The 123054-nt window shown below is 41.4% G+C and overlaps 7 protein-coding genes across 8 annotated transcripts; 5 read left to right on the top strand and 2 right to left on the bottom strand.

Annotated features, from left to right (window-relative positions):
• The first annotated feature begins 4779 nt into the window (after nucleotides 1–4779).
• Nucleotides 4780–36197, top strand: shisa8b (shisa family member 8b). The gene is made up of 4 exons (XM_062442313.1): nucleotides 4780–5444; nucleotides 19992–20116; nucleotides 31665–31778; nucleotides 35626–36197. Exons 1-4 carry the CDS (start codon nucleotides 4780–4782, stop codon nucleotides 36195–36197), a joined length of 1476 nt encoding a protein of 491 aa, XP_062298297.1.
• A 6977-nt stretch (nucleotides 36198–43174) lies between these two features.
• Nucleotides 43175–46242, bottom strand: desi1b (desumoylating isopeptidase 1b). Its single transcript, XM_062442314.1, has 6 exons — nucleotides 46155–46242; nucleotides 45951–45972; nucleotides 45749–45818; nucleotides 45486–45595; nucleotides 44728–44850; nucleotides 43175–43824 (listed from the first exon to the last, which is right to left on the bottom strand). The coding sequence occupies exons 1-6, from the start codon at nucleotides 46240–46242 to the stop codon at nucleotides 43743–43745; spliced, it is 495 nt and encodes a 164-aa protein (XP_062298298.1). The 3' UTR covers nucleotides 43175–43742.
• A 449-nt stretch (nucleotides 46243–46691) lies between these two features.
• On the top strand, nucleotides 46692–58925 carry xrcc6 (X-ray repair complementing defective repair in Chinese hamster cells 6). Its single transcript, XM_062442315.1, has 13 exons — nucleotides 46692–46710; nucleotides 47895–47984; nucleotides 54359–54471; nucleotides 54851–54992; nucleotides 55125–55376; nucleotides 55667–55853; nucleotides 55964–56150; nucleotides 56250–56418; nucleotides 57085–57246; nucleotides 57456–57585; nucleotides 57832–57932; nucleotides 58023–58139; nucleotides 58235–58925. Exons 2-13 carry the CDS (start codon nucleotides 47912–47914, stop codon nucleotides 58432–58434), a joined length of 1833 nt encoding a protein of 610 aa, XP_062298299.1. The 5' UTR covers nucleotides 46692–46710; nucleotides 47895–47911; the 3' UTR covers nucleotides 58435–58925.
• A 361-nt stretch (nucleotides 58926–59286) lies between these two features.
• Nucleotides 59287–64392, top strand: LOC134003519 (GTPase IMAP family member 7-like). The gene is made up of 7 exons (XM_062442747.1): nucleotides 59287–59704; nucleotides 60160–60237; nucleotides 60883–60933; nucleotides 61631–61681; nucleotides 61785–61835; nucleotides 62106–62156; nucleotides 62357–64392. Exons 1-7 carry the CDS (start codon nucleotides 59674–59676, stop codon nucleotides 63088–63090), a joined length of 1047 nt encoding a protein of 348 aa, XP_062298731.1. The 5' UTR covers nucleotides 59287–59673; the 3' UTR covers nucleotides 63091–64392.
• A 1966-nt stretch (nucleotides 64393–66358) lies between these two features.
• Nucleotides 66359–75296, top strand: josd1 (Josephin domain containing 1). Its single transcript, XM_062442517.1, has 5 exons — nucleotides 66359–66497; nucleotides 67074–68051; nucleotides 68149–68277; nucleotides 70489–70683; nucleotides 72605–75296. Exons 2-5 carry the CDS (start codon nucleotides 67660–67662, stop codon nucleotides 72702–72704), a joined length of 816 nt encoding a protein of 271 aa, XP_062298501.1. The 5' UTR covers nucleotides 66359–66497; nucleotides 67074–67659; the 3' UTR covers nucleotides 72705–75296.
• Nucleotides 75297–78529: 3233 nt separating this feature from the next.
• cbx7b (chromobox homolog 7b) lies at nucleotides 78530–87827 on the top strand. Its single transcript, XM_062443185.1, has 7 exons — nucleotides 78530–78598; nucleotides 80843–80886; nucleotides 82115–82180; nucleotides 82511–82577; nucleotides 82668–83046; nucleotides 84277–84473; nucleotides 87711–87827. The coding sequence occupies exons 1-7, from the start codon at nucleotides 78530–78532 to the stop codon at nucleotides 87825–87827; spliced, it is 939 nt and encodes a 312-aa protein (XP_062299169.1).
• Nucleotides 87828–89239: 1412 nt separating this feature from the next.
• ep300a (E1A binding protein p300 a) lies at nucleotides 89240–115623 on the bottom strand. Of its 2 annotated transcripts, none has more exons than XM_062442098.1 (31): nucleotides 115363–115623; nucleotides 112615–113300; nucleotides 111082–111261; nucleotides 110360–110690; nucleotides 109538–109651; nucleotides 108854–109093; nucleotides 108465–108567; nucleotides 108178–108303; nucleotides 107714–107831; nucleotides 107251–107392; nucleotides 106790–106864; nucleotides 106079–106164; nucleotides 105410–105562; nucleotides 103952–104440; nucleotides 102780–103182; nucleotides 102489–102607; nucleotides 101606–101669; nucleotides 101079–101254; nucleotides 100193–100281; nucleotides 98902–98982; nucleotides 97921–97977; nucleotides 97731–97808; nucleotides 97556–97623; nucleotides 97050–97200; nucleotides 96623–96769; nucleotides 96407–96520; nucleotides 96097–96262; nucleotides 95759–95926; nucleotides 95457–95618; nucleotides 95068–95349; nucleotides 89240–94911 (listed from the first exon to the last, which is right to left on the bottom strand). In XM_062442098.1, the coding sequence occupies exons 1-31, from the start codon at nucleotides 115454–115456 to the stop codon at nucleotides 91621–91623; spliced, it is 8553 nt and encodes a 2850-aa protein (XP_062298082.1). In that variant the 5' UTR covers nucleotides 115457–115623; the 3' UTR covers nucleotides 89240–91620. The 2 variants fall into 2 exon arrangements, with proteins under 2 accessions (XP_062298082.1, XP_062298081.1); XM_062442097.1 differs by having other exon boundaries at nucleotides 109532–109651.
• Between the last annotated feature and the right edge of the window lie 7431 nt (nucleotides 115624–123054).

A 123054-nucleotide genomic window follows, 5' to 3' on the forward strand; every position in this document is an offset into this window, starting at 1 on the left:
AACATTAATTCAATAGGATTATTTAGAATCCATTCAAACAGCATCTCTGCTTTTGAACCACACACAGAGCACCACTTTGTTTTCCTGTTTTTATCAAATAAAACACAAAACACGCCATGCTTTCTTATTTAGATGCCTTGTCATGTCTTTTCACACAGGTGCTAAACCGACAGAAACCAAAATGAAAGTGACATTTTCATTGGCTGCTAGTCCATCTTGTTTGTGCTTTAGGCGAGAAGGCAATTTGGGCATGTACAGGATTTCCAGAGCCGCCGCACACAACCACAAATCAAGGAGATGCTAGATGCAAAACATAAAGTAAATGAAAACAAGTCAGAGCACCTGCACACCTATTTCCATGCAAACACATCGTTTATTTTCTAAGCTTTCTGCCACAAAGCACAAGACAGAAAACAGAGCTCATTAATTATCAGTCAGCACACCTGAAGTGATAGAAGATATCAAACACACTTCATAGGGTGAAACATTCAGGAAAACCACAAAGCATTACATTCAAATATGCTCACTTTTAAGTTTCTTTGACAGGTAATGTTCTGTAACTATCCAAACACAGCAGAAAGGAAACATGATATAGAAGTGTAAACCTAAAAATGCAGTTCTTGACTAAATAAGCAACAAAGTTCAAGTTGAAAATTAACTCAATTCATAGATATCCCACAGACTTTACTCATGAAATTCAGTTAACCTGTCAAAAGGAGCACAACATTGGTGTTTAATGTCTACTGTGGCTGTAGAGGAAGCTTTCTAAAGTTGGAGGGGGGAAAAAACTGTGGGGAGTTTCGTTGTATACTTACAATGACAATAAAGATCTATTCTATCCTATTCCATGAACGTTTGAACCAACTTTCAAACCAATCTATTTAATAAATTATTTGATAGATAGATATTTCAATCTAGACCAGTGATGGACCAACAAGCCAACTGACATTGCCATCCATAGATGTTGCTAACGTGATTTTAAAAATCATATATAGATGAATTTATGGCCACATTTTACTGGGATGTGTAATATTCAACTAGTCCTACCTACATACTATATTGTGGAAATTTTCACTCTCTGGAACCAAGTACCGCAATGACTTCCTCGAAGTTCATTCCGAAAAAATTCAATCCTGTATTTCCTGTCTCAATAAAAGTATTTCCATGCCATGAAATCACACGATGAAACGCCTGATGCTCATTCGGGTTGCTGTTGGCTTGGTGACCTTCTGCACATCGCCATCCAATCAATACTCAGCGCTCGCTCTTACATAACACACATCTGTCTAGTTATACTGTATGTACACTCTGCATTTCACATCATGGAGTCATATCAACCAGCCTTCACTCATTTGATTTGCTCTTCCCTTCATCATCCTCACCCCATTATCATCCATCCATCTCTTCCTTCATTCTTCCATCTTCTACCTGTCGCCTCTCTGCTCCCTACATCCACAGCCCAAAACTCTCGCCTCACAGTTTTTCTTCCTTTTACTTTCTTTTATTTGCACACAGTACTGGTAAAAGAAATAAGGCACAAACTTGAAGAGTGGAACGTTTTTTTTAATTGAAATCGTTGTGTGTGTTTAACAATACGTGTTTTGTAGATATCGTAACTGCCTCTCAGTAATGTGCACCTTTGCCAAAATGATGATGGATTGAAGTTTAGTGTACAATGTTTAATATTTGTCTTCAGGTCACTAACCTCTGTTGTGCCTCCTCTCCAGGGTGTTGGGGCTAAAAGAGATCCCAGGGTATCTGAACACCAATTTAAAGGTTCCAGGAGATACCATGTGGTAATTAGTGTAGGGGTGTATTTTAATATTCTGTCCAAGTGTTTTTATGATTCTATTGTAATGTGTAACATAAATTAAGATCCTGCAAACTATTAGACGGTTATTCTTACCAAGTCTTCATTGTGGCTGAAATAAACACCTTCTGTAACTAACCTCTGCCCCGAGCCTCCTGCTTTTAAAAGTCCATCCCAACACCGTCTTTATCTCTCTTTTTTCTCACATCTTTTGGTCCTCAGCCAATCGTTTCTTCCTCCGATGTCCCACCTCTCCCTCCCCCACTCCGTTCCTCCCTTTCTTCTTTCTTTCTTTTCTGTCGGCCTCCTCCCCACTGCCCTACATTCACTCTTCTTCTTTTCATTCCCTCTATAACACTCTCCCTATCTCTATTTGCTCTTTCTTACGATGATATTCAGCATGCAATAGAGCAAAAATCAGAGGAAAGTGGAGGAAGCGCGGCGAGTTTTGCTCCAGAATGACAAGACATAAAGGAGGGGATTTTGGTAGAGGCGATTAGCGGAAAGCAAAACAAAAACCTCTTGTCAATCTGGCTTATAATTCCATTAAAATTGTACATATGGTAGTTTACTTTGAGAAAAGCGCTTATAATTAGCCTCGGCAGAGGCATCTGTGTGAGCGTGATAGTTTGTGCACATATGGCAGGTGTTTATCTGCACTTTTATACTTTTTTTCCCCATGTGCATGTGTGCGGATATGTGTCTGAACGTGTGTGTGCATGCATGTGTATGTGGGTCCGTGAGCGGCAGTCTTAAGCAGTGTGCTCTCTCCTGGACTCCTGGTTTTGGCATCTCCTGATCTCCTGCGCAGGTTGGGATTTAAACAAAAAAAGACGGCAAAGCTGGAGTTGGACCTGCTGACTGCTGAATCCTTTGTATGCAAACAGACGCTCACAACGCACACACATGCACACACACACAAACAAACATACACACACACACACACAAAACAGAAATCTGCAAACAAGTGTGCTATATATGCCCAAGGCGTGAGGGGAGGGTGGGGAAGAGACACTAAGAGACAGCAGAAGTAAGGATGGCGAAGTGGGAATGAGGGATTGGTGGTGGGATGTGTGATGATGCTGTGTGTGTGTGAGGGGGGTGGGGGGGCAGGAAAAGCAGGAGAGAGAGACGGGAGGAGTGATAAGTAGATGATGAGCAGGAGTGACCGCAGCAGATGTTAACTGTCCTCCGTCTGCCGAGCAAACACATTCGACATGCAGTGACACACTCGCAAACACACACACACACACACACACACACACACACACACACACACACACACACACACACACACACACACACACACACACACAAAAATAAACAGGGATGGAGAGACCAAAAAAAGACCAAAGAAAAAAGATAGAAAGTGATTGTAATGACTCATTTACATCCATATTTCTTTTCCCCCCCCCCAACCTCTTTTATGTTTTTCCCACGTTTCTCTCCTTCTTATTCTCTCTTTCCAAGCTTTTTTCCTCTGGGGATGATGGTAGATGCAGCTGGATATAACCCCCTCCATCCCGCACTCCCCCACCAAACACACACACAAACCCTCTCTCTCTCTCTCTCTCTCTCTCTCTCTCTCTCTCTCTCTCTCTCTCTCTCTCTCTCTCTCTCTCTCTCTCTCTCTCTCTCTCTCTCTCTCTCTCTCTCTCTCTCTCTCTCTCTCTCTCTCTCTCTCTCTCTCTCTCCTCTCTCTCTGCCTATCTGAGAGAGAGAGGAGTGGTAAACAGGAGGAGATCTCATTTGGTTCCTGAACTGTTGCCGTGCTCAGTGCAGCCACACACACATATACACACACACCCACACACACACACTATCACTCAATCCCTCTCATACAAACACATACTGTATATGCACACACACACACACACACACATACTCACACAGCACACAGGGGTCTTGGCAGCGAAAGATCCTAACAGTGCTGGACCACTCCGGACTCGCACCTGCCAGCACTGACTGAGCAGCACTTGAAGAAGAAGAAGAAGAAGAAGAAGGAGGGGTGATACAGGAGGAGAAAAGAGGGAAAAAAGAGGAATCTAAGAGGATAAGAGGAGCGTTTTGTGTTTGTCAAATCCCCCGGATCGAGTCCCCCCGGCTGACGATGGAGAACACATGAGGAAGAGAGAGAACTATGGGGACACTCGGGGGGAAAAAATGCTGCTGAGTAAAGTTTGTGGATATTTCTAGAGGGATTTTTTTTAACCCCTTAAACTTTGGGGAAGGATCACAGAGGAGGGTCGACTGTGCCAACAGTGCAAAGAGGGAAAAAAAAGGTGAGAGCGCAGGCTGTGATTTTATGCATGAAAATATCCACAAGCTTCCTTTTTATTTGTGAGACATGGTTTTCAAAACTAAAAAGACTGGATTATAATCTCTTAGTTTGAAGGTAAGATTTTTCATCTTTTTTTTTTGTCTCACTTAAAGCACAAATAACCAATTCATAATAGTTTTTCGGTAGGAGAGCTGATTCCAAACACTTCATTTGCTTTGAATTGCTCATTTTCACTTAGAAGTTGAGTGATGATCATCCCTCCTTTAGTGCTTCTGACTGACCTGTTTAAAACGTCCTCTGTCCTCTATTCATTATTGATTCCATAAGCATGTAAGATCAATAGATACATCATGTGTTTAATCATCATCTGGCTAAAATCAATTATATCTGAGTTTGCGGGAACATACCGCAGATCACTTTGTTCTCTGATTAACGCTGAAGCGTTATTGCGTCTTGTTAAAAGCAGCTTGATGAAAACTGAGAAAATGACTAATATTTGGTGTCTGCTGTGGCTTGTTATGTCATCATGAACCTATTTGTAACCTGTTTTAATGGCTTTGTGATGTAGAAAGGCATCTTCTGTAACCTTCGTCTTGTCTTTAACGCTCTTCCACTTGTCTCCAAACATCTCTGCTTCCTGTTCAGAGCTGCAGGTGAGACATTGGACAAAAAGGACTCTCCCAGCAGCATGGCGTTCATCAACCCTTCCTCCTGCCATCTTTTCCTCTTCTTTCTCTTCTACTCCCTGATCAACCAGCGCGCCCTCACCCAGGACCCATCTTCTGCCCCGGTAATGGTAACCAAAGGTGACCCCGCCATCGTCTCCACCACGGTCGCCAACCAGACAACTGCTAGCTACATCGAGACGACTCAGAACACCCCTATAGAGACGGGGCTGTCCACTCCCATCAGCGGGGGCGATGCGGATGATGAGGACTCACCTCCCGTTGGCGGGACGCGTTGCCAGGGCTACTACGATGTGATGGGCCAGTGGGACCCGCCGTTCAACTGCAACGCCGGCATCTTTCTGTACTGCTGTGGCACCTGCTTCTACCGCTTCTGCTGTCAGTTCCGCCAGCAGCGGCTGGACCAGAACATCTGCTCCAACTACGACACGCCCATCTGGGCCAACACCGGAAAACCCGTGCCCACCATCACAGAAGGCGAGGAGGACCAGGAACGGGACCGCACACACCTCATTGTCTACATCATCTGCGGTGTAGTGGCCATCATGGTGCTGGTGGGCATCTTTACCAAACTGGGCCTGGAGAAGAGTCGCGGAAGTGGAGGAGGTGGAAGCGGAGGAGGAGCAGGAGGAGGAGCGGGGATCGGGCACGGTGACATCAACACCAGGTGAGGAGCATGAAGATGTGTGTGTGTGTGTGTGTTTGTGTGTTTGTTTGTTAGGAGGGGGGAAGACTTTGGAAACACAAAAATTGGGAGTTTGTGTGTGCATGTGTGTGTGTTTGTGTAAGCCTGCATGTGTGTGTGTGTGTGTGTGTGTGTGTGTGTGTGTGTGTGTGTGTGTGTGTGTGTGTGTGTGTGTGTGTGTATGTGTACTTGCATGCGTTTTTCGAAGCTTTGCAAGAAGGTTGGAAAGTTGGAAATTCTTCCCAGGAGAAATCAAACAAAAGCAATTGTAATTCAGAGCAGGAAACTCAAAATGTTCAAGATGTCATTTTGAGTGACATTAGTAGGCGACGCACAACCTGGCAGCTGCGAATTTACAACTTTCAACTTTGAATGGAGCGCATGCGTATCTGTAGGCCTACTAACATCTAACATCTGTGCATGTGTGCACGTCTAGGACTTATCCAACAACACGTAACCACGTTTCTCCAGCTCATTCAAACCTATGTAGCTGTTTCCAAAACCTACTTAGACCAGAAGCTGATCCTTTTAAGCTAGAGGACTAACTGGAATTTTTGTTGAACTTAATATTAACCCTGGATACAAATAAATTCTTTGCACCGGAATTTAAATTGGGGAAAAGTCAGACCTGAAAGATAATTCTTGATCTTAAAATTATATTTTAAGAAACTTAGAATTGTTCTCTGAGCCGTGTCATTTTCTATGAGTTACTAATCAGCATGTTGTTAATGAGACCAGTAAGACACACGCTCATGTGTGTATTCACCACATGGATGTAGAAAGAGAACTGGATACAGCATTGGAGGTGGGGCCCTGCTCATTCTCATGAAAGTTGCTCAGTGGTGCACACTCTATGGGCCCAATGCACCCATGGAGCATGCTCAGTAGAGATTTCCACCAGCCGAGATGGCTAACCTCCGGTTTAGCCCTCTGGCTAACTTAAATGGAGGTAAAACAACTAAATTATGTGACTCTTCTTGACATTCGAAATGTGATCTGACCAAATGGACCTAATTCTGATGATTCAGTGAAATATGCTAAAAAAATGTATTTGATATCTCTAGGAAGTCTTTTTGGGCCCAGTAGCATCATGGGATGTTGTAATTGGCTTAAAATGGCTGAAATGGCTCTTCCTGTATCCAGTTCTCTTCCATGATACATCCATACATGCACATCATTCACACCTTATTTTTTACTTTTGCTCATCATCCTTTGAAAACATGTTTCTAATTTTACATTTTTCTTTGTTTTTATTCCTTTGTGTTTGTTTTCTTCTTTTTTCATATGTATTTCACTCCTTTTTGTACCATTTGCTTTGCTTGTAAGCATGACTTATATTTGAAATAAAAATAACATTTAAAAAAAAGAAAAAAGAAAAATGGAGTTTGCTGCGGTAGGTGTTTAAAGCCGCTCTCGAGTAAGGAACATCTTTCTGTGCAAGAGTTCCTTCTTTCAAATTTGCTTCATGTGTGCAAGGTTTATCAATACTTAATTGTTATGTCATTAGATTTTTTTTGTCTCCTTGAGCTGAGAAAAAGACTAGCAGCCACTTGAATAAAAAAGAAAACCTGGTGTAGAAAATAAGCTTTTTGGTCTATTACTGTAGCATCTACAGTGTGGTACTTCGGTTTTAAAACACATCTCTCCTGACACACGCACACACAACACACACATGTAAACACACATGGCTCCTGCTGCAGTTGGGTTAAACACATAGTCCAGGGTTCAGTCTGTTCCCCTCTGGAAATCATTACAGCAAACGGTGCACAGCATGGGCTCAAGTTTTCCCGCTTTCATCCAAAACTATCTAACCCTCGCTGCCTCTCCTCATTCTCTCTTCTCTATCCGGAGCAAAGTCTTTTTATATCTCTCCCAGCTTCTTGTTTTTGATCTTGTTTTTCTTCCTTAAAACGTCTGTCTCATCACGTGCCATTTGTTCCTCTCATCCTCTGGTTTTCTTTTCACACATTCCGCTGTTTATGTTCTTCAAACTCGTCTTTCATTCGTCCTTTTCTGCTTTTCTTCGCATCCTCTCCTGAGGCATGTGTCTGGTTTCAACCACTCGCATCTTTATTCATTCCTTTCTTTTTTCGCCTCCGTCTCCACCTTCGTTTCACCTTTAGCTCACCCTTTTCCATCATTGTCACATCTTACTTCTCTCTCTCCTCCCTCTGCTTTCACTTACTTAATGGCTTGTTTAAGCATTTAATTGAGAAAGTGGACACACACACACACACAAACAGATGAACTCCCTCTGCCGAACCTCCAAAAATCGACCAGCAGCTCTGCTTGCGCGTCTCCCATTAACGTGAGCCGCAAACTCATTCTGCGGATAACACACAGCCAGGATTAATATTTCCTGCAGGGTAGCACCTCACCGAAATAGAAACATTCCGGCTGCATAAACACCCTCCTTCTGTGAGCCCATCTCGACAGATTACCGCTCCTCCTTGAGATTAAACAAACTTCACCAAGATTACAGCTTTACCGTTTCTGGACTGCTCTGCCTGCATGCTCATTTAGTTATTAGCCTGCTGACATAAATCCCTGGTCCAAAATTGTACGTGTGACTAAGACCTCATGTACTCGAGGCACTTCATGAGGTGAAATGCATAAATAAGAACATATGAGAACCACCCACTTTTGGCGAAAGCACAAAAAGCAACATCTGGCCTTTGCTCTCATGTCGTCACATCTCTCCCACTCAGCCATGCACCTGCTCTTTTTTTTTATTTTATTTTTTAAACATTTATTAATTTTCCACCGCCTCCTTCTCTTCATCTCAACATTCTAGGAGCGGAATATGATTAACGCTCTGAAATCCCACCAGTTCTTTCCTGAATCAGCTTTGAAACTTAAAATCCAAAGTGAACCCCCTCTCAGATTACCCTCCTCCCACGCACACACCTTCTAATACATGTCCAACACAAACAAACACACACACACTTCTTTCAACGCAATCACGTTCAGTCTGTGTGCATGCCGCACTAATCCTCACCCAACAAAGGGGAACAGAGAGCGCTGCCTTAGGTCATACGTGTCACGTCTAATGAAAGGCCTAAAATGGAGAGGGGTTGGCGTTACACTGAGAGAGTAAACAAACGCTGATGACCTTCATTGTTGTTACGTGCGCACACGCGTGCGCGCAGTGATTTATAATTCAATTAACAACAAGAATGATAGTGGTGGCATTTAGGTTGCATGAGCACGGTTCAGATCACCACAGTGAACGCTCAGGATAGCCTGGAGGCGAGACGCACTGCAATACAATGGTCACCTAAAGCAAGCGCGGGGGGTCGAGGACCAACATGGTGGCAGCAGAGGTCACAAGGTCCAAACTGAAAGAGAGTGTGTGTGTATCTGTGTGTGTGTATGTCCGTGTGCAAATGTGGCAAAGCGTGAGTGTGTGCATTCATGCGTGAGTGTGTGCATGTATGTCTCTGGCCACCCCAGCTGCTGCCAACAGGGAAACCTTTCAACTCCAAATCAAATATAGATAAATAAAGTCAAATATTAGACACAGTTCACTACCCCATCAAGATCATGAAAGCTGCTCAAACAGCCTCCCTATGGAGTCCAATACATTTTATTCTTCAAGCGGTAAATATGGATGTTTTTCTTTACATTCTGGAGGTACAAGGTTTTCACATCGCATCAGCACTTCATGCACATGGATCTATATGTTTGACTGTGTTTGCAGGCAGTTTATCAGTGTGTGTGTGTGTGTGTGTGTGTGTGTGTGTGTGTGTGTGTGTGTGTGTGTGTGTGTGTGTGTGTGTGTGTGTGTGTGTGTACTGCAGTAGGCTTTTTAGCCATCGTGTTATGTAATAAAGGACACAGTGTCACTTAAAGGGTTTGGATGCTCTGCCCTGGTTTAAGGCAGGCACTCAATACAGTGTGGACATACGGACTCAGACCGCATTCAACAAATGAGATCACTTTTCCATTTCACCCTCTCTCGCTCTCTTTGCTTTTGATACACAGACACAAACACAAGCACTCATGCTGACACACACACACACACACACACACACACACACACGCACACACACACACACACACATCCTAATGACACCAGGATTTGGTGTCATACACTGTTATTATTGGACAGTTGTTGTGATTTTCAGGGACTCTGAACTATGAAATCACACATTTGTATTGCACGTATATTCACAAACTGGGCAACATACAGACTAATTATAGAGCTACAGGCTTAAAAAGTGATGTGTAAGTTGTAACTACTGGCTTTATTAATGCTTAAGCAGTGATATGCCATTATAAAGAAACACTTCTTGATTGACGTGTTCTTCGGCTGTCTAGCATTTCCTGCTTTGTTTTTTTAATAACGCTTTAATTCATCTTGATAGCTTATCAGAATGTGAGAAACTCATGACCCTCCATTAATGACAATCTAACATTTATAACTGCAGACTTGATGACTTGTTAGGAAATGATTTAGTCATTGATGAAGGCTTATGCATTTCTCAGTTTTTAATTAGCTATCAGGTTTTGGAAATTGTTAATCAAGGGTCCCTCCATTATAATAATCTGCAGTTTTGATACATAACAATTAAAATGCTCATTTAAGTACAACTGTTCTCTGAGGGAGGTGGAGGGGGGGCTGCAATAATAGGAGATTTTGTTAATAAGTCTGAGGCTCAAATGGTCAAACTGTTCATTTATTATAAAATCTGCACCTAACAGTTCCAGCTTACCAAAGGTTTCAATATCAATTACATATAAAAACCTACTTTTTATGCAACGTTGCGTCTTCTTGTAGGCTATGTAAACTTTTCAGAGCAATTTTGCCTGAAACTTTTGTTAATTTCTGCTCCTACAATAACCCAATATCAACCAGTACAGACTATCACAGGAGCATCAACATTGTGCTATCATAGACTGTAAAAAATAATGAACGTTGCCATCAGGGTGTCAGTCATTGGATTATGGACCTTGGAGCCTTGGGTTTGACAATTTGACAGTTGCCATCATAGCTTTTTGGAGCCAGGAGTGACCATATTTGGACAAGAGGGTGGCGCTAACATTAATGCTATGCTTAACTGTGATAATGCTAATGCTAATCAATATTATCGCTAGCAAAACACAGGATTAAAAACCATTAGACACAATGTTTTTACCAGAAAACTGAACATTCAACTCCTTAGAGGGTCAATTAGTAAAACCAAATGCTTAACACAACTTTTTTAGACGACCACAAAGTGTTGGTAGTGACTCGTCAAACACAAGGTAGCCAAACCCTTAAGCATTCCCTGCTTAACCGTCTATTTTACTCTAAATGGCACCATGATTTACACAATGAACATCATGATGTGTCCAAGAAGACTTGAAACTAGCGATTGAGACCACAAACTCATTAAGAAAGAGTTTGCTAAGGTAATAAATCAAGTGAGAAATAGGGTCATTTTCTCACAGACATCCATACAATCAGACTTCTTTTTGGGATAGTAGAGTCGCCCCCTGCTGGTAATAAGAGAGAATGCAGGTTTAAGCCACTTTCGCATTAGCTTCACTTTTCAGACCCGAAGTTTCCCACCTGTGTGCTATCCAACAGTATTTCTCTGATGAGCCCCACCTCTCCGTTGCTGCTATTTCTTCTGTGACTTCCTCTGGTTTAAGGAGGTAGGAAAAGAGACTCCAGTCAGGATGCAGATCACACCGATGTGAAGCATAAATACCTGTCATACTAGAAAATATGTCTGCACAAAGACGTTTTTGAGCGAGTTTTGTCAGTTTCCTCCTCCTCCGATTAAATTTCACAGCTTCCCTCCATCTCTCCTGCCTTCTGACTACCTCCAGGCTTAAGTTGTCACTCTCTATCACCTCTCACCTGTCACCACTGTGTTTGTTTACATGCATGTATGCTTGTGAGTAAACGTGCAAAGATTTGCACATGTATGCGCCTGCGTCACCACTCAACGCAGTTCTTCCCAAAATGAAAGGACATATAGGTTGACAGCTTCCTGGCTGAATCAGATGTGACAATTTTCACCCTTAAGCTACTTTACCTTCCTCTCTCTTCCTCTACTCGCTCCTCTTCAGTCCTGCCGGGCTTCACGTAGGCCCACACACACTTAAATGTGGGTCAGCGCCCACTGAGTCAAGGTTTTGGCTGTGTGCTGTTCCTGTCTTTTGTCTTTGTGGTTGGCCTGTTTATCAGGGTGAGGGGAAAAAAATTGTTGACATCTAAAAAGTTTAAAGATTGGCAGTTTGCATCTTTCACGCCTTCAGGGTTGCATTTTCGGTTTTAAATCCCCAGAAAAATAGTTTTACAAAGATGAAAATTCAGTAGGTTATAGTCAAGCCCATATCAATCAAAAGTGAAGTTCATAGACCAGTAGACACACTGAGAGTTGGCCCCTGTAGCTCTATTTCATCCTTATTCCAAACTTCCAACAAACCATCTGTCTACAACTTCAAAACACACGAAAACCAGCGAAAAAACAACCCAGGTAACTGTGTGGGCTGCAGAAAACTTCAAATTTAGCATACAACGGCATAGACTCACAGATCAGTCATTAAATGCTCATAGAAACTGAGGATAGTCTACTAGGTTTCATTGTTAGAACTGGGTGGAAACAATTAGAGAGTTTAAAAAAAAAACCTGTATTGCAGAATCAATCCAAAGTCTATAGTGCAGCCCTTTATATTGGGGCAGTGAGATGCAGTTCACTACAGAGGAGAATGAGGGGAAAGCATCGTTTCTGGTAAGGCGTGTTGTAGCAGCTAATAAGGTATAAACGGCCGATAAGGTAATAACGGCCAATAACGTAATCATTTTGCCCATTTTAAATGTAATAAAGCCGATAACGTAATAACTTTTTGCCAGTAATGCAACAAGTTATTACATTTTATATCCAATAAGAAACTTAAATAAAGTGATAGTAGCAAATTATTAGGTTATCGGCTCCACTTATTGCATTTGTAAAGGACATTTTAACCTAGCCAATAATGTTGTTACATTATTGGCTAGGTTAAAATTATTGGCAAAATTTTGTTACATTATTGGTTCAGAAATGTCATTATGTTATTGGCAAGATATTACCTTATTGACCTTATTGTATTAAAAAACTGGCAAAGTTATTAGGTTATTGGCTGCTATATGTGTACTTGACAAAATGTAAGGAGCGTAGGTTTCTTATGGCGCTTTTCCACTACACAGTTCCAGTACGACTCGGCTCAACTCGACTCGGAACGGTTCCAGGAACGACCTTTTCCATTACAAAAAAGTACCTACTCAACGTGGGTGGGGTCGTCATAGCACAGCTCCGCGAAACTGCAGTGACTTCGTTTTATACGCGACACAAAACACATAAACACATGAGGTAGTGGTGTTGCTGCTGTATGTGGCTTATTGTCACACACAAAGCAAGAAAATTGAGCCGTATGGCTGTAACACTGTTGCCGGTATTTAAAAATGCCGGGTTTGATTCTTGTGTGGGTCGGCTCATGACTCTTCCAGCGACAACTCTTTTGACCAATCAGTGGCCGGCAGTCTGTTGAAGTCACATTTAGTATTGGCTCGGCTCGCTTGGAACCTCACCAGACCAGGTACTAAAAAGGTACCAGGTACCAGGTACTATCCCTAGTGGAAACGCAAAAAAACTGAGTCGAGTCGAGTCGTGCTGGAACTGTGTAGTGGGAAAGCGCCATTAGTCCCCATTCTCACCACTGTTCAAGCAGCTACTGTGTATTAAGAAATCCCAAGACTTAAGTAAATGGAGAGCTCCAATTGTCTGGTATCACAACACTAGCAACAGCATTGCTTCCATTTCCAAGGTGGCAGAGGGATAGGCTACATATTAGCTTGTTAGCATGGAAATAAAACCACAGGTACTACCAGTTCAGTATCTAACAACTTAATAATAACCCCAGAAAACTATAAAGGTGTCTTGAGGAATTCAAAATCACCATACCTTTCACCTTTCATTATCATGGTGGAAAAAACATTTTCACAAGGCCACCTGTTTTCTTCAGGGAAAAGCTGAACAAGTTAGCTTGTTAACAGCAGTTAGACACAGCTAGACATCTGCGTCTGTTAACAAGCTAACTTGTTTAGCTTGAATAGATAGCTATAAAGACTTCATGAAACAGACACATCACCATAAAACTACACTGATTGTTTTCAAAGTAGCTTCAAAAAACACAAATTTAAAAAATCACAGGGCAATTTCTGTGCTAGAGAGATGATTCCTACATCTAACAGCTATATATTACCCATGAAACTGTATACTAAATGTAGGTTAATTACAAATAAATCACAATAGAGCATTTTTCTTCAGTTTTCAAGATGGTTAAAAATACATATTGAATATACATCTCTGACAGAAGGAGAGTTAGCTTAGCACAAAACCACAAACACTGCAATTAACTGCTCCATGATAATCCACACAGCTATGTAGGCTACTTGAAAACTGTAAAATCACCATATGTGTCACCATTAATCCTGTTTGCTACGCGTATTATAATTACAGCTACATGTTGTGTCCAAGAAATCAATTGTCAGATGTAAGCGTAGGTGGAAATGGCTCATCGTTCATTGTTTTTAAGACCAAAAAGAATAAACTTGATTTGATAGATTTGGTGCATAAATAAATTGAAGAAAGTACAAAGAGAAGAGATTCAGTCAAGCTGTGTGTGTCTCATAGATGGTCATTTAAATAACTGAGGAAAGTCAACAAACCAAACTGAGACAAAAATGGGTGGCTTACTGTTAATGATCTATACATTTAAGCCTTAATTCATTCTTGAGTGACATACATGTAATTTCAGAGACAATGGAGCAGACACTGCAACAACATCTAAAATAGCAAAGATATAAACCCACCGCAGTGCCACAAAAACACATTTTTACTGTATGTGCAGGCTTTTATGTGTGAGATGCACAATGTCAACTTCTCACTCTTTATCAGTAATCGTCAGTGGCAGCAAATCTGGTTTTACTCTTACTGCACCTTTGATGAAAAGAGGGAGCGACGAGAGAGCAGTGACAACAGAGGGGAAATAAAGAGATTGTGATACGGAGATATTTTCCTTTATCAGTAGAAAGGATTATCTAAAAGTTCTGTTTTTAATAGATAAATTGCATGAAGGATAATGTCAAGAAAGTGGAATGTGATTTTTGGGAGAAGATAGATTGTGAAAGTAAAGCATGAGAAAAATGACAAAAGGAGAGGATTGATGAGTAATGGATGGACAACACAGAGTGTGTTAGTGTGTGTGTGTGTGTGTGTGTGTGTGTGTGTGTGTGTTTGTGTGTGTGTGTGTGTGTGTGTGTGTGTGTGTGTGTTTGGCAGATGGAGGTTAACTGCTGTCCTAAGGAAAAGGTCAGAGACAAAACACACACAGCACAGCTTTTAACAGGCTAATCTGGCTCTTTCAGACTGTCATGTTTATCATTCCCACATACTGCGACATAATACCAAGGCTGAATAACATCACCAGTAGCTATCAGATAAATAGCATCAGGGCTAAAAAAAACCCCATGAAAATAATACACAAATGTAATTGTAAATGAAGTGGAAGAAGCGATAAAAGCAGAGATAAAATGATTGATGGATATTTGCATCCACATGTGGAGTTAGAGGATCAATAATGTATGTGTTAATGCACTAGAAGGGTATGAGAACTGCACGGTGTGTCCTGACCATACATATCAGCCTGACTGTATTCAGGACATTTTACATTAGAGCGATCAATGGAGCCGTGCTGCAGAGAGACACAGAGACATGAAGCGGGGGGATTTCTCTGATGGGTTCAGTGCTTCAAAGTTTGCTTTCAGTGATATTAGTTGTAACTAATCAGTGTGTGTGTGTGTGTGTGGGTGTGCGCGCTCTGATCTGAGTGATCTGGGTAGGTAATTGATTGTTACAGGACATTAGCAAAGTCTCATCTCACTGTGGCGGTGATGTGATGGCGGAGCATGGAGGTACTGATGATCTCAGATTTTAGGAACATTGTCATTACATAACATGCTACATGAAGGCTAATCATGGAAAATATTAGCTTTATATACAGTCGAAGCATCATATTCTGTCAGGTTTTTGCAACAGTAGGAATCAGGTAGAAAATGAGTATATATTTCATTGCCAAAAATCTGAGTATAGATGTGTTTTTTTAAGTTTTGGAGCATTATTAACATTATTAAGAAACATCATTAAAAGTTTTACGTTTTTCTTGTTTAATATTGAAGTAAAAATGCAACTTTTTCCAAATTGCATATTAGTAGAGAAAACATCTGTAACTGTTGAAACAACTCTCGGAGTGATTGCTGCCTGAAGAAATGGATTCAGGGTAACAAATCCCAATGGTCATTTTAAGCATTTACAAGGACTATAAGGTAAAGTTGCTGCAGATCTTTAAACTGACCCGGGTTCATAGCATTGCATCATTTTATTTAGGGAAGTGTAGCTATTTTATGCAAGCATGTTAAGCAAACTGGTGAATGATGTGAGCATTGGTTGAATTTGTTGAAATTCTCACAAATTCCTGCTGGGATTGATTAGAGTAATGTAAAGGATGGGCACAAATGAATGCAAATGTAATGCTATGCTGCATATTAATGACATCACTTAGTTTGCAAACTATGTACATGGTGGAAAAGCTAGAGATACTGTATATTCTGAGAGATTTGAAAGAGGTGATGACAGTAACAAGCAAGCACACTTACTAGAGGGCACAAATTTAGCGAATGAGACCATAATGACGCATAAAAAAAAATGATTCACTCAGTATTTCTAGAGAGTCAGGGATATTTTGGATCTAGCAGCTATATTTCTGCATTGGTTTCAGCTTCAATCCCTGGTAGTTACCACCTGGTTAGATGAAACTAGAAGAACTGGGATTCTTAGTAGCTTATTGTAAGTTATAATGACAACATTTTGGTGAAATGTGGAACTAAAATTGCACCAACAAGACAGGAACAGGAAGTCTAGAAGTACACCGTAAATATATAAACTTAGAAAGTCTCTTTCTGTCAGTCTACATCAACCTGTGACTCCTAATACTTTAACCAGCTGCACGGCCATCTTTGCACGCCAGCCGCAGTAACTCTCGTGAAGCTCAGCCAGCACTCCACAAACACTACATCGCCTGGAGACAGGTGCAATTTTCGTTGCGGATTAAAAGTCCAAATCAGCAAGTTGTCTGAGTGGCGAGCCAAAAGAAAAGTGCGTGGAGACCTGAGGCGCCGAGCGGCAATGAGTCACAGAGGGGATGAGAAGCAGAGAGAGAGAGAGAGAGTGGAGGAGAGGAAGACAAACGGTATGGTTTAAAAGAGTAGGTAAAGGAGAAAGAGACAGATTTAGGGCTGAGTTTAGTTGAGGGGAAAGAATGAGGAGACGGGAAGGACAAATAATTGAAAAGTGGAAGAAAGAAGAGGAGAGAGGAAGAGAGATCAGGAGGTGTTTAAAATCTCTTTGTTGTGCCATGCAAATATTTAGAAGGGGACAGTTAGTGTGTGTCATAATCTAACACACACTTATACATGCACAGTGTGTACAAAAGGATCCACAGTAAGATGATTAAGATCTGAATTGATTTGAATGAATGAATAATTTGCTGGTGCAGAATCAGGTTTGATAAATAGGGTGCGACTCCGATAGAAGTCTGTGTTTGAGTGTCTTTAGTGTCTGTAATTTACATTTTTGGCTTCCCCATATTCCTCCAGGATGCCTCATCTACTTTTAATTAAGCTTGTGATTTCCTACATTTCCCAGAAAGCTTTTAATCAACCAAAAATAGGCTCATGAGTAGCTGTACCTCGTTTTAAGGGTTCTACTATAATGTTTCACTCGCACAAACTGTTAACACTTTACCATTTAACCACATGTGATACTTTTGGTTGATAAAACAAGCAGCTTTATCGTAGCTGACACCAAAACTGCTATATGCCATAAACAATATCCCCACAGTAACCATTTTTTTGGCATCTGTGACACCATTACTCAGTTTGTAGATGATCAGAGAAGTGGCCAGAGGGTCTCGTTTTTCTATTTGGCAGGTTGAGTATGAACACGTTGCCAGTGGCTGTCGCTGTCAAGTCGGACATACTCTTAAGTTCTGTGTGTTTTGTGTACCTGTGCGCATGAGTGTGTGTGTGTGTGTGTGTGTGTGTGTGTGTGTGTGTGTGTGTGTGTGTGTGTGTGTGTGTGTGTGTGTGTGTGTGCGTGTGTGTGTGTGTTTGTGTGTGTGTGATAGTGGGGGATAAGCGTACGAGCTTCGTTAGCGGAACAGAGGCACCGGTGTTTGAATTATTGATCAAGGGAGTGAAATAGCATCAACACTGTAAATTCAGCAAGAGCGCAGAGAGAGGAAATGTGTTTATTCAAAGTGGTGAGCGTGTGTGTGTATCTGTGTGTGTGTGTATATGTGTGTGTGAGAGACAAGGAGGGAGGTGTCATCAGCTGTGAAAAGGAGGTTTGAGGTGGTCGGGTAGCATGTGTCTTCAGCTGATGGTAAATTGATTAAATGGATGGAAAGTCCTTGCATAGGAAAGTGCAAATATATGTATGTGTGTGTGTGTGTGTGTGTGTGTGTGTGTGTGTGTGTGTGTGAGAGAGAGAGAGAGTGTGTGTGTGACCCTGTGATTCCTTTTGCATTTCTTGCATCCAAAATCAACAAGCCCTGAGTCCAAACACGACCATATTGCAGGAGATCGTTCCCGTATGTTGTGCAGCAAAAACACGCCGCCAGTCAAGTACAGCTGACTGGAAATCATCCTCAAGGTTGATCAAAACCATATGAATGTTGTAAATGTGCCACTTTTTTGCTGAAAATGTCTTCACAGTGGGAAAAAAAGTTATCTTATGTTATTTGGCTCAGTTTAATCAGTTTAGTGAAGTAAAAGATTCTTCCAAAATAGAGAGTCACATGACACAAGTATCCATGCCAAGATACAGGGAGCGGCTTCATATTCCTGATTTAGCTTGAAGTGAATGAAGTGTGCATGGTTGGCTCAACATCTGCACAATATTATACAGATAATTGGCAAAAGCCTCCAAAAATAAAATAAAAGACAGCTTTCGATGTTTGCTGGGTGATTCCACGTGATCTGTACCACTGTTAACATCTGTTAACCTCTGTAAAAATCTGTTAACCCGAGCAGCACACACACACACACACACACACATGCGCACACACATACAGTTTTCACCCGATGTAGAATTACACAACCCCATCTCTTTTCACACTTGATACATAACAATACACACACAGGCTTTTCCCACACTCAGTGAATACACCCTCCCCTGGGATGAAGGGACGTACTGTAAATGTAACGCTTGCATGTGTGTGTGGAGCATGCAGGAGTTCCAGCTGTTGGGAAAAGCCCTGTGGTGAGGATAGCAGATGATTTTTGTTAACGCGTTCACTGACGGACTGATATTTTTGAAATCAAGTTATGCAACGTCTCAATTGTGAATATTTCATCTGGACACTTTACATCTATTTTCAGACTTAAGGATGGTTTGAATTATGTTTTCTGGCCTTTCTGGTTTTTGTACATATAATTTTGTGTGTGTACAGTACACAGACTGCAGAAGCTAACCATGTTTACATGAATTCAGCTGCTGGACTGTTGGTTACTGGATATATGAGCTTTACATATGTGTATGTGTTTCTATCCAGCCGTCTATCCATGGTGAGGACGGGCAGCATTTGTGTGTCACAATGTGAACACACAGAAAGATACTGAATAAACAAAATGTTCCGCCAGTCACAGAAATCCTTGGTTATTACAATTTACTCAGCTTACTGATCACCTGGGGCCAGATTCATCAAACTCTTTGTAGATTCATAACTAAATCTGTGTGTACGCACAAAGCCACCGATATGTGTACACATTTGTGTCATCAGATTTATAAAGCTGTGTGTACACATGCTTCTGTTTCTACTACCACTATTGTTGATCTAGGTGCACGTGCACAAACCTCATTCCGACTTGTACATGTAGGCATGAATGGATGAAGACGTGCCCTAAACCAGATGTTTTCATATCAATATGCTGCCTGCTCCACCAGGCTGTATACCTGTCAATGAAACATACAGAAGAGAAAAAGTGCAGTTTCACAGATTGTGTTGCACCTCTGAGATTCTCCAACAACCAGAAGAGTTGTCATTATGCACAACTCTGTGGTTCTTCATGCAGTCCATTTCATGAAATCATCACATGGATCAGCAGATCAGCAGCAGTGATGTCCCAGATTTGTAATCAATGATTAGTCTGTAGCTCCTATCTTAACTGTCTTTATAATGTCATGCATCGTTTATGCATGTGGCCCCTGTCACCAACAGTTTTTTTTTATCAGTCATCTGCTTTGTATTCAAGTGTTTTATAATGTTTTACAAATGTAGAACTATGATTCAACCTGGTTTATCATTGGAGAAACAATTGCAAGCCTTTAAGTGTTTGTGTGTGTGTGTGTGTGTGTGTGTGTGTGTGTGTGTGTGTGTGTGTGTGTGTGTGTGTGTGTGTGTGTGTGTGTGTGTGTGTGTGTGTGTGTTGGCTTACAGGACGCTGACAGACCTGCTGAAGCAGCAGGGGGGCGAGGTGAGCTCAGTGGAAAACGCCACGGCAAGTTCACCAAACGGAGGGAGAGCCAATGGTATCTCAGCCAGGATGCTGCGCAGCAGGAGTGGTGAGTGCAGAGTGAGAGAGAGTGTGCCAGCACGCAGGCACAGAGACACTCTCCACAGGCTTAGTGACAGACACATACATTAACACACACAGGCTGTAAGCGCTTAAAAGGCACAAAAGCCAACACAGAAGGAGTAGAGATACACACTGGACCAATGCCAACACAGTATTTGTGTGTGTGAAGTCAGTGAATATTACACTCCCATTCCCAGTAATATATTATAATACAAAAACATAAAACACAACTTCAAGGAGTTTGGTTTCAGCCCATTTTGCATCTTTTTCTCTTTGTCTGATTTCATAAGAAACAGCATTATATGATACACAGCATAATCTTTTCATGCATATACAAATATGTCTCATATTACCCACACACACACACACACACACACACACACACACACACACACACACACACACACACACACACACACACACACACTAAAGATATTCATACAGTAATAGAAATCTCATTTACTGTAATTGCATGTTAATCTGCCCTAAAGTAAAGTAACCATTCTACTGTAAATTATCTGCATATGAATGAAATCAAACTGTATAAATCTCAATACATATATATATACAGGGTGTCCATAAAGTCTCTTTATTTAACAAATTTATTACAAAAGCAAATGAATAGACAAATCTGTGGAAATGTAATCATTTAATACACCTCTATATGGGCACCATTAGTTGCACAAAGCACATCAAGACGGTACTCGATCTGTTCACTGTAGCATAGCCTCATCAATGGTGCCAATGGCATCAGTGATCTTTTGCTTCAGGTCGTTGATGTCCCGTATCTTTGTTCAATGCACGATACACATTAATGTGATTAAAAACTTTGATAACCACTGAGTACATAGAACAAATCTGATTAACATATCTCATCAATTGCTTTTGTAATGAATTTTTTAAATTGTAAAGAGACTTTGTGGACACCCTGTACATTTTGATATATGCTTCTGTTATTCTTTCCTTTAAGAAACATGTGATGTCTGACTTCTTGCATGACAAAAAATAATCTATATCAGAAAGTTGAAACTTTTTCCTAATATGGACCAAATCATTTAAAAGTTGAAGGGAAGGAGGAAATGACACGTTAAACCCCCCATGACAGAAATACAACTGTCAGAGCTCTTGTAGATTACTACTAACAGAAGTGAGTCAAGCAAATGTACACCACTTAAAGCCCTACAAGCAATCCTAATGTTACTCTTCCCTCTTGTCAACTACTGTACATTACACACATGCTACACAAAGCCATACACACATTAAACACAGAGTCAGAGTCAGAGTCAGAGCTCTCTCTGTCACTCTTGTTTTTCCCAGAGGCTTCCCTTCTCTCTTTGCCTCTCACACACACCCCCAAACACACAAACACACACACTTCATCTCAATGTCCAGTTTATGTGTCTTATGAAGCTCGCATGTGTGATAGAGTTAAAACCCATGGATTCAAACTGCAACTACAACTCTGGCTCACGTTGGCTTTTTGTCTGTTTTTTTGGCACAAGGGTGATTTTTTTTTGGTTGCTGCCTTGTGGTTTCTCAAACCTATTACGAGTCTAGGGCGTTACAGAATTAGATTCTCAGGATTGAACAATCGCATGAAGCCCTAACGGTGACGGGAAGACACAACAAAGTGTCACGCTGAGGCTTTTATCCGCTGCTGCGTAGACATGCATGTGCTCAACAACACAATAATTGCTGTCTACATGCACCATTTCACTACACAGCCATCACGACGATCAGTCTGCTCTCTGTTCAGGCGAAAAACAGTCAAATAAGATGAATAGTCTGTTAGGCTATAGCTGGAGAGACAAACTGTGTTCAGGTACTGTGTGGCGGAGGGGAGAAGATAGAGTGAGAGTGAACAATAGAGCATCTTCGTCTATAAGTAGAACACATGCTTGTTGCACGTGCAACACTGATGCACAACACACACACACACAGTCTAATTACTATGTTAATGTACTCAGGCTGCACCCCTAAAGGCAGCATGTGCCATTTTCTATACATCGAGATACAGCAGCGTTCATACATCACAGATTCTGACCAGGTATAAGGCCGCTCATCACTTTGGATGATGAGGTGAAGAGTGACAGTGCCTCAATTTTTTTCTTGTCCGAGTTGTGGTTTATCTTGCAACGCTTCAGCTGACCGGTCGTGTTTTTAAATGTGCGAGTGATGTGAAGGAATTTGTATGCATTGGTGTGCGCCTCCATGTGAACATGTGTGCGTGAAGGGAGGTGTGTGTATGTGTGTGTGTGTGTCAGAGAGAGGGAGAGCGGTACAGTGATACGAGCGGCCCCCTGCAGCTTTTATCTCTCATCTCTCGCTATGTAGAATTTCACACGCTGCTTATGACATCATGCAACGCTTTAATCCAGAGAACTTCATTGATTATAGAAACTTGAAAAATGGATTCACTATGTGGAACACCTTAAGCAAGAGGTGTGTTGTTACCATCATTATGTATCCAAGTGGTTCACTGATTTTTGTTTGTGGTCAAAGAGTTTGAAGTACAGTAAGAAGCAGTAACATTGAAAAACTCACTCAAGACATCACCAAGCTATGATAGAGTGGATGAAAAAATGAGTTTCAGATCACAGTGTGAATTCAGAGGCCGGTCTGTGATCCAGATAGCACAGAACATCTCTGCCCTTCAGTTATCAGATCATAAATATTAATGGAGACATATCAGTTGATTTTAATGGTTAGGATGATCTCTACTGACCAACTCTGATTGGTTTCTGTGTGTGAGTGTACAGTAGTCGTGTTTGGTATGCTTGGCTGGAAGACGGTCTAAAGGGTCTTGTCATGAATAACTGCTGCAGCTTCCAGTCAAAGTGAAATTCACACACGCACACACGCACGCACGCACGCACGCACGCACGCACGCACGCACGCACGCACGCACGCACACACACACACACACACACACACACACATATACAGTGGCTATCAAGAAAGAATTAAGATTAGCAAGACTCAGATGTTGAAATTTGGCAGTGGTGTCAAATATCTAAGTACATTTACACAAGTATTGAACTTTTTAGTATGTGTACTACAATTTTACTTCAGTATTTCTGAAGAAAGATTAGATAAAATTCCCAAAAATGAATACATGTGTGAAATAGAACTTCACACTATTAATTGTCTATGACCCCCTATAAGTCTTGTGACCTTTTGGAGGGAGCCCGACTTTAAGTTGGGAAATACCAACCTAAACAACGAAACTGTATGTATGTACATTATTCAGCTTCACCTCAACGACAAACACTACTTACACATTAACAGTCTCAATAACTATCTAATAATGTGATATATTACAGCAGACATTTTTCTGCAGCTACTGTTTTTACTGATGAATATTTCTGTACTTTTGCTGAATTAGAATTTTAAATGCTGTATGTACTTGTGTTGGAAAGTTTTACGTGGTTGGAATGATACTTTTACTTAAAGGACCAGTATGTAGGATTTAGTGGCATCTAGTGGTGAGGTTGCATATTGCGACCAAATGAATACCCTCACCCTCCCCTTCCAAGTGTCTAGGAGAAACTACAGTGGGCGCGAAAAACATGCCAGACCCTCTCTACAGCCAGTGTTTGGTTTGTCCGTTTTGGGCTACTGTAGGCGGTGCAACATGGTGGCCTCCATGGAAGTGGATCTGCTCTCTGTGTAGATATAGAGAGTTCATTTTAAGGTAATGAAAACACAAGTGCAGGATTTTTGGATCATGCTTTCTGTCTCTTCTGTTTCTCTATACAGCCTTTTATTTACCCTCTGTCTTTTAAATAAATAATTACTACACTCCCGTATTTTCTTCATTCCCCATTTCTCTCTTTTCTATTTCTTCACTTTCTCCCACCATTCCTCCTGCTGCAGCCCTTAAAGACATTTAAGTCTTATTTAGTTGTCAACAGCACACTGGGTGGTTTTAATCCCACTGCTGAGAGCCACCAACTGCTTCTGCCTGGGGGCTGACATGAACATCCTGCAGCTTCTAGGGGGCCAGAGCCGTCATACTGGATGGTTTTGAAGCACATGGTGGAACCTCGCAATGGAAACAGCATGTAGCACAATCTGTGTATTGAATGAAAAAACTATGAATGAAAGTAGTTGTTTGAGTCCATTTGGCAAGGGTTAAAGGCCTTGGAGGACTTGGCAATATAACCAGTGCTGATGATGATACCTACAGTATTGATGTTAATGTGTTCCATATTTACACATTTAACACCCGGTTCTTCCCAGAGGGCAAAAATGTCCAATGACATTGAAAATCAATCAAAATAGATGGCAAAAACATTTGTCCAGCGGGTAGTTTTGTGCCAATAAAAACAAAAATCCTCACTGTGTCGTATCCGAACACACTGTCGTATCCGAACACACTCTGACCGCGTTGTCCGACTAGAGTTCAAAATATTTCCCGGAGAGATTTCGGTAACCCGAAATCTGCCTACACATGCATTCTTGGTGGTCTTAACATGGGTTTAAGCAAAACTCATGTTGATATCTGAGGGTCAGAACATCGGTGCTTCACATCATGAATCATCTCCCTCTGTCCCACATTTTCATTCTCCTACTCTGTCTCAACTCTGCAGGGGTTACACAAATATTTCTATTTTATTTATACTTTTACTAATCTGATCAACTATAATTGTTAGACACCTAGGATTTAGGTTGACGCACACTGTACTGGTGTCTAAATAATGCAAAATATTCCCCAATAGAGCTGCAGGACAAAGTGGAACACTAGATAGATTGCCTGGGCAGAAAACAGATGCACAGTATTGGTTTTTCCACAGTAGACAAGATGGTTGACAGAGGCCTTTGGAAAAAGTCAGGCTCATTACAGACACAGCAATTGAACACATTTTAACTGATCGGAGGCAAATGTTAAAAGGTCTGCCGTCGCTCTATCCGTGGTTGGCGCTCGCTTTACAGGTCAGAAATGTCAAAAAGTCAGAACTCTTTCAAGCCGAAGACAGTTTCTTGAGATCTACATGAAGCATTGGCAGCTGACTCAAACCGAGGACATATTTGGTCTAAGAGTCTCCAACAAACATGACTCATTGCACTAAGAAAGCTTGAAGCAAAAACCAATGACCCATTTATCAAAGACGACTGCAGAAGTAGCCTGGCCTATTAGCGAATCACTACTTATAACTCAAATTTCACCTTTCCTTCACTTGTGTTGCTGTTGAGTTGAGTTATGGTTAACTCTTATCTCTTTCCTGGGATCATGAGAGGTATCTGACTTATTGCTGTTAATTAAGGATTTCAGTATGAATTTGTGCTCCCTTGCTCATGTCATATTGTTCGTGTCATGTTGATTATTCTGACATCAGGCATGTGTACGACCAACTCAGCAGATCTCACAGAGGAGGGAGTATAAAGTACATGGGGGTGGAAGAACGTTGTGTTTGTTTGCTCCAACTCTGCCGCAGTTAATGATGATGCGCACAGACATTCATATATGATCTCACTGATGACAGATGCGCTACGCACTCTGCTTTCTTGCTATATTCTGGGCGTTTAAGTCTGCTTATTCGTACCGTTGCTACTGGGTCTCAAACAGTCACACAGGGACATTCATATTTCATCCTGCTGACGACAGACGCCATGCAATGCATGCTTTCCTTTATCACTTTCCCCACGGCACTTAAGGCTCCTTTTATGTATCATTTCACACACACAAAAATACACTCAGAGATGTGCATTCAGACAAAAAAAAACCAACCCACATCATACAGTATACAGAAACATGTGCTAGGCTTACTGCTTTTCTTAGTGTTTCACGGTCATGAGCATTCACAATAGCTCGCCAGCAGAAATTGCAGGCAGATGGTATAGGTGAAAGAGAGAAAGAGAAAGAAACACAAATCCCATTACATCAAAAAACTCCTTTAACTCCTATTAAGTTGCTGACCCGAATCTAAATCTAAATGTTCCACCTCTTGCTGGTGCATCATTAGTGCTTCTGCTGTGTTCCAGACAAGCTGTGAAGTCAAAATATCCAACACTGTGTGCATCCATGCTTGTTATTTAATTTTTAGCCTAGTTCATATGATAAGATAAAAATGTACCCTTCTTCTTTACTCGAAAAAATGCAAATCAGAGATTGCTTCATGTCTGGGTGGTTCATTATTATTAAATCTAATTTATAGCAGCTTTTTTGTTAGCCAGCATTTATATTGTATTTTCAATCCCAGTTCATCAAAACTTCTAATCACAGTAAAATTGTCCCTGTGTGGATTATAACATGTAAGCAGTTAACTATAGTCCAAGCCAAACCCTAACCCATTAAGCTAAATGCTAACATAAATACTAATGCTAATGTTACAAATGCCACTGTGTACCTTCTCTTATGTCCATGTGTGACTGTTATTACAGATCCCCTCCAGACATGTTGAAAGGTACATCAAAATACTCTGCCTTGGATAATAATGTGTCAAATACGTTTACCCAAGTCAATTTAACTTATTAAAATCCTTAAAATTGCATCCATTCCTTCTCCCTCATTAAAAAAATACAATCAATGAATATGCAAATATTTTTAATTTCAAATGTTTAACCTTTTTCTAAGAGTTTGTGCACTGGTGTATTCAAGTTTGAACATCACATTTGTTTAAGCTGCATACTGGACAACTAATGGATCTAACAAATCATGATTGTAGGCCCACATCTTAAATTCAAGATTTTCTGTGAGCACAGAGAAACGTTCTCCCTTCTAAATGATAAAACACAATGAATCTGAAAACAGTGTCTTGTGTCAAACTCTTCACATATGAATCATTCTCCACAGCTCAAACATCCAACTGAAGTAATACATTTTTTAAATGGAGGGAGACTTTAAAAGTTGTCTCCAAAACACCTATTGTTAATTTTACATGATACGATGCAGAACAAGTATTATATCTTTGGGCTTCATCTAAATCAGTTACCAGCACATTTCATTGATTGGGATATTCTCTCTTTCCACCAGGTTTCCATTTAATATTCTGTAATATGCCAGTGAAACACACACTGTGGACCACTTCGCTCTCTTGCTCCCTCTGATCTGCCAGCTTGTTTCCAAACTCCTGCACCATTCAGACAGATCATACAGAGGAAGGCTCTTCTTCACCCTTGTACATGTTAGCCGCCCGGCGCCTGCAACTCCCACTGAGAGAGAAGACATTACATAACTCATTAAGCAGCGTTCCTGCCCTCTTGTCCTGTGTTTTATAGATCCTGATTTCACAGGTTCACTTAACGGAGAAATTATTAAATGTGCAACCATGCTGTAGCTTTAAAAACCACAATCCAAACCAGAACCTCTACTAATTCCCTCAGTTACTGTTTTATGTATTGGCTTGCACAGACTCACACACACACTTACATACTCATACTTTTTAAGTTTTGACGTGTACTCACAACAAGGCTCAAGCAAGTTGTTGCACCTGGCCAAGAAATAGTGCACCGCACAACCCCCCATAAAGCAATAAATTGTTGTTTTACACTTGATTTGTGTGGATTTAACATCTAACATGTTAATTAGTGATCTTCAGAGATGCTGGAAGGTGGATTTTGTTAGTTGTATCCCTCTGTTTTCAGTCTTTGAGCTAAGATAAGCTAACCAGCTGCTGGTTGTAGCTTCATTTTTACTGTGCAAAAATCAGACTGTACTGTATTGATCTTCACATCTAACTCTCCGCCACAAAGCAAACATGTATATCTCCCAGAACGTCGAAGTATTCCTTGAAACGTGATGAGCATTTGCACAAGTGCTATTTGATGCTGAGCGGAGCATCAATAGAGCGCACATGCACACACACTAAAGACATCTGACACCTCTGAGCTTCTCGTGATTACCAGTGAATACACGCACTTACCAGCAGTGAGTCTTGATCTGTCTGTCATGAGGAAAAAATAGACAATGAAGATGCTGATAATGATGATGGTGATGAAGATAGTGATCATGATGACGATGGCAGTATGAAAAAGACTTTTTCCTCATAATCCACCAATCTGGCACATGCTGAGAGGTCAGCAACACTGGATTATGCTGGATGATTTTTCTATGTCCACACACACACACACACACTCTCTGCACATTACAACATATGAAACGTCTCATGAGCTAATCAGCTTAAACTACAGCACATTGCACATTAATGATAGTGTGTGTGTGTGTGTGTGTGTGTGTGTGTGTGTGTGTGTGTGTGTGTGTGTGTGTGTGTGTGTGTGTGTGTGTGTGTGTGTGTGTGTGTGTGTGTGTGTGTGAACAGTGATTAAGGTAAAGGCTCAGAGTTGTAAGTGGTGTTACTGTAAAGACTAACCCTTGACATCTCTCCACCTCTTTTGCTTCAACATAATTTTCTAATTTCTTCTACCAGAACATCCCGCCTTCTTTCTTCCACATCTCTCTCTCTCTCTCTCTCTCTCTCTCTCTCTCTCTCTCTCTCTCTCTGTTCATCGTCTAAACCACATATGTCTCTTTTAAGTGTGTGTGTGTGTGTGTAGTGATTTGTATTCAGAAGTTGTGCTATGTATACCTCTGTCTTAGCACTGACAGTCACTGATGTGATGAAATCTTTGTGTCTTTGATGCCGCGCTTCAGTGACACTCCGCCACAGACACACACACACACACTCATGCACAAACAGACTTGACTTGTGCATGGCAAATCGGACTGGCGAGCATATCAATAAGCTTTACTGTTTCACTCAGTCAACAGATCTGTCAATTTAACACACAATCAAGCTCTGGCGCACACACAAGCACACATTTGATAGAATAGAGATGTCAAAACAATAAAAGCTAAATGCCACTGATTTGATTGCTGTCTTTCCCAAATTATAAAGCATGTTGTTTATGTGTGTGTGCGTACGTCTTTATAAGTGCTGTATATGTGTCCGTCCATCCCTGAGGCTTTCATCAAGTGCGCTGGCTGCATCAGTGGACTTCATTAATGCTAATAGCCAGTGCTTCACTCTCACAGCTAGCTTGTTCCATTGCTCATTAACCTCAGTTCATTTAGCATGAGACTGGCTGACTGTCCAATAGATCTGGCTGTGAAATAGATTTTTGATATGATGTGAGGGATTGTGTGATGTGTTGCTTGTTCTTATCACTGGCTGTGTAATATATGCAATATGTGTCATTTGTGGTTGTGATGTGCTACAGTATGTGTTGCTTTCTTTATATATTGTTTGGCTTTTATTATTAAGGAGGCAGCTTTATGATAAGATGATATATTATGCGTCATGTGTGCAGCATTTGAGTTCAAGAAAAGTGAGATATTAAAGTATACTGTATCATACTATCAGGGTTGGGGCTGCTGTCACCAGCCTCAAGGTAAAAAGGCAATTCTTTTTAACCCCTGTTAATCTATAATTGATGTGATGTTTTCACAGTACAGATTCCCACCTGAGGGATCCCCCCTGTACAGCTGCTGACTCTTTGCATCACCTCATGTTGCCACCACTGTTAAAAGTTGCACTTGAACACAACACAAAGGCAGCCAGCTGATCCCCAAGCACCTCTAGCAGTTAGTCAGTGTTCTGCATTATAATTAACAAATCAACCTGTAAAGAAAATAAAACTAATTTGTTGTTGAAGTGCAACTGGTAAAGTAATATTTTGCTTTGCTTTCCAGAGGTGTTGTCAGCCTGGGTTTTTTTGCATTTATAAAAAGAAAAAAAAAAGGAGAAAAAAAAGATGGGGGCAAAAATAAGAAGAAACTGCACTAAATAAGTGAAATCACAGACTCCCAATAATTGTGAGCTACAGACTAGCAGCGCCGGTGGCCAATTGTCAGCTTGGTGTGTCATGTTGCTTAAGATGTCAGCATATAATAAAGAAGTGCTTGCTTGATGACCAGGCATTGAACAGCGTCTGAACCAATGGGGTTGCATCTGACAATTTTGGAACCTTCCCAAATGACACTTTTACCATGTGTGAGAGGGTGAGATGGTATCCAGGGGTTTGAACATCTCTCTCAAGCTCTATTTTTTTCCTCATACAACTACTTTTGTAACTTTTTGTGTAAAACTGACAGCAACACCGTGATTTGCCCAAAAAGTGTGCACTGTTATGTGTAGTTGTACGCTTCATTGTGTCTCTATATGGTCTGCCACTACTGAAAGTGGCAGTGTGTAACACCTTTGGCTTCAGATGCAGTACTTCATGCAAACTAGTTTGTTTCAAACCTGAGCCTTTAGCTTTACTGTGTTTTTTCTTGCAAATTACCATCTTCATTGCAACATTTTCACCAGACTTAAAGCTGATTAGACAATTGGACCCTTCTGTACAACTCTACAGCTGCCCACAGACAGTGTTGCCAAGGGTTCTAAGCTAAATGTGTGTAAGTTGATTTGAGCCCTTTCTTTTAAAAGGGCCCATGTCAGAACCTAGATTTTGTACCTTTATATATTCCATATATACTGTGCTGACATGGTGCAAATTCCCAAATAAACGAGTGTACAATCAAATGACCACACTTTGGCCTACATTATTTTAACACGCTGTAGCAGCACTGGTTGGATCTAGAGCTGCAGGCAAATTATAATGAAGCTGCCATGTGTAGTCTGCTTTGTGCACTGTACACGAAGGGTACTTTAAGGTGACAGGCTGCTCACAGACTGCACAGGGTGGAGAGAACTGTTATTCAGAAGGGTCCCACAGCTCAGTTTTGCTTGAGGGCATGCTAAGGGGTCAATCCAACCATGGTTAATGCCAGCATTTTTAACAACATTCATAACTGCAACTAGAGTATGGTTATGTTGTCTTTAAAACACCTTGGAGAGATTGTGGCTATGTCTTTAAAGGTATATATGCAAGATGTTCTTAAAAAAACAATGTATAGACTCAGACAAAAGTAAATCCCTCTCAACCATCACTTGTGATCCACTAGAAGTGTGTGGTGGTGGGTGTTAAGTCGGGACTCCAAAAATAGTGACCAGTTTACATCACTGTCATCATTTCTCTCCTCTGCTCCACTCTGCTCTCTGTCTGTGTGTCATGGATGTATAAAGAGCTGTGGGTATGTGTATCTACTTGAGCGAGGGCAAGGCAGTTACAAACACACGGAGCAGAGAGGCCACAGCGGACAGGAAGAAACTCTGCATTCTCACTTAATCCAGTAATGTGGCCCCTTCCCACAGGGTTGTGCGGAGGTGAGGAGAAACGATTGCTCTCTTCATTCCTTCTCAAGCTCACCAGACCACCGCTGCTCTTTCTCGCTGGGGGGAGGAGGGGCCATTGCCAACCGACAAATTCTGCATAGTATATCTTTAAAAAGCTAACATTTATCTCATGCCTGAGACAGAAAAGTCTGGTCTCCAGGGTAACATGGAGAACAGATATGCTCATCAAATATGAGCAGTCTCTCTGGCAGAAAGGGGGTTTTTGAGAAGTGCTACAGAAATGTGTTCATGTTCGACCACAACTTTTCCTCCAAAATAAAACACTTGTAACAATTTTTAAAGGTTATGTGTATAACTAAAGATACTTTACATACCACTGACTGACTCTCTCTCTCTCTCTGTGTGTCTTACCAGAACAGTACCATCTGAATAACTCAGCTTACGGTCCATTTGGACCAGGTCTTCCACATCCACACAGCAACCACAGCACGGTGGGACTCAACAAATATACCTCCCTCAAAGCTGTGGGTAAGTCGAACACACACTCTCACACATCCACACACACAAAATGATGCTGACTCCAACTGACACAGTAACCTTTTAAGTACAGTAGGTTGGCAGTGCAGGAGCTGTCAACTGTTAAGGGCCTCTTTGCCTCTTGGCAAACAGAGTTGATCTTAAAGACGAGGCCACACACTGCTCCTGCCTGGCACTGTGGTGTGATTGGTAGATAATGTTAATCGTCTGTAAATCATGATTCATGTGGACTCAGGTCTCTTTTACAGTAGACCTATTGCACAGCTGGCCTAAAGACAAGCTTGTGGAACTGTCTAAGCAGAGTTATAATACTGAAACCTCACTGGACAGCAATATTTTAGCAGAGTCTAACCAGACAGCATAGATCACTGCCAAGGACAGAGCTCTATAATACATGTATTTCATGTAACACAGCTTCTGGGGGCAGTACTGGAGCTCTTGGGCAATAGGAAACTACTGGGGCAAACATGATGAAGGCTGTGTGACTGGAAAATGAACCATCCTCCCAGAGAAAATACATTTCCCTTCTTATTGTTTCCATAGTTTGGACATCTGATTTACACACCATAAAAACCACAAGGACACTATGTCACTCATAGTTTTCCAAATCCAAATTTGGTGGAAGGGTAGAAAAAAGTAGGTGAAAGTTGTCTGCATCCAGCTGTGATGTAGCATGGTACATCACTGCTATACAGGATGTGGAAAAAACTTGTTGCCACTTAATGGAAGGGCAAGCAGGATTACTAGACTGGGTGCAGTCACTCAATGACGTAGTTGGATATTTCACATTAAGTTTACCTCAAACACAGATTAGAAGAGCCTGAGCCTTTTTCATGGCAGCAATTACTTCATTTTAAAACATTTCTGTATTGACTTAAATATTCAATATATAATTTTAGTCGTACAAATATTTCTCCTTTTCTAATTTTGTTGTTGTGGTCACTATTTGCTAAGTTGTTGTTTTTTTAAGTGGACTTCTATGTTGCCTCCACGTGATCTCTGATGTTAAAGCAAAGCTACTATAACCTACTACAATGAAGGGGCCGGGAGATTTGTACCAGGTGTTTCATGTCGGAAAAGGTCACAATGAAACGTTGTTGTCCTTGACTAGCGGGTGTAATAGTCCACAAAGCTAAATCCAACCTCAGGCACCCCATTACAAAACAAAACAAAGCTATACCAGTCTGCCAAAGGCAAATCACTTCTTAGCAAAGGTAGATTTTTTTACCATTGACTATCATGGAGGGTTGACTGAGCCCCTTTCAAGCAATTCTTCTGTACACTGTACGTACACTTGGGAGATGGCCATTAAAAGCAAACTACGGACAGACACACTTTAGCTTATAAGGTTCAAATACATAAAAACAGTGTATTGCCCATTTGCTAAGCCCTCCTTAGTTGCTCTTGCTACGCCTGTCAATCTTTCCAATCTAGCATGGCACATGCCATGATAACACTGTCAGATTTACCTATCAAAATTCATGATGATTTTTGGAACAGTCGGTGCCGGATTTCAGACAGAGCTAGACAAATATAGGTCTACCATTAGCCGAGCAAACCACCAGTTATAAATAAACACACTGTTAAATCCATTTCTCACACATTTGTCCTTTGTTTTTGATATTGGAAATGCTACTAAAAAAGACACAATCCTACTCTTTGGTGACCAAATATCAAAGTATTGCTCTTATGAATCCGAAGCTTGTTTGGTGAAGAAGTTTAGCAAACGGTCAGAAGGAAGACCAAAAGCAAACATCTCAGACCTTCAGGTTACCACTGTGGATGATGGTGAAGGAGCTTAAAACATATCAGTCCTTATGATCATACAACCTTACCATGTAGTCTCCAAACAGGACATTTATACATATTCCTATAAACCTACAAGTTCAATATGTATCAGTTAAATGTTATAAAATGTATCACCTGGGTTCAAAAAAAGGTATTTTCTTTTGACAAACAGTGAAAAATGCTGTTTGGATTCAGACTTTTGGACAAAAATGATGAAAGCACACACAAACACAAGGTTACCGTTCATGTAGCCAAGAAGCTGGCGGCGATGACCCCAGTGTTTAGTTTATTTAAATAATTCTCTGTGACATTCATGCCAGCCCATGACACACATACACATGCACACTCCAGACTCTGGGCGAGGGTATTTATAAACCTTCATTACTGTGTATGTCCCCACATCCTGACACAAATACCTTTACTTCCATCATCTCCATTGCACTCAGTTTCTGCCTGATTATCGCCCTCACTGCCTTCTGCCCTCTTGTATCCCAGAAAAAGAGGAATACCGCCAGTATTCACCTTGAGGGCATACAACAATAGGAAATCCTTAAATTACCAGCCTTCCCATTTCATCTTCTTCAAACCCTCCCTCTAATCCCTCCTTCATTGTCTTCTGACTCTCTCTTTATGTTATCCACTCATTCGAAGTTATTTTCGTCTGAATTAAACAAGGAACAAGGAATTGGACAAGAAAGTCCAATTTATTTGTAATCTGAGAAAAATATGTAATTTTGTGCTCCCATTGACCCTCCCCACAAGGCACTACTTATAAATACTATCATATTGTCAGCCTATCCTTGTTTTCCATCTCTTTGGGTATCATCTTTCACCTCCTTCTACTCAATCCTCACTTAGCGTCTCTGTCACTCTTGTTGTCTGCTTTCACCTTCTCATCTCTCAGATCCCTTTGTTAGCTAAGATGGCCAACATAAAATCAACTTTTTTTGCATTGTTTATTTTTTCTCATTAAGCCTCTGAAACAAGACTATGTCACTTTTGCGGAAACTCTACAAAAGTTACATTTATGGGTAAAAAAGTAGAAAGTAGTGTCATAGTGTCATAGAAAAAGATCATCAAGTTAGTTAAACAGTTATAGCTATATAATTGCTATTTCTTCTTTAAAAGTTGCATAGAATCACTTTAAAAGTTACAAAAATACTTTGAGAAGCAAACAAAGCTGACATTGCTGACAGGTTGGAGCCTGGAGGTCCTACCATAAATGCATCATGGATTAAGTGTGATTTAGGCGTCAGTGTTCCTACAATGACGTACTCTGTCTTTGCCCATTCACAGTTCATTTAAGGCTTCTTCTGTGTGTGAATCAGAACTGCATCAGACTGTGACAAATTGAAAATGACTCTCAAATATAAACGAGCTTAAAGTGGCCAAAAATAGCATGTGTTTGCTTCAGTGGCCTAATTGTTAAAGGATATAAACAGAGCATTCTCCAGAAAGTCATATAACACAAATGCATGATAATATAACTCAATTTTGGTCTTCGTTTTGTTGGTCATCATTTCTATTGGTTATGAAAACATTGTTATCACTAATTTCATTGCTGAGATCTGGGAACATGTGGGGAACACAAGCAGTTGGAGGATCAAAAAGGTTGCACATTAGTCAACAGTTTTGCTAGATTACCTGAACTACTTTATTTGGAATTAAAATTGAACGTGAGCGCAAAAAGTCCAAAATAAACTCTTGTTGTACAGGAAAACTGTCAACGCACAACATAAGTAAGTAACATAAGTATGGTAGGTCAAAGGTGAAACAGGAAGTGGACAGTTAGGGCCTTAAATTTATCATTTGCCTCCATTCTTTCTACCTTATACATTTGGCAAACTTTGCTAATCCCTTTAAGTTTCTTGTCGTGTCTGGCTTCTGTTTGGCATTATCACTGTGTTCTCTGAAATCTCAGCATTTCAGTTAGAAAGAGAAGATGGCCAAAACCAGAATAATAAGGAATAACCATTAAACCAAAATGATCCTTTATTGTACTGACGAATGATTTTTCTCACATACAATTTCACACCTTTCTTCTTTGCAGCCGACAGCGCATCTCGTAGCTACTACAAGAGCTTCCCACTCATGGACTTTTCCCAATACCAGCCTGCAGGGCCTCCTCCCTTCCAGGCAGTGCAACCCAAAGAGAAGTCATACATCCACCAACCCCTGCCACTGCACCACGACCTCCATGCCCCCCTCTCCATCTCCATCCCCTCTAGCCATCTGGAGCACACACGCCTCCCCAAGACCACCACGCACCCGCTGCTCAGCAGCTCAGCCTTTAAAGCCTGGGAGCCAACTGGCCGCCACGTCCAAAGGCAGGCCTCCGCCCCGGGGCACACCTCCTCCATGCACCACTCCTCCTCCATGCACACCTCTTCCTCCATGCACAACTCCAACCGGAGACACGGCTACTCAACCCGTAGGCAACAGAGCATAGAGAACATGCCAGATCTCTTTAGCCAGCCCTATGGAGCGATGTACGTAGGAGCCGGAGGCGGATCAGGACATGGCCAGCATATCCAGGGGCAACACCCATCTCAACCCACCTACTACCACCACACGAGGCAAAAGAGCTACTCCACTCACAGTACGAATGAAGTGACCGTCTGAGTGCCACGGCCTCAGAGAGCGGCCTGCTGTGATGTTACACATACTAACGAAAAGCTTTGGTGTTAGGTACATGCCAGAGTTTGGGACAGTTGGCCCAAGAGTAGAGGGATATTAAACTGGGAGACTCTAGGAAATACACAGATCCAAGAGATGAAAGGGGTGTTTTGATAAGTGGCAACAGAATTATTCAGAAGGAAAATAGTGTAGTAGAGCCACTACTATCAAAGATTATGGAGAGAAAAGGATAATATTAGACTCAAGCAGCATTTAAAGGGTCTTGTACATTGATTGCATAACGTTTTATTGACTACCTGAAAGGGAATCTACCTAGGTTGTTTAAAACCACTCTCAGGCTCATCTAGGCCATCACTGTTCCTCTATGTTTCATACCTCAACCACTTCAGTTTTGGCACGACAGTGTGGTCTCATATATCCCGTTGTACAGGTATTTTTTAATTATAGAATATAGGGATAACGGCTGTTCACTCAATTAGTACAGAGAAAACCAACTTGGACCAACTCTTTTGTCTTTGATAACGTTTTCCACTTTGGTTTCAGGTCAGACTTGACAGAAATAAACAGTGAGTTTGTGTGTGCCAAGTAACACTGATTAAGCTTAGGGACAGTAGGTCACTGACACATTGGGCTACAGAAAAAAGCCTGACTCATGGTTAGGATTGATTGCTAAAAAACATTCCACAATAAGCCTGGAGCTGACTGAACTGGAGTGGGAGGCCATACTTTATAGCAATGTCAATTCAAAGAGCCAAACATGCAGCTATTGTCGCTCAATGTATTCAATGTAAATGTTGTTTGTAACCTTTAAGATCCATTTTGTGGGTTCAGACTGAAGAGTAAGAACTCAAAAACCATTCAAGTTGGAGGTACAATGAATAATATATGACCTTTTATGGCAACTAGCAGTAACAACATTGATGAAACATATGTCCTTCTACACAAACACACCACTCCTTCCTTCTTAATGAAATAGTGTGACATTTCAGGGTATTGAGAAGATCGCTACCACCTTCAAGGCTGTGCAGTAAATATGAAGCTACATCCAACAGCTGGTTAGCAAGACTGCATCACTGTATCTGGCCAAAGAATATGCCGGTACTTAACTATCCGTAAAACCACAACGTGCTGTTTTAACATTTTGAACGCAATGAGTTAATAAGTCAGCTATTTCCCAATTCCCAGTCTTTGTGCTAAGCTAAATATCTGCTGGTGATAGATTCATTTTTAGAGAGTGGTATCAATCTTCTTGGCAAATGTTACTCTTTGATATTAGGTCACTACTGTATGTCACAGGGACCTGTGTATTAGCGAGCTAATTTGTGCAGAAATTAAAAACATCTACTTAATAAAACAAAGTAACAAGGTAATGCATCCCCATGATGAAGACTGGATTACGATTATAAAGTCATTTGATTTTGGCATGATTTTTTTTTCCACTTAATGCGTTGTAATGGTGGTTGAGAATTAGGAAGTCTTTCATAATTTCATAACTCCAGTGTGTCGAGTGTCTTTGCTTGTAAACAGCATTACGTGTGATTGTGAAATCAGGAGAGCTGAGCACCAGGCTAGGTATTTATTGATAATTGATATTTTGATATAGTTTGAGCTCTGGGATAGTAAAAACTGAACTTATTTTAAGCATGAATAAAGCATAAATCATTCAACGGAATCTTAGAAAGCAGATAAACTGTTCCTCCTTATGAGATAGCAACAAACAAATGCAACAAGTTCACAGGAAAATTATTCCTTTAAAGGTTTCATTTCTTTCCCTCTCGTCATTCTTGTAAAAACACCTCTGTTTTGCATCTCTCGGTCTACGTCCCTGCACAGCTGAATTCTCCATCTTCCTTTCTCTCCACTCTCGGCCTCTCCCACCCTCTTTCCACGACGAAGCGCTTTGCATTCAGTGCCATCAGGCCAAGCGCACAGGGACAGCATCCCCCGGGTCACATTAAGTTGGACGGTGAGGACAATGCCACCATCATGTCAGCTCCCATCAACCTCCATCCCAACCAGGGAGAGGGAGTGAAGGAAAGAGAGGGGGCCGAGTAAGAGCCAGAGGCTTCGGACTCTAGAAAAGACGAGAAAAGGGTAGAGAGAGAAGGGAAAAATAGAAAAACAAACCGCATTTTTTCCTTCCTCGGGGGAAGGAAACGCAAGGAGTCACTGTGGATCTGGGTCTCTCACTACTGAGATGTCTGGGTCATAACTCAGAGTGTGTGGACATGTGTGGATGCTTCAGTGTAATTTCCAGCCTCTGGGCACCATTGCAGGGGAATTCACGGAGGCATTTCTAGGCCTCAAGCGTTAGACGTTTCTCATGTGGTCTCTGAAGCCTGGACAGGAAAGGACACTGTAAAGAGCTGCTGCTGGTGTTGTGAACATGCAACAGTTGATGCAATGTTTCCATAGTATGTGTTAGTGAAGGTTTAGGGCTGTAACACCCTCAGGACCTGCACAAAGAACCAGAAACACTTCTGTAAGGTTCTGTGATAACATTTGTGCTGAAAGAAGAAGCCGAGAGGATTTTATGATGCTTAACTTTTTATAGTATAAAAATTCGTCAAACAAAAAGATGAATACAGTTGAGACAAAGCCAAGAACAAACACGATAAATCACACAAGGTACAAACAGCACTGTTACGAAACGAGCGCCGACCAAACATCAAACCCCTTTCTGCAACTAAACTACCTGCATATAAATAGCACGACTCCATTATACTTAAACAAATTACATTCTGTTGTCGATTTAGACACTTTTAAACTGTATATTTCAACAATGCCATCAAGTGGCACCAAATAACTCCATAGAGATATAAGAAAACATTGAAAATGAGTGACAGACTTATGGAGAATTCAATTAAATTTCCTAAAAAACTATACATTTGCAGGAAGAAATGCTTTGAAAATTCTTTCCAGTACACAAGATACATGTGACTTATGAATTATAATCCTTGTAAATGAGCAGAACATAAACCAATTATAAATAATGGGCTGGGCAGCATTTTTTTATAGCGCTTTTCTAGTCTTCCAACCACTCAAAGCGCTTTACACAACCGGCCAACATTCATCCATTCACTTACACATACATACACTGATGGCAGAGGCTAGCAGAGGTGTGAATCTGCTCATCAGAAGGAGTTCCTAATGCTTATTCACACGCACACACACACACACACGCTTACACACTGATGGCACAGCTTTCGGCAGCAATTAGGGGTTCAGTATCTTGCCCAGGGACGCTTCAACATGCAGACTCGCTCTGCCTCCTGAGCCACAGCTGCATGATGAAAATGCATGCAGTCAGGCTTTCAGCTATGGTACTGCAAAGATATCACCCAAATTCCTAACATGAGTGCTGCTTAATTGCCCCCATGCCCCCTCCCCCCCACACGCACACACACTCACTGTACACCACACAGACAATCATCAAGGCACAAACACACACATGGTCACTGTCTTTCTCACATCTTAATAAACTTATAAAGTTATAAGAAGGTCTGGTAGATGAAGTGTTACTGGATCCCAATGAGACCACTGTTACTGAAGCTGTGTTCAAGCAACCAAACACTCTCTTTACCCTCCTTCTTTTGTTCTCTCGTAATTTGATGCAAAAGTTAACTACGTCTGCATTTACCGACTGTTTCTCATTACCCATGCAGCAAAGGATCCTGGGCAGGCATCATTTCCTTGTAATGCTTGATATTGTGAGTTAGAAATGTTGAGATCTGCTGGTATAGACAAAATCTGGTTGTTGTTGTTTTGTTTTTTGTTTTTGTTTTGGGGGAGGGGCGGGGATGGGGGATTATAATGAGCAATAAATTTAGCTCTTTTCCGTTCTGAATTGTTTTCGTGTGGAGAGACTGAACAAGTGCTTCCAGTGTTTTCCTTGGTCTAAACTCATGTTTTTCTGTCCACCTGAACGATGGCCTCCCTCTGTTCTTTGTCTCATCAGTTGGAGTTAAATGTTATTGGTCTACATGATGATTCAGTCTTTTTGAACCCTTTGACATATTTTTTTGGTTTTATGTAGTTCAAACATCATCTGAAAACCATGTGTTCTCCTTTATTTATGAATATTGTGTAAATGTGTTTCTAATGGAATTTCCTATATATATTTTGTTTAAATAAGGGCTTTATGAAAAAAGTCATTTTATTTCTAAGATTCAAAGATTATTTATTATAATTGCTGTTGATGTCAGATTTGAACAGATTATATTATTTATTTCATGTTGATTATTTTAGTAACATGAAAAATGATTGCATAGAGAGATCTATATTAGTTGAGTTGTAAAATGTTCTAATGTGCAATAGAGCGGGTTAAAGTTAAAGTAGGCCTACTGTACTGTACTGTACTGTACTGTATGTCACATTATTCCAGCGGGTTTCCACGTTTATGACAAAATGCAGCGACAGAAATTAACTGCGGTGTAAAACTAAGCAACCACAAAGTGGACAGGTTGTCTAAACCATTGATCATGTTTTCTATTGTGTATATTCACAATGCTGACTGACGAATGGGACGCTGCGCCAAAGCTAGCGCATTAGCAGTGGTTATACATTTGATATGTAGACTTTTGTGAGCATGAAGCAGTTTGCACGTGTCAGGATGTTGGGCCATAACTTTAACTGTAGTAGAAATGGTTTCTTTGCACCAAGTGAAAGGCGGGAATTATTCTGCAGGTCATCATCTTGAAGAGTCTGTTACAGCTGAAGACTTAAGAGAATAAAGCTATGATAAATGTATATGATAGCCAAGAGTGTTACACAGTATGTAGCAAAAATGTGTATATACTGTATGTACCTGTACTCTTTTTGTTATTACAACAATGCATTTATACCTAGAAATGTTCCAGAGGATTGTTTAGTAACTGATGCCACTTTTGAAGATGAAATATTAAAGATTGTAAAATTACTACAAGGCTTTATTTGACTTGTGTTTATATCAAAGAGATGTTTTGGTCCTTTGAATCTTTTGGGCAAAACACTCCAACAAGCAGCAGGTACCTTAAATGCATCGGCCAAGTACAACAAACACACTGAACACAGAAAATAACTGCAGGAAACCAAAAATCAAACAACAACTTGAATCAGCAGTTCTTTGTTGGATCAAGTTATTTGCACCAATAAATCATCATAACTAGTCAACATAGCCTTATTATTCAAAGTGATGTAACTCTGATAGTTTAAGTCTTTGTTAATAGAGAAAAGTGAGTGTTATCAGTGCAAACAATACATTATATACAAATACATCAATACAAACAGAGAAAATTTAATAGACTGAGTCATTAACAGTTGCTGTATCTCTAACAGGGATTCATTCGTCACTAGCAGTGAGTTCTGTAATGAGCCTACAGTGTCACCTTGTGGCTCTTCCTGGTATTACATGAACCCATAGCTTTCGTAGTCTGGGACCTCAGGTCTCAAGTATAATGGCAAAAACAGAAGTAACATTATCTTTTAACATGTCTGTCCTAATCCTGTTAAAAAAAACAAAAAAACTCCACAAAACACTTGAGTGAACAAAAATTTTAAGGAATAAAATAAGTATTTAATGCCACAACTTTAGTCAAGTTTCAGATGTCACACATTTCACAAAGTGCAGGGAGTCAGGGTAAATTTGCAGAGTAAATGCGAAAGATTCTCTTAATATCTCCACTAAGGTCAGTTTCTGCAGCAAGCTTTTACTGAAGAAGTATAGTCGGTCGGCCTCCACTACTTTAAAATAATTTTTTTAGTAAAGAAAACAAAGTTATCACAAATTTAGATTCCATTTTTTAATTTAGTGATTTTGCACGTTTTGTAAAACTGAATTTTGGTATTTATTAATGACCTGCAGACACACTTTAAGTGCAAAAAGGTAGGCTGGAGTTAAACAGTACTAACAAATACTGCATTTTATAACAATTCATTCAAACTGTTTAGGAAGGTACTGTAGCTCACATCTGTTTTAAACTAAAATGAGAATAAAGACACTGATGGTTTTAGAAATATGGTTTTCCTTAAGGAGGAATTCATGGCCACACAATAATAGAGGTAAGTAGCAGTTGCACACGCTTATCATATAATTCACAATGCCTGGCTGAGACATGTAAAAACAAACTATACAAATGATTAAAATTTAACATATTAGACACATTTTTTTGAATATGTAAACTCTGTCCTTATAAACTGAGCACATTTTCAGATTAAGGAAGGAATATATTAAAAAGCACAATCCTGCCCTATGTGGTTGTTAAATATACCTGAATTAGATAAATGTACACTAACAAGTCAACACCTCCGATTTGATCAAAATGTATTTAACACTGGATAAAAACACAAGCCAGCAGAACATTTTTACTGAGAGCTGTTTCCTTTCTTTCTACTTTCAATGACATTGACCCTTCAATTGGAGTGCAGTCCAAAACATAATAAGAAAATGCCAAGTTACAAGGTAGATAAATTAAAATGGCAAGGAAAATGGTGCAACATTAAGTAGTAACCACACTCATATCTGTGCAGTAGTGAGCTAAACAGCTCTTACATTAAAACATTACATTTACATTCACACAACCCTTAGCGAAGAGAAACTTCCAAGGGGGGTTATGTTGTTGGTCTTGTAGATCCAGATCCAGGGGCAGATTTAGGAACTTTTCAAAGAAAGAGCACTTTTCGAACATTCACAATATTTTCTAAAAATGTTAATATTACTGGACTAAAACTAAGCACCATGATTATTTACTGTATCACTACAGTATTTTTAATAGTAACAGACTTCCTGGTGGACTGCCATAGTAACATATCTCCTTGAATGATAATTATGTAAATTTAAATTCAATGTCTCTCAAGAATACAAGGATCAATTTATCTGCTATAAATACAATTTAAAAAACAAATCTGGTGAATAAATAACGATTTTGTTGAAAACAATTAAGTATTCTCAATTAAAGGACCAGTGTGTAGAATTTAGTGGCATCTAGTGTTGAGAATGTACATTGCAACGGTGGCTGCGAAACTTGCAGAACACTCAAAAAGTAATCTCTGGAGTCAGTGTTTAGTTTGTCCTTTGTGGGCTACTGTAGAAACATGGCAAGGTTCTGTGGAAGAGGACCCACTCCCTATGTAGATATAAAGAACTCATTCTATGGTAACAAAAACACAACAATTCTTATTTTCAGGTGATTATACACAGTGTTTAAAACATACTTATGAATATTATATTCAATTTCTGCCAATAGATCCTCCCAAATCTTACACACTGCTCCTTTAATGAGCACCCACACGAGTAGCTGCAACTAATATGTTTTATCCAGAGTAGAGATGTTTTTAGTTTCACTTGCCACAGAGGTTGGTGTACATTAAAACATTAGATAGATCAGGTAGAATGTGTAGAAGAGCTTCAAAATGATGGATGGTTAGCTGAAAGTGACTGATAGCATGGATCAACGCATCATCCACAGGCACCAATGTTATCTAGGTCTGGCTGGAAGTGGGTTGTCAATGTCCCATTCTCACCTAAACTCTCTTTCATATGCACAACCCTGTCTATCGCTGTCCAGTTATGTTGTTGCCCCCGGGATTTATGACGATGGAATCCAGTAAGGGACGGAGAGCCTGGCCAAAAGGCCTAAAGAGGAAACACAGCAGACAGTAGACTGAAATGAAAAAAAGCCTAAAGAGAGTCTAAACAAATTCCAGTATGTGAGCTAAGCAGGAGGGAAAGGGGAAACAATAAACAGATTGTGAACAACAAGACCACAGTCTTAAGACAAAGGCACCCAAAGAAAGAGGCTCAGAAAAATAACAAACATATCAATACTACTGTTGCAAGCAATTGTGTGTTATATTGATATTTTATAAATGCTTGATATACATGTTTTAGTGTATTTGGAAGAGAAGTAATGAGCTGTATCATCTTTCACTTTACTATTTTTAATTGGTTTACGTAACATTTTCCGGTTGCATGTTTATTCAGAACTTCTCGTCTTAGTTTCTTCTGATTTCCACCAGTTCTATAACTGGTGAATACTGGTATGAAGCCATAAAACTCTACACTATTCTTTTTCCACAGAGTTTAATGTTATTTATGTTTGGATATTTTGTTAAAAGACCAAAATACCAAGTACCAAACAATAAAAGGTGTGCACAAGAATCATTTTTCTGGTGTTTGAAGGTACATGGGTAGATGAAGGATTGCATTAGCCTTGTGGAGTAGACCAGATCAGAGTAGATCACCTGGCAGCGTTTGAACCACAATGATGTCCTGAACTAAATTCAAGTTCACCTACACTGACTGATAGGAGCCAAATGTGAAGTTACTTACCGTACAGAGTTTGCATAGATGGATGCAAGAATTGCTCAAAAGTTGCAGCTGGTTTGGTGTGGTATCAATTCTTTAGGTACTAACCATAAATCATCAATCAAAGACACATAGAACTCCAAATACAGGGACTAACACTGAGACAAAGAAGGGGTGCTTTGGAGATGTAAGAGCAGCTTTATGAAGCTTTTTTAAAAAGACTTGACTCACGTGGCCAGCACTTCAGATGGGAGGTCTGTGATGTACGATGGGATGTTTTGGCCCGTGAGGAATTGAGCCACCTCACTGGTGAAGCTGTTGCAGTTGTGTTCAAACAAGTTGTATTTGTCACCTCTGTGCACAAAAATAGGAACAGAGAAGAACAGCAGGAGAGGGGGGGGGCAGAGGTGTAAATTCAGAAAACAGACAGAGAGGCCAGAGAGGGTGGAGAAGGGTGGGTTAGTGGTAGGAGAAGACAAGATAAAGACATTTTAGAGAGATAACAGGAAGAACTGAGGAGTGTGAGACTAAGATGTAGATATATTGTTTTTTTCCTCCCTCTTTCTTCACCTGCATCTTTTACACATATTGATAATGATGATATTGTGCCAGGAAATCAAACTCATGTTAAAAATATTCATCTTTAACGTGAAATAATCAAGAATTCCAAACTGAAGCTGTGTTCAAGACACATACTGTAGTACTACTGTGGGTTATACTTTTATAGAATTAGCAGAGCAGCAAAGCATTTGCCTTGCAATTTTTTGCGTTTTAATTTTTTTTCACTTGTTCAATATTCCCCTGTATGATGACGATGTCTCATAATTCATTGAAAGATTTTCCAAAAGGGAAATTATATCTTATATCACAAATATGGTTAAGTAGACGATTTTAATTATAAGTCAAATGTGACCCCCACTTTACCTCCTGACCTGTCCCACTATGATTTAAACCTGTGTTAATACTGTCTGCTGAGTCTAAGTCTTTACCTGAATGTAGACTCTGCCAGTGAAGTCAGATAGTCCATGAAGACATCTGCAGACACCTCAGTGGAGCCCAGGTCCACTATGGAGTCAGGTTCTCCTAAAGGGGTGCTACCCTAGGACACCAACACATAAACACCTCAGTTAATACCTTATACCATCTAGTTTTCTAAACCATCTTGATCCATCACTGTTTTCCTGTACAGCAGTTAAAGATCATAAAGTTAATGTGCTGTGTGATTGAGGAAAATGTGGGAGATGATTCTTACAGGTGCGCAATTGTTGATGCCCTCTCCAACGAAGAAGAACTCCTTTCCATGGACCACAATCGCAGTGTGCCTGTAAGACAACAAAACACACTCATTCAATAAAACCTAGACCAGTGAAAGTAGTTCATAACACAGTTAGTTTAAAGGGCTTTTTTTAAAGGAATGGCTTCAACAAAATAAGTCAGTAAAAAATTGCCCTCACCATATCCCATCAATCTGTTTCCCTGTAGTGACAATAACACAGAATTAGTCAGAGTAGTGCATGTAGGTATAAATTAAACTAGTAGTAAGCTCCTAGCTCAGGCCCGAGTAGCATCCCCGGCCTCTCCTGCTGTCTCTCGCGGGCCTGGTCGCCCTGTCTGCGGCGTTCATGAAGTTAACCAACAGGTATCAAGACCAAACTCACCCAGCATGAGTGGGCTCAGCTGGCGGGCCATGCCTCTGGACAGGTCGTAAATGTACACTTTCACCGGGTAAGGGCCAGTCTCCTCCATGATGACACAGGGGAATTACCTCAAAGTGAAACAGCAGCTAACCTTTATAAAGTAAGCTGACTCACATCCAAAAAAAAAAAAACAAGTTTGATTTTTAAAAGTTACTAAAAGCAAAACGTAAGGCTGTTACCGATACAAACACAGGCTAAAGATAATAAAAATGTAAAAGTAAGTGAGAAAACTTAAGATGTAAAGTGACAGCTGAGGTTTGCCGGGTGCCGACAGCTCGTATTGTTATCCTGTTAAAGCAACAATGACATGTGGACCTGTTCTTCCTGTAGAGAGCCTATCTGCAGACGCGTCCCGCCTCCTTCACTGGGATTAGTCAGTATCTTAGATTGACGTACTAGCGTCCAATAGACGATGAGACGTCCCGTACGCCTCCTCAGCGTGCTCCTTTACGTACCTGTACGCGCCCGTCATTGAAACTAGTCTGTTGCTGTGTTGAGTTCAAAGTAGCAACCCTCGGTAAGTGACTGTATGCTTGTACAATGATTTAATACTTTTCCAGGTATTTTCTGCAAAGTACACACAGTTTAGTAGATACAGTTTATGTGCACTATTTGATATTTGCAGTTGGCGGCTTATCAAACCCAAAATACCAGTGATGCTATCAGTGGCTAATTACTAGCTAAGCTAACTTAAGTTGTCTGTCAGAAGTCAAACAGTAATAACATCTTAATTAAACTCCAGTAATGTTTGCAAATGGCTCTGTCTTTTTGCATAATTATTGTTCTCTGATTAAATAAGCACCACTTCTTTATTACGATACTATTGTTAATCTCTGATCAGGTGTGAAATAAAGTTTAGGGAAACAAATGAAGATATTTAGCTGCCGTATTTGCACCACTTATACATATGAAAAGTGTTGGACATCTTAGCAAAAGCTTTAACGCTGTTTCAACTCACTTTCAGATTTGTGAAACCTTTATTTTGCTCATGAAAGCCGAATTCCTCTTTTTTTTTTAAAGGACAATTTCACTGCTTTCCCCCATCCAGACCACATATCCAGATCCAAAACCACTCTATTTAGACCTGTCAAATCTGATAACCAGACTAAATAACCAAGAGACTCATAAACCATCATTGTATCTGTGAAAAAAGGGCAATTTCACCGTTATCCCTCCATCCAGATCACATTAGACAGTATTTGTTTCAATTTTCAGAAACAGAATAAAATGTAGTGGTTTTTGATCTGGACCTTTCATAAGTGTAAGTGGTGAAAAAATGGAGAATCAGCCACAAAACATCATTATTTATGTTTCCCTTCACTTTATACTCAACCTGAATTGGAAGTCGACTGCAGCATCGTTTCTTTGTTCAGTTATTCTCTGAAAGTTTGAAAGGAGCCCAGGAAATTGATAATTCAACTTCAGAGCAATGCAGTATTGACGAGATCCAACACCAGCATTGGCTCTATATCTCAATTCTGATTACGTTCCTTGGGTGTAAATACTCTTCATGCAGGACGACTGTAAACAAAACTTGATGAAAGTTCAGTGCAGCAGTGTTATGTCCTGAACCAGGATACGGTTAACGAGCTCAACCTTAGCCAAAAAAGAACCTCTGTGACTCACATCCATGTAGCACACCGTTGTTTGCATTTAAGGGGTTTCCAAGCTACTTCACTTTCCTGTTTAATCCTTTGCCAGGACCAACAGCAGCACCAATGGCAGAGTGGAACGCCTACTATAGGAATGAAAACGAGGAGGAAGAGCAGGAGGAAGGAGAGGAATCTGGAGGTGAGATGAAAGCTCCCTCATGTCTTCCTCTGAGTGCTGTTAATACATAATTAGCAGATATAATTTATGATTTTGATTTGGTCATTATTCCTCTCCTCTATATTTTTTCCTCCACATTATTATACTTCACTTGGCATTCCTACAGTCAGGCAACTTTGTTCGACAACTTTGATTTGATCACACTTTATAATTAAGTAGCGATGAAGTGCAAAGATTAAATGTGATGTGTAATTAGTAATTCAATTATGTAACAGTGGAGGTTGAATACAATGTACGATGTTAAAGGCAAACTTTTTTATTTTAACTTATTTTCAGGTCCGATTCCAAAACTGATTATTTGTAAGTCAAGGAGGCTGATAACTGATACTTGGAGCCGATATTTAGTTACAGTAAATCTTCAAAATATGTGTAGGAGGATTAGGGTATCGTCACACGACGTTTACTAAAATCTGTGTGTGTGTGTGTGTGTGTGTGTGTGTGTGTGTGTGTGTGTGTGTGTGTGTGTGTGTGTGTGTGTGTGTGTGTGTGTGTGTGTGTGTGTGTGTGTGTGTGTGTGTGTGTGTGTGAGAGAGAGATGCAGGAGACAGAAACTAAACTTGTGATACAGGGTTGAGTTTTGTAACTATGAAAGGCTCTTCTTACCAACTAATGTTGCTGAGTGAATTTTATACCAGCATAAGTTGGACTGTGTCCGAAAGAGTTGTAGCTGCGTCAGAAGAGAGCATGCATCACTAAAAGGGACATTTTTTTAAAATCGGCTAGGCAATAAAAACATGCCCATCCCCATAATATGAAAAATGACGAATGTCTTAATTGATAATCAGTTTGGTCGACAGTCAGTTGCTCCATAATATATATTATATAATATGTTATGTTTGTGGTACACTATCATTACTTATAAAACTACTACAATACTACTGTTACTTTTGGCTACTAAAACCAATGCTCCTGCTGCCATTAAGACCACTGCTGTGGCTACTATGACATCTCTTGAAGTTGCTTACTGACAGCTCACAGATTCAATTCAGTAGATATTTTTATGCATTTTTTTAATTTACATGTCACACAGAGGATAAAAACATGGGATTATTCATCCACAGCTGCAGAGCAGCAACAGCAGCACATGGCCCTGAGCATCCTGCCAAAGAACCTCCTCATCAGTGGCTTCATGCGACTTTGTGTAGAACTAGTAGCTGATACCACAGAATCCATAGCTGTGCTTTTTTCAGCTGGACCAGCTCGATGTATTTCAGCTTCTGTAGTAGCTAAGGCTTCAAGGTTTGAGAAAGCTGTGACTTGACCCTCTGTGGCTTCATCAGCTGCAGTGACCGGACCTTTGTCAGCCAAAATTGCGTCATATGGGTCGGTCTCAGGAAGGGCTGTTAAAGCAGCGTCTTGAGAGGCAGTAGAGTCTGTGGCTTCATCAGTTGCAGTGACCGGACCTTTTTCAGCCGAAACAGTGTCATATGGGTCGGTCTCGGGAGGGCCTGTTGAAGCAGCGTCTTGAGAGGCAGTAGAGTCTGTGGCTTCATCAGCTGCAGTGACTGGACCTTTTTCAGCCGAAACAGTGTCATATGGGTCGGTCTCGGGAGGGCCTGTTGAAGCAGCATCTTGAGAGGCAGTAGAGTCTGTGGCTTCATCAGCTGCAGTGACTGGACCTTTTTCAGCCGAAACAGTGTCATATGGGTCGGTCTCGGGAGGGCCTGTTGAAGCAGCGTCTTGAGAGGCAGTAGAGTCTGTGGCTTGATCAGCTGCAGTGACTGGACCTTTTACAGCCGAAACAGCGTCATATGGCTCAGGAGGGGCTGATGAAGCAGCGTCTTGAGAGGCAATAGAGTCTGTGGCTTCATCAGCTGCAGTGACCGGACCTCTTTCAGCCGAAACAGCGTCATATGGGTCGGTCTCAGGAGGGGCTGATGAAGCAGCATCTTGAGAGGCAGTGGAGTCTGTGGCTTCATCAGCTACAGTGACCGGACCTCTTTCAGCCGAAACAGCGTCATATGGGTCGGTCTCAGGAGGGGCTAATGAAGCGGCATCTTGAGAGGCAGTAGAGTCTGTGGCTTCATCAGCTGCAGTGACCGGACCTTTTTCAGCCGAAACAGCATCATATGGGTCGGTCTCAGGAGGGGCTGATGAAGCAGCATCTTGAGAGGCAATAGAGTCTGTGGCTTCATCAGCTGCAGTGACCGGACCTCTTTCAGCCGAAACAGCGTCATATGGGTAGGTCTCAGGAGGGGCTGATGAAGCAGCATCTTGAGAGGCAGTGGAGTCTGTGGCTTCATCAGCTGCAGTGACCGGACCTTTTTCAGCAGAAACAGCATCGTATGGGTCGGTCTCAGGAGGGACTGTTGAATCAGTGTCTTGAGAGGCAGTGGAGTCTGTGGCTTCATCAACTGCAGGGACCGGACCTTTTTCAGCCGAAACAGCGACATATGGCTCAGGAGGGGCTGATGAAGCAGCGTCTTGAGAGGCAATAGAGTCTGTGGCTTCATCAGCTGCAGTGACCGGACCTCTTTCAGCCGAAACAGCGTCATATGGGTCGGTCTCAGGAGGGCCTGTTGAAGCAGCATCTTGAGAGGCAGTAGAGTCTGTGGCTTCATCAGCTGCAGGGACCAGACCTTTTTCAGCCGAAACAGCGTCATATGGGCCGGTCTCAGGAGGGGCTGATGAAGCAGCGTCTTGAGAGGCAGTGCAGTCTGTGGCTTCATCAGCTGCAGGGGCCGAAACAGCGTCATATGGCTCAGGAGGGGCTGATGAAGCAGCGTCTTGAGAGGCAGTGGAGTCTGTGGCTTCATCAGCTGCAGTGAGCGGACCTTTTTCAGCCGAAACAGCGTCATATGAGGCGGTCTCAGGAGGGCCTGTTGAAGCAGCAACTTGAGAGGCAGTAGAGTCTGTGGCTTCATCAGCTGCAGGGACCAGACCTTTTTCAGCCAAAACAGCGTCATATGGGTCGGTTTCAGGAGGGGCTGATGAAGCAGCTTCTTGAGAGGCAGTGGAGTCTGTGGCTTCATCAGCTGCAGTGACCAAACCTTTTTCAGCCGAAACAGCGTCATATGGGTCGGTCTCAGGAGGGCCTGTTGAAGCAGCGTCTTGAGAGGCAGTAGAGTCTGCGGCTTCATCAGCTACAGTGACCGGACCTTTGTCAGCTGAATTATCATACTGGTCCGGTACAGGTGCATCTGATGGTTTCTCTGTGGAGGCAGGTGTCATGGCTGCTTCCTCAGCAGCATCAGAGTCTTTGTCTTTTGTCTCTTGACGACTGATAACAGGTGAGGTCGTTTCACTGGAAGACGCATGACAACAAAGGATTTAGCGAATGGATCCTTCAATCAATTTAACATCCATCTATCTCGTACAGTTTGTATCTAACATCACATTTCATCTACAAACTGTATTAACCCAACCACGTGATCACTCACTGAGAACTGGTGTCATCAGTGTCAGCCTCTTTGCTCATGTCTACGAAGCGGTGACTAAGTGCTTCGCTTGGGGAGATTCTTTGTTGAGGAGTCAGACGCATCATCTTTTTAAGTAGGTGAACAAACGCCAACTTCTCCTGGATCGTCTCCGTCTCTGGATACAGCTGCATTTGGAAACAAAATCAATGGTCGTTCAGATTAATTTGATTCTTTACCTCCAGAGTGTTGCTGTTAATTCAGTGTGTATTTGTACCACTTACCATCATGAGGTGTTCCAAGCTGCTAAACCTGCAGCTGGCTCCGTTGCTTTGAGGCGGGAATCCAGTCATATCCTTATGCTCATCAACAGTCTAAATCAACAGAGAATGTAGTGAGGTACGTTTTCAGAATTTCTACAATATAAGTGGAACAATATCCAACCTGCTTTAAGTGCTGCAGGCCATGCTTTCATACCTTTAACCTCCATGCTGGTTTTCTGGAGTTCTGGGTCTGGCTGAAGTATAGCCGTGTGTAGGTCCCGTCGTCAAGGATCTGGTCCTCCGGCTGGCCCAGGGTCTCCACCATACTTTTCATCTGGAGAAAGAATATATAAAATCACATCAGCCAACAAGATCCACCATATTTCTGTTTGTGCTTGGACAAATTAGGTGCATTAGATTACACACCAGGTAATAGAGGCAGCGCTGTGGGAAAGGGATGCTGGTGAGGTAAAGGGTGGCCAGAACGATACCAACAGACCACATGTCTGCAGCCTCTGTTATGGGAAGACCAAGGATTACTTCCGGAGATCTGAGGGAGGAAGGAGAGAAGAACATTTTAGAAAATGTTACGAACAGTTTCTGCACAGTTTGACATGTTGTAAGGTTACATATTAATATTTCAGTCTAATTCAACGTGAATCTGTAAATCTGTAACTCACCTGTAAGCAATATTCTGCAGAGTTATACCACGTTCGACTTCAGAAGCCTTGACAGCAGAACTGAAGTCGATCAGTTTGACTTGGAACGGGGTGGCTTTGTGGTTCACGACCATGATGTTATGTGGTGTGATGTTTGTGTGAATCACACCGGCACTCTTTAAAGCTCCAAGGGCAGAGACCATCTGCAGGGACAGAAGAAGAAATTAAGATGCCACAGTTGAAAATCTACAAGGTTCTGAATGTGTTTTTCCAAATGCTGGTGCAATGATGCATAAATATAATTGATCTTTCATAGAATGGTCAGAGCCACATACCTGTTCTGTGATTGGTCTAATTTGCTGAAGAGAGAGAGGGTTGCCACGTCTCTCTCTCAGCAGCTCATGGAGTGTCTTATCTAGCATTTCGAAGACAAGACATGTTTTCTCCATGTGCACAAAACTGTCGTGAAAGTGGACAATGTTGAGCGGATCGATCCCCCGGATGACTTTCAACATGGCCAGCTAGAGAGAAGAAAGGAGACGTTAGACGGGTGATTCAGCTAACATTTAAGGATACATATTAAATGAAATGTGCTGCTCAAAGAATCAGATGACCCACCTCTTTGCTGGTCTCCTGGGAGTCATTGGTCCTCTTGTTCAGTATCTTTACGGCCACAGCAACATTGGTGCGAAGGTCTTTGCACCGAGCCACTCTGCTGAATACTCCGTCGAATGTAAAGTGCTGGAGCTGATATTGGCTCCATTTGCTGAACAGCAGATCTTTAGGTTGCAGCCCTTTGTCAAAAGGTGCTTCAAAACATGGAGAGAAAATATAAGTTAGTACATCACAAACATACAACTGATGATTTCTAGACCATTTAAATGAGGAGCCTTCACAAAGATTAATAGATTAGTTAAGAGCATCAAACTGAATACAAATGATCAAAACTAACTGTAATCACATTATCAATATATGTCAATACTAAGTTATGTCCTTTCTGCAGTTTTTACTGAATTGTACATTTTTGTAAAGATAAAATTTCTCTTTTGACATTAAGCAACATGTGTCCTGCTCCTTTTTAAATTTACACCTCACTATGAAATTTTTTCCAACTAACATCATTTAATTTTGAACCTCATCACAAAAAAACAACTGAAAAATAGATGTGACACCATATTTCAATACATAAAGTAGTATCATGACTTTTTTCAGTGTATAATGTGTGAGAACATTTTGGTGTGTTTAGTCTCTCTCACCTATTTTCTTCTCCTCTCCTGTTGAGGTCGCTGGTGACAGTTTTCTGGATCGGATTCTACGTCTTCCCATTTTTTTATTTTTGGCAGATTTTGCTAATTGAAAGCAAGTATAGCGAAAACTAACTCTTGGGTTGTACTTTCGTGTCTCCTGTGCGAACAGATGATACCGAATGACAATCTGGCTGCAGATTTAGAAGCTTCAGTCCTATGATGTCAATCTGTAGAAGGACTGTCATATTCCGGAATGTTATGATGAAAAAAAAATCGATTTTAAGTGAAAACAATGAAGAGCAAAGATAAATACAGACAGACTGATGCATAAAGAGGATTTTTAGATCGATAGATACTTTATTAATCCCAAAGGAAGGAAGAATGCAGCTTCCTGTTAAAGAATCAATGAAATACTGACTGGAAGAAAAGTCTCTCCCCTCTCCTCCCTATCGTGCCATACATACAAATAAATAAGTAAAAACATTTAGCCTTGCTTCAGCTCAGGTCATGATTATTACCATCATCAATTACATTTTCAGGGTTTTTTTCTAGTAACTAATAATAAGTAACTTATTCTTTAGTCTTTAGAGTGTTAGAAAATAGTTTAAAAAAAAGAAAAAAGGCCCATCTTGGCCCAAGGCCCAAGGCTTGTGAGAGTTTAGTTATTGTCCAAATCAGTTAAATATTACATAGGTTACTAACATGTTAGCATATATGATATTAGTTATATTATATGATATTATTTTTAAAAAGTAAGACTTTAGGCTTAAAGATTCAGCAAAAACAAATCAGGCTGTTTGTGTTTGTCAGGTGATTACAAGAGCACCGGGAGAGACAGTTTGGTGTTCTTGGTGGATGCCTCCAAGGAAATGTTCGTCAAAGGAGAAGATGGACAGCCGTCTAACTTTGATATGACCATGCAGGTAAGCCGGCCAGTTGTTTTTGTCTTCTCTGTGTAGTGCTGATCATGTTTATGTATCAGCCTCCATCATCCATAATAAATAAGCTCCTGCACAGATCAACACAATCTAGAAATGTTTGGATTTGAATTTGGTCACGATGTAGATGTGTATTTAGGAGTTGCAAAAATGTGCTTTATTTATTGTTATAAATCATACTGTAAATCCAAAAAAATAAAATGTGTTTGTGGAAAGGTTGGATTGTGTTGCTGAATCGTACATATGTTAAGCATAACCTGTTGTAAATAACAATATTATAGAATCACATCATTTTGTCAATTTTTTCACAGATATGCACCTTTTTAATTTTTCAGTCTCGTGATACTAAGCATCTCTTTCTTAGGTTGTGCGCAGTGTGTACTCCAGTAAGATCATCAGTAGTTACAGGGACTTGGTGGCTCTGGTGTTTTATGGTACAGAGCAGAGCAAGAACCCCAGAAACTCCTTCAAGCACGTCTACGTGTACCACAACCTCGATGAACCTGGTGAGATGCTACATACCTCAAACTTCATCCATTATTCTGCTCATGCTTCAAATGTGTCTGGATAAAACGTTGCTTATTGTTGTGTTATCTCACCTGTCTTTTCTCTTCTGTCTTCGTCTTTTCTTTCCACAGGTGCAAAGAGAGTGCAGGATGTGGACGCCCTACGCGGGGGAAAAGGCGCCACGCTCGCGGCAGAGACAATGGGCAGCGGGGAGACGTCGTTGGGTGACGCCCTGTGGTGCTGCGCCAACCTCTACAGCGACATCAAGCTACGCCTATCACACAAGCGGCTAATGATCTTCACCTGCAGGGACGACCCACATGGAGGCGACAGCACGAAGGACCGGCAGGCTCGCACCAAGGCCAGCGACCTCAAAGAGACGGGTGGGTCAGAAGCAAAAGCCGCTCACCCTTTTTTTTTTTAATGAAAACCTGTAGTCGTGCTCTGTATTAGAGCTTCCTTTGGAGACTTTGCTATTTGCCTGACACCTACAGTACACATAAATCCTATGAGTTACAAACAGTACATTTCACTTTATAACATTGATCACAGTCCAATTGTAAGACATAGGCTGATAATACAGGTGTAACTTTACTGTAAAAACTTTGCATTGCCACTTTAAAATACGTTTAACATGCAGGCGACCTCACTTAGCTCGTTCCTCCTCTCTCAGGTGTCGTCATAGATTTAATGCACCTGATGAAACCAGGCGGCTTCGACGTCTCGCTCTTCTTTTGCGACATCGTGAATCCGCCGGAGGATGAGAGTGAGTTGGGGCTGCAGCTGGAGCCTTGTGACAAACTGGAGGACCTCCAGAAGAGGGTTCGGGCCAGAGAGCAGAAGAAGAGAGCAATGGCCAGGTAGCAATACATGATAATTACATACACCATCACTCTCCCTCTGACTGTGGTTCATATTTAGGTCTTTTTAACCACTTCTCTCTCAACCTGCCCTCTCTGCCATCTTTTAGGCTTAATCTGTGTCTTGGTGAGGGCATGAACATAGCAGTGGGAATGTATGCAAGTGCTGTTACTGCTCGGAAACCAGCTCCAATCAGACTGTACAGAGAAACCAACGAGCCAGTCCGCAGCAAAACCCGCACCTTCCACACCCAGACTGGCAGCCTGCTACTGCCCAGCGACATAAAGAAAGCCCAGGTAAGAGTAGACAGAATGAAGCGCCTTTTACTTATCACTTAAGTGCATTTTGTGAAAGATTACGCTCATTAACTGCACTGTTTGTTGTGTCTGCTGTAGACGTATGGTAAGAAACAGATCGTGATGGAGCGAGACGAGGTGGACGCCATCAAGAAGTTTGAAGATCCTGGATTTTTCCTGATTGGATTCAAACCCATGGAGAAGCTCAAACTGCACCATCACATCCGGCCCGCTGTCTTCATCTACCCCGAGGAGGACGAAGTGAAAGGTAACACTGCGTCTGTGTTGTCTGATTGAGTTCAAAACTAATGAGGTGACATCTAAAAACCACAGAAGCCAGTATGGACGTTTCCACATTGCAGGGGGTTGAATTTATAATTGATGGAAAGCCTTCTGAAAAACAATTCTGGTGGGTTTTATCATACCAAAAGTGTTCTTGATGGGGTTGAAAAGCCTCTGAATAGGACCATTATGGGACACAAGAACATTTCACCTCTTTATTATTATGGCAGGAAATGTTATACGTGTGACTTATCGTGTTACATGAATAAACATTTTGAAAACTTGATTAAATGTGTTCAAAATATGTAATTAATTCACTGTGAGATTTGCAGCTGTAGGAAGAAACCGCCACTATATTATTAGCAGAGCACATGAGTGATATGAGATAATTACAGCTGAAATGATTAGTCAGTTAATCAATTAGTCTGTTTATAGTAAAATAACTTAATCGATCATTAAAGTCATTTTTTAAGCAAAACAACCAAACATTCTTCATTTTCCAGCCTCTCAGTGTTGAGAATTTTAATACATTACTTTAATATATGCTATTTATTTGACAGTGTCATCAAGATTGTGTTACATCATCAGCCCAGTGGGGACTTCAGCCTCTCACTTCTCTGAGCTACAGTATGTTCTGTGTTTTCCACCTCAGGCAGCGCGTGTCTGTTCTCTGCCCTGCTGACCAAGTGCAGCGAGAAGAACGTGTTCGCTCTGTGCCGCTGCACCTCCCGCAGAAACTACCCTCCTCGATTCGTCGCCCTGGTGCCTCAGAGAGAGCACGTCGACGAGGGGAAAGTGCAGATTACGCCGCCAGGTAATACACTGCTGAGCTCGGCGGGGAGATGCGATGCGTTTAATTAAGTCCCAGACCTCACAGGTGAAGCCGACTTTAAAGTTGAGTTCCTCTCTGCAATGACTGCAGCTGTATTTGACTACACTAGCTTCTCACTTTACAGGAGTAAGCTATACAGGAAACAACACTCAACACTTTAGATCATTGCAGTGTACTCTTACCCATATCAGGTTTCAACGCCATCTACCTGCCCTATGCTGACGACTTGAGGACTATGGACCCCCCCCAGTTCCCAAGTGCGTCACAAATGCAGGTGGACAAGATGAAGGAGATTGTCACCAAGCTCCGATTCAAATACAGGTAGTTGCACATGACATATGTACACAGTATAAAGACACCACAACAACCATCTTTATAGGTTCTAATGGTCTTTTAGAAGAATGCCAATTTTTTTATGTAGATTTTAGTTTATAAATGTCTAAAAAAAAAAAACCTTAAGAAAGAGTTTTGTTTTGCCACTTTTTTTTGACACCATATTTACACATTTATTAATAATAAATGGATAAGATAATTCAGCTGTTTTTCCTTCCTTGTAATGAATTGCAGGAGTGATGCTTTTGAGAATCCGGTCATCCAGCAGCATTACAGGAACTTGGAGGCCTTGGCTCTGGATATGATGGCTCCAGAAGACATAGAAGACCTCATCAGTAAGATGCAGACAAACATGCAGCCAGATATCCTGATAACCGTTGCCTGTTCTCTATCTTATACTTTCTGTATCCGTCTGTCTCTGTCAGTGCCAAAGGTGGACCAGATTAACAACCGCCTGGGTCCCCTGACTGACGAGTTTAAAGATCTGGTCTACCCTCCCGGCTACAACCCAGAGAACAAACCAGCTGCCAAACGCAAAACAGGTCAGCGCTGCAGTCATCACTGAAACTAAGCAAGACCGTGTTTGCTTGTTGGTGCAGAAATTTTAAATTTGGTCATTTTGTGTACGAAATTACAGATGATGCTGGAGGCAGGGCGGAGAAGAAGGCCAAAGTGGAGCTGCCAGAAGACGAGCTGAGGGCCCACGTGCAGAACGGCACCCTGGGAAAGCTGACCGTGCCTGTGCTGAAGGACGCCTGTAAGCAGTTTGGGGTTCGGACCACCGGCACTAAGAAGCAGGAGCTGATAGATGCTCTGATTGCCCAACTGGCACCGTGAGGCTTCAGATATCTGACTCGCTGTGCCTTCATCAGACTGGTTTCACATCAGCGCTTCTGTGTTCACACTTCCTGGTGTAGAAATGTGTCCAGCTGCTTTAGCATGAACACACTCCTGGTAGATTTAAAAGCTGTTTTAAAAAGCAGGGAGCCAAATGATTGCTCAGGGGGGATCCTGGGGTTGTTTTAAACTCACTATGTATAGATTTGGGACGAGCAGCCACTGTATTCAGTGTGCAGAAGATAAAGTTTACTGTTCTGCTTGATTAAATGAAACCTGCTGATTTACTCCCTTTTTGCAAGGCTGCAGTCTTTGTTTAATCTCTTACATTGATCATGTTTTGAATGGCTGGTTTATGTTGGTTATGAGAGTTGTAAAAGAAGTCTGATTGTATTGTAATACAGTGTACTGTAAACATGATCATAAAAGTACCGTAACCAAGAATGACATTTTTTTGATAATCATTTTGCATTAATAAAAAAAAGCTTTTTATAGCCCTTCACTTGCTCCTACATCTGTTTTCACCATACTAACTACATAAGTCACTATACTGTACATGTTAAGCAGCATTTCCAGTTCTTCTAGGTGTGTCCTTCTAAATTAAGACTGCAGGATTATCAGCATACCAGGATCTTCTCGCTGCATTGTTATTGCCACCCAGTACAATAAAATAGAGCAATGTTCCTGCTGAGGGCAGGCCTGTGCAAGCAAATGCAGGAAGAAGGAATCACACACACACACACACACAAACAATATGACCACACGTCAGCTACGTCATGTTTTGACCAACTTAAAGTAGATGGCATTCCTGGGGGAATAAATCTGACTACACAGCAGGTAATGGAGCTTTAACAACATTTTTCTATTGTTATGGGGGTAAAAGAGATTATCTAACTATTTTATACTATTTGGATCTACCTAATGTGTGTGTTTTCTGTTTTGATCGTTTCTTAAAACTTGGCTTCATATTGAAAACAACTCCTGACTGGAAGTGGGCAGGCTTATTTCTCAAGTCTGGTTTATCTGTTGTGAAAATCTTGGAAAGCAGTTGTGTTTTGTTGCTGAGTGTGTTCCAAGTTTTAATTTGTGCAATCACGTTAACATTGCAAAACAGCAAGGCGAGTCAACCCACGTGGACTTTTAACTTTCACAGCTTTTGTATTGAAAGCTCTGAGCAGGAGTGCGGTCACATTTTCTCCTTACCTTGACGCAGACCGGGGGTCTGTCAGCTGCAGAGAAATGGAGTGTAAATGTGACCCTGATGATGCAGGTGAGAGAATTTTAATAATTCATCAAACATGCCTTCAAAAACATTATTATCATGTAGCACTTATTTAAACTTTAACTCTAATAATGCAGTTTTGTTTAGCCTATATGGTCACAAAAACTAAGACACTATTAGATTTGTGGAGTATAAAACATGAACTACAGTATAATGTCAAATTAGCAGCAGAATCTCTTTCATTTCTAGTCTAGTTTTTAAAATACCCATGTCAAAAATCTGTCATATTGCTCAATTTGATTCAGTTTTAGAAAATAGTTTGATTGAATTTAAAAATGAATGCAAACCTGCACACATACAACACAAATTCAAATTCAATGACAGCAGCTTTCCTGGAATTTCATTCTTCATGCTATATTTAGGTGAAAGGTGAGCCTTAAGTTAAGTTGTGATCAACACTGTAATACTAATATCATGCTTTACTTCCTTTCATCTCTCTTCAGTCTGGTGGCTGAACACCAACAGCACCCAGATGGGAGCTTTCACCGTGGTGGGATATCTCCTCTACAGATTCTCACAGAGTCAGTCACTCAACAACATGAACATTTACTGATTTATTTATAAAGACGAAAAGATTCTCTGTCATATAAGCCTCATTGATTCTCTGATCGATTGACGTATCCTTTACAGAGATAGTGAGGCAAGAAACTAGAAAGAACAGAAACTGTGAGACTGGATATATTTGCTACAATCTAAGTTAAAATGCTCAATTTTTAACTTAACTTTAACCCATTCAAAGCATAAACAGACTTATAATTATTGATTTACTGATGAAATATATATATCTAATTTAAATTTAAAGTCCCCTGTTTTTTTCCTTACCTCAGTGCAGGAGAAACCCTTCAACCAAACATAGTTTTATGTATGAATTATTTATGAATACACACTTGAGGAAAGCAAAAGGTATTTTAGTCAGTAGTCTTTGTCCTGACTGCAGCAACCCAGAGTTAAAATTTCAAAGGGGCTAGTTTAAATTTAGCATTCATGTTATTAAAATATATACATTTTCTGGTGGTTTCACTCAGGTATTGATTTACTGAAATCCGTCGTGTCAGGAAAGTTTGCACTTTGAATGTCTTCTAACCAGCAGATTTACTTAAATTAAAACAGAAAAAGCCAATCAACTTGTCAGCCACAAAACTGATAGCACTGTGTTTTTTCTGCAGCCCTCCCTGTTCTGATCCGATGGCCGATTCGTCTCTTCTGCTCTTTAACTGGTGAGGTTACTTAGGGTCAGGTGTCACAGATCAGAGGTCACTTTGTGCTGCCTGTATTGGCTATTTAGGACTGATTTTAAAGGACACATTGACAGTTTTTAGAGTGTGTTCAGTTGCCCTTATGAACACTTAAAAATAGATTTTTCTTGCTGCAATCATTCCTCCTGTTTTGACCAATAGACATCTATTTTTAAATGTGCTTTCATTGTAAGTGACCTGGGTCAAAATCCACAGACCTGTTTCTTTACAATCATACGTTTAAATGTTCACCTGAAGTAACATGACAGCTTCAGTCACCTAAATTAGTGAAATCAAGTGGAAATCTTCAAAAAGTAGTCTTTTTAGTGCATAATTCATTCTTTTTGTAACAATCCTTCCATTGTAGCTCAACAGGAAAACACTGTCCAACATAAAAGGAAAAGATTGTAACTTTTGTCCCCCATTGCAATGAAAGTGCATTATAAAGGGGTCTTAAAATAGTCCATATGAACAGGAGGAATGATTACAGCAAACAAAACCTGTTCAAAGTTCATCTGATTATAGTTTTTAGACAGACATGAAAAACTGTGAATACGCCCTTTAACTGACACCACCCAAAACTATAAACTACTATGAAATAAGGAAAATGATCTTCCTATTTGTATATAATGTGAAATAAAATCACCAGAAATGTAACATGTTGTGTTTTTGGCCTCAGGTTTGTCAGCTCTTTGGGGCTGGGTGAGCCATCTAGTGGGAACCCTCCGTGGTATGAAATACATCCCTAATTTCACACCAGCAAATCAAATGTCACCAAAAAAAAATCCAAAAAAGGCATTTCCTGACTTTTCTATGCATGGCTTGTGTTTCAGGAATCCAGAGCCTGTGCAAATGGCTGTCTCAAATTTGGCGGTTTATCGTAGGTAAGCACACTTCCTCCTTTTTTGTAGGGTTTTGTTTACTCTTCTCAGTGTGCTGCAAATTGGCTTTTTAGGAGAGGGTAAACAGGTCAGGAGAAGTTGGCATTTTGAAATGGTACGTTTGGGTAATCAGAGGAAGTGACTCAGAAGTTCAAACACATGTTCAGACACATGACAGCAATTTAGTATCTGAAGGAATCAGTGTAACTGTAGTGATAGGTCTACATGATAATTATTGGCTTAACAGTTGACCTTTAATCACTCCTCCATCAGGATTTATTTCAAAGTGCAAATGGTTGGTTGCTGCCATCAAAGCCATCACAGGTCAGTTCATTTATCTCTTCATTTTCTCAGTTCTCTGCTATTTCCAGTTTCTGTCCAATTAAATGTGTTTAAACAAGAGAATCCTCCCATGCTAGCATCCCACCTCATCTATCACTCATCCATTTAAAAGTCTTTTAATTCAAAGAAGCAGGAGCAAAGTGCTTTATTATTTATCTAATTTAAACATGTCACCTCTGCAGGATCAACCAGTGACGGACCTTTGGAGACAGATCAGAGCAGCAGCAGCGGTCCAATGAAACCTGGCCTGAGATTGATCCTCCTGGGGCCCGCCGGTGGAGGACGGACCTCCCTGGCAGACACTTTGTTGGGCTGCATTGCAGCGCCAACTGTGGAACCCCTGATGGAGAGTACCAGGAGAAGTACAGTAGTGAACAGTAGAGAGGTTGCAGTGATTGACACCCCAGATCTTTTGGGGACATCGCTGGGAGACGATAAGAGAGCTAAAGAAGCTCTGAGGAGCCTTCAGCTTGCTGGTCCCGGACCAAACGCCTTCCTGCTGGTGATCCGGGCGCCAGGCTGCAGCATGGAGATTGACCAGGATGCCGCTCAGGCAATCCGAGCCACCCTGGAACTGTTTGGAGATGGAGTCTTGGGATATATCATCCCTGTGCTCACACATGCAGACCGTCTGGGTCAAAGGCATACTGTAGAGAAACTGCTGGATGTTGACGCTGGGGGTCTGAAAAAGGCTGTGTCTCTATGCGGCCAGAGGCCTGAGGTGGTGGACAGCAGGTCAGATCGGCCCCCAGAGGTGCAGAGCGTGATCCGCAGGGAGCTGGTGGGACGTGTGGTGGAGATGAAGGAACTGATGGGGCATTTCGTCCACGAGCTGCAGAAAAGGGAGGACTGCGTCAGGGAGGAGCTGCTGGCTGACATGGCCTCTGCACTGGCTGGAAAACTGGGACATATGTAAATAAGAGAGGGACAAGAAACAGTGATGTTGGTGATTGCTCAACTGGGGAACAAAGCTTTGTCCCCAATTAGAAAAAAATGCTGATTTTTAGGTCAGTGGTTAAGGTTAGGGGTTAAGATAAGTCTCCAGGAAATGAATTTAAGTCTATGTAATGTCCCCAAAGGTGACCACGGTCAACTTGTGAGTGTGTATGTGTGTGTGTGTGTGTGTGTGTTTGGGTGAAAGAACTGCTGGATCAGTGAAAAAAGAAGGAAACAGGATTCATTCAAGTGTTAAACATGCAATTTTGAGTTTAAGTGCAAGGGTGCTTCTCTGCCTGAGGTATTTTTGTCACTCTGCTCGGTTCCCACTGTCCAATGAATTTTCTACTGCTGTCCACATCTTGGTTTTCAACATGCCACAGATGCTTTTGGTTAGATATCATGGTCACACACACTTAATTATCCTATTTTGAAGTGTTGTAATTCTCTGACCTCTGTGTATTCTTTTGTATTGGTCTGTGCCTGCTCCAGTGTTCAGCCCTCCCCACTTCTTCTTTTTCATAATTAATTTAACCCATATCAAACTTTAAAGAGGATCAGGGGAAATGAACTGAAGTCATATTGGGACTAAGGTTAAGCAATAAACGAAATCTATGTTTGTATTGTGTGTAAAAAGAATCTGAAACAGCATTTAAGCTAATTATTTACCAATTGTAAAATAAAATCTATTTTTAATTCGCTAACTTTTAATTTGCAAAGTTGTGGTAACTCGCATTTTGAAGTAGACAAATCTTAATGGCGTGGAGTAGACAGGCCATGTGATTAACGAGAGACCGTTTTACAACCAGTTCAGACCTTCAATAGAACTGTGAGGTTTTTTGAGGGCATGATGATCTATACATTTCAGCACAGGATAAAGTAACATCTACTAGTCTGACGTTGTGAAGCTAAGCCTGACCTCTGACCTCTGACCTGGGAAAGAGAGAAACTGGAACTAAAGAAAACCATCACCCCAAAATTGAAATGCAGTCATATAAGCTTATCTGGGAGTGTTCATGGACCCTCCAGGAGGAGCTGGAGGACATTGTTTGCACTACTCTGCTCGCTCTTTTGCCACGGATGGAAAAGTGGATGGGCGGATGGATGAAAGGAGTCTTTGTAATTACACACTAAGAGTTTCAACCCTTAAACAAATGACTGTTTACATCTCAAAAATCATTTGAAATCTTGAGTATAATAAGAGATTCGTGGACCCACAAATGTAAAATCTAATATTTACCTCATTATCTTCAAGAGTTTCCACTGTCACTGTTGGATAGCCTGTTACTGTTCCACAAAATAAATCTGAGGAAATGAGACAACAGGAAATTATATGTTGTGTTAGACTTTTGAACCCACAATAATATTATTTAGCAGTTGGAAAAGCTTGACCCTCCCTCTCTGCACTAAAACCCAACACCAGCATGTTAAAGTTTATTTAATTAGAGGGACGCTTTCAAAAAAGATACATTTTCTGTGGCTGAACACACATTAGCAGTGGTTGCAATACACTACCAAGGAAAAGCGTTTATACATGTATCTACATGTCAGTGGACATATCCTGTGATGAAATATAACTCAGATTATGTGAAAGTGTGGAACTAATTAATAACAAACTTTACAGTTGTTTGCAGTTTTGCTTTCATAATGACTTTCATTCAGTCTTCTTTGAATGCAGTTGGGGAAAAAATAACACAGGTATCCAGTATTAGCAATATATCATATTTGCTACATTTGATCCTGTATTAGTAGCTATGTTTAGAAAGTTGTAAACAGTGCTCTTGTTGGCTAAGGGGTTTATTTAATCAGTGTTAGCATGTTTCTGATCACTTTAGCATATAATACACTTGCATCTTTTTGGCTACCTGGAGGCAGCAGAAACAAGCTATGAACACAACACCTCATAGAGTTGACATGACAAACGTGTTAGAAAACAATTTCCGTACATATCCAGTAGAAAATGAACAACATTCAAATTTATTTGGAGTTATATTTTTGTCCAAATGTAGGTCCTAAATTCACAATTCTCTCAGCTCTGTTTTTGGTCTCCACAACAGCTCGTGAGGTATGTCAAGTTAGTTCTTTAGGTGCTAATTGCTCTAGCTAGATGCTAACACTGGTCTGTCTGTTATTTGGTGGTGGTAAGAAGCACATTTTTGGAGGGGATTTTTTTACACTAAAGGCGGTTTTCATATTCATCTGCTGAAAGTGGAAAATTTCTCTGTGCTCACTGAAAATCTGATTTTAAGGCTTGGGTCTAGTAGCATGATTTATGACATCACAACTAGTTTAAAAGCCAATCTTGGTCCAATATTCAACTTACACAACTGTGATGTGGAAACTTAAAGCCTCCAGTGCACAAACACTGAGAATTGACTTTACAATGAAATAGGAATCATCTTGTATCCAACAGTTAAATTTCTGAAATGAAAGATATTTACATATTAATAAATCCTTCATTTCTTTATTCACACACCTCAGTTAAAACCATGTACAACATACATTTTTGTAGTTAGCTTATGTGAAATGGGACACCCTAGAAAGCTTAAAAAGCCTAGATTTTTAAATTTATTTTTTAATGGGGGAGAATGAGTAGATGCCATTTTAAAGGATATTTTAGTGGAAAAGCAATATCAGTCTTTTGAATCTCTAATCGCAATTTGTAATAATTATCAAGGAAAGTTTTATGAGTTTTGGTGTAATTTTCTGATGTATATAAAAGTTTTTATTTTTCATTTGTCTCCATAGTTTACTGTTAGTTTTTTCGTTGTGGGCTTTTTTTTTAATTGATTGCAAGATGCATGTTGAGTGAACATTTAATTGTATGTTGTTTGGGACTTGACAAATCTGCACCTCATTGTGCTGCACATTTTAAGAAAAAAAAACCCAATACAACATATTAAAAGCAGATATGGGATGATTAAAAAATCCACCAAAACAAATATTTACACATGAATAACAAACTTTTTTTTGTAACTTGTAAATTCTGCAAACAAGGTGTAAAGTAGTGTTGTATTGAATCAATCAGAAAAGGTGTAAAGTCTTGTTGTGTTGAATCAATTGGGTAAAATGAAAGTGGAGATGTGGGGTCTCATTCTCAGGGGAGGGGCTGTTCCTCTGTCTACTGACGCAGGCGGTGACAGCAATACGGAGCCAGGGGGACGCTACTGCGCATGTCCGCGTTTGAGACACACGCACAGGGAGCAAGAGAGAGAAAGAGAGAGAGAGAGAGAGGGCGAGAGAGCGAGAGAGAGAGAGCTTACCAGGAAAAAAGTGGCAAAGACAAAGGACTGAACAGCCTTTTTGGGAAGGAGGAGAGAGCATATTCACGTTTTTAAACCGGTTTATGAGAGTTCAGCTTTGACCCCACCGACGGGAAGTGGCGGGGTAAGTGGTCGTTGAGAGAAAACGAAGTTAAAAAGGCGTAAAAAGGAGGCGTTGTGGTTGTTTGCCGGAGACACGGGAGTCACGTAGAGTAGCCACAACACTTAACGACAGCTCTCTGTTACTATTATGGATTAATAACACCTACATGTGTATGTTTTTGAGTGTAACCGCGTATATCCGTCCCTAATACGACACTAAACCCCACAGTGTGTGTGTCTTGCTTTGTACGGAGGCTGTTGTCATATTTGTGTGCTAGCTTACTGAACAGCTTCCTCTACCAGTCCAAGCTGTTGGAAATGTTTACCTTCTTCTCATTTTGGTCATGCTGACCAAGAGGAGATTGTAGCAGTTTATAATGTTATCTCAGTTATCTACCACTGCGAGCAGAGACTCCAAAACACAATCAGCATTGCGTTCAAGTGCTGTTTTTAAGGCATTTGGCTGCTGATCAGATTGAGAAAGAAAGATTAGAAATGTCACTTTGTTCTCTGCTAACTTAGGAATTTGTGTGGTGATAAAAATAAGTCAAACTTCTTTTGTTCTTCCTTCCAACAGTGTTTTTTGTGTTTTTTTTAGACATCCGTCTTCTGCTCAGCATCAAAATCCCTGTCGCATCTGTTCCAGTGGAAGTGAGGCTTCATGGTCAGCAGCCCACTTTAGATGACTGGATGGAAAGAGCTGTCAACACACACACAAACGCTCTGAGGATGGAGGAAGTGGAAACACAGACAGAGCCACAGCGGTTTGATTGACAATGCCGACCATTGAGGCGTTGTCGGAGGAGTAATCTTAAATTTGGGATCATCTCTTGCTTGCGAGTTTGACCGTGAATCCCTTCTGGAGTTCCAGTTTTTTTTTGCCGTTCCAAGCTCGCCCTCCCTCCTGCTGATCTGTCCTCACATCTATTCTTTATAGGAAGCAGGTGTTGTGTTAAAACGGCTGCAGGTCTCATTTACCTTGCAGCCCCCACCTCCCCCCCACTCGAAACACACAAGCTCCTCTCTTCCAAAGCGGCTGAGAGGTTGCCATGGCAATTGTTGTCATGATGCCAATGTAGCGTCCTGAAGGTGGTAGTTGTGGAGGTAGTGGTGGAGCTGGAGGAGGTGGCGGCAACAGCGGCGGCGCTGTTGTTGGTGGTGGTGGTGGTGGTGAAAGCCCAGGAATGGGAAGCGCTCCGTATCCAGCCGGTGAGTGGAAGGGGAAGGGGAGAGGCGGCCTTCAGGAGCTGGGCTGCATGCCCTGGAAGGTCAGCAAACAGAAAGGAGGTGGAGGTGGAGGTGGAGGTGGAGGAGGTGGCAGAGGAGGAGGAGAGGTGGTGGGAGCAGAGGAACGGAGGTACAGGGATCCCAGGGACTCTCAGCAGCAGCAGCAGCAGGATCTCTCATCCTCCTCTTCCTCCCTCACCCCTCCAGCGCTTGCCCAGCCCTCTCCAACACCTCCGGCTATTTATCATGAGAAGCAGCGGAGGGAACTGTGCGCCCTGCACGCGCTTAATAACGTCTTCCAGGACGGGACAGCCTTCAGCAGGGACACCTTGCAGGAGATCTACCAGAGGTGAGTGAGTCTGTTAACTAAGCTGCACCAATATTCCACCTATGTGTATAATGTTGTGGATAAATCTAATAAGTCTCTCTTCTCAAACTCGTTGCAGGCTTTCTCCCAACACTCTGGTGACGCCTCACAAGAAAAGCATGTTGGGAAACGGCAACTATGATGTAAATGTCATCATGGCAGCCCTGCAGACTCGAGGGTTTGAAGCAGTTTGGTGGGATAAAAGAAGGTATGTCGCTGAAAACTGCCATTTCTCTTGCACTACAAGAATAGAAGGCGATGATTTTATTCATTTTTAGACTTTTTTTTTTTTTTGGTTTCACCCAGTTGCTGATGGAGGCTCTGTGGTATATCTCATGACTGCTGGCCTAGTTGTTTCCCTAAATGGTCACTTTGAGGGTCAGGCAGACGGAGCTTAAGCCAGAGAAAAACAATGTCTTCATCCCGTCGTCTTTTGTTTCTTTTGTTACTTTCTTATCTTTCAGAGATACACACACAGGGACAGGAACATTTCAAACAGCCACTGCTAGCTCTGATATCTTCAGTATAGGAGCGTCCACTTATATTGTAGAATGCAAATGTAAGTGAGATGTGGTAAAGAGGCTCCCTGTGTCCTCCTCTGTACCTCCACCACCTAATCAGCATGGTCTCCAATGATTTCGTTGATTAGTCAGCAGTTCCATTAGCAGACACTGTGTAAGACACAGTTTTATCAGCATTCCAACTAGCCACACTATCAGTCTTACATGACTGTCGACAAGAAAAACAACCGCAGACTTGTTTTTTTATCAGTCAAATGTTCATGTTATCAGGCTTGTATTCCTGTTTTTGCTGTCTTGGCCCAAACAGGAACAAAATCATAGCTTCTCCTAGTGGTGACGAAATAACAATACCACTCATGAAATCTTTTACAATTTTGCTGTTGTAAACATTCAGTGGTGATTATGTTTTATGTTTCAAACCAGACATATAAAAAACACAGTTTACAGACTACTCCTTTAAACCTCACATTACAAATAATAACCTGCTTCCATGCAATGTACTGAAGATTTCCTGCAATCGATAATGTAGCTGCAACCTGGGACTGTTTGAATAACTCTACTCGCTGGTGCGTTCAGGTGCTTGCGGGAAACTCTTGAAATTTTCACACCGTATTCACAACATTATACAACACAGTTATAATGTCAATTTGACAAAACTTTACAGAACTACACATGAATAAAAAGGGAAAAATCGTCGATCCTGCAACTCAAAGTATTATGAAACATTGTGTTGCAGTTTATTTTTGTTATACTGGGAACAAAACTGAAAGTAAAATGTTGTCTTTACACAGTCACAGACGTTTTAATACTGAAACTTTTCTGATTTGTTGTGGTTTGGCTGTTTTATTTGTGGCTGTCTGACATTTGATGGATGGAAAGTTTGAACACTGAAACAAATGTCTGACTGGAATGGATATGATTAATCTAAAACATATAGTGTGCTTTACAAAATTGTCAACGGTAATGTAAGAATTATAGAATTTGTCACTAATGCATAATAAAAGAATTTCCACTAGCATTACATGCAGGCAGCATTATGCCACTCACGATAATTACATTATCGACTTATCGTACAATAATTTAATTATCAACATCATCATGTCTATGGACTTACTGTATGATACATGGACATGATCTTTGACCTCAATATTGCTGCACTTCACATTAGCAGCTGCCATTAGCACTGCTTATATGGAATTTAAGGTAAATAACTCTGTCCCATCCCATAATGGCAGCCTGTGTTTTTACAAAAGCATAGCGCGCACTCTCCAATCCCACCCTCTGTCCCCCTTGCATTATTATGCTATTATATAATCATTATATCAATGGTATAAAACAGTCTTCAAATGACAATAATTATTCCTCCATTATTCCTGAGACAATATATCGTCCAACAAAAGTATTCATCATGACAGGCCTATACAGCAGTTACTATGATAATAAATTGTAGTATGATACAGTTATTACTGTCTGTGTTGTCTGCATTTGACATACCTGTGGAAAGATGTTGTGCGGTAAACTGAAAGAGGTTTATTTCGGTTAATCAAGAGCGGTGGTAAGTCTGTCCATTGGGAAAAGGGAGGTTCTGTTTGCTTATGGCTTCAAAGACCTAGGTACTGATTTAGAGATTGTGTACACATGGCCAAACACACAGTCTCAATTTCCCACCATTGAAACATGCATTCTGTGTATCATATTTTCACTTTATTTTATCTTATGTTTAGAAATATTATCAAGTTGGTTTCATGGGTTTCATGTGTATTTTATGTGAAGCACTGTTTCTCATGGTTTCAGCTAAAAAGCAATCAACTTTAACTAGCTGCTGATCCTTTTTACCTCCCTGCTTCAATACAAAAGGGAAGTTAAAAAGAAATAAATGTTGCTTTCTGTTCCTCCAGGGACGTAGGAAGCATCGAACTATCCAACGTGACGGGCTTTATTCTCAACGTGCCGTCCAATCTACGCTGGGGGCCCCTGCGGCTGCCGCTCAAACGCCAGCACTGGATAGGGGTCAGAGAGGTGGGAGGAGTCTACTACAACTTGGACTCCAAGCTGCGTAGCCCTCAACCCATCGGCAATCCGGACGAGCTCAGGTGAGAGCGATGGGACGTGTGCTCGATATAACAGCGATGATTACAAATTCAGAGTAACTGTTTTAAGGCTTTGGATGATTGTGCTAGAGATGTAGTCGATGTATCCAGCACACAGTGTACATAACGTGTTAAACCAATACACCAACCAGCGTTTTAGTATTCAGTCAGCTTCTGTTACTTAGTTAACACACAATAAAAGCCTGGAATTGGTCCACAGCTGGAAGGCTTTCTACTGTGAAGCAACTGCAGGAAGTGTTGAGTTTTTCTTTACAATTCACAAAATGTGCCAATACACTCCATAAGAACTGCTTGTGGGATGATACCTCCACAGCTTTCTGAACAACTTCTCAACAACATCTCAAATTTTCTGAAAACAGATAATCTGACATTGACACCTACTTCATTTAGCGATCGGCCGTGCGTGCAGAGGTGCACAGGGTTTAAATTTCTCACTCAAGCTCTCTGACACTTAGGTCTACACCTGAGTGCAACCCTATGAACACCTTCTAGAAAAGACAGGAACATGTGGTCCGTTACCCCCATACGAAGGCTAGATTTTCACCCCAACATCAAGTGTGGCTGGTCGTAAACAGTTACATACACTTTTGCCTTCTGACGTGGTCAGACGACACGTCATATGAGCCACCTCTTTACGAGCATAACCCAGCCCTAACGCTGCATTGCAAATCATCACAACTCTTGTAACGCTGAAAAGAAGAAAAGTGGGTCAGAAAAAGGTGTAGCTCCAATCTGATAGATAAATGTAAGAACAGGAAAAACAAGATGAAAAGACAACAAATACTACAACAGGTAATTTAGAAACGGAAACTTTTCTTTGGTTGCCTGCCTGACCACGTATGTTCAGCAAGTCAGTTCACCATGAAGATGAACACTGTTGGTGTTCATGCTGAGCCATGATTTTCCATTTTTGTTGTGTGGTATCCCCCTACTGTGTGGATGCAATGAAAATAAAAATGAGCATGGTGTGTTGTAAGCCAGAGGTTCCCAGAATGTGGGTCAGGACCCCCATGGGGGGGTCGAAACCTGAATCTAAGGGTTGAGATGATTGCTATCATAGGAAATAAGGAAACCCAAATTCTGTTAATTAATGTTTATTTTGTTCAGGTTTCTTATGAAATGCTGTCGTGTTGCAATATTTTTCCAGTGGAAAACAGACAGTTGTGTATTTATTATGACACGAGCAATCCAGCAGAAACACATAGATTGTGCCTCTGTTTTAACAGCCGTTGTTAAAATGTTTACCCCAAAAAATGTGTTGTCTTTAAGATGCATTCATTAATATTTTTAAATTAAAAATATTCAAATGTCTTTGTCCAGTGTGTAAAGGGTCATTCAGCCTGACAGTGGCAAACCCACAGAGTATCATTAGCTTACTCTGCAGTTCCCCTCGGCTCACTGATTTGGTTTTCGGGCCAACAAAGGGCTGCTCTCATGCTTTCAGATAAAGAAGGTCTGATAAATCCACTATATGCTACCTGGCCAGCACCAAACCACAGATAGACAAAGTGAGTATAGCAGTTAAAGAAACAGACATCTCCCTCAGTCTTTGTTGGAGTCAATCATTAACTTACAGTTGTCAGGTGGACAGAAACATGACTCCAAATGATGCTTATGTTGTTCCGTGTTTTCAGGATGTGTAAGTAAGCAACCGTTAGCAAAGACATTCACTATAACATCTTTAAAGGTAATAATTTTAATCCTTTAAAGTCATTTGTGTGCTTTAAATTGGTAACACTGCCCCAAGTGGCCAAAAATGAAGTAGTGCAGCTTTATAGCCGGTTCTCCCTTTTGAAATACTGACTTTGGTGTTTTTCTTCAGATGAACATAAACAATTTGCTCATCTTGCCTTTCAGTATATTAACTCTCACTGTGTTGTTTTCCATTGATTTCACAACCCAGGAAGTTTCTCCGCCAGCAGCTGCGAGGGAAGAACTGTGAACTCTTGTTGGTAGTGTCAGAGGAAGTGGAGGCGCACCAAACGTGGCGGTCCGACGGTTAAGGGTGAACAGGCCAATATCAGCTCCTACTGGCCCAACGGCCCAACCAGAGAATGAACGTGAGACGAAGTGGAGTCGTGCACAGCCAATCACGTGGATGCACACTTGCATATGTAATTTTTTTCCCCCTTTTTTGGGTTTTGTTTACATGGCCATTGCTGGACTCTTATCTGATGAGATGCAAAGCAATGAAGGAAGCAAACACTTTACAGGGAGAATCAAAGAATCACACTCCTTTACTCACAACACAGTTAAGACTTATAAGAAGTTATTATTACGTTTCTGCTATTCTTGTGTTTTTATATATATATTGACTATTTTTCAATGTCAGTTTTGATCTGTTTTATTTTTGTTTTTTTCCTTTTTACTGTTCAAGTTTCCAAAGTTATGGGAACACAGGCTGCATGGAAAATGCTGTGTTTATCTGTCCCTCTCCTTCAGTGATCCTCCATGTTTCTGTCTCTCCCTTAATGTCGTAAAATCTCTCTGTGTCCAAACCCCCCCCCCCCCCCCCCAGACCCCCGTCCTACACTTTCACCAAAGCGTGCCCTTCCTCGTCTCAGTGTGACTCCATCTCACTCCTCCTCTCTCTGTCACTTTTGTCGTATCACAAGTCAAAATCATCCTTTTTTGTCACACTCGCCAACTTTCTATGTCATCCAGTTCTCAGACACCACTGGCACAGATTGAACAAATGCTGTTACAGTCTGTGCTGACACAACAGTTTTATATGGCAACAAAGCAATGCAACACCCGAGCCAAGCACTCCCTCTGGTGGATGTTTGTCTTAGTTTCCTTCCAGGGAAGAAGTAACAACGGCAATCATTTAAATTTTTTTAACTCATCAAGGAAGTCATTAATTCATTATTGATTAAAAATATCTTACTTATAAGAATCTGTCCCAAAATATAAAATGAGACGAATTGGCTGTATTTTGTATTACCGTTTGACAGTTAGAAGCAATCAATAAATAATATTTAGTGTAATGGTTCATTCTTGGCTTTGGAAGAAGAAGTCAGCAAAACAATCTCAGACTAAGGTCCACTTACTCACTTGTTCTGGTGCCTTTGGCTGTGTCACATGGTCCTCATCAGAATCAACGATAAGTTGATTTATTGATCAGTCAATCAACAGAAAATTAATCATCAACCATTTTGGTAGCATATTAATCGTTTTCGGTTTTCTGAGTCATATATGCTAGTAAACTAAATATTTTTTTGACTGTTAAAGGTCCAAAATATGTTAAATAAAAATACAGTAACCGTTAGTTGCAACCTTAATTTCCAGCATCTTCACCATCTAAAGCAAACTCAATCTGCTGATGAGGACCGTGTGATAGTCAAAAGCTCCAGAAAAAGCAAGTAAACGGATAGTGAGTTTTGTTTTGTCAATACTGAATGTGAGTTACTGTTACAGATCATATCAATATAAAGACATATGTTTTTTGTTCGTCTGTATCACCCACTCTTGCTTAAGTACAGCCACAGTAACTTCTTGCGGCAGTGGTAGAATGTCACTACAAAGACATGTGACAAAACAAGGTTACACCACAAGGGATGACACTTATTCATTAATGGTGTTTGTGTGTTTTTTTGGCTCCACACCACAGCAGCCCTCTGTAGCACAGGAGCTCCTCCTCCTCGTCCTCTTTTTTAAATGTCTTTTGTCAAACCTGCCAAACTCAGTGCTGAGAGGACGTCTCAGATCGTCCCACCGAGTCTTAGATAGTCAGCAGTGGTCTCTAATGTGCGAGGTTTCAGTCTGAGGAGGGGGTTCTAGCGATCGGTTGCGTGGAAGGAAGTTGTCAGTTTGAGAAAGAGAGCGGAGGGGGCGTAAATGATGTAGAAAAAGAAGATGTTACTGTGTGTGCAGACCGGAAAAGAAAAGTGAAAGTTGACTTAGTGAGCACACGTCCAGCTAGACGTGTGCTGCGGCTGATTATCGTGAAAATGAGCCATATGAGAGATTCACTGTTGCTTAGAGATCTGCTTAAAGAGAAACTGTTTATATTATTATACATGTACCGTCTTCTAATGACGGTACCGGCCTTAACTTGTTTACATTAAAAAAAAGAATGTTCTGAAAGTTTAAGATGGGCTGTGCAGTTTGACACCATTTCAGGAGATTTATTCCAAAGCATCAATTTATTGTAAATTCAGAGGAGAAAAAAATGTATCGGTTATACAGAGCAATCCATCTTTAATGATGTTCTCACTTTTGCAGCCAAGGACTTTATGTTACTTATGATTGTTTGAAATGGTTTTATAAAGACAAGATCACATGTTTTTCCAACAGTGCATGTCTTTCCAGCCCGGGTCTGTAGACCTTTAGTGTCATATTATATCCAAGTTGAACCTGCATCGAGACATCAGAGAGGCTGTCACTGATTTGCTGAGATTTGTATCCAATCACGTCACGACTATTGTCTCACCACTTCATTCAATATTTGCTTTTTTTTGGTCTTTTTTTTTTTTTTTTGCCATGACAATCCATTCAGCCCTACTTAAGTAAGGAATCCTGATTGTCACTGTATTTTCTTTTTTATTATTATTATTATTATTTTTTTTTTTTGCATAGAAATAAAATGCTTATAATGGCACTTTATGTATAAGCTACAGTGTGGGTGTGTTAAATGGGTCATTATTTGCTCTGTGAGGCTGATTGTGTTATGCACATAAAGCAGAAATTTCCTCCTCTCAGCCTAAACAGCGATGTTTTGGTCAGTGGTGGAAATAAATTAAGCATATTTAGTCATGTACTGCACTAAAGTACCATTTTGAGGTTATGCTACTTTAGTCTTCTACTCCACTACATTTCAGAGGGGATATTGTACCTTTTTACTCCTCTACATATAACTGGAGAGCTGTATTTGCTAGTTACTTTTCAGATTTAAGAATTTACATTTAAAACTTATGAAAAGCTTTTTACATTCTTTGCATTGTTAAAGATTAAACCAGTGATTTACATCCCTTTTGACTGGTGACCCCTTACAAAAAAAGCAATGTCTGGTTGAAGCTCCTTGTCACATTTCAGATGTCTGAGTTGTCTAAACTTCTCAGATGGCTTCATTTAAATAAGTGTTAAAGGTCATATAAGTCAAATTAGATACAAGTCCAAAACTTAATACAAATTTGTGAAGCACAACTTCATTTTTCTTCTTTCATCTTTCAGACCCTTTAGAGACAATCCGACCCCCTGCATCAGTATTATCAGTCTGATAATGTCATGTACACCATAACAATAAAAACTCCTCACTTATGCCACCAAAAGTCCATCAGTGCATGACCTCTGAAGGTGTCCTCTGTTATCTGGCACCAAGACAATAGCAGCAGATCCTTTAAGTTCTGTTAGTTGTGAGGTGGGGTCTCCAGCACGTACAACAGATGCTCCATCGACAACACCTTGAACGCTTTGTCATGATATTCGATATGATATTCAACCTATTCCTGGACATTTTTGCAGTGTGGCAGGGTGCATCATCCTGCTGAAATAGGAGTATCGTAGACAGGAAGGGGTGTACTTGGTCTGCAACAATGTTTAGGTAGGTGGTACATGTCAAAGTAACATCTACATGAATGTCAGGACCCAACGATTCCCAGCAGAACATCACTCTGAGCATCACACTGCCTCCAGCGGCTTGCCTTCTTCCTTCATCCTGGTGCCATCTCTTCCCAAGGCAACCAATGCACACACATCCGGCCGTTCACATGACGTAAAAAAGAAAACATAATTCATCCGATTAGGCCACCTTCTTCCATTGGTCCATAGTTCAGTTCTGATGCTCACATGCCCACTGTAGGAACTGTCGATGGTGGACAGAGGTCGGCATGGAAACTCTGACCGGTCTACGGCTACACAGCAAGCTGCAACGTACTGTGTATTCTGACACCTGTCTATCATAGCCAGCATTAACCTTTTCAACAATTTGTAGCTAATCTGAGTGATTGGGCCAGGTGGACTAGCCTTCACTTCCCACGTGCATCAATGAGACTTGGTTGCCCACAACCCTGTTGCATGTTCATCAGTAGTCCTTCCTTGGAGCACCTTTGGTACTGACCACTGCATACTTAGAAGACCCCACAAGACCTGCAGTTTTGGAGATACTCTGACCGAGTCATCTAACCATCACAATTTGGTCACAAGTTGCTGAGATTCTTACGCTTGCCCATTTTTTCTTTTCTTGTTGCTTCACTGTACAGAATGATGTGTGACACTAGAAAGCTGTTTTCATGTGTATCTGCTGAATGGGGAAAGCTTCCTAAATCTGAGTTTAAATAACATCACAGCTACTTTATAACCAATTCTGGTCCAGACCAGTATTCAACTCACACGAGTGTCATGTGAAAACTTGAAGCCTCCAGTGCACAAACACTGAGAACGGACCTGACAGTGAAGCAGGAGACATCTTGTGTCCAGCAGTTAAACATCTGGCATGAAATATATTTGCATATTCATAGACTCTGGATTTATCAATAACAGAGGTGGATGAGATGTCATTTCAAGGATCTTTTCAATCAAAAAACAAAAAAACATGTCAAAAACCTATTCCTAATCAACACAGTCTTTTTATATATTTTGAAACGTGGATGAGATCTCTTAAGTCCAAATGAAACAGCATTTCGAGAGTATCTTTTTTATGTATCGTGACATATTTCCAAGTGAAACAGGACAGACAGGCGGGACATAACATTTGGAGGAATTTGATTAGATTTTTAAAAAGTGGGCGCATCATAATGAATTTTAGCTCTGTGCTGCTAAAAGCTGAAGATTGATTGTTGGGTGGATGTCATATTATTAGTTGAAATTGGTTGGTTTAAGCCTATGTAAGCACACATCATATTTGGTTTTACGGGCAGAAAACATGATTGAATTTTGATATAAGAATACAAAGACATTGATTTCCTTTTTGTATTTAATGGCATATAATAGGGTGCACAATTTGACCATGGATGTGGTCTAAAAGGGTTTAAAACACATTTTTCATTTCATCTCGACTTTAAGTACCCAGAGTACAGTCCTGGACATTTTCCCTCTCTCTAATTAAAAGTCCAGAATCTCTTAATATGCATATTTCATTTCAGATGTTTAACTGTTAAACACAACTACTTCACTGTAAAGTCCGTTCTCAGTGTTTGTGCACTGAAGACTTCAAGTTTCCACATCACACTTGTGTAAATTGAATATTGGACCAGGAATGACTCCAAACTAGTTGTGATGTCACAAATCTTGCTGGTAAGCCCGACCCTTAAAATCAGATTTTCAGTGAGCACAGAGAAACTTTCCTCTTTCAGCAGATGAATGTGAAAACAGACTTATAGTTACAAACGCTGCACATCCATCATTCTGCACAGTGAAGCTCAAAAATCCAATTGAAGGAGCAAGAAGAACACAGTCTGGGTGGAGGGAGACTTTAAGTTTCTGATTTAAGCACCTCTTCCAGTTCTGGTATTGATATCCATCCGCACAATGGGTGTATTTAATATACTATACATCCATGATCCACACTCTTGACTGATGAGAATGATGAAGCACCCGGTGGCGCGCGCGCGCTGGGGGCAAGGGAGCGCGCTTTTTGGACACGGGGCCGCGCGAAGCGGTGTGCAGATGTGTCGCAGATTTTGTAAAGTCACTGGACGCACTGAAAGACTCAGCACAAGGAAGTCGCTCCTGATAAATGGGCCTGAAACTGTGAAGAAAAGCAGGCTGCTGAAAGGAAAGAGACGCTGAGGAGAGGACGGAGCCGAGGGACCGCTGTCACAAGCAGTTAACGTTAGCTTAGTTTGTGGAGCAGAAAGACGCTACTTTAAGGACGGCGGCGTGCGCAGAGATGGAGCTGTCCGCGATAGGAGAGCAAGTGTTTGCCGTGGAGGCTATCGTCAAGAAAAGAGTTAGAAAGGTAAAGGTCTGACATTTACCCCCCCCCCCCCCCAAAAAAAAAGAAAAAAAAAGAAAAATATGTATTGAGTCCATGTTGCAGCGGGACGTTTCCTGCGTATGAGGGAGACAGTTTATCACGTTATTTCAGAGGACGCTACTTTGGATGCTAATGAAAGCTTGAGAGATTAAATGAACAGAATTGCGCGACTAATCTGGTTATCTAATTGCCGACCGTAAAAAATAAAGAAAAAAGAAAAGAAGGAGGTGGGTTATCGTAACGTGGAGTGTGTTGTCATTGCACTACAGCTTACCATGTCAGGTGTTTGGCTTTAAAGGCAGGAGGAGGGACATGTTGTCAACCAAACACCTTCGTTTTGGGGCCTGTTCGCTCACTAATTGGGTTACAGTCTAAGTAATCATATGGTGTTGTCAAATGCAGGTGCGTAGCTACAAATGCAGGGTACCCCCCCAGAGCCAGAGGGTCACCGAGCCCCCCCCCCCCCCCCCGCACTTTTACTGCAATGACAAATGTTTCTCTGAACAATTCAACACTGATAAACTCTTTACATGTACAGCAGTAGACAACAATAAAAATGTAATTAATTTAGTCTTGCAACTCTGAAGTAGTTATAAGTACAGATATAAAGCTTATGAGCGTATTAACACTTAAACTTGTGAGTGAGTTTCAAATTGGTACGATAGCAGCTCATCTTCACCTGTTAAGGCAATAGTTTCTCAATTGTTAAGTCTGCAACAGTTGTTTTGATTGTTAATTATTTTGTTGAAAACTTTTTTTTAAATGAATCAATTAGGAAAATGTCTGAAATACCCATCACAGTTATCCAGAGCTGACCTGAGCTGTGACCTTTTTAAACAGCTTGTTTTGTCTTACTGAAGGTCCACACAAAAAAATGTATTTAAATTTAAAATAATATTTTAAAAGGCTGCAACCAAAAAATGTTTGTCATTATACTTTGTAAGTGATTTCAACGATAAATTGATCATCAGAGTACTGAACGACGAACTCAGTAATCATTTCAACCCTAATGTACACAGGATCAGTAATACTGCGAGATATAGAGTACATAGGAGGATGAGAGGTACTGTTATTTGTTGTGCAACATAATTAACCCTACTACTGTATTATTGTTTGACATGGACTTAATGTCATCTTGTGTAATACATGTGTAACTGGTTTGAGGTTAAGTCTAAAGTTAGGCTACAGAAATATAGCTCATTTTTAGACTACCTATATCAGCATAGATGTAATGCTGAAACCACATGAAGTCTAACTCTGAAGTAGGTTAGGTTCTAAGCGCAGATATAGGGTATATTGCAGCTGTTACAGGAGGGTTACCATACTTTTACTGCATTTTTAGATAGATATCAAGAACAAGGTTTCTGGGTTGCCGCTTGAGTCTCTATTCTTAATTGCAACAAGGTCAATATTTGCACCTAACATGTACGTAGTTTACAGGTAACACTAATTATGTAGATATGGATACTTTTTCAAGTGTTATAAGTCCTTAGTCTCAGCCAGTATACAGTACTTTCGTCTCCTCTCTATTTTGTATTGGGAACTGGATGAGTAAAATGAAGTCGGGGAAAAGTGATGACTTCACCCACTGAGACTACCTTTGGGAGCCGGGAAGTTAACAGCGGATGATATCACCGAGGATGACTAACGCAGAGTGGCTTTGCTGTTACATGGAAGACATACATTACCTTAAAATATCTGTTATTTATAGATATTGCCTGACGCCATGGCAACATCCTACACATAAACTTCACTCAATGTCAAAAACATACTAGCATTAAATAGCCTACATTTTAAAAAATGTAATACGATACATGTATCATAGGATGCTTTTAAACTTACTCTGATCGGAGTGTAATTAGGGCTAAACAGGAAGTATGCATGTCATCTCCCACACATGATGTGGCCAATCATTAACAAGATGCTTCACCCCTGCAAGTTTCTTTGAAATATTAATCAGCATTGAGGCAATTACAGAATCTCAGAGTCTGACATTATGACCATAACACTTGAATCAGACTGAAATCTAACCTGTAGTCTGTGAGATGTCATATTGTATCTTACAGTTGTGTACTTTGATCATAGCTCCAATCAGGATGCACTTTTTAACACTTTTTAACAGTCTTAAGATGGCATTAGAAAGACTGTGAAAAGCTTCGGTGTATACACTGAAATATTATGTCTGATATGAACTTCTTGTTTAAATGCTGCTCTTAATGTCCACAGGGGAATGTGGAGTACCTGCTGAAGTGGAAAGGATGGCCTCCAAAGTGAGTATGCATTGATGAGAAGGATGGCTGAATGACAGGAAAATGTGCAAATGTGCATCATATTCACACTGCATGTACATAAAAGCATCATGGCCATATGTTAATCATCTCATAATGAGAAATATATGCTATTTAACATAGCATGTGTACAGAATGCTGTCAGATGACTGAGTTTATAAACACAGCTCCACAAAATATTGGAAAGTATGATTTTTAATAAGGATTTCAAAGTATTTAAAAAAAAAAAAAAGAAAAAGCCAACTTTCTTTCACATTTTGTGATTATAAAGTAATGATCGCTTGACTATCTGTGTCCTCCGCTCTGACTGTTTGTTTCGCACATAGTTACTGTTTGAGTGGAGAGGATGGAGCCATTGTGTGAGCCACTTTTTCAGCCAACACATAGTAATTAACTAGAAGAGTCAGTGGAGATGTCCGCCAGGTGTTTACAGTCAAGATGGCAGAAAACATAACAGAAACAGGGATTATACATCTCATATCATGTCTAACTTTAGTGGATCATAACTTATCGGGTATGGGAATTGCAGATCCTTCGGTTCAAGATGAGACCAAACTTTCAATGGATGTCAGTTTTTGAGACACAACAAAGGTCAAAAGGTGGCCTCTAGCAAACTAGTCTTTGCTACGTCCTAAAACGTATTGTAAAATGACGAGGATTGTTGGAAAGATGAAAGTCTAAACTTTACAATAGACTCATTAGGAATCTTACTTACCCCGATTGATCTAACGTGGCAACAAGGCGTGACCGGTCATCCCTGATGGAAACAAGATTCCAAACTGAAGCAGTTGTTGATCACTTGCAGCTCCTACTGGCTGGTTAAGAGGATATAAAACAGAGCATTCAATGACGTTATACAAAAATTATACAAGAAATATTAGGCTGACGAGTCCTGTAGAATGCTAGATTAGCTGTGGACAAACACACACACACACACACACACACACACACACACACACACACATATACACACATATACACACACATACACACACACACACACACACACACACACAACCAAACAATGATGCCCTCCAGGTCTTTGCCTGGCAGAGATAATAAGAATCTTTTTTAATGGAAAATATCAAAGGATGCCTCATTAATGGACAGACTGATTTAATTAGCTGACTGAATGCATTAACAGATGAATAAAGGACTTAATAGAAAATAAGAAGTCTTTTATATACTTTTTTTTTGTAATCTGTCACAGGTACAGCACATGGGAACCAGAGGAACACATTCTGGATCAGCGTTTAGTGCAGGCCTACGAAGAGAAGTAAGGTTCCGCTCAACATGTAATACTTGTAAGATGGAAAGCCCAGAAGGTTTGATGCGTCGTGGAGCAGGAATGTGCAGACCGAAGCAGTTTGCTGACATTTTTTTAATCATAAAGGAGATTATGAATCAGCAGACCAAGACCCAGATACAAGACCTCTGTGCTACTTTTAGTTTGAAAAGATGTAATCGAATTGAAAGGATTTGACTTGAAAGACACGTTAAGACACAAGAAATGTGTAACATGTTATGTTCAACCAGAGCCTGATGTCAGTACTTACAAACAGTCAGTGAATACATGCTTGTTAACAGTGTTGCTTGGCTTTCCTAGAGAGCAGAGAGACAGAGCTCTGGGTCACAGGAGGAAAGGATCTAAATCCAAAAGACTCTTACTACAGGTGAAGTTTGGAGCTCAATTAAAAAGTTTAAAGAGAGATGGGTTTTTTTTCTAACAGACATAACTTTCTTTCTTTTTGATCTTGATGCAGAATACGATCTACACCATGGACCTCCGCAGCGCTCACAAGACTCCAGAGCAGCCCCCGCCTCGCCTCCGTCTGTCCCTGACGCGCTCCCTGGTCCCCGAGGACGAGGATCAACCGTACTGTCCCTGCAAGCACGCGCCACAACAACAACAACAACAACAACAGGCACACCGCAAATGCAAACAGATGAGGCCGCAGTTCGGGTTCTTCAACTCAAATCCCCCGAGTCCTACGCAAGAGGACTGGAAAAGCGGGGGAGAGGAGGAGGAGGAGGACGAAGACGAGGACGACGAAGAGGAGGAGGACAACGTAGAAGACGAGGAGGATATGGAAGAGGAGGCTGAGGAGGACACACCAGAGAGGAGCAGGGGCCTTCTTGATGGTAAGTGTGTCAGTCGGTCAGCCAGTGGACTCTAATCACCATCGTGACCCAGTTTGCTTGAGTCTGTGTTGAACCTCCTAGTTGCACCGGCAAGCTCTTCTCACTGGGCATGAAACCAAAAAACATTAAACTTCCTCCATCCTGAGCTGACGAATGAGAAGATTATCCAGAGGATAACTCTGGCAACCTCCTGACTGCTCATCTAGTACGTTTATCAGTTTAGAGTTTCAGTGTGTCCACAATTTTGATTTATGAGCAAATTCCTGCAAAATGAATTCTCTTCAGCCTCAGCTGAACATTATACCCACTAAACACCAATATTGTATAATATTATTGTCAGTGAGCGCGTGTTAGCAAGCTGATTACAGCCTAAACGATATATTGGTCAGCTGATATTATAGGCCGATATTGGCTCATCACAGATATACTAGTGTACACGCTGTCCGATATGAGCCTATTTTTTTTTTTTATAGTCAGCATTTTATTTATTTATTTATTTATTTATTTTAATTAAAAAGTTTAATATACATATATGTGTGTTCTTTTTTGTTCTGTTGTTTTATAATGTTTTACTGTTTCACTGCACTCGTTATTTTATCCAATAAAGTTAAATGTTAAAATGTTAACTATGCTGCCTCCATTACATATCTTTATCACAAGTGTCTGATAAACATATTTGAAGGATAATTGTCAAAAAATGTGTTTATGTATATATTCTGTATATATAAGATTATTGGCCGATATTGATATTGGATTATTTTTACTCTCTAATATCAGTATTAGTATTGGACCCAAAAATCCAGTATCGGTCAGCCTATGTTGCTGATGTTATAATTTAGCTCAAAGCTATACAACCTTGCAGACCCTCTAGCATTGATCCTTAGTCTTGAATGTTTAGTACAGCGTGTTTGGATTTGCTGATTAGATATAAAACTATGACAAATGAAAAATGTTCCGTTTTTAAGTCTGTGGTGCTTTAATCATTTTAATTGAATAATTCAGTCCTTGCTGTCATCTTAGAAACATTAATAGCCGTCTGTTCACGCTGCCAAATGCACCCTATCTGCCTTTGTGGGTTTACAACATCTACCAGAGCAGAGATAATCTGTCCAGGTCAGTCCAGAGAGGTTAACTCAATAACAGCACATGTGATAGGCTTGATGCAATCACTGTCTGTCTGACTGCAACTCAACCCTTTTCTCCTTGTCTTTCTCTCCCTCCTTCATTCAGGACAGAAGAGGACAGACAAGTGGAGCTCCGCTATCGGGCTGGACGAGGTCACCGCGGCAGAGAAGCCGGACATCGACTGGAGACCCGTCATCGGACCGGGAGAGGTGACGGTCACGGACGTCACCATCAACTCCCTCACAGTGACTTTCCGAGAGTCGAGAGTGGCCAAAGGCTTCTTCAGAGAGTTGGGCCTGGCGGTCTGAATGGTGACGTGAAGTGAGGGTGGGGTTTGGTTGGCGGAGAGGGCACGGCGGGAAAAAAGGGTTGGAGGCACTGGATTTTCAGTGTGTGAATTGTGGTCGAGGGTCAGCGTCGGTGTTTCTTTCCCTCTCTGCAACCTCTCACTCTGCTCTTCCACCTGCCAAATACTTCCAGTCTGGTCAGTGGTTCCTTTACATGCACAGAGTCACCTGGATAGAAAGTGAACTTGAGGTACTCACGTTCAATTTTGAAATGTCAGGACTTGAATTGGTTGTTGCCACTACGAGTAACCATGGAATTTAAAAATCATACACAATTTTAATAAAGCAAAACAACAAAGAAAGATTGCTGGTTAGTACAGAAGTAAAACTATGTATAACAAAAGCTGTGATCCCAAGTCATCATGTTATTGTGATTGAGATACAATCTCTGGAGCAGGAAGATCAAATGTGTGCAGGTTCTATCCCATAATTGGCAGCCAGTTTTAGATAGATTTAGGGAAGCACACTTTGACTGAGAATCGGTTCAGTTAGCGTGACTTGGGCCAGCTGTGGGCCGATGGCAGCCCCTGCAATCTTCTATTGTCGAACAGTTGAAAAATGTGTGGGTGAAGTGACGGATAATTCCATCAAAAAGGGTACTAGTCATCATCATACCACACTTAGCTAAGTAATTTGAATTTGTACTGGTTAAAATCTACAGTGGTGAAAGAAGTACTTATATTCTTATTTTTAAGCAAAAAAGCAGTACTAAAATTAAAAAGCACTCCATTACAAGTAGTCCTGCACTCAAAATGTAACTTAAGACAAAGTACTGTAGTATTACCAGCAAAATGCTCTGAACTCATGTACTCATTTATTACTCATAATGCTGAGTGGCCCCTTTCAGAGGTTTATAGTACTAGATATATTATGTTATTGGGCTATTATATTGATACACTGATATGTTAGCAGTACTGTATTTCAACAGAGTCTCACAGCTGTTTGGGAAATTGTGACGAAATGTAATCTATAGATATGTGTACAAGTACACGAAAGAAATTTTTCGTGACACTCAGCAGATTTTCAAAGGAATGTATTTCAATTTGAAATATCTTTTGTGTCTGCAGTTTTTTTCTGCTTGTCTGGATTGGGAAATGTACGAATGATTGTTAAAAAATAATGACTACGCTGTGGTTAGCACTTGGTTAAGGCAAAGAAAAATGATAGAGTTAATAACGTTACTTACTTAAAGTTAGGCAACCATTATTGTCATGGCAACATAAAGACGACAAAAATGGAAATGTGCACATTATATAGATGTCATAGATGGCATCTGTCACTCAAACAGCAGACAGGAAATTTACTTCCAATTGAAATACATTCGTTTGAAAGTCGTGTTGAGCGTCACGAAAAAAACTTTGAAAATTCGTGTCCATGTTCACGAATCTAAAGATTTAATTTCGTGACTATTTCACAAACTGACGTGAGACTGGGTTGAGTATTTTAATGTTGCAGCCGGTTGAGCTGGAACCATTTTTAATCTACTTTATACAACGCTGAGCATTTTTTATCTATAACAATACATCATATTTCATAAGATGATGTGTTTTATATCAAACATTTTAATCTGTACAGTAAATAGTTTCCCCTCAGAATAATGGAAATACTCAAGTAAACTGCATGTTCATCAAAAAGTAGTTATTGTAGTGAATGTACTTAGTTACTTTCAGCCACTGTTAAATAGTAACTACAGTAATCAGATTAATGCTCACGTGTAAAACTATGAAGCTGCACAAAGTTGGCTCCTCAGCATTGTACTTGAGTACTTGAGCGAACATTACCACCTTTAAGTATGACTATATAACACCTACAGAGTAAAGACATTATATTCAGTCATGTAAAACCAGCTAACCTGAATAATCATGTGAAGAAAAAGAAGAGTCCTCTGTGCATGTAAACACTGCCACTGTTTTCTAACATTTCTCTTCCACACTCAACTTACCGTTTAATACTGGACTCAAACTTACAGTAATATTGTACATACTTCAAACTACAGTAAGGTGAGCATAGCTGTCAGTCCCACACTAACATGCAGTGCTGTACCTGTAAACACATAGACTGTTACTACCTGTACAACACGTGGCTTAGTCCTGTACGCGTTTCAAATTCCTCTGATGATGATTTGAGATGATTTGATCCGCCTGCATGCCTTTTTCCTCCAGTACAGTTACATCAATGCAAAGACTTTCCCGCCCACCTATAACATCATACAAGTGACAAATTTACCAAAATATGAAACTAGATGAAGCTTGATGACAGAATGTACTTTGAATTTGCACTGTTTTCACATCATATGGGTTATGGTTTCCATCAGGAGCCTTCGGAGTTCGACCGGTTGGGTTTTAAACGCAAGTATCAAAGCTGAGATTTCATTCATACTTGTGTGCAGATGTTCACATTTCTAATTGGGTCATTTTCATGTCCAAAAGTGACGTGAGGAGATTTCAGTGTTTACCTCTGAATTTAATTCTTACGAAGGCTGAATTAGACAATAATCAGATCATAAAAGTGCCCAATGAAATCCAGGCAAACCAGTTTAGTTTAGTTATTTTGATATATTTAATTTTTCTTGGGAATTCAGGATTTAGGATTGTAAATCAACTTGGTATATAGGTAAATTCAGAAGATATATGGTTGTAAGATCCAAACTGATCGTGTTAATGTAGTCATTTGTGTTTTTAAAAGGTAACTTTTTCAGCAAAAGAAAATTACAGTAACTTTGTGGTTGGAACATCTGACAAGAGGTGGTGAGATTAATTTATTTCATGGCGAGATGCTCACCCAGGTAGGAAAAAAGAAAAATCTAAATTCTAATACACAAAACGATGTAAACTAAACAATCTGAGAAGCAAAAATCACTTTCTTTGAATAACTCACAACTTATAGACATACGACATATGATATTAAATCATATGAAAGGCTCTTAAGTGACAGAAATTCCCAAAGGCCCTTAAATGCACCAACAAAGAGAGCTTTCCAAACAATCTGCTCTTGGTATTGCAATACTAAAAAAGTAAGTGAAGTGTTTACCCAGTATTTCACATGGTAACAACTATCAGAGATAAACACTGAAATCGTGTTAAAAAAAGAACTAAACCTCTGAGCCCAGTACGTCGGTCTAACCCTGCTGGCTTCCTGCCCAGTGGACACAGGAGCTGATGTGATGTGTCATGTCTGTGGAATCTCCCACAGCGGCGTCCCATTGGTCAGAAAGTTGTTTATCCCGCAGTGAGGATGATGGGCGAGCGTCTCGTGATCCCGAAACTGTCTGTGTGTGACAATGAAGCTGCAGGGAATGGAAGTGCCTGATGTTGCATCATTTTGTTGTTTTGTCTGTGGAGCTTTTTAGGGCCCAATGTTACACTCTGTCCTACACACACACACACACACACACACACCATTACTGTCCCTGCTTATTTGGTTTCTGTACGAACGCACGATCCTCCTCTAACGTTATTAAGACTTGAAATACAAGGAGACACTAAAGCAGGAGGAAGCGGGAGAGACAGTAAGGAGAATTTTGAGTGGTTATTTTTCTACATTGACCTGAATGTATATTTATTCTTTAAAAATGAGATACCTGTGTGTTTGTCACGCCAAAACAGAATCGTTTTTTATACAGTTTGTGATAAATGATGCCATATCTAAGTGTGCCGACATGACAAGAAAACAAGCACTTTGATTTTGACGTTGCCTAACGTGGTCGCTTGTGCTGCTTTTGTCCACCACCGAGCGAAGAACCTTGCACTTTATTGTGATGTAAACCTGCACATTACCTGCTCCAGTCTACAGAAGTGTCATTGTGTATAGAATATTTCTATGGTAATATTAAAATAAATGTTAATATCATTTGTATCTGACTTGTCTTGCTTATTCATATTAACTGAGAGGTTTTCAGTTACTGATACAGTTGTGTCTATATGTCGTTACAGATTTAAAGGTGTCACTTAAGTTCGACACTAAGTGAACTTTTTAAAAAGTCCAAAAAGTAACTAAAAGCTTTTGGTTACCCCAAATTTATATTTCAGCCTTCGCCTGCAAGATTATTTTTTAATTTAAAAAAAAGAAAAAGGATCAAATTATGACTTTTATGCATTCGGACATAACGTAGACGACAACCTTATACAGTAACTGGTTCACGGCCTAATATTTCCCAGCAGTCAACTAGCTAATAGCAATATTTTAATTAGACACTAGGACCCATGGATCTTTATCAAAAATAGTGATAAAAATGTTGTAATGTTGTCATTTCCTCCTTCACTTCCCTAATCTGCACCACTAAGTTAAAAAAAAAAAAAAGAATGTGTATATTGGCCAGTAACATAAATTATGTTTAGGCTTTTATTTACCTAAAACAATGTCCAGAATATTCGTATTCGACTTCAAATGTTCGATATTATTCCTTTTGTATGGTTTACATTATATACGCGCCCTTAAAATCTTTATGATTTGCTTTTTTTAGTTAAGGGTGGAACAAGTTGTGGCAACTCAGTACTAATTAAATTGAAACAAATGAGACTTGACCCCCCTCCCCACCCGGATCATTTAAGTACAGAACCGTTTTTACATGTATTCAAAACTATTTTACGAATAGATAATGCATACGTTTTTTACACTTTTCCTAATCTACGGATACTTTGAACTTCCAATAAGTGATGCTCAAATGGTCATTTCTTCATGTGCAGATAATATCAATCAATAGCAGCAATCAAATATTTTTCCAATGGTACAAAGAGACTTTATTGTACAATTAATTTATTGGCAAAAAACAATCAGACCACCAAAATAACTTAAAAAAAAAAAAAAGAAACTAATGAAAATGGAGCAACAGTTATTTTTGCTTTCTCTCAGCAAGCACCAAAATTGTTAACAAGAGGAACGAAAAAGTGGTCAAAGATTCCATTTGAATACTAAACAAATATTTAAATAGTCTTATTTCCAGTCTCTTTTTAGGAGAAGAAATTATAAAAACAAAACTATTTGTTCAGTTGCCATCAGTTTGTACAGTGACTCAGTATGTTTACATCTATATTCATGTACATGAAACGTTTCTTCAAAAAGGATGGTATAATATACTCCACGGCCTCCCCGGGGCAAACTGAATGACTGTCTGCAGTGTCTTTTTGCATCACCATAACATCTTTAATACAAAACAAAAACATGTTTTATCTAATAATTCCTGTAGCTTCAAGTTTTATTTCCAAAAAATAAAATTAAATAATATATCTATATATAAAAGACAGTTTTTCCTTGTTTTTTCTTATAAAATAAGTCTCAAGATATATTGCCACCTGGTTCTGATGCGTTCCCTCCCCATATACCCAGCAAGCCCAACCTTTTGAGAAAAATAGTGAGCATGTGAATATTGTGTCTTCAGTCCTCTCCATAAAAAGCTAAATGACCAAATTTAAATTCTTCCACATCACACCTCTAAATCAACCCCCCCTGCCTCAGCTTTGCTTTGTGCGGCTTTCCGTGTCTTTTTAAGTTTTGAGATTGCTCAGGTGTGTGACTTGTTGCGATAACCCCCTCCCTCCCTAAAACCTTGTCAAAAAATACACAGAAAAAGGCGCATTGGTGCTTGTGACCTACTACACCTCATACTGTACCTTTTAGAAAATATCTCAATACTGTACAGTAGCTCAGGAGTACTTTTTGTAGTTTTTACAGATACAGCAAATATCCAATCAAACAAAGAGGGGAAACGAGCAGCAGAAAATAATTTCTCTCTGCTCATAAGGTTTTTAAAGTATGTACAGTTTCTTTTTACATCTTTCACTTTCATTACAAAAAAAAAAACAGTATCTAAGTCCACCATTTCTTACTTTGTACAGTACTAACATTGAATTAAACCTTGTGACTGAGAGGCAGTCATGAGGATGAGGAACAAAGGGGGGAGGAAGAGAGAGGGGGGGAAAAAAACTAGTGAAAAGGGAAACCGTTGGGGTTGAGGACACAGGCAGGACTTTCTAAAAACCTCTGCAGCCCAAAAACATGACAACTTCATCGACCTCTTCTCCACATCACAGTTCATTAACAAGGTTGTAATATATGTACACACATGACATTTTTAATATCGGCCAGCTTGAGAAAAAGAAAAGTAAAAGAAAGGGGCAGAATATGCCTCCGACAGCCGGACGATCAGGCATCAACAGTTCATCCCTCCAGTTTTGGGGTTCGGGGGGTGGGTGGGGGTAAGGAAGGTGTGCACATTCATAGGGTAAGTGAAGATGGAGGGTGGAGAGGTGGCCCGTGGGTGCAAAGGATTTCTGGCTGTTCTGTGGATCTGGTCGAAAAATACGACCAAACCCGCCGTCAGTCTCAACCATCACCCCCCTCCCCCCCAAACACTGTTAAAGGTTTAATTCAAACCTATAAAGCCTGTCCAAAAATTAAAAAAAAACAAACAAAAAAAACGCACCCTCCCACCCACCTAAGAAAAGTAAAATATTCTATATATACGTGAATTGTTGCAGTCGCCATATAATGTACATTTGCTGCGAAAAACTGTCCAGAAGACGACTCCTGTAACGGAAGATATGTTGATGCTTGTTTTATGATCCATTCAGGGAAAGAAAAAAAAAATTATAATAAATTCAGAAATAAAATATACTTATTCTCTGCAAAATAGATACAATCATGACTGGGTATTTCAGGAGGAAAAAACAAAATAAAAAGGTACATCGTGTCAACTCACTTTTAATTTTTAGCCACATTTAAAATCTTAAAAATATTGATAAAAAGGCAAAATTTTTCAGTCCCCAAAAATATTGTCATAGACTAAGGAAGAAACATCTTCAACCTGAAACATTGCCCTTCCACCTTTTTGTACACAATTGGCAAAAATATATAGATATATATTAACAGCAATAACTTACCATTGTTTTAATTTATTCATTTATTGACTTCTAAGATTTATGTTGCATCTCCCATAGGAAGGAAGCTTCAGTTCTTATTTATACGTCACAAAAATATTTAAATAAAAAATAAAAACTTCTAAAACCCCGAAGCCGTAGTCCCGCCTCACTCTCCTTTCATGGCAGTTTGTGATTCGGGGCGACTGATCAGAGCATCGAGACAGAAAGACGGTATGGAGTCAAGGCTACATAAGGTCTAAACTGTTGTGGTTAATGTTCGTTCCTAGCTCCTGGTTGTTGTTGCTGCTGTTGTTATTGTTATTCCCGCCCAACATGTCCGACGGCCCCCCCTGCCCGCCGTGCATCCCCGTCATCCCGCTCAGCTGAGACATGATGGAGTTCTGGTCTGAGCTGAACTGACCCGGGTCTACCGAACTACCTGGCTGCTGCGATAACGGCTGCTGCTGGGGTTGTGGAGGTTGGGGCGGCGCCATACTGGGGTGATGCTGGCCTATGTGGCCCGGGTGGGGGGAGCCGGTCTGGGTCTGCGGGGAGATGCGGTGAGGTGAGGGCTGTGGTTGGGAGGAGGGCTGCATGCGTGGGGACGGGCTGGAGTGCGGAGGTTGCGACTGCGGTCTCGGCGAGGGCTGCGGTGACCTGACCTGATTGCTGAGCGACCCTGCTGGACCAAGTCCTCCTTGTCCTTGGAGATGAGGGTGGGGGGACTGTGCCATCTGCTGTTGGGGACTCATCGGGCTGGTGTGCTGGGCTGGAGAGCCTCCACCAAGATGCTGCTGCTGCAGGAGCCTCTGTTGGAGGTTCTGGTGAAGCATGCTATGGGTCGTCTGTGGCAGTGGGGGCCCACCGCCTGCTCCGCCAACTACACCTTGCTGTTGTTGCCCCTGTCCTGGTCCGCCCTGTCCAGGCTGGAGCGAAGGTCCTCCTGGTCCTCCAGCACCCCCGCCTGGCCCTCCATCTTGTCCTTGAAGCCCACCCATTGAATTTTGTTGCTGCTGCTGTTGCTGCTGCAGCTGCATCTGATGCTGGAACCTCTGCTGGATAGCTGCAGTTACTGTGTAGCCCTGCTGCTGGCCTATCTGACCTGGCCCACCCTGTGGCCCTCCTTGCTGCTGCTGGGGAACCCCTACACCTCCACCCCCTGGCTGGGGTTGGGAAGAGGGAGGTACCCCTGGCTGTCCCTGGCCAGGCTGCATGAAGCCTTGCTGACCCTGCTGGAACTGCCCGTGGTTACCCATCTGTTGCTGTTGCTGCTGTTGTTGTTGTTGTTGTTGTTGTTGTTGTTGTTGTTGCTGCTGCTGTTGTTGTTGCTGCTGCTGCAGGTGTCTTCTCATCAGCAGCTCTCTGAACTGTGGGGTCATACTGGACATGTTGCCTTGTTGCCCTGCTTGCATTGCTCCATGTTGTTGTTGTTGCTGTTGTTGCTGCTGTTGCTGCTGCTGCTGTTGCAACGCAGCCATTTGCTGTTGCTGCAGGTTTCCAGGCAACATCGGGCGCTGTTGTTGTTGTTGTTGCTGCTGTTGTTGTTGTTGTTGTTGTTGTTGTTGTAACTGCTGCAGCTGAGCCATGGTGGGCATGTTCCCTCCTGCTGCTCCACCCTGAGCCATGTTCATTCCTGGCTGGCCTGCCTGATTCACATTAACCTGCTGTTGTCCATCCATGTTGGCCAGCTGGTTAGCCCCAGGCCCTCCTACACCAGGCAACCCTCCTGCAGCCCCCTGGAACCTCACACCTCCAGGGCCTGCTTGTGGAGGCCCTCCTGGTCCTCCAGGACCACCCTGACCACCTTGATACCTGGCTGCTCTCTGTCTGATGAAAGCAGCCATGAGGGTTGGGTTGGAGCGCAGGATGTTGAGGACTTGCTGCTGTTGAAGGGGTGAGCTTGGGGAGCGCAGTGTCCGTAGGAGATCCTGTAGTGCTGCCTGGGGAAGGTTTCCTGCTGCACCTGCTATTGAAGCGGTTGCCCCTGCTGCCCCTCCTACCTGCCCCATTACCTGCATTAGCCCACGGTTTCCTGTTTGTTGTTGTTGCTGATTCATTGGCTGCTGCTGTTGCTGGGCAACAGTTGGCTGCTGCTGTGGTGCCATGTGACCCATCATGCTTGGTCTTTGCTGTGGGTTCATGCCTGGTCCTCCAGCACCCCACTGCTGGTTTCCTGGTGGAAGTTGTCCACCACCTGCTTGCTGGACTTGCTGGAGCTGCTGCTGAACTTGAGGAGGCAGCTGAGACTGAGGACCACCTTGCTGCATCCCTGCAAGCATTCCCTGTTGCTCTAACATAGTCCTGCCTACGACTCCCTGAGCCTGGGGGGGCATGCCCTGGGCCCCAATGTGGGGCATGCCCATCTGAGCCTGGGTGTTCTGATGTTGAGGATGAGGGGGCATCATGCCCCCTTGTCCCAAGCCACGGATTTGGGCTTGGGCCTGGGCCTGAGCCATCTGTCTCTGGGTCTCTGCAAGGCGCTGGATTTTTAGGGCTGTCTCTACAGCAGCCAGAGGGGGGCCTTGCTGCTGCCCTGGTACAGGCATGGGCCCCTGGCCCTGGTTGGGTTGCTGCTGCTGTTGGGGTGGTGTGGCTGGGCCCAGTCCAGGTTTGCCCAGTGACTGGTGATGTGGAGAGGCTCCTGGTGGTCTGGGGTTGTACGGAGGCAAACCACCAGGGTGTTGCTGCTGCTGCTGCTGCTGCTGGAGTTGTGGGACATTTGGAGGCTGCTGCTGGAGTTGCGGGACCATCTGCTGCTGAGGAGAGTTCATCATGCCCCCTCCACCTCCTCCACCTATTTGTTGATATTGATGATGGAGATGATGTTGAGGCGGCATGTTGCCACCTTGCTGCTGGACCTGCTGTTGTTGTCCCGGTGTTCCCATGCCCCCCATTCCACCCATTCCACCCATCCCAACTGCCTGCTGCTGAGTGAGAGCAGGCATATTCCCTGGGGTGGGTGTCTGTGGGGTTGGAGGCTGCGTGCCGACAGATGTAGGTGTACCAGGACCAGTTGCTCCATTGTTAGCTCCTGGAGAGGGCAGACCATTGCCCCCAGGAGCTCCTCCAGGAGCAGGTTGGCCCACTCTCTGCATGCTGGCCATCCTCCTCCTCAGCATCTGGGCTTGTTGGAGCCGGTGCTGCAGCTGCTGCTGTCGGAGCTTGTGCTTGATGTTCAGACAGAACGGGACTGGGCACTTGTTCTCCTGACAGTGTTTAGCGTGGTAGCAACACAACGCGATGAGCTGCTTGCAGATGGGGCACCCACCGTTGGTTTTTCTCTTGCAGCCTTTGGTGTGCTGAACAACGCGTTTCATCTTCTGGCAGGACGGCAGAGAGCAGTTGGCGTTTCGGCACTGGCAGGCGTGGACTAAGGACTGAATGCAGCGCTGGATGCTGAGACGACGAGAGTCTCCGGGGCTCTGAGTGGTGGCGGCAGATTGGTTGCTGCTCTCGTCATCCAAACCGAGACCCAACTTCTCCATCTTGTGCTCGTGTCCCTTAGTGTTATAACAAGTGATGCAGAGGTCGTAATCCTGTGAGAGAAGACATGAATCACAGTTAAACATGTCTAGAAGTGATATGCATTAGGTTTTATAGTATGATAAATCCTTTAACCTACATATCCTCTTTTGTCAATAGCTGTTACCACAATTAGACCCACCAAAAGAACCTACCCTCCTGCAACTCACCTCACAGACGGTACAGTGGAAGCGAGTCTCCACGTGGTGCTTGCACATATTGCACGTGTAGACGAAGCGGTCCTGGCTTTGGTTATGCAACTCCACCAGCATGCACATGGAGCTCCACTTGGACCTCCTCAGCGAGCTGAACTCCAGGTGTTTGTCCCGGGCCAACGTCAGGAAGGCATCACGGCCATCCATGAGGTCACATGCCATCAGGGGATCCAGGTCTACGATAGGGGGCAAGGCATTTGCCATGGGGGCCGCAATTAGCCGGATCACAAAGAACACCTAGGACAGGGAGAGAACAGATGAGGGACAGGTGAGATGAGCCTGTGCAGTTGCAATCAGGTATTTTAATTCGTATGAGCATTCCATCATCCTTCTTTTTCTCATACCTCTTTGTGTTTTTCCATAGTGGCATAAAGTTTCTGTGATAGGTCGTTGGAAACGTTGGGCATCCCTGGCTTCTTCTTATTGGCTCTGCTCAGACTGCTCTTGTTCTTACTTGTCTTCTTGTTGTTCTTCTTCTTCGCATTTTTACTGTCACCTTTCGTGTCCTGCACAATGAGGAAAGGAAAAAAACAATTTCGTCAGAGATCACCTACTTCAAAGGAATGAGAAGGTGTGTCCAAACCTTTAGCCTGGTGCCGTTTCTAGACTCTACATCGACATATCATTAGATCGCAGGATTCCTTACATCAATACTCTCATTCGAAGTGCTGTTCTCCTCCCTTTTCCTCTCCTCCTCCTCCTGCTCCAGTTCTTTGATACTCTCCTCCAGCACATTGGGCCAAAAGTCGCCCTCGAAGTAAGGCAACTCTTTGGCACTAGTCAAACGGTCCTCTGTGGCTTGCTTGAAGACATCCTTTTGGGGGTAAATTGAAGATGAAGTTATTATTTTGCATGGATACAATCTAAATCAGTCATTACAAGCAAATATGTACATTGATGCTCATCTTCTAGTTCTCCTGATTCTCATAAATAACATCATCCCAAAATAAATAAATACATTTAAGTTAAATGCTGCCTTTCTACCTTGAAGTCATGTACTATCCGCTCTGCCACAGCTTTGTCTAACATCTTCTTGTACCACTCCTGGAGGCGTTTGGGCTTTGGGATCTTCTGATCTGCGGGGTGACAGTGGAAGATGTAGTCATCCCCTTCGCTAGGTGGACACGCCCAGATGTGGCCAGTGGTGTAGCTGAGGAGTAAACACAAGAGATGGTACACAGTTAGTATGATGCTAACAGACTGATTGTGATTGGACAAACCATCTTCAACTGTCCTTTATTTATCTATTTTTTATTAATATAGAGACTGTTCCAAAACAATATGCAGCACTTACCCTATCCTCCTCACATACTCCAAGTAGCCAATGAGGATTTCGTGGTAAACTGCTGTCCTTAGAGAACGAGGCCGAAAAAAATGCACGCTGTCCAGGTAGGAGATGTATACTCGCCTGAGTGGGAGAAAGAGGAAGGAAATTCAATGTAAATGTCAACAACTGAAATTGAGTTTATTTATTTATTCAATATTGGGGTTTTTGTAAACATGTACTTACCTCTGGTTGGGCTGAGGGCAGTCGGACCCGTACTCTTGAACGTGCATACCGAAGAAGCAGACGTCTGCTCCGTCAATGTCCTCAAATGCAAAAAGGGCTTTTGTCCTGTAGGGGAAAGACTCTGACATCTCTCCGTTGTCCACAAACCTGGAGACAAAAAACACGAGTTGAAAACTTATATGAACTTAACAATTAAACAGAACAACAGAAAAAATAACTTAACATACTAGGCAATTTACTTTACTTTATTTCAACAGATTCTTAACTAAATATAAAGAACCAACTATTTGAACTGTATCACTAAATATTCAATTATGTGTTTTCTTGTTTTACCCCCTGACATCTCAATGTCTAAGATGGGAGATTTCTACAATCCGAAGCTAGAAAGAAAGATCAGTTCAAGTACGATTCTTTCTACTTCTCCTACCTGGACTTCATGCCTGGTTTAACCTCCACCACTTTGTCAGAGACGTGCACCACGCGAATGGCGACCTCTCCGGACTCAGGGTGGCTCTGGCGCTTCAGGAAGTCATTCACCCTCGACTCTAGGTAACAGCCCAACTTTGTCTGGGGCAACCCTGTGCAGGAGAGAGAATGGGACAAGTATGTTTATATTAAGTTAACAACTGAGAAAAACAGCAAGGAGAAAAATGACTTGAATATTTAAGTAACCTGTTTATTGCAAATCTATAAAATTCCAGTTTTCTCATGAAACTTCAGACAAAAATGGAGAAGTTTGTGCTGAACACTGACATAAAACATCCAAGATATACTGATTTAAAACACCCGACAAATGACTGAACAAGGCCTGATCAATGTGTGTGTGTGTGTGTGTGTGTGTGTGTGTGTGTGTGTGTGTGTGTGTGTGTGTGTGTGTGTGTGTGTGTGTGTGTGAAGTTGAAGCCGAAATGAGAGGAACATATTTCCACTTACTTTTGGCACAATACTTGTTCTCTTTCCTCGTCTTATTGGTCTTCTTCAAACAGCCGTCACATACAAAACTGAGTCATAGCAAACAGAAAAAAAAGGGGTCAGATATTTAGCGAATGACATCAGGACTTTCATGTGAACCTTGAGAAGTGGAAATATAAAAAGAGCTTCTACTCACCCTGATGGCCAGATTGTGTCATGGTGCAAGACACAAATTTGGTGCATCCTGCGCCCGCAGTCCATACATTCAACAAGCCTGAAAGAAAAGAAGGATTGAGATACAAATTACACACTTTACTCTTTAGAAACTATTTAGCTGAATCTTGTTTTCTCCCGCTAAAGATATCTGAAACTTGTGGTCAACTTACAGTTCGGGATCCAGTGTGTCATTCTTCTTCTTCTCAAACTGCTCTTTGTTAATGGATCTGAAATTCATTTTAAAAAAAAGGTAGTGTGAGAATACGTAGAACAACACAATTTAAACTGTGGGAATCTTAAACAGTTTCTCATTTACAACGGCCAAACTTTCCAAAGTTTGAACCTTGAATGTGTTAGTTTAAAATCAAAAATATTTTGCAGCAGTAATGCCATTGACAATTAGACTACACCTTTATTTATTCATAATATTAAGCCACATAATATGGTAATTACACTGAAAATGAGTACTTATAAATTGTATTGAGATGGAGCAACGTCTTAAGATCAAATTAAGTCAGCTTACAGATGGGTTAGGGTTAGTTAATAATTGGGACAATGACATGATGTCACTCAGTGTCAATTGGTGTAATCAGTACTTTTTCATAAAAATCTGATTATATACAGGAAAATAAATGTGAACTAAAACGTGGAATAAATCATTTTACATCATTTGTCAAAATGATGTAAAATTACATCACTCCAAAACGTTTGTTTTTTTATTTGATGTTTTTAAATTAAGTAATTATTTATACATAATTATTTTAAAATAAACTGTAGGTGGATAAAATATTTAATAGTTATCATTTTATTTTTTTGTGGTTACACCATTTGACATTTTCAGCAGCATTCAGCTTTACTTTTAGTAGAAAATGGTGCAAATGTCATTTAAAATGACATAAAACCAACAAAAATACTAAATGTATATTTTCACAAATCTGATGCTGCTTTTTAAACTATTTTTTAACATTTTTTTATTGCTCATCTTGCCAACCCTTATTTGTCCCTGAGCCAATTATAATAACTGGAATTACAGCCAGTGATATATTAGCCTGAATGTCAATTAGAGCTGGTTAGTTAATAACATATGATAAAACTTTTCAAATAGATTTTTATGTGCAGTTATCTTTCTTGTTCAATTCAGAAACACTTACGTCTGTGGCTGGGTGGGGTCGTCGCCCAGGGAAACGGTCTCTCCCTGGATCTCGTTGAAACACTTCTCGCAGAAGTGGTACCTGTTAGCAATAAGCCCAAATTTTGGTGAACTACACCGTTCCGGCCACAGCACAGTCAATCACAGACAGCGCACGGGGGGGGAGGGCGGCCACCCGAGTGGTGGTGGTGCAGGTACATGGGCAAGGCAGGGTGCCGCAAGCAGGGGCAAGCAGGTAGTAGGAGCGCAGGACAGCGGGGAAGTCGTCACGCACACAGCCAGTCATGAGAGGGGAATGGGGGTGGGAGGGGGAGGGGAAAGGGGGGGATGGATTTCGAGGTGCATGGTTGGTCAAGGCAAAAGCAAGCCAATGCGGAAATCAAAGCCATCGGACGGGAAGACAGACGGGTTGTAAAAAAGAAGAAGAAGACGAGACAAACATCGAAGACAACACAAAGCAGAGAGCCGAGGCAGAGCACAGATTAGCAAAATTTGGACATGAGAGGATGAGCAACAACAATCAGCGTCACAACTAACAGAGCGGGAGAAGAACCAACAGGGAACTAAAAAATAAAATAAAAAACGGGAGGGGGGAACTGCAGGAGGAAGCTGTAGCACGAGACATAATACACACACACACGCACACTGAACAAATGTGAACAAATAAAGCGCGCACACACACACACGACTGCTCAGCTGTTGGTTCATTCCAGCGGCTCATTTTAAAGTCGGTCTTTTTCACATTCAAGTAAGGTTTTTAAATGGAGCAAGACAAACAAGTAGCAAGTTTGTTTACAGGTGTACAAAACATGGGTCAGAATGTTTAAACAGCAGCAATAAAACTTTACAATTTAACATTATTGCTGCGTTTTCCTCCATTAAAACGTCCAAAAGATGATTTTATGCCAAACCTTTAATAGCATCAGAGAATCAAGACGTTTTCGGACACTTTCCAAACAATCTGTCATTTATAGATTTATTCAAACTATGATCAAGTGCAGGAATGTGATAAGAGTGGACCCAACTGTTAAAATGCCAGTGCAAAAAAATGGGGAACATGAAGTGAAGGGAAGCGTTTAGTGAAAGATCATTAATCAGATGAACACTTGGGTTTCAACTTCATATTGTTTGACGGACTTTATCAAAAATGCAACCTGTTTTCCATCATTTATCATTTATCTCTGCTATAATCCCCTTTTGCTTTTTTTTTTTTTTTTACTAGCCCCGTCCACTGATGTAGTCCTTCCCTCCACCTTGTATTAACACGAGACTTCCCCTCCCTCCCTCATTACCTGTTCTGGTAGCTGAAGTAAGCAGCGTCTCGGGGAATAGTGCACAGCTGCTTTCCATAGCAGCACAGTGTCTGAGGAGAGAACTCCAGCTGATGGACAGAAGCAAAAGAAACAGATGAATAACGTATTAAATCATGAACAATAGTAACTTTATACTAACACACCTCTCCTAATCAATACAACCTCCATAAGAAAAGAATCAGCTACCAGTGGTAGTTCACACAAACTGTGACAGCACATGATAGAATTAAAGACTCATATTGTGCTAATATATTATATACTTTATCTCCCTGTAGAGAGTTAAACTCATTTCAGATTGGGTTTGTTTTGTCAAAAGTAATTACAGTTTAAGTCTCATTGTCAGAAGTCAACTGTTGAGCTGGCCTCTCAGAATAAGATCCAATCAGTTTTGTTTGTGTGCAAAACCAAAAATAGCTGAGTCTAATGAGATCTGAAATGTGATACGGTGGTGGTGTGTCCAAGGCCAAATTTAGCTATGAACCCACTTCGCTTGCTTCCATTTTCAGATGTGAGTGAGGGGATGTGATTTCTGCATCTACGCACTCAAAAACATTTACACACGTGCACCACCGAATCCAGACTTATTCTCAGCTCAACGAAAATGTCATAAAACAGTTCGGTTTTACACTCAGGAAGGCTGTTCACCTGTTGATATTAGTCACAGGCTGTGCCAAGAAAAACTGTAATCTTCTCAGTTTCAAACTTTCAATGGTTTTACATCACTGAAACTAAAATGTTACAGCTCAGCCTGTTACTTGATCTAGTTTAGATTTACATTGGCGTTCAGCATCTTTACTTAAGCGTCGCCCTACACCGACATATTTTCCATTTCTAGTCCATTGGGCGCTGCGTTTCCATGTCTCACCTTCCTCCCGCAGCAGTAGCCTAAGCTCTCCATGACGGGGTCGATCTCCTGCTCGAACACCTCGGCCAGTTTGGAGCAGTACTTGTAGACTCGAGATGTTTTCCGATTGTACAGCCAGGCGTTGTTGAACATGAGCCAGATGTCGTCCACGTACTGCCACGGATCCTGGTACTGACCTGTAACCAAAGCACAAAGTGTGGGATGATGGGTAAAAAATTTTTTTAAAAAGAGCGGCAAGAAAAATAGGGCTGCTTTTATTTGTTACACTGAGTAAAAACCAAAATTAATGTTGAATAAAAATACAGACAGAATATTCTCCTTCATGCTGTCATTTATTTATATCTCCATTAGTCACTACCAAGATAGCAACTACTCTTCTACCCTTCCTGGAGTCCATTAAGTGCACAAATCATAGCATCACTAAATCTACCCTTGTTTTAATTCATCTTTAAAAAGAAGCACAAGACAGTTAAATGCAGCCTGTTGTGAATTACAAAACTGTGTAGCATTAAGCAGCGAATACTAACCTGTGTCTAGCTTCCGCTTGATAGTAGATAGGTCCATGGGGTTCTTCACGATGTCAAAGTAGTCCTGCAACATTACAATGAGGATGGATTTGAGTTGAGCAGTTAATTACATAAACAAGTAAAGTTCTGAGGCAGTTTCAATGAAATGAGAAGAAGAATACACACAGTGACGTTGCAGTTTACATCCATATTTGTCCAGATTCATGCAATATTTGTAGTCGAGACTTAGAATAAATTGAATAAAGTTTGTTTTCCATGACTGTGTTCATATGTTTGGCCGGTAAATTTGTTTCTGTTAACACAAAGTTGTAGCCATGACAGCAGACAATGCTTCAGATATGAATGTTGCTGCAAAGAAGCTACAAATTCTAAAACGTGGATGTTTCACACGTCTTCAACTCAGCATCACAGATCTTTAGAATAAACACAGTTTAAAGGTGGGCACCGGAGATTAGTGTCACCAAGTCAGTACTCTAACAAATGTGAAATATGATCACAGTCCACAGTTCCGTCCCTGAGTTCTGGTGTTTTTGAAGAACATTATATCACAGTGACGTTGACCTTTGACCTTAGGGATATAAAATGTCACCACTTCACACATCATTTTTATCCTATCAGACATTTGTGTGAAACTTTGATATAATTAGTGTGTGACTTTTTGAGTTATGGCCAAAAAATGTGTTTCAAGAGGTCACAGTGACCTTTGACCACCACATCTAATCAGTTCATCCCTGAGTCCAAGTGGACGTGTGCGCCTAATTTGAAGAAATTTGTTTAAACAACCCAAATCCCAAAAACATAATGCCTCCAGCTGGGGCTGTCGCCGTGATGGAGGTATAAAAAGTGATGTATTGTGTTTCATACCAGAGGGAGGGATACTTACAGGTATGCACAGCAGTTGTGGGTCAACGGGCATTCTGAAGGGCAGAGACTCTGGGTCTTGTCTGTAGAGAGACTCGAGTGTGGGCATCAGGGCCTGACGAAGCTCCTCCGGCTTGAAGACTGGGAAGAAACGGAGATAAGAGAGTAGGAGATAAAAGAGTGAAGGAATAATGGTTGGTTTTACCCCCAATCTGGATCAATAACAATATACAGTGAGATGTTCATTTAAAAAAAAAGGTGCACACAAGATCAGAAGTTAAAATTTTCTGGTAAAAACTAAACTTCTCCTTACTCTTTTTCTTTACTGGAGCCTGAACAACCGCATCCGATGTCTCCTCTTCCTGTTTCACCTCCTTCACCTCTGGTTTCCTGTCTTCCGTCTTTATGCCCGACGTTGGCGTTGGCGTCGACGTGTCCATGGAGGCTCCTTTGCCTCCCTCTCCGGAGCACTCCTCCTTTTTCAGCTCCAGTTTCACAGGTTTTTCCTCCATTTTGATGTTGCTGAGCTTCCCTCCTTTGGAGCAGCTGCCGGCGTCGCTCTCGTCGTCCTCGTCCTGCTGCTTGATGTCCATCTTGGAGTCGAGGTTGGCGGCTGAGGTGTTGGACTGCGGCTGCTGGGAGGAAGTGTCCAAGCTGCTGACGGAGGCTGGAGTCAGGGCCTGACTGTCTGCAGCGAATGAACCCTTTTGGGACAACTAAAGACACAGACATGAAGTCAGGTGAGTGGAAACAGGAGACATTAGATAAACCCAGGATGGGCGGTTTAATAACTGCAGCATGGTAAAAATGTTTGGTCCCATGATAAAGAGCAAGTTACATGTAAGAAAGCAGCAATCAGAAATAATACTTAAAAAGGTATACTGTGCAGGATTTATTCATACAATAGTAATCCCTCTAAATCATCACTTATGACCCATTAGAAGTGTGTGGTGGTGTATGTATCTACAGACTCTCTGCCCTTTGCTTTTATGTTATTATTTGGTTGTGTTTGGGATGCTTCTGGGCTGCAGCCTTTAGGGAGTGGGTGTGTATCCTTCAGCCAATAACTGTGTGCAGGGTGTGAGTGTATAAAAACGTAGCGACCAGGTACCAGATAATAAGAATGCATATAAGAGGAAGCTACGAACATGGCGAATACAGCCCCGATGTTCAACAGTTCTTTGATCCCTCACTGCTGGATTTTGTTGCACTTTGGGCAGCGAGCAGACATAGTCCACTCGAGTTAAGTCATGTCAGTTTCATTCTGTCCGCTGTGGACTCTGTGTTCTGCAGCAGACTACTGTGTGTGTGTTTGCGTGTATGTCTCAGCCCCGCCTCCCTGCATACAGGCACAGAGAGCAAATGAGAGAGACGTTTAGCCGGGGATGCGGGGCCAACTTTGAATGTCGTGTTTACAAACAGCGATCAACAAATCCTGCACAGAGTGCCTTCCAGGACTTGAGTTACGGGATATGGGACACTGACCGGAGTGCGTGGCAGCTGAGCACTGTGTGGCGTTGAGTTGGAGGCCATTCCGGGATGGGATGGAGTGGTGGAACCAGGTTGCCCGCTATGCGGCTGCTGGATGGGCTTGTTGGAGCCGGGGCCCTGGCTGTGTTGGTTCTGCTGGGGGGCCGGAGGTGGAGCCAGCTGCGGTGCGTTAGGGGTGTGCGGCTGCGGGGTCTGGGACCCGGCTAGTCTGGGGGGTGTCTGGTGAGGGGTAGGGGACCGGCTGTGAGCGGGGGAGGGCGAGCCGCGCATGGCTCCCAAGTGGGGGATGGAGTTGGGTTGCTGGTTTGTGTTAGATGGAGTCATTGAGGAAGCGGGGGCTCCGACAGATGAGTTGGGACCTACGCTACCCACACTCTGAGGACCCATAGGCCCCACAGAGGGAACCCCGCTGGCAGCACTGGCTGAACCTGGCTGCGCTAGAGGACTGGCGACTGGGAGAGAGGGAGGAGTGCCCATCTGCGTCTGAGGACAGAAGACGAGGATGAGTTAAAAGACAGGATTGACAATCATAGATATGTATAAACAAGTATCATGTAGGAATAATTACATATAAATCTAGACATTACAGCTTTATAACAACAACAACAACAACAACAGTGCAATTGAAGCAGAAGCTGTTCACAGAGTCCTCCAATGTTCAATTTGACCTATTTCTGCCTTTTTTTTCTGAACCCAGGAGCATTTTTTAGGAACTCTACGTTTCAACATTTAGTTCACCAAGCCAGAGCTCCTGCCCCCAGAATTCCCTGCTGGGATCCTGCTAGTACTCTCAGACTGTCCAGGAATTAATGGGGCGTAGTTTGAGTGTTCCTGGTTGGTCAGACAAACACATTTATACATTTTACCGCAGTTCATTTTAAGAACTTGGAACAGCGAGTTACTTTCCAAAGCAGCTGGATTCACGACATCACAAAATATCGAAGATCACGCAACAATTCTTCTCGTCAGGCTTAAAGTTAAAGTTATGCGCTTGTGTCCAGTTGTGGCTGTGTGGTTTCACGAATGCAGCTGCCTCCGAGGTAAGACGGTGATAGACAGATGATTCATCCAATCGCCTGCCAAGTTTTTTTTTTAGTTTTTTTTTTATAAAGTGTCCTTATTTCCAAGGAAGATTTCCCTGATGGTTCTGGTGCGTCAGGTTAGACAGAAATCACATTTTTGTTCATTTTCTTCTGTTTTGAGAAGTCAAAACAAAACAGAGCCACACAGAAGACTGAAAGTATCATCCAACTTGGAATCCTTTCACTGAGCTCAAATTTATGAAGGGAAATATTTTATACATTAATTCTAACAACACCTGACATCTAAAATAACATACAGATAGCTGTAGTGCTTCTGAATGTAACATCTCTCTCTAGCAACGATTTCAGTTCAGCTTGGCACACGTCTACTAACAGAGAATATCTGACTAACAGCTACAGGCCACTTTACCTGTGTCATGCCTCCCTGTGCTCCCGGTTGGGCCATCCCAGGCTGAGCTGTCCCAACCCCTGGTGCTGAGCCAGGAAACTGTCCCTGAGACAGATACTGGTTCTGCAGCTGATTGACATTTGGCTGCCCCATCCTGGGACCAACCATTCCCATCTAGAGGAGTAAGAGAGAGCACGTGCAAAGGTTTCACAAAATGTTGCTACCAAGCAGTTTGATTAGAACACACACACACACACACACACACACACACACACACACACACACACACACACACACACACACACACACACACACACACACACACACACACACACACACACACACACACACACACACACACACACACACACACACAAAAGCCCAGTCAAATATTAATACTTTATCTACTATTAATGGATAGTTATTAACAATGTTGTTGATAACAAAAATAGCAGCAAAGATAAGAAAAGGGAGAAAGCAACAAACAGTCATTTTGAAAGCACGAACAGACTCTTAACAGGTGACAATTTGTTCTTTCATAAAACTTGTTTTTTAACCTCTGGACAGCTGCGGTTCAAAAAAGCCAATTGCATGGATTAAAAACAATCTTCTGAGTATATAAAACTCAGCAGAAACGAGGCTTTGCTTTAAAAACAAAACAGCGGGACAAATGCTTTATTGGGTACTGACCTGGTTGCCAGATGTTCCCATGGGTAGAGGAGGCGTGGACCTCTGGCCCATAGACTGCATCCCCATCTGATTGAACTGATTCATACCTGACAAAACACATGATTGATAATTGAACACATAATTCAGGGCAAGGAAAATATCACAAGCTTCTAGTCTAATACTAGTAAATATCTTGACAACTGTTTATCCGTTAATTTTGTGCAATTTGGACATGCGACACGTTCAATATTCAGTTTGTTTTGGGATGAGCGAAATAACTAATAAGTTATATGACGGAGCCTAACTTTTGACTGCTGCAGCTTTTCTACACTTTACGGTACACAAATGCACACACAGAGGGAGACGAGAGAAGTACAGTTGAAGAAATCACCCAGTATGCTCTAAAAAGAAAAAAATTGCTTTTAAATCAAGAATGTTCCCTCTTCCCACTGCCAGTTCAAAACCAGTCTCATAGGTTCTGAGACTGTGGCGATTGTGAAGCGCCACTACGAGACATGGCGCTTTGAGCGAACATACCCACTCAAATCTACACTGAAGGTGCAGGAAATAAACTAAGAGCCCAATGTGATCAATCTTGTCATCAATTTTTCTATGCAGTAAAGCAACAATGCTGATGGCCAAGCAATCAGCCTGTTAGGAACAGGCACATTTTGAACAGGCGCTGCACTAATAAATGTATATGTTGGGTTTCAGTCCTGAGTGGTTCTTTACCTGGGCCCTGCATCCTGTTGACCAACTGATTCGGTCCAGCAGGTCGCACCATTGATGGGTCAGGGAGGGGACCGTCTGTAAAAACAGAGGCAGGAAAGTAAGAAAATGAGGAGGGAAGAAAGGTGGGAATTCCCTCGCCAGAGTGAAGAGGTTTCTTACAAAACTGCTTTTCGCTCAGGAAAGATCGGTGACATTTTATTTCTTAGAAAATGTAACATAGGAAAGAATGAGATTTACATTAAGAACATTGTGCCAAAAGCAGCAAAAAGAGGACATCAAGATAATATAAATATGATACAAAGTGACAAATCTGCACCATGTCGTGAGGTAAGAGAGACAAAACAATAATAAAATGTCACAATGTCGCATTCCGTCGGATTAAATTATCATTCACATGAATGCGTGCGGCCCAGTGTGACAATTATCTCATCCAAGTCTACATGTGCTGCATGTCCACTCACTTGGAGGCAGTCCAGTGGGAGGCTGACCCATGCTGGCAGGCCCAAGGCCCAGACTGTGCTTCTGGAGCCGGGTCCTCCTCTTCTCCTCCAGCTCCTTCTGGATCTTATAAATCTTCTCTGCTAGCAAGTGATAGTACTCAGCCTGCCAAAAAAAAAGGGGGGGTAAAGAAATATGGGCAAAAAAGGTAAGAGGGGCAGTAAGAAAAATAGAACGCATTAAATACTTGGTCGTGTGGATTATCCTGGTATCTTTTTTTTTGTTAAACTGGCAAAAACTGATTCACGACCTTCAAACTTCAAGTTATCTTCAAGTCACATCCCGCAATAGCGTATAGACTATATATTTATTAATCTTTGAGATCGACCTATGACTGACCGAGTGGCTTGGCAGATGAGTGCAGTTCCCAGCACTCGCCTCTCCTTATTTGAATAACGCACTGAGCTAAAAGTGAGAGCGACTTACTCTGCTGTTGGCTGACTCATACATGTCTCCTTCAACTTTTCTGGCATAAGCTACCAGGTTCTCCATCCGACGGTCCTTCAGGGCGGCGGGATCTGGAGTCGGAAAGATGGCCTGAACACTGCGGGTGGGAGAAGAAATGAAAAGAGGAGGAAATGGAGAAAGAGGTTAAAAATGACGCATTTGTTAACTCCTCTCTCAGTAGCTTTAAAGTAATTAAGCATTACATATGTAAAGTAAACACAATATGTCATTTCTGCACTTTTTTGTTGTGTTGATATGATATCTAAAACCTAATCATAGCTTTACTAACAAGCAATGGTAGATGTTTGTAAATGTCTCTGGTTCAAGTCAAACAGCCACGTATTAGCTTACAACTGGAAGGTATGAAGCCAAGAGAGCTGAGATTAAATGCTGATGAAATGAACTGTATGAGGGGCTGTATATGTTCCATTGTTGATACTTACAGTTTGTGTACCAAGTGGTTTCGTAGGTCCTGCGTGATGTCCTCGTGCCAGCCTTTCCTCATGCCCGAGGAAGACGGAGGGCCTGCTGTGGGCATGGAGCCGACCCCTCCAGCATCATTTAACAGACTGGAAGAGAGCGGGAAGACATTGTTACATTAGTTACTTCTTTTTTTTAAAAACACATGTGGGCCTCGGCCTGATGTAGAATTGAACAAAACGGTTACTTGTAAAGCCCTTTAATTTAAGTGTTAAACGCATCAGATTACGGTGCGTGCAGTTCTTCTCACCCTTGGCTGTTGACGTTGAGGTGCATCATGGTGTCCTGCAGCAGGCTGGCTTGGTTCTGAGACGGAGTGCCCACACCTCCGTTGACTCCCATAGCATTCGCACCTAGATGTGGAAAAGACGAGACATTATATGATTGCAATACTTGTGTTCCTCTGTGACTAATAATGCAGTTATAGAACTCTCTCCTTGGTTTGTCACTCAAGCTACCTGGCATCATAAGAAGGAGTTAATCAGACTATATCCAAGGAGCCCTATGACAGCTACTTTTTGTTTGGCACTATTCAGGTTAGGGTTCTTTCTGACAGTAAGTGTAAATACTAAGACCTCTTTAAATATCTACGACATGGTGTTGTACAGTATATTTCTTCCTACTTGCAAGCTAACTCACCCATTGGGTTCATAGGCCTCATGCCAGCCTGGCCTTGCAGCCCTTGGTTGGACATATTGGGCTGGCCAGTCTGAGCCTGGATCTGGTTTCCCTGGTAGGTGAGGCCCAGGGCTGCGTAGGCTCTTTCTATGGAGCTCGGGTCAATCTGGCTCGGTGGGTTGAGGTTGGGAGCGCTTGGTTGGCCACCAGAGACTGCCCCAAGAGAGCTGCTAAGACCTGCGCCGGCCGCACCCAGTAGAGCTGTGAGGACATAGGAGAATAGGGGTTAATAACACATCGGATGGGTTTGAGAGCATATAATTAGCTGAAGCCTGAGAAAACACTACGGATAAATATTTAAGACCAACTCACTAAAAACCTCACTGAAAATCACACTTTCTCAAGTTCCTTTCACACTGAGGAAGACTCATGGTGAAAATGACATGATTACACTGAGACAATTAAGCATCACAAATGTAATAGAAATATTTTTAGACACATGTATCAAACTTATGACACATGTATGCACCTTATCTCTCTTGCAACATGTCATTTAGCCATTTATTAATTTTAAATTTTAACAATGGCATTTTGTATAATAATGGCATCATTAAGTTATCATCTGTGTACAATAACTGAGAAGTGTAACGTGAAACAAAAGGAAGGTAGAAGAATATTGTTGTTTGGTCAGATACAGACACTCACACTGCGGGTTCCTCTTGTCCCCGGCATTCTTCAGCGGCAGGCACACAGGACAGTCGTGTCGCGTGCAGTTCTTCCAATGGGAGATGATCTGCCTCGATGATGCACAGTGAGCAACTGAGGATGGAGAAAAGGGGGAGACGGGCAGGAAGGATGGGGAAAGACGCAGAATAAAAACACAGAAAACTGTTAGGAAGTTCACCTGAGGATGATGTTATTTTATTATTTTCATTTTTACCTAAATAACTAACAATCTACCAACAAGTATTTCCTGTTTATCCACAACCTTGTAAAGCTTATGCCTCCTGTGCCATGTGCCTGAGAGCTATACAGTTTCATTGGGTGACATAAACCTTCATTAGGAGGATTATTTCGCTCAGCTTGTCAACCTTGCAAAGCGGTGTCAATTCTGCACTGCATCCCACAGCATGCACAGTGTCATCTGCTCCACACAGAACTACCATATATATAAATATATATAGTAAATATAAAAGTTAAATGCACCCAGAGTTGTTGTCAGAGTATGTACCCCCGGCCATGTCTGTTGCACTGAAGGAATATGTTACCTGATGTAACCATATGGCTCATTTATGTTTGAGTAGTTTTTGGAGGACAGTTGGGGTTTATAGCACGGAGGCACAAGCTGTGTAAAAGTGGAAGTATTCAAATGGTAAGTTGTTAAAAGGATGCATAAATGAGGCTTTTTGTCTCACTGTGTTTCTTGTAGTAATATAAAGTAGGATAACTCCAGTTCTAACCCTACTTGCTATCCTCCATACCACTTGAATAATGCTGTCAAACACAGGTAACATCACTTCTACTCACCTTGACAGGACTTGCCAGCCTGGCAGTGAGTCATGTGGTTAAGGACGTTCTTCATGGTGCGGCAGTGAGGCAGGTTGCATTGCCGGACTTCACCGTTTGCCTGCTCCCGCCGCTGGCACTTGTGCGCATGGAGCAGGAGGACCAGCTGCTGCTGGATGAGTTTGCGCTTCTCGGGATCGGCTGTGGGTGGCGCTCCGGCTGCGGCCGACGCGGCGGAAACCGGGGCGCCAGGACCCACTAGACCTCCCTGAGCGCTGGGCACCATCCCGGGGGCCCCTCCCACAGGTGCACCGGAAGGACCGCCCACACCTGTCTGCGACTGCTGGGAGCCCTGCAGTAAAGTGAGAGGTGGGAGGGAAGAAGAAGAAGAGGAAGAGGTTACACGGATGAGACGAGAGAAGCGCGTAGACAGGAAGCGGAGAAATGTGAGGGAGAAGGTAACAAGGAGTAATGAGAGGAGAGGAGGTGGAGGGTAAGAATAGATAAAGGGGTGGTGAATAAACAATAAGAGGAGAGTTGAAAATAAATAGTCACGGTCGGGTAAGAACACAGAGGAGTCTAACAGCGGTGCAGTGGGAGGCGAGCTTCGTGGGAGGAGGTGAGACATAAGGGAATGATTTGGAGTCGATGCTTAAGTCTGCCAATTTGGGATCAGGATTAGAGAACAACATTTTCCTCCATCTGACACATGAACATTTCTTTGGGCGGTATAGACTCCTTACCATGGCAGCCATTCCTTGCATTGGCTGGTTCTTCTTGTCCACATTGAACTGGGCCAGGCTGTTGGCCATCGGACCTTTATTCTGGAGCTGAGGGCCCAGCCCTGCGCCTCCAAGACCTTGATTCCCCTGCCCTGCATACGGACCTCCGAAAGGGACCCCTGGGTTGCCCATCATCCCCATCTAGGAGGAGAAATACAAAAACAGTGAGAAGGCATGTAATTATAGAGCTGAAACCACAGTTAAATGATCAGCGGCAGCATCTGATCTGGACATGTGCCGGTATTTCTAGTTCTGGCAGATCCCACTATGATATCACAGGGTCTCCCATGATCTCAATATTAGCTGTTAAATGAAGATTTACTCACTACATGAACAAAATTATGGGAAAAGCTTTAACCCCCCCAAAAAAACAAAAGAGAATCAAATCAAGTCTGTTTTTAAACCACTTTCAAGCTAAAGAGCAATTAAGTCACCCACTTCTACACAGCTAAACTGTAATCAATCAATTAAACAGGTTACTTAAAACATCAGGTTTAATCGAATCATTAGAAAATTGCCTAAAGCATGTACAAACCAATCGCTTAAAACAGACAACCGAGATAGACTCAAGCTGTAACATAAGTAACCAGCAGTGTGGGTAACAGCGATCTGTTATGAATAGTTCATCTTTCTCTAAGCAGAGACTAAAGTGACAGATCCATTCTTCATCAGTACCCCGTCTTTCTACTCTCCTGTCTAATTCCTCTATTCATCTTCACAACCTGCATTTTTCTTTTACTGCTCCCCAAACATGACCTGGAAATCCTCTCGCTGCTTTTTGATCTGCACCGCTGAATCAGACCTCAGTGTCTCCACCACATTCATTCAGTAGCAGCAGTCTGCCGCTGCAGCGTTCTTACCGTCACTCCTGTGGGAGCGCCAGTCGCACAAACACAACAGTTTTCTGCCACTTGAACTCCAACTATAAGCCTACTTTACATCTCTCAATGGTTGTAAAATTACATTAATAAAGTCATAGACACAAAGCACTATTGAGTGGTTCTATGGACAAAAAAATCAAGTCTTTAAGACTAAATAAAGCCTGCAGTCAGACAGCAAAACTTAAAAAGAGCCTGTGAATAGGTTTTCCTTTTCACATAAATAATAAAGGATCCCATATATGCTTGATGTGTAATAAATCATCAATCATATGCAAAAATCTGTCCATCAACTGTTGTTTAAGTTATGTAAAGAATCAAGTTTCACTAAGTTAGGAATGAGGTTTATGCTGTTAACAACATAATTAGTTATTAAATTAGTTCTTAATGCACGTTTCTATTTTCAAATTAAGGTTTTTGAGCATTAACGACCAGATAATTTGAGTCTCAATAACCTCACCACATGGGTAACATGTTTTTTTATTTTCAACCACAGCTGGCATTTATGGCCTTTTTGCTCTCTGTACTAAAGTCCATCAAATTAAAATAAATGGGTGAAATGTTGAACTATTTCCACCAACAAAAAAAAAAAAAGTGTTTATGAAAGAGCTCGTACCTTGTTCAGTGCTCCAGGTTGCTGGCCTCTCATCCCGGCTTGGCCTCCAGCTCCCTGCTGCTGTAGGGTCTCAGCTAACAGGTTGCTGTTGCCGCCCATCCCCTGATTCCCGAAGCCCATCCTGGGGGAGCCATTCATCACCTGACTCCCAATCATGCCTGGCTGCTGCTGTCCATTATTTCCTTTCTGCTGTGCTCCCATCATGGCTCTATTCATGCCACCCATCATTCCAGCGGCGGCATTCTGCTGCATCATGTTGGCCTGCTGCTGGGGGGAGAGGTGCTGCTGCTGTCCCTGGCCCATCATCTGCTGAGGCCCCTGGCCAGGGGATGCCTTCATGTTCGCCAAGTGTTGCCCCATGACAGTGGGTCCTCCCGGGCTGCCCATAGCTCCTTGGTGTCCCGGCTGGGTCGAGGCGGGTCCCCCTGAACGCAAGAGTTCAGACAGCTGTTTGTGCTTGGCCACTGCATCCTGGCCTCCGCCAACACCACCGGGACCTCCTCCTGGGCCGAGCCCAAGGCCCATTCCTCCTGCTCCTCCACCGCCTCCCCCAGGACCCAAACCTGTAGGCCCTCCAAGGGTGGTGTGCAACTGGTTGAGGTCCCCACCATTGACCAGGCCAGGATCATTAGAGTTGATGAGCTCATCTGGGAGGTCATGTTCCAAGTCGAACAGCGAACCGAAATCTGAAATGGCGAAGAAACCCAAAGTTTAGGAAAGGGAGGGAGACAACGAAATGGAAGACAAAACAGGGAAAGGGTGAGAGGAAGACAAAAAAATGGGCCACATGGTAAGCTGGTATAATCCTTCATTTTTCAACACGACTGAGTGAAAATGCTTGACGGTAAAAACTGATAGAAGCATTTGAGGTGTATGACCAATTTTTTTCCCCTGTCAGAAATAAATAAAGATTGCACCAAACTACAGGTGAGAACTTGTGTGTGTTTGTGTGTGTGTGTGAAGCAGTATGCACAAACATATATGTAAACACGCACACCCACAGTGTCTGCTCAGACAACTAATCCCTGACCAGAGAAGTGATTCAACATGTTGCAAAGACAGGTTTGAACAGACAAGGTGACGAATGGGCTGTTTAGTAGTAATAACGCCACAAAATGGAGCCAAGTCCGTAGAGTCGCACACTCAGTGTGTCAGTTTGTATACAGTGGGCTCAACAGCACACAGCTCAGGACATCAAGAAAGACTGACATCATGTGTCTTTCTGAATCTTCATCAAGACCAAAAAGCACACACAAATTTCTCAATCTAATTTAGTCCTGAATTATATTCTGCTGTAAATCACTGTTTTTCCCTAACACCATAAAAACGTACCAAATTGTGTCTAACTCACCCAAACAGCATCTTTACATCGATTACAAATTATAGGACATTTGCTCATTAAGAAGAATGAAAGTTAGATTTTTTCCTTGTTTAATTTAACTACAAGCCGAATACTCTGGTTGTTTGGTTACATGTTAGAATTCAAATATTAATAGTGTATATTAAATGATACACAAAAATACCATAATCTGTACTTGCAGACCTTATTAACATCAAGTTAACCAAATCTGAAAATGAGCTAATTGCAGTTGACAGCAGTTAACTTTAATTGTAAGCAGCTTTTTCAAGGAAGAATCACAAAAACCAAGTAGCTTGCATGCAAAGAACTTGTAACAATTTCTCGACATATGCTTTTTTTTCTCCTCCCTAAAATGAACTCTTGCTATGAACAACCTGCACGACACTGTCACGAATGGTCTTTATACGCTTTGAAGACGATACATTTGGGTGCAATCATTCGCAGAGCATTTTTCTTGACAGCATAAGACTGATCTTCAAAAATGTGCCATGCAAGGTAGCGTAACATGTGTGCAATGTCTGAATGATTTCGCCATGAAAACTCCCTTTCCACACAAGCTGACGGACACTGACAACCTATTCCCAAGTAGACAGCCTAAAATCGAGTAGTTCAGAGTAAAAAAAAAAAGATTAAATGGTGAAATCTGGTTGACTATTTCGTGCTTGGAGTAGTTTTTCGTGGCTCTGGACTCGGTGGTTAATATATTGCAGTGGCAGGACATGTCGTTGTCCATGCTGCACAGTTTGGTTCTCAGGCCACTATTCCAGCTGCTGCTGCTGCCATCCACAGAAAACACAAACCAACAATGGCAATTTGAGTTTAACAATCAGTGGGACCCGTGCTGTGGGCCTAAATTTAGCTCCCCAGCAAGGCAACCTCTGCTTTAGTTGACGCTATTAACGGTGGCTAACGTTAGTTGGGAGAGCGTCCGAGTTATGATGGGGCAAAACAACCGATTGTTTCATACGCTGGGAGCCTTAAAAACTCAAATACCAGCCTGGGAGTGGCTGTAACTTACTGTAAATGTGGTGCAGCTGAAAGACATCAAAAACTTTGACGTAACTTGGCGTTGAGCTTATCACCCAGCCCGGCTAAAGTAGCCATTAAGACACGGGACCGTCCATTGAAGACCCCGCATTCAGCTATCTAGCTTAGCGCTAGCCGAGTGGTGCTCACCGAGCTACCTCCGGCTAAAATGGCTGTTAGCATGCGAGCTAGCTTCTCTGCACGTATCCGACGCTGCTAGCGCGCTAACGTTAGCAAGCTACGACAAAAACAGAAGAGTAATCCCGCGTCCTCTTCCTCTTTCAAGTACACCGAAACAGCCGAAAAACGACCAACTTAACGAATAACACCCTTAACGAATGATATCGTTCAACAATACTCACCGTTTCCATCGCTGGCTGAGGCGGAAAGTGCCGGAGAGGATAGTTTAGGCCTCTTGGCTGAAGGCGGGCCAGAGTCCAGAACGTTCTCGGCCATATTTTTTCGAAATAAAAATATATAAAGTATCCACAATTGCAGACGTTTTCACGCCCTTACAACCTCATTCCTTTTCGTTTCCAATATTGCGACTTTTCCCCCTCCTTTTGGGGGACTAAGAGGGGGAAAGTCCCGTGTACAAATTACTCCTCTTTCCCTGGGTTCGCCTCTCGATTTCAGCCTCGGCGTATATCAACCCCCCTCCCTCCCTCGTCGGATTTTTTGTTCTTTATAAATTTCTGCCAGCGGAGGAGGAGGAGGGGGTCGGTGAAAGTAAAAAAGAGGGAGACACACGCTGCGGCTTCCCTCTAAACTTGCACAGCCTCCTCGGATGTAAATAAACTGTCCCCCGGTCTCTCTCCCATGGTTGCATCCGTCATTTCAGCCTCCTTTCCAGCGGAGCCTGGATGAAGATAATGTCGGGCAGAAAAGGCTTGTTTGCCTGCGAAGTGATGGTGGAGCTGCTGGTGGCAGCGGGTGAGGAGGATGAGGGGATGCAAATAAAAAAATAATAAAGCTGACAAATGTGCAGCTGCAGTGGTGATGTTTATTCACTGACTTATGCATGATTTTTTTTTTTTTTTTTAAAGAAAAAAAAGTTAGTCATTATGAAATTCCTCCATGCAGCTCACCTGAACTTGCAATTGTTTTTTGGGTGAGGTTAGGCTGCAAAGGCTGAAGTTGGATGATGTTCAACAGTTACCTTAAATGCATTGAATTGAATTGTTAATCAGTTTTGCAGCTTCTGCCTGTAAAATAGCATTGAACATTTACTTTTCCTGTCAAGTGCAGCAGACCAAGGAGGTTTCACCAACACTTAAAACTGTTCTAGAGAGCTCCCAATCATTTTGTTTTCTTTGATTGCTTGTTCATAAAAAGATGTTCTATTATACAACACAGAATAAAGACGTTTTCTCAGCATGTCCTTGTGTTGGCATGCTTTGCCTAGCCATGGCAAGTCATCCAACAGACTTGCAAGTAACTGTCTCACGGCAAAACCCTAACCCAAAATCCTCTATAAGAGAAACCAACATTTTTTTCATGAATTTAACTTGAAATAGAACAAGAGCTGTACACTGATGGATCATCATGTCTTATTTACACTGGTTAATCTTAACCTTCTCACCGTTTAGCAAATATTCGTATTGTATGTTGCATATCCTCTTTCTGTCTGGTACAGATTAATTTGAAGTAGTATCATGCTTATATGAGTTGAATATTTAAACCAAAGTTGTCATTTTTAATGACTACACCAAAACATCTTAGTCTTGAGCATTTCTTACATTTTTTCCTTGAATTCAGCATGATTTTATATTTTAAAACTTAATGAGCTGTACTACAATGTTTGAGAAGTTTTGTGATGACTGGCTGAACTGCAGAAGCAGTTTGTAAAACATGGAGGCTAATGTGCTTGCTGTCAGCAGTGTGAAAAAGTTGGATTTTCAGCTAGGGATGCTCAATGAAGAGGAAAGAACTAATGCACACTATGTGAAGGCATCATCTTTGTTAAAACATGCCTGGTTCAGGCCTTTTGGGGATGTATGTTGTATTCATACAAGTAATGAAATGGTCTGCTTGGAGTATAAAATGGCACACTGCATGTATTCATTATTTGAGAAAACATGAGCAATAAGACAAAACATTTTTTTCTTTACTACATCAAATCAATCATCTTAAGTGAAGGTGGCAGCACTTTTTGAAGGTGAATTCAATTGAAATAGTCACAAATAGGAATACAAAATCCTTATAATTTATCAGTATGCTGGTTTTGTGAAAAAAGCACAGCTTTTGCAGATATGTGTGTGTGTGTGTGTAGTCTAGGAAGTAATGTTACAATCTAGATTTCCTCATCCACAAGACAAGACAAAATAAATACCTCCATAGTGCACTGCTATGCCATCTATTTGACTCCAAATTTAAATCTAACAAATAACTAGCAAATATAACTTAAGTCGTATCCCCCTCAGGTGATTTGTGCACCAACCCAGTGGATATCAATCACAGTTTTTGCATTATCTACTCTGCCAGAGATGAGTTCCAATGAAAAACGGTGTACCTTTCTGAATCCTTTACAGCTTACACAAGCCCACCTTGAATGAGATGCACCTATAATGCTGTATAAACACCTTAAAGCCCTTGGTAATATGAACAAAGGGAAATCAACAGGTCTAGATGGTCTACTGCCTGACCTCTACTTGTCTTTTTCGCCCTAGTTGGGCCCTCTTATTCTTGAAATGATTTATTCTGCTATCAAAAAATGTCTATATCTAATAACAATAGTATAGCTCTTTTCCTTCTAATTCTAAAAATAGCAAGTACCCATCTGTCTGTCCAAGTTACTGCTCTTTATCAATTTTGAACACAGATATAAAGCTTTTTACACCAAAATACTAGTTCCTCAACTGGAAACATTTATGACCCCTTAGTTATATGAGGGCCAAATGGGTTTCATCAAATATTGTCTTGTCTCAGACAATATACATTGGCCTCTCCATGTTATGGAAACTTATATGAAGTGCTATTCTGCCTCTAGATGTGGAGAAGGCACCTGACTGCCTTGAGTGGTACTTTTTATGGGCTGTATTACACTGCATGAATTTTGGAAATTATGGTTAAATTAAATGACTGTATACCGACTCAATGGTCATGGTGTTGACAGGTAACACTTGCTCCAAAATATTCCCAGTCTCACGTAACTTTCACCAAGACTGCCCTCTCTGTCCTCTGTTATTTACTCTATCCTCTGAACCTATGGCCCAGCAATCATGACCCTTTTATTGTTCATGACACCAATCACCACATATCTTTCTATGTAGATGATATACTGCTCTTTCTACAGAATGTCCCCCAATCTTTTCCCCGCCTCCTACATATTTCAGCCAAATATCTGGATTCAAAATTAACTAGGAAAATCTGCACTATTGCCCCTGAATGACTCTAACAGACAGCCAGCTACCCCGTTAAACATCCCAGTAGTTCAGAAACTTCAATAATTGGGAGTCTCCATCCACCCCTCAGTTTCAAGCCCTGTGTCAATTAATTACAAGAAATTACTTGCGGATGTATAAAAAAATTTAAAAAAATTTAAAAACCCTGATCTACTAACGTGGAGCACCTCTCTGTTCTCATTCTGTTCTCATATTTCAGTTATTAAAATGAATGTTCTCCTATGAATCAACGTTTTCAGCTTTATGCTCCCTCCCCACTACCCAGTGGTTATTGGAAGGATTTATATTCTGCAATCTCTAATTTTATGTAGGGAAAAAAAGAAACACAGACATAAACTTTCAAACCATCAGAGACCAAAATCTGATTTTGGTCTCTGGGACTGGGACTCAGAACTTCCAAATGATACTATGGATCAGTCGTGCTGTGTCCTATTTCCAAATGGTTGGATCCCACTGCTTCTGTATGCTGGTACCCTATAGAGTAAAACATTGTTCTCCCTCATAGACTAAAAAATCTAAGTTACTCCAACTTTTTTTCTTCAACATCCTAAAACAAAATTTACCTCTATCATTACTGAATTGATTTCTGTTTGGCAACTCATTTTCACGAAATTTCAGCCAACTGGTACTTTCATCCGCCCATATTTCGTAACTATGGTCTTGAGTTAAGAGGACATCCAATAAAATTCCCCCAGTGGAGTAATAATGGTGTACTAACTCTTTATGACATTTTTGGGGTGGAGGGTGTCCCCTTATTCCAAGACATTCAAAAGCACATTCATTTGGCTGAATATTTTGTTTTTTTTCCCTATCCACAACTGCGCATAGCAATGTACACCTATGGTTTACCTTGGAATGGCCCATTTCACATGACATTGACCAAACCCAATGGCCTAGTTTCTACCACTTATGCTATCCTGGCAAAGACTTCTTCTAAACCTTTCCATTATCCATTTGGGGAAAGGTGACCTATCATCTAATAGCAAATCTGAAATGGCAACTTATTTGGCGCAATACTCTGCTATCTTCCAGAAACCCTAACCCTAACTTATTCACTTTTATTTTATTCATCAAACATATGCTACTCCTCGCAAATTACATAAAATGAAAGCCTTAGCATCACCTAACTGCTGTTTATGTATTTTGGGCACCCTTCCTCACATGGTATGGGAATGCACAGAGGTTGCAGACTTCTGGGAGAAAGTTTGTGGCATGTTGTCCACCATATTGTCCAAACCAATCCCATACTCACCATCTGTCCTCTTACTTAATGAAAACTCTAACCTAGATCTTTCTAGACAGATCTTTTCAGACAGAGAAGCCTCCAGTTGGTCGGCCTTACAGCTGCAAATTTAAAAAGACTCATAGCCTGCACATGGAAGCTTCCCCGCTCTATCTGTACCGAAGTGGTTATTAGACTTTGTTGATATTTCAAACGTAGAACACTGGACAGCTGATATGCACCATGCTAAATCTGACAATGTTACATGCTGGAATAACATCATCAGTACTTTTAAGTCCTTATTATAAACTTACACTGTTCCATGGGGTCCTCGGGGGTAGGGTTGGGGTTGGGGGTGTCAGGGGTAGGTAAGAAGGGGTCCGGAGAGACGGAGTAAGGAAGGGGAGAGCAAGATAGGGTTTTGATATGGCTAGTAGTCTATAGTCCTGTCTCTGTTTAACCTTCAAACTTTCCTTGTAACCCCCCTCCACCACCCACATGCTCCCCATCATGTCTATTTATTTATTCTCTCTGTTTGTACTGACCCAGGGTAGAATGACCACTCAGTCTTTGTTTGTTTGTGCTGTTATATCTTTGGGACAATTGACATGCAATATAAAAATGTATGCTTAACTTCTCTCCTCTGTTAATTGAGTTTAGTACAACATCCCTGTATCTTTACTCAATCAAATCTATTGATTATTGATCTATTATGATCTCAAGGCCACACAGATTTTAATTAAAAATCCATCTAGAAAAAAGGAGCACAAACAGATTATAATCAGAAGTCAACTCACTTTCCTAGAACAGAAACCTACAGACTGTTTTGTTATCGCTTTGGTGCAGGCACTGTGTGCTGTTTTTAATATTCTTAATTCATTGACATGCTTTATTTATGTCAATAAATGGGATTCCACCGCATAACAAAACACTGTGTTCCTATGCTGGCTTCAGGAAACCTGTATTATCCTTTAATAACCACATTAAATAAATATGAGTCTGTCTTAAAACAACAGTAAGGTGTCCATATGAACAGTGAAAGAGGTTTTCCACACTGTAATCAATCCCCTGTTCATACTGGTTATTAAAGGATCCCTTTCAGATCTGCTTTCATTGTAAGTGATGGTGATCCACAGTGTGTCCACACAGTCATTTTGTGCAAAAATACATTTAAAGGTTGATGTGAAGCTTATATGAGGCTTCAGCAGTCTAAGTTAGTCATATGAAGTGGATATCTGCCACATTTACAGTCTTTTTAGCAACAAATTCCCCCTTTGTGTTTCCTCAGATGGTGTTTCCCCGTTGAGCTGTAACACAAAGACTGTAATGTTGAAAGATATTGGCTAGATTTGACTCATTTGGACAGCTGAAGCTTCATATTAGCTTCCGATCAACTTTTAAATATGTTTTTGCACATAAGTAATCTTGAGAAATTTGACCCCCATCACTTAGATTGTACATGATGAAGGGATCCTCTAATGACCAGTATGAACAGGAGGAATGATTAAGGCAAGAAAAACCCATTTACTATTTATTCACCAGCAGATTGTTTTAAGACAGGCTTGAAGAATTGTGAGTCCGTCCTTTAAGAAGTGTGTTAATAAAGAAATACATTACTTTATAACAGTGGGTGGCAGTACTGCACCATTACTACCAATACAAAGCGTTTAATCATAGGAGAAACAATTAATCAGAAGATTGAGGCAAGGTGTATGTCTGATTTCTTGGAGAAAATTGGAAAGCTGATACAATCATCTTTGGCCCATTGTAAAATCACCGACATATAGTGGCTGAATACTGTTTTGAGGCTGAAGTAATCAAATTGGAAATGTTTGTTGTGTCTATTTTAGACTTTTTTTTTTCCATTTCCGCTGCTCACAATATGTTGTTATTTTTCAGCAATTTAAGTTTCCTTCCTTTCACAGGCTTTACTACTCACTCAGAATAACCAACAGACAACTGGTTTTGGATTTTCATAAATTCCAGGAGAAATATTCTAAGGCAAAGCTATGCATATTCAGAAGTGCTTTATGTTTGCATGATGTTTTCAAGAATTTGGCTGATATTCAATACAGAAGCAATGAGACAGTGAACAGGGTAACAGATAAGTGAGATAGATGTAGACTGACATTGAACTTTAATAAGTGCTTCTTGACACAGTTTGACATATCTCACAATGTTTAATTTAAGAGAACTCAATTTTACTCACTCTGGATTACAGAAGTAAAGGATGTAAATACCTATGTGACCCTAAATGGTGTATTGAAAGAATGTAATTACTATCTATAGTTCCTGACATTGCTGTGTTGTTTGGACATTACTGGCTGTTTAGCGCTCAATATATTACACTTGCAAATGGAAGTAAATCACATTACTTTCATTAGCAGTGCATTACCTGTGTGTGCACTGTGTACATATGTGTATGTGTTTATGGATGTAGTAAGTGTATGTGACTATTGACCTGTAGGGATAACTGTTCATGTGAAATGTGTTTAGACCTGTATTGATGATAATGTAGAATAAATTAAATAAGTTTTGTGATAATATCTGTAATATTTTGCCTTGGAGACATTGTATGTATCACCAATGTAATGCTATGGTTGGGTTTATTTGTGTGGGGGCATACATTCCTTTTTAATTATTATAGCCTATTTATCTTACACTTCCTTGTTGATTAGATAAAATCAGGAATGGACATATGCTTTAAAGGGCCATATCAGTTTTAGCCATGCAAGCAGCTTGGCTCTGTGGATGGCTGTTTCAGGCGTCTGTTGGTCGGTCCATCACTTTAGTCCAGACCCAACTAGATACATTTAGCTGCTAATACCTTCAGCCACTTATTTATGACTGTAGCTTTTAGTCAGGAGAAGATGTTGTCCAATTTCCCTCAGGTATTTTGACCCCGAACCACAATGTCCTCCAGCTTGTGGGTCGGCAGTGACCTGGCTTCCATCCTCCTCCTACCTGTTCTAGAGCCAACAAGAGGTTCTTTCCACTGCCTCCCCCAACCTACGAGCAGCTGTCTTCTACTCCCTTCCTGCTATTTGCAGAGCTGTGATCATCTTCCACTCAGAATGGGTCCCAAACCCCTTGCAGCCAACCTCCAATGGAAATAACCAGGCCTCCCACCCTTTGTCCCTGCATTGTTGGACCAGGTTCTGGTACTTGGTGGCTTTCTTCTCTGCTGCCTCTTTGCATGTGTCAATCAGTATGATCATCTTTGCTTCCTCAGACCATATGACCACATGAGGCCTCAGGGATGGTTGGACGACCTGGGGAAAGTGTAGCTTTCTTCCCAGGTCCACCTCAGTCTCCCATGATTGTGCTACCTGCAGGAAACCCCTTTTGGTCTTCTTGGAGGAGGGTGCCCCCCAATGACCTGGATAGATGGGGCTGGTCTCACGTGGGTCTAATGCATTTTTTTGTCT

The sequence above is a fragment of the Scomber scombrus genome, chromosome 21 (genome assembly GCF_963691925.1).
Source record: "Scomber scombrus chromosome 21, fScoSco1.1, whole genome shotgun sequence".
NCBI classification, from domain to species: domain Eukaryota; kingdom Metazoa; phylum Chordata; class Actinopteri; order Scombriformes; family Scombridae; genus Scomber; species Scomber scombrus.

Excerpts from the sequence above, each read along its gene's own strand:
- ep300a (XM_062442097.1), bottom strand. The coding sequence starts at position 115,456 with ATGGCCGAGAACGTTCTGGACTCTGGCCCGCCTTCAGCCAAGAGGCCT. Across the intron at positions 104,441-105,409 it reads CACAGGGAGGCATGACACAG|ACGCAGATGGGCACTCCTCC; the intron begins GTAAAGTGGCCT and ends TTCTGTCCTCAG. Across the intron at positions 97,624-97,730 it reads GACACAATCTGGCCATCAGG|TTTTGTATGTGACGGCTGTT; the intron begins GTGAGTAGAAGC and ends GCTATGACTCAG.
- shisa8b (XM_062442313.1), top strand. The coding sequence starts at position 4,780 with ATGGCGTTCATCAACCCTTCCTCCTGCCATCTTTTCCTCTTCTTTCTC. Across the intron at positions 20,117-31,664 it reads GATGCTGCGCAGCAGGAGTG|AACAGTACCATCTGAATAAC; the intron begins GTGAGTGCAGAG and ends GTGTCTTACCAG. Across the intron at positions 31,779-35,625 it reads TACCTCCCTCAAAGCTGTGG|CCGACAGCGCATCTCGTAGC; the intron begins GTAAGTCGAACA and ends TCTTCTTTGCAG.
- xrcc6 (XM_062442315.1), top strand. The coding sequence starts at position 47,912 with ATGGCAGAGTGGAACGCCTACTATAGGAATGAAAACGAGGAGGAAGAG. Across the intron at positions 57,247-57,455 it reads AGTGCAGATTACGCCGCCAG|GTTTCAACGCCATCTACCTG; the intron begins GTAATACACTGC and ends TACCCATATCAG. Across the intron at positions 57,933-58,022 it reads AGACATAGAAGACCTCATCA|TGCCAAAGGTGGACCAGATT; the intron begins GTAAGATGCAGA and ends TGTCTCTGTCAG.
- desi1b (XM_062442314.1), bottom strand. The coding sequence starts at position 46,242 with ATGGAGGAGACTGGCCCTTACCCGGTGAAAGTGTACATTTACGACCTG. Across the intron at positions 45,973-46,154 it reads GCTGAGCCCACTCATGCTGG|GGAAACAGATTGATGGGATA; the intron begins GTGAGTTTGGTC and ends TTGTCACTACAG. Across the intron at positions 45,819-45,950 it reads AAACAGATTGATGGGATATG|GCACACTGCGATTGTGGTCC; the intron begins GTGAGGGCAATT and ends GTTGTCTTACAG.
- cbx7b (XM_062443185.1), top strand. The coding sequence starts at position 78,530 with ATGGAGCTGTCCGCGATAGGAGAGCAAGTGTTTGCCGTGGAGGCTATC. Across the intron at positions 82,181-82,510 it reads GTGCAGGCCTACGAAGAGAA|AGAGCAGAGAGACAGAGCTC; the intron begins GTAAGGTTCCGC and ends TGGCTTTCCTAG. Across the intron at positions 84,474-87,710 it reads TCAGAGAGTTGGGCCTGGCG|CGGCGTCCCATTGGTCAGAA; the intron begins GTCTGAATGGTG and ends AATCTCCCACAG.
- LOC134003519 (XM_062442747.1), top strand. The coding sequence starts at position 59,674 with ATGGAGTGTAAATGTGACCCTGATGATGCAG. Across the intron at positions 60,934-61,630 it reads TCTCTTCTGCTCTTTAACTG|GTTTGTCAGCTCTTTGGGGC; the intron begins GTGAGGTTACTT and ends TTTTGGCCTCAG. Across the intron at positions 61,682-61,784 it reads TCTAGTGGGAACCCTCCGTG|GAATCCAGAGCCTGTGCAAA; the intron begins GTATGAAATACA and ends CTTGTGTTTCAG.
- josd1 (XM_062442517.1), top strand. The coding sequence starts at position 67,660 with ATGGGAAGCGCTCCGTATCCAGCCGGTGAGTGGAAGGGGAAGGGGAGA. Across the intron at positions 68,052-68,148 it reads TTGCAGGAGATCTACCAGAG|GCTTTCTCCCAACACTCTGG; the intron begins GTGAGTGAGTCT and ends AACTCGTTGCAG. Across the intron at positions 68,278-70,488 it reads GTTTGGTGGGATAAAAGAAG|GGACGTAGGAAGCATCGAAC; the intron begins GTATGTCGCTGA and ends CTGTTCCTCCAG.